We start from the raw sequence: 144,179 nt of genomic DNA, 5'->3' as shown, positions 1-144,179 counted from the left end.
CACACCCTCTACACAACGCCGTGACGAAACAACAGAGTGTGTTCAGTGGGAGGCTTGTTCAAGTCCGATGCAAGACAGAGAGATACAGAAGATCCTTCCTTCCAGCAGCTATCAGGCTGAAGAACAAAGCCCTCAATTAATTAATGTGATTGTTTTACTTTACTAAAAAAAAAAAAAAAAAATTACTACTACTACAATATTGAATTTCCCTTTGGGATTAATAAAGTATTTTTCATTCATTTCATTTCATTTCTTCCTAACGCAACAGATGCCTTTCTCCTCATCCGTTTTCTCCTCATCCGTTTTCTCCTCATCACGTCTCCTTCGTCTTCTCTGCCGTTGTTTACTTATTTGGACGATTAAAATCTGAATTAGTGTCAATAAGAAGAAATTTAAAACTTGTGCCATTTCTCTGATGGAGAACACTGCATCGAGTCACGTGGGTTATGGTTGCCATGGTGACGCCGGTAGTCACTATGTAGTGAACGAGGGGTTAGAGGGTAGGATGGACATTAGGACACGGCCCAGGTCATATCTGGTTTCCAGTGAGTGTGTTTAGGGACGACACATCAACTCAACTTTTCAAGATTTCCACATTGGAGTTAAAAAAATAAACTATAAAGATGCTCAAAGAGAAGCTCAGTATCCAGGTTAGCACTGACTAAGCTAGCGCTACATGATCCAGCTTCATGTGAACAGCAGGCTAGCGAGGCTGCTAGCTGGGTTTAAAGTAGCTACAGCATGAAAGTGTGGAGAAACAGATCCTGGAACCAGTCAGGTTTAGTAGAGGAAGATACCGGGATGAAAAAATGAGTTATTTCTGACTTTTTAGTGAAGAGAAAGGACACAGATCAGGTAGAGATGGACCACAGACCCAGTATCAGCTCCCACCGTGGAGCTAGCCACACCAGTGTGTGCTGGAGAGAGAAACAATCATTTCCTCTATTACTTTATGACCCTCGTCCACCCTCTGTCCCCATAAAGTCCAGCTGGACCCCATCCTGACTCGACCAGAAAATAAAAACAATGACTTTTGGTCTAAACGTAGCGCTTTTCTGGTCTAAAATGACGATGGTGACGATGGTTTGGTCCTGATCTGAACTATGGGCCACATCGTAAAACTGTAGTAGACCCGGTTGGGTCCAAATGTGTCCGGACTTGGGACAAGTGGACTCAGACTCAACAACTACAAGTCTGACCTGCTCTCAGCTTCACAAATATAGAACAAGAACAAACACACACACACACACACCAGCTGTAAATCAAGCTGTTGTTGTTGTTTGTGTTGGAGGGCGGGCCGGTTGTGGGAGGGGGGCGGAGACAGAGGACAGCATGATGGACGCTCACTTCCTGTCAGACACAATAAGAACCAGAGAGACACACTCAGGACCAGCAGCACGTCCTCCAGAACCAGGACCCACCAGGACCCATCAGGACTCATCAAAAACCTTTAGGACTGACCACGTCCTCCAGTTTTACCAGGATGTGGATATTTCTGATGATCGTCAGCCTGCTGGACCCAAACCAGGCTGTTCCTGTAAGAAGGAAACCATTTATTACATGATCAGTTGATCTGACATGAGGGATGAACGTGTGTGTGTGTGTGTGTGTGTGTGTGTGTGTGTGTGTGTGTGTGTGTGTGTGTGTGTGTGTGTGTGTGTGTGTGTGTGCAGCTCCCAGAAAAACATGTCGAACTCCAGCTTCTACTGCAGAACCAACTGGCCCAAACAGCGGTAAGTCCATACTTCAGGCTGAAGCTTTAATCCCAGTGTAAACCAGTCTGTAGCTGCTTTTAATCCCAGTATAAACCAGTCTGTAGCAGCTTTTAATCCCAGTATAAACCAGTCTGTAGCATCTTTTAATCCCAGTATAAACCAGTCTGTAGCAGCTTTTAATCCCAGTATAAACCAGTCTGTAGCAGCTTTTAATCCCAGTATAAACCAGTCTGTAGCAGCTTTTAATCCCAGTATAAACCAGTCTGTAGCAGCTTTTAATCCCAGTATAAACCAGTCTGTTGCTGCTTTTAATCCCAATATAAACTAGTCTGTAGCAGCTTTTAATCCCATTATAAACCAGTCTGTAGCTGCTTTTAATCCCAGTATAAACCAGTCTGTAGCAGCTTTTAATCCCAGTATAAACCAGTCTGTAGCAGCTTTTAATCCCAGTATAAACCAGTCTGTAGCAGCTTTTAATCCCAGTATAAACCAGTCTGTAGCATCTTTTAATCCCAGTATAAACCAGTCTGTAGCAGCTTTTAATCCCAGTATAAACCAGTCTGTAGCAGCTTTTAATCCCAGTATAAACCAGTCTGTAGCATCTTTTAATCCCAGTATAAACCAGTCTGTAGCAGCTTTTAATCCCAGTATAAACCAGTCTGTAGCAGCTTTTAATCCCAGTATAAACCAGTCTGTAGCATCTTTTAATCCCAGTATAAACCAGTCTGTAGCAGCTTTTAATCCCAGTATAAACCAGTCTGTAGCTGCTTTTAATCCCAGTATAAACCAGTCTGTAGCAGCTTTTAATCCCAGTATAAACCAGTCTGTAGCAGTTTTTAATCCCAGTATAAACCAGTCTGTAGCAGCTTTTAATCCCAGTATAAACCAGTCTGTAGCAGCTTTTAATCCCAGTATAAACCAGTCTGTAGCTGCTTTTAATCCCAGTATAAACCAGTCTGTAGCAGCTTTTAATCCCAGTATAAACCAGTCTGTAACAGCTTTTAATCCCAGTATAAACCAGTCTGTAACAGCTTTTAATCCCAGTATAAACCAGTCTGTAGCAGCTTTTAATCCCAGTATAAACCAGTCTGTAACAGCTTTTAATCCCAGTATAAACCAGTCTGTAACAGCTTTTAATCCCAGTATAAACCAGTCTGTAACAGCTTTTAATCCCAGTATAAACCAGTCTGTAGCAGCTTTTAATCCCAGTATAAACCAGTCTGTAACAGCTTTTAATCCCAGTATAAACCAGTCTGTAACAGCTTTTAATCCCAGTATAAACCAGTCTGTAGCAGCTTTTAATCCCAGTATAAACCAGTCTGTAACAGCTTTTAATCCCAGTATAAACCAGTCTGTAGCAGCTTTTAATCCCAGTATAAACCAGTCTGTAGCAGCTTTTAATCCCAGTATAAACCAGTCTGTAACAGCTTTTAATCCCAGTATAAACCAGTCTGTAACAGCTTTTAATCCCAGTATAAACCAGTCTGTAACAGCTTTTAATCCCAGTGTAAACCAGTCTGTAGCAGCTTTTAATCCTAGTATAAACCAGTCTGTAGCAGCTTTTAATCCCAGTATAAACCAGTCTGTAGCAGCTTTTAATCCCAGTATAAACCAGTCTGTAATAGCTTTTAATCCCAGTATAAACCAGTCTGTAACAGCTTTTAATCCCAGTGTAAACCAGTCTGTAGCAGCTTTTAATCCCAGTATAAACCAGTCTGTAGCAGTTTTTAATCCCAGTATAAACCAGTCTGTAGCAGCTTTTAATCCCAGTATAAACCAGTCTGTAGCAGCTTTTAATCCCAGTATAAACCAGTCTGTAGCAGCTTTTAATCCCAGTATAAACCAGTCTGTAGCAGCTTTTAATCCCAGTGTAAACCAGTCTGTAGCAGCCTTTAATCCCAGTGTAAACCAGTCTGTAACAGCTTTTAATCCCAGTATAAACCAGTCTGTAACAGCTTTTAATCCCAGTATAAACCAGTCTGTAACAGCTTTTAATCCCAGTATAAACCAGTCTGTAGCAGCTTTTAATCCCATTATAAACCAGTCTGTAGCAGCTTTTAATCCCAGTATAAACCAGTCTGTAACAGCTTTTAATCCCAGTATAAACCAGTCTGTAACAGCTTTTAATCCCATTATAAACCAGTCTGTAGCAGCTTTTAATCCCAGTATAAACCAGTCTGTAACAGCTTTTAATCCCAGTATAAACCAGTCTGTAACAGCTTTTAATCCCATTATAAACCAGTCTGTAACAGCTTTTAATCCCAGTATAAACCAGTCTGTAGCAGCTTTTAATCCCAGTATAAACCAGTCTGTAGCAGCTTTTAATCCCAGTATAAACCAGTCTGTAGCAGCTTTTAATCCCAGTATAAACCAGTCTGTAACAACTTTTAATCCCAGTATAAACCAGTCTGTAGCAGCTTTTAATCCCAGTATAAACCAGTCTGTAACAGCTTTTAATCCCAGTATAAACCAGTCTGTAACAGCTTTTAATCCCAGTATAAACCAGTCTGTAAAAGCTTTTAATCCCAGTATAAACCAGTCTGTAACAGCTTTTAATCCCATTATAAACCAGTCTGTAGCAGCTTTTAATCCCAGTATAAACCAGTCTGTAACAGCTTTAATCCCAGTATAAACCAGTGTGTAACAGCTTTAATCCCAGTATAAACCAGTCTGTAAAAGCTTTTAATCCCAGTATAAACCAGTCTGTAACAGCTTTTAATCCCAGTATAAACCAGTCTGTAGCAGCTTTTAATCCCAGTATAAACCAGTCTGTAACAGCTTTTAATCCCAGTATAAACCAGTCTGTAACAGCTTTTAATCCCAGTATAAACCAGTCTGTAGCAGCTTTTAATCCCAGTATAAACCAGTCTGTAACAGCTTTAATCCCAGTATAAACCAGTCTGTAACAGCTTTTAATCCCAGTATAAACCAGTCTGTAGCAGCTTTTAATCCCAGTATAAACCAGTCTGTAACAGCTTTAATCCCAGTATAAACCAGTCTGTAGAAGCTTTTAATCCTAGAACTTTCTGCTCACTGGTTGATCTTTGGCTGCTTCTGATTGGACGTTACCGTCAGGTGGTCTCACGTGTCTGGATCAGGACTTTCCCACAGGTCTGTATGTTTCCATGCAGCCGTTAGGACCTGGACCTGGACCTGGACCTGGTTTATGTCTCCTCGGACCAGCTAATGATGATGTTTGTTGTTTTTGCAGCTGACTCCCACTCCTGGCGTCATTCAGCAGATAGCATCTTCCTCCTCATCTTCCTCCTCCTCCTCTTCATCATCGGTGTCCTCAGAGTCCAGCCAAAGTTTAGAGGTCAGAGCTGAACTTTGTTCCTGTGGTCCTCCTCCCTCGCCTGACCCATGAGCATGTCCCCTACTAGAATAAAAACAGAGATCAGGTCTTTTACAGGAAAAATAAAAACATCCACATTCGTTGTTCAGTTTTTCCATCAGTCCTCACACAGCACCCTCTAGTGGACGCTACAGGAACTCATTCTTCTGATCACAACCCAAATCTGATTTATTGATCTTTCCAGGCTCTTCAGATGCTGCAAGACCAGAACCTGGAAAACCTGGAGAACCTGGAAAACCTGGAGAACGCGGTAACACAAACACCCTCGTTTTTAATGCGGAAGCTCCTCCCTGCTGCTGATAAATTATTACAGCAGTGATCTGCCATGTCTCAGCTTCCTGCAGGGACCCAGAGTCCACGTACCGGCCTGGAGTACATAGCCTTATGTATGTAGGGGGGGTGGCAGGGGTTTGGGGGGTTTGGGGGGTTGGGGGGCATGTCAGCAGGAGGCAGAAAACAGACCATGAAGAGTTTTTTCTTCATCCTCCTGCTCTTCTGTCCTCCTGTCTGAAATAAAGAGCCAGCTTGGACAGTCTCTTCTCCACTGTGGGACGACTGTATGTTTGTCCATGTGTGATGTCACACTGTGTTCATCATGTCATAATGATGTCACTTCCTGCAGGCTGTTGAGGAGGAGGATGTGTCGCCGGAGGTGAGATGCCAGTTTAAATAAAGTTGAAAGGAATGACGCTGCAGCACTGAAGCGGTGTGTATGTGTGTGTGTTTCAGAGCTTGGAGCTCCGCGTGTCTCCCAGTAACACCAGCAGCAGCCTGAGGTTCAGGGAACTGGTTTCACTGGGACAGAGAACGGTCCACCAGGAAGGACGAGACGAGGATGCGGTGAGTCGAGACACGGTGACATCACTGTGACATCACCACATGTAAATTCAAACACGTAATCTGACCCCTCCCCCAGGCTACGCTGCAGGCTGAAATGGCAGAAGGGGGCGTGGCTGCAGCTAAGGTGGGAGGGGCCACAGGAGAGGACAAAGACGACAAAAACGAGCTGCATCAAATGTCGGATGACAGCATGGAGGGACCCAAGGAGTTGATGCTTCAGCTACCTGGTTACCATGGCAACGACGTGGAGTTAGAGCTGGGGTTATAACGGAGGCCACGCCCCTTTCCTGATCATGTTCATTACTGAATTCTTTTAAAGAAACTGGTGAACTTTTTGTATTTTACACGTTAATAAATTCCTCGTTCAAATATTTGGTCAGATGCTTAATCTCTGTCAGAACTTTCTAAAGTTTCTAGAAAGTTCCTCTGTTCATCTCCAGCATGTAACACTGGAATAAAGTAAATGGGAAGTGAAGCTGCAAGCAGACCTGGCGCTGCTCTATGCCATGACCTCAGCAACCATGCTAAGTTCAGGCCCTTAGCAACAGCATCCCTTAGCAACCACCGCCCCTAGCAACCATGGCACCTAGCGACCAGCTTGAGTGGGTGAAGTCAGGCATTGTATGAAATGATCCACCCTGTCAGGACCAAAGACAAAATTCATGTGTTTGATTAGCTTGTAAGGCTATTTCTGTGAGGAAAACCTGGAACTTCCTGTTGCCAGTGGGCGGGGCTATGGCCATAAACCACACAGATGTAGACGTTTCCAGGACGACATGTTGAGTTTAACAGACACTGGTTGGTGTTTGGGACAGATAGAAAGACTCCATGTTAGATAGTGAAACATCAACAGTGAGCGCCATGGCCACGCCCACTGACCAATCGTAAAGCTTTCATTCATTTTCTGCACCACTTAGTCCAATTAGGACCTGCAGGGAAGCTGGAGCGGCAGGTCCACCTGGACAGGGAGATTTTAGTGACCAGTTACTCACACACAGGTCTTTGGACTATCAAAAGCCAGAGTATCCTGAGAACCGACATGGGGAGAACTCCACACAGAAAGGCCACACCCCCATCTGAGGCCCAGAGTGACCTTCTTGCTTTGAGACCGCGGTGCTAACCACCACACCGCCGTGCAACTCCGTAAAGTTTCAATAACTTTTTATCACAGCGGTCGTTTGCTTATCCAGAGCAAGTTTCAGCCTGATAACGTAGTTCAAGCCACAAGGTTAGTTATGTAAGGACAGGAAACAGCCGGTATTACAGCACCAGCTACACTTCCCTTCAAAATGGCCGACTTCCTGTTTGATTTTTCTGAACACGTTACAGGCGCGTACCACAGTCCATCAGTGTCAGTAAACGCAGTAGGCGGGGCTTAATGATTGATATACTTCAGGGGTGCTGCGGAGTTATTTAAGAATCTATAGAGCAGCCTCAGCTTCCGTCACTGATCATGTGACTTGCACGTTGGCGGCGTTCGTGGTGGCGAAAAGATAAAGTCCACATCCCAGGATGTATTTTCCAGACTGCTGCTGACCCTGAACGACGCCAACCGTGTCGCTGCCGTCAGACCAGATAACTGGAAACTGTCAGAGACTCTCAGCTGTTAGCAGCACTTTGTCGGAGGGAAGTTAATAGAGAATTTAGTTTCATTTGGTTTCCAGGTCTATTTATGGCGGGCTTCTCTGATTCTGAATACATTTATCTTTGGAAAATGAAGGCAACACATTACTAAATGCTGCAAACTGCAGGGGTTTAATGTTGCTGTGCCCCGAACCAGACACTTTGCATTAGCCTGTTGCTAACGGACATGTAGCTGAGGCTAACTGTGTCTTCCCCTGGGTAAAAGACACAGTTAGCCCGTTGCCAACGGACACGTAGCTGAGGCTAACTGTGTCGTCCCCTGGGTAAAAGACACAGTTAGCCCGTTGCCAACGGACACGTAGCTGAGGCTAACTGTGTCGTCCCCTGGGTAAAAGACACAGTTAGCCCGTTGCCAACGGACACGTAGCTGAGGCTAACTGTGTCGTCCCCTGGGTAAAAGACACAGTTAGCCCGTTGCCAACGGACACGTAGCTGAGGCTAACTGTGTCGTCCCCTGGGTAAAAGACACAGTTAGCCCGTTGCCAACGGACACGTAGCTGCGGCTAACTGTGTCGTCCCCTGGGTAAAAGACACAGTTAGCCCGTTGCCAACGGACACGTAGCTGAGGCTAACTGTGTCTTCCCCTGGGTAAAAGACACAGTTAGCCCATTGCCAACGGACACGTAGCTGAGGCTAACTGTGTCGTCCCCTGGGTAAAAGACACAGTTAGCCCGTTGCCAACGGACACGTAGCTGAGGCTAACTGTGTCGTCCCCTGGGTAAAAGACACAGTTAGCCCTTTGCCAACGGACACGTAGCTGAGGCTAACTGTGTCGTCCCCTGGGTAAAAGACAGTTAGCCCGTTGCCAACGGACACGTAGCTGAGGCTAACTGTGTCGTCCCCTGGGTAAAAGACACAGTTAGCCCGTTGCCAACGGACACGTAGCTGAGGCTAACTGTGTCGCCCCTGGGTAAAAGACACAGTTAGCCCGTTGCCAACGGACACGTAGCTGAGGCTAACTGTGTCTTCCCCTGGGTAAAAGACACAGTTAGCCCGTTGCCAACGGACACGTAGCTGAGGATAACTGTGTCGTCCCCTGGGTAAAAGACACAGTTAGCCCGTTGCTAACGGACACGTAGCTGAGGATAACTGTGTCGTCCCCTGGGTAAAAGACACAGTTAGCCCGTTGCTAACGGACACGTAGCTGAGGCTAACTGTGTCTTCCCCTGGGTAAAAGACACAGTTAGCCCGTTGCTAACGGACACGTAGCTGAGGATAACTGTGTCGTCCCCTGGGTAAAAGACACAGTTAGCCCGTTGCTAACGGACACGTAGCTGAGGCTAACTGTGTCGTCCCCTGGGTAAAAGACACAGTTAGCCCGTTGCTAACGGACACGTAGCTGAGGATAACTGTGTCGTCCCCTGGGTAAAAGACACAGTTAGCCCGTTGCTAACGGACACGTAGCTGAGGCTAACTGTGTCGTCCCCTGGGTAAAAGACAAGCCGTTGTCCCCAGCCTACGTCCAGTCCATCTTCCCGTTTGTCTGCACTGAGAGAAGAAGCTAAAGGAGGATCTGGAAAAGTTAGAAAGACGACAGCAAACAGAAAAGAGAACAGATGACATTAAAGTTTATAAAAATGTTCTTGTTCCTTCGTTAAACTCTTGAACAGATTCTGGTTCATCCAACCAGAAACACAGAAACGTTCACGTGTCACCAGGAGGACGGTCCGATAAGAAGTTTATACGTACGTCATGTTTGATGTGAAGCAGTTTCTCCCAGTGGAAACGTGACCGTGGTGAAACATGTTAGTGGTCATTAAAGTGGGTGATGACAGAGTTCTTACTGTGGGGGGACTCGGCTCCTCCAGTTTAACAATGGAGGAAAATCGACTGGAGGTTGTGTCATATCAGAAGTTGTTGGCCAGGCTGAATGATGATGTGGAGGATTCTGACACACTGTGGGGGTGGGACTGAATTTGTGTAAAAATATGGAGTTTTAATGCCTTGTCGTCATCTGGGTGTGTATTTGGAGTTTTGACTTGCCTGTTTAATCTTGACTTTAGATGGTTATATAACGGGCCTGAAATGTGAGGACGGTGGGATGTAAGGCTCTGCTCTTCTCCAGAGATGTGAAAATAAATACAAATTTCAATTACAAATAATTAAAAAACTAAAATCTCTGTAGTATGTAGGATTTTTATGGTGGACTGAAGCTGCTATAAATAAAAAATAACTACAGCGCCCTCTGGTTCAGGGAAGGTTCTCAGAAGTTTAGCTGTGATCTTCAGCCGATGTTGACGGAACATTTAGAAAAGTTTCACTTCAACGTTGTCTGAACATCACAGCCAGCTTCACCAGGACCTCCAGCCTGGTATCTGGGCAGGTCTGCAGCTGGACCAGCCTCTCCGGTACTGGTCCACACCAACAGGAAACAGTCATCAGCGGTGGAAGATGCTGTACCGTTCCTACCGGAGTTCTGCCGGCTGAAAGCCCTCATTTCCCCCCAGCGCTCCCTGTACTGACAGCCTGCTCAGAGCTGACCGACCAAAAGCCAAGCACCTGCCCGAGACACGCCCCCTCATTTACATAATGAGACAGAAACTTGATAACGAGATAAACACGCTTCGAGAAACAGACAGAAAATACAAGTAGAAATAATAAGAATGTAAATAACAAAAAAAAAATCAAATAAAATGTTAGATGAAAATAATAAATTTTGGGGCATAAAACAGACCAAACAAATTAACTGAAAATGACATGAAGGCAATGAGCAGGATTATTAACACAAAGTTAAATTTAAACTGGAAAATAGAAACTCACCATGTTCTATAGGTTTGGTAATGAATTTACTTCTTTTTTTTGTAAAATTTATTGGCACATCAATTTGTTTAGAGCCAATATTTTATCTCAACATTTATTTGTACTTGAGGCAGTTTGGGTCCTCCGTAGCTTTCAGGTCCGTCCTGACGGAGACCGGATGTCATAAAGGTGGAGCAGGTGTCGGGCTGCACATGGACCACCATGCTCAGGTCCGACTCATCGAGCTGCAGGTCGCAGCACATCTACAACCAGTCCTCCATCTGGAGCCAGATGACCTGAAGACCATCAGCTGATTCTGACTGAACCAGCTTCCTGAGGCAGGAAAGTTCAAACCTTTCTTACACCTGCTGTCCTGATGCTGGCAGCATGGATTAAGGAAGGGATATCAACCAGGAATCTGAAGCAGAGCCTCCATTTATTCTGAAAAACATGAACCTTAACAAAACAGTCACTTCCTGTCTGAACCCAGGGTCCAATCACAGCACATCACATGACAGTTCAAGCTGATCACACTGAGCATGCTCAGTTCAGTCTCATTGATCAGCATCTGTTCATTACTTCCATAAGCTAAACCTCATTGGCTCAAACGTCATGTGACTACACAAGTTCTGGGACAATGAGCCCGTTGACCAATCAGATGTAGCCCATTCTCCTCTGATGTCATCAGCCCATCATAAGGCTGTTGCCATGGAAACGGCTGGATGCCAGTGGCATGGCCTCCTGTCCTGGAGAGCTCACTTCTTGTGGGCGGAGCCTTTATGGAACAGGTAGATTGGCCGTTGGTTACCTGGAAATGACACACAGATGTATGAGCTGCCATCATCATCATCATCGTCGTCATCTATAGGCTGCCAACCTAATAATCACACTGATGTTAGCATAATGAGGCTAACTAGATTAACTTCTGCATGAACTTGTCTTTATTTCCATGTGGCTACCTGCTGCAGCTACCACATGTTTAATGGTGTAGAAATGCTAAAGCCTGGCTGACAGATGCTAGTCATTAGCCTCTCCATGTTAAAAACCCGGCTGACAGATGCTAGTCATTAGCCTTTCCATGCTAAAGCCAGGGTGAGACATGCTACAGTTAGCCTCTTCATGCTAAAGCCAGGATGAGACATGCTACAGTTAGCCTTTCCATGCTAAAACCAGGGTGAGACAAGCTACAGTTAGCCTCATCATGTTAAAGCCAGGGTGAGACATGCTACAGTTAGCCTCTCCATGCTAAAGCCAGGGTGAGACATGCTACAGTTAGCCTCTCCATGCTAAAGCCAGGGTGAGACATGCTACAGTTAGCCTCATCATGTTAAAGCCAGGGTGAGACATGCTACAGTTAGCCTCTCCATGCTAAAGCCAGGGTGAGACATGCTACAGTTAGCCTTTCCATGCTAAAGCCAGGGTGAGACATGCTACAGTTAGCCTTTCCATGCTAAAGCCAGGGTGAGACGTGCTACAGTTAGCCTTTCCATGCTAAAGCCAGGGTGAGACATGCTACAGTTAGCCTTTCCATGCTAAAGCCAGGGTGAGACGTGCTACAGTTAGCCTTTCCATGCTAAAGCCAGGGTGAGACGTGCTACAGTTAGCCTTTCCATGCTAAAGCCAGGGTGAGACATGCTACAGTTAGCCTTTCCATGCTAAAGCCAGGGTGAGACGTGCTACAGTTAGCCTCTCCATGCTAAAGCCAGGGTGAGACGTGCTACAGTTAGCCTTTCCATGCTAAAGCCAGGGTAAGACATGCTACAGTTAGCCTTTCCATGCTAAAGCCAGGGTGAGACATGCTACAGTTAGCCTTTCCATGCTAAAGCCAGGGTGAGACGTGCTACAGTTAGCCTCTCCATGCTAAAGCCAGGGTAAGACATGCTACAGTTAGCCTGTCCATGCTAAAGCCAGGGTGAGACATGCTACAGTTAGCCTTTCCATGCTAAAGCCAGGGTGAGACATGCTACAGTTAGCCTTTCCATGCTAAAGCCAGGGTGAGACGTGCTACAGTTAGCCTCTCCATGCTAAAGCCAGGGTAAGACATGCTACAGTTAGCCTTTCCATGCTAAAGCCAGGATGAGACGTGCTACAGTTAGCCTTTCCATGCTAAAGCCAGGGTAAGACGTGCTACAGTTAGCCTTTCCATGCTAAAGCCAGGGTGAGACATGCTACGGTTAGCCTTTCCATGCTAAAGCCAGGGTGAGACGTGCTACAGTTAGCCTTTCCATGCTAAAGCCAGGGTAAGACATGCTACAGTTAGCCTTTCCATGCTAAAGCCAGGATGAGATATGCTACAGTTAGCCTCTCCATGCTAAAGCCAGGGTGAGACATGCCACAGTTAGCCTTTCCATGCTAAAGCCAGGGTGAGACATGCCACAGTTAGCCTTTCCATGCTAAAGCCAGGGTGAGACATGCTACAGTTAGCCTTTCCATGCTAAAGCCAGGATGAGAGATGCTACAGTTAGCCTCTCCATGCTAAAGCCAGGATGAGAGATGCTACAGTTAGCCTCTCCATCCTAAAGCCAGGGTGAGACATGCTACAGTTAGCCTCTCCATGCTAAAGCCAGGATGAGAGATGCTACAGTTAGCCTCTCCATGCTAAAGCCAGGGTGAGACATGCTACAGTTAGCCTTTCCATGCTAAAGCCAGGGTGAGACATGCTACAGTTAGCCTTTCCATGCTAAAGCCAGGGTGAGACATGCTACAGTTAGCCTCTCCATGCTAAAGCCAGGGTAAGACATGCTACAGTTAGCCTCTCCATGCTAAAGCCAGGGTGAGACATGCTACAGTTAGCCTCTCCATGCTAAAGCCAGGGTGAGACATGCTACAGTTAGCCTCTCCATGCTAAAGCGTGGCTGAAAGATGCTAGCTGTTAGCCTCTTTATGCTCTTCATTGCTTCTTGAGGAGGATTAACAGGCTAAGGACTCTGTATTGGATCTGTTCAGGTGAGGCGTGTTCACCTGTGTTTTTGAGTAGTCGGTAGGAGCTGAAGCCCACGCTGTCCGTCAGGAAGGAGGTGAACTGTTCAGGTCTGAGCCTCAGACTTCTGTAGTGATGTAAAGTCCTCTCCTGCAACACAATATGCACACTCGTGACACTCCTGAATCCTCATCACCGGACTCACCTGTACCTGCGCAGGTGTGTGAGGTGTTACCGAGGCCCTCTTGCTGTGGATGTAGCTGGTCCACGGTTGCGGCTCCAGAATGAATAATCCGCCCAGAGACAGGCTCTGATAGGCCCTTCTGAACAGTCTGACCACGCCTCCATCGCCCGACTGCAGCTGAACCCACTTGGTCACACCCAGACACATGATGACATCATAGTGACCACGCCCAGGCCACACCTCCCGCTCTGACACGTAGTCACCCTGTGGGAGGAATCACAGCTGAAAGGTGGTAACCATGGCAACAGGTCAAAAGACTAAAAGAGATGACAGGAGGCAGGTGGGACTCACCTGGATGAAGGTGATGTTGTTAGGGAACCTGGAGGAGGAGGATGGAGGGAGGAGGAGGGGAGGAGCAGAGAGAGGACCCCGCCCCACCCTGAAGGACAGGGGGAAGGAGAGGAGGGACAGGGCCTGCTGGAACTCCTTCATCACCGCCTCTTCCTCCATCTTTTCCTGCCCCTTTACCACCACCACCTCTTCCTTTTCCTCTCCTCCCTCCTCCACCTTCTCCTTTTCCTCTCCTCCCTCCTCCACCTTCTCCTCCTTTTCCTCTCCTCCCTCCTCCACCTTCTCCTCCTTTTCCTCTCCTCCCTTCTCCACCTCCTTTTCCTCTCCTCCCTCCTTCTTTTCCTCCTTTTCCTCTCCTCCCTCCTCCACCTTCTCCTCCTTTTCCTCTCCTCCCTCCTCCACCTTCTCCTCCTTTTCCTCTCCTCCCTCCTCCACCTTCTCCTCCTTTTCCTCTCCTCCCTCCTCCACTTTCTCCTCCTTTTCCTCTCCTCCCTTCTCCACCTTCTCCTCTCCTCCCTCCTTCTTCTCCTTTCTTGTCAGGCTCCTCCTTCCCGTCCTCTCTCTTTCCTCCACCACCAGGTCATGTGACATGAAATGCCTGATGTTCTGCTTGGCAGCGTGGACCAGTGTCTCGTCTAGCTCCACCCCCAGGATGTGGGCGGGGTTAAACCTCTTGGCAATGGCCAGTGTCATGTGACCTGCACCGCAGCCCACATCCAGCACCGTCTTGTCTCTGAACCAATCAGCTTCCAGGAGGCGGAGCCGGAGGTCTTCCTCCACACCCACCCGACCTTCGTACTGGTCTCCATAGAAACCCTGGTAACCATAGTAACGACTGTGGTTGCCATACTGGTATCGGTGTTTGTCCTTTTTCTTCTTCTGTGGTAGAAAGGCAGAACCGAGCAGAGGTTCTCCACACCTGCAAGAGAACCACAAGGTCACATGACCACACGTCCAATCAGTGCGTTACCTTATGTCAGGTGAGTCAGAATTCACCTTCCAGCTTTAGCCCCTCCCACAAGTGGAGTTTGAAACTTGATTGGCAGAGGCGGAGGAGCTGCAGTGACCGCAGTCGATGAACCGTCCGCCGACCTTGTGGAAGTGGTGCGCCGCCGTTTCCGATGGCGACCGTCACCATGGCTGCCTGGCTTCTGGGCAGGGCCTTGAGGGGGGTGGGTGTGTCTCCGGGGGAGGATGGGGGGCGGGGCCACGTCATCACGACAAGTGATGGCAGTGTTGAGTTCACAGGACAGAGGCGAAGCAGAAACGCTGCCCTCTGCGGTCGTCAGGGGAACTGCAGAAGACATGTTCACGTCCATTTTAATTTTACTTTCTGTCGTCATGGTAACCACTAAGACACGTTAACATCAGTGTTCATGCTACGGAAACGCTGCCCTCTGCGGCTGTCATGTTAATGGCTACTCACGACTCACCTGTCAGTCCGGCCGGAGGTGGGAACAGTCGCGCTGGCACCGCCTCCTTCTCTCCGTCAGCTCCTCCTCCTCCATGGTGTCGGTACCGGTGTCTCCTCCTGGACTTCTGGGGGGACAGCAGGACTCCCGCCACCTCCCCGGCCTCCCCCCCTCCCTTCAGGTTTAGAGGGTCAGTGATGTCACGGGGAACAAGGATCTCTACGGGGTCTCTGCTCTTAGATGGCAGGGGCGAGCACTTTGGTGTCTCCTGATTGGTCGCCCTGAGGAGGAGAGTCGTTAACGTTGTCCTGTAGGAACGATCAAAGTTAGTGATGAAGAGTTTTCTCACCTGTTCACGTCTTCGTCTAACAGAGAGTTCAGGTTCAGCGGGTCAAAGATGTTCCCGCCCAACATGAAGTGACTCGGCAGGACGGGCTCCGCCTGGCTGTCGCTGTTGGCACGGCGACGGCGCTTAGTGGCCCCCCTGAAACCGACACCCATGGAGAAGCGTCTCTTCCCGATCCGCTGCCCAGGCGGAGGCGGGGCGAGGAGGCCGTGCTGTCCGCCGCCAGATGACTGGAGGCCATTTTTAGGTTGAACCAGTGGGCGGGGCTTAGTCAGCTGAGGCTGCTCTGATAGGCTGGCAGGAACGGTGAAGACGGGGCTGACTTTGACGGGCGCCTCAGGAGGCAAGATGGGCTCCTTGTCCAACGACATTCTGATCATGTTCCACCAATCAGATGATGCTGCAGACAGAGGTGGGCGGGGTCAGTGTGACAACGAGCCAATCAGCTCAGGGAGGTAATCTACAATCAGCTGATCATTTAACTTTATTATAATCTAAACAAAATGTTTTCAGTGAATAAAAGTTTCTCAGGCTTTCCGTCCTTAATCAGGTCCAACCAGAACCGGTCCTGGCTTTCTGTTCTGGTTCCGGTCCAGTTCTGTTTCAACCTCCATATTATTCTACATATTTCTAACAAAGACGGCTGCAAACCACATCGACAGCAGGAGCTAAATCTGCAGTTATCTAGTCAGACATCACCAGTAAAGTTCACGCCCTAGATAACCAATCACAGCGCTTACAGAGGCCAGTCAGCGCTGTGATTGGTTAGGGACCAGAGGAATCTGATTGGTTAGGGACCGGAGGAATCTGATTGGTAGAAACTGACTTGCAGAATTAACGAATACCTGCAGCAGATTTGTACGTGTTACCGTTTTAAAGATGGAGATAGAGGTTAGACGTGTACGGCCCTATCACGGCTCAGTGTGGAGCCAGAACATCAGAGACCGCCATCTTTAAATCCTCACTGCATCATTTTCTGGTGTTTCTGCAACATTTATAAACATAGTTTAACATATCTGTGTTTTATCTGCATGATCAGATCCTCCTGCATCTTCTCCAGCAGGTGTGGATCGTTGAGTCCTGGTCTGGGGTCAGTGTGGATCGCTGAGTCCTGGTCCGGGTCAGAGTGACAAAGTTCTACTTTTAAGTCAGGAGATGTGAAAGGCAACCCGACAGGGTCCTTTCATGAGATGGGTGTTGATTGGATGATGAGACAAAGTGATCTCTGACATCACAAACTGTGTGTGTGTGTGTTAGATTTAAAACTCTTTCCAGAGACATGAAGCTAGAGGCTGCAGCTGTCTGTGCTGCTCCTTCACACAGCTCATCTATCAATAATCTGTCAGTCAGGGATCAATATACTCACTGTGTCCTGCAGGTCTTCACTTGTTGTCCACACCTCCACCTCTCAGTGTGGGTCTGTGTTTGTGTGACAGAAATAGATCTGTTTGTGAGCGTGTGTGTGTGTTGTGGCTAACTCCCCCTCCCCCATGCCCTGGAAGAAAACAAGCGCCGCCCCTTCCGGCCACTCCACCAATCCCGGAGCGCCGTCATGAATAATTCAAACACACCACAACAGTTAGCTTCAACAGCTAGCTCCTCAGGCTAACACACACACACACACACCCCTCTAAAGAAAAACTCGAACAGGACAAAAACCCGCGCTGTGCGTGAAAACGAGGCCGCGCCAGGTTCTCTGAGCGTATGCGTGTTTGCCTGCGTGTGTGCGCGCAGGTTGCTGAGTCGTGACTTGTTCTAAACTTGCACAACTTTAGCCGCTACAAGCTGCTAACGGTTAGCAGCCTTCACGGTGAACGACAACCAGAAGCAGCGTTTTTAAAGGCCAGGTCCAGGCCGCGTGACTGACAACACAGGCGGCCAACCAGGGCGGGCTGTAAGGTCGCTCCTCTTCAGAACTTCAGCCAATCAGAGAACTTTCATAAGTCAAGCGGTGGCGTGATTGGTCGTGGCTGAGCGAGGGCGGGAAATTGGCCTTAGTGACTGTTGTCCGGAGCTGTGCCTGACGAAAAGTCCAAGAACACATAAAACATTTAAACAGTAAACAAATAATTAAAAAAAAATAAATAAAAAATGCCGATTCATTTGGCAACTGTAGACACTTAAACTACTCGTTAATGAGTCCACTAAAGGCTTCACACACGAGGTTTGAGCTTATAACCCTGTCTGCTACTACGTGCGTGAACTCCCTCTGTACCGGGATTTTAATTCCCTGAACTTGGTTTGCCAGGAAACACAAACGCCTGACTGATAATCATGTCCTAAAAGACCACCTGTCTCCCACTTTGTGCTATTTAGCGTGGACATGTCCACTGAGAGTAATTCCGGGTTGTAGCGTTGTTTCCAGCTGATAAAAGAGCCTGAGTAAGCCAACATTAAGCCTGCAAAGTAAAACTGAGGGCAGCTGATGTTTGCTCCATGTGGGAGATTTACTGGGTTCAGATTTATGGGGTGTTCTGTATAAACATGTTAGCAGCTCACAGCTTCTGTCCTGCAGTTTTAAACCATCAACATACTTCCACACATGGAGTTCTTATCACTTTAAACTGGTTAAAGACTTTATTTACGCAGAACAATCAGAGTTCAGGTTTATGAATGACATAACGCTGCTGTAGAGAGTAAACCTCCTATCTACAAAACTGTCATTTTTTAAAAAATGACAAAAGCTGTATGGTTTTGTAATAACTGGACATAATGTCATCAAACTTCGTATTGTGTTTCATATATCTTTGGTTAAATATATGTAATATTCATATAACTTTGGTTAAATATATGTAATATTCAAATATCTTTGGTTAAATAAATGTAATGTTCATATATCTTTGGTTAAATATATGTAATATTCATATAACTTTGGTTAAATATATGTAATATTCATATATCTTTGGTTAAATATATGTAATATTCATATATCTTTGGTTAAATATATGTAATATTCATATATCTTTGGTTAAATAAATGTAATGTTCATATATCTTTGGTTAAATATATGTAATATTCATATATCTTTGGTTAAATATATGTAATATTCATATATCTTTGGTTAAATAAATGTAATGTTCATATATCTTTGGTTAAATATATGTAATATTCATATATCTTTGGTTAAATATATGTAATATTCATATATCTTTGGTTAAATAAATGTAATATTCATATATCTTTGGTTAAATATTTGTAATATTCATATATCTTTGGTTAAATATATGTAATATTCATATATCTTGGGTTAAATATTTGTAATATTCATATATCTTTGGTTAAATATATGTAATATTCATATATCTTTGGTTAAATATATGTAATATTCATATACCTTTGGTTAAATATATGTAATATTCATATACCTTTGGTTAAATAAATGTAATATTCATATATCTTTGGTTAAATATTTGTAATATTCATATATCTTTGGTTAAATATATGTAATATTCATATATCTTTGGTTAAATATTTGTAATATTCATATATCTTTGGTTAAATATATGTAATATTCATATATCTTTGGTTAAATATATGTAATATTCATATATCTTTGGTTATATATATGTAATATTCATATATATTTGGTTAAATATATGTAATATTCATATATCTTTGGTTAAATGTATGTAATATTCATATATCTTTGGTTAAATATATGTAATATTCATATATCTTTGGTTAAATAAATATAATGTTCATATATCTTTGGTTAAATATATGTAATATTCATATATCTTTGGTTAAATATATGTAATATTCATATATCTTTGGTTAAATAAATGTAATATTCATATATCTTTGGTTAAATATTTGTAAAATTCATATATCTTTGGTTAAATATATGTAATATTCATATATCTTTGGTTAAATATTTGTAATATTTATATATCTTTGGTTAAATATATGTAATATTCATATATCTTTGGTTAAATATATGTAATATTCATATATCTTTGGTTAAATAAATGTAATATTCATATATCTTTGGTTAAATATATGTAATATTCATATATCTTTGGTTAAATATTTGTAAAATTCATATATCTTTGGTTAAATATATGTAATATTCATATATCTTTGGTTAAATATTTGTAATATTCATATATCTTTGGTTAAATATTTGTAATATTTATATATCTTTGGTTAAATATATGTAATATTCACATATCTTTGGTTAAATATTTGTAATATTTATATATCTTTGGTTAAATATATGTAATATTCATATATCTTTGGTTAAATATATGTAATATTCATATATTTTTGGTTAAATATTTGTAATATTTATATATCTTTGGTTAAATATATGTAATATTCATATATCTTTGGTTAAATATATGTAATATTCATATATCTTTGGTTAAATATATGTAATATTCATATATCTTTGGTTAAATATTTGTAATGTTCACATATCTTTGGTTAAATATATGTAATATTCATATATCTTTGGTTAAATATATGTAATATTCATATATCCTTGGTTAAATATATGTAATATTCATATATCTTTGGTTAAACATATGTAATATTCATATATCTTTGGTTAAATATTTGTTATATTCATATATCTTTGGTTAAATATATGTAATATCCATATATCTTTGGTTAAATATATGTAATATTCATATATCTTTGGTTAAATATATGTAATATTCATATAACTTTGGTTAAATATATGTAATATTCATATATCTTTGGTTAAATATATGTAATATTCATATATCTTTGGTTAAATATATGTAATATTCATATATCCTTGGTTAAATATATGTAATATTCATATATCTTTGGTTAAATATATGTAATATTCATATATCTTTGGTTAAATATTTGTTATATTCATATATCTTTGGTTAAATATATGTAATATTCATATATCTTTGGTTAAATGTATGTAATATTCATATATCTTTGGTTAAATAAATGTAATATTCATATATCTTTGGTTAAATATATGTAATATTCATATATCTTTGGTTAAATATTTGTAATATTCATATATCTTTGGTTAAATATATGTAATATTCATATATCTTTGGTTAAATATTTGTTATATTCATATATCTTTGGTTAAATATATGTAAAATTCATATATCTTTGGTTAAATGTATGTAATATTCATATATCTTTGGTTAAATATATGTAATATTCATATAACTTTGGTTAAATATATGTAATATTCATATACAGTAGTAGCGGTTTAAAAGTTCCCATCCAAGCTGAAAGCCAGCCGAATACCTGCCGGCTTCCAGCCCAGTTCCATTCCAGTTCCAGCCAGCTGCCTTCCAACTTCCAGCCGCCAGAGAGGCCCCCTCCTTCTCCTGGGAGTGTCGATGTTTTAATCAAACTCCACCCATTCCTTGTAATATAGGGTAGACCCAGAAGATGGCGCTTCTCTCACAGACTTCTCATCGCCCGTAGTCTGGTTAAATAAAACTGCTGTTGTTAAAACACACCCATCTCTTACAAAATCTAAAATGTAAAACAAAAAAACAATAAATCTGGATCACTGTAGAAATATCTTTATTCATTGCTGATCATCTGGCCATTGAAGCGTTTTTATTTGGAATTGGGAACAAATATTTTCCACCCTGTTATATTCTGTTCCACTCTGTTATGTTCCATTCCACCCTGTTAGTAAGGTGTTTTTTAATTTATTTTTTTTTTACTAAAAACATTGAGGACTGTGAATCTTGTTGCACCATATTAGGAAGTGAGGAACATTAAATTGATTTTGCTTTTCTGTTCCCAGGTCAAAAGGAATGTAATTATCTCTCATTTGAAATACTTGATTATGCTTTCCTTCTTGCCTTTGTGGAAACAGAAACGTGATAATCTCTCACTTGAAAGCAAGCTGGGCGTATGTGACACCCTAATGTGTAGTCACATTAATTTATGTTTTTTGCAAGAGAAAGAAGTGATTTTGGGAGATGTTACTTAAGATGTAGTTGCACAGTCATGCCAGGAGGTGGCGCATCGCCTGGTGGGACAGAATGGTGACGCCATGCGCCCTCCTCCTCAATATGGCCGGAGCGAGACGCAGAGAAACCTCACCAGGCGCCTGTTCTATCTTTTCCTGTGTTTTTCAGGTTAGTAACCGGAGTAAAACAACACAAAAGGAGTTGTAGCGTATTAATAAGGAATGCAGCTAAATGTAGAGATATAAATCAGTTAGTAAACACTGTATTTCACTAAGTTTTGAGTGAGGTGAAAATTCATGGGAAAGTAAAAGCCGAGGCGATGTTGCCGGCGCCATTTTGAGGTTACTGTGTATCATCAGCTTCTTTAAGTACTGTATATTAAGCTCGTTGATGTATCCTGACACTGAGTGGCTGTTTTTATGTGATATACTTGAAAATGCATGTTTTACGTTTTGTATATTTGTAATGAGAGTGTTGAAAGCTAAAGCCAGGCCTGCCAGCTTACATGTGTTTCTACCATGCAATTTCTTAGCTGTTAAGCTACACAGTGCCATTCTACAAACGGTTGTATGTTGAGAAGTAGTCCAGCTGTGAGGATTAGAGAGGTACTTTGGTTAAGAACAGAGTAAGCAGATAAATGGGTTGAAAATTGTTCAAACAAGTGGTTCATGATGTGTAAACGTTGTCATGAGAAAAAGCTAGTTGTGTAAGACATAACTAAGGATGCTGTACATGAAAGCAATATATATTTTTGTAAAGTTGTTACTATTAAGTGATGATACAAAATATTGTATTAATAAATATGGCCGGAGCGAGACGCAGAGAAACCTCACCAGGCGCCTGTTCTATCTTTTCCTGTGTTTTTCAGAACATTTAATCTGCTTAACAGGCCCAAAAACCTGGGTCTGTTACAGATTCTTGGTGGCCCGTACGGGGATTGGTTCCACATCACCGATGGAGCTGATCCTCACTTATCTATAAGACCTGCTGCAGAGCTGACTGTCCGAAAGACCTGATGTAAAGCGGAGAAGCTGCAAACCACTGCAGGAAGAGATCCGCCTGAGAATCACCCATCGCAGTACAACAAGGAGGAAACTATGGCCAACAGTGAGAGGAAGAGCCTGGTGTGGGACATCAGGAAACGTCTCTGCGCGCTGTCGTCTGATCAACTCTTTCAGGTTGCTACAAATGTGGGTCCAGTACCAGGCAAAGATCCTTCAGAGTTGTCAAGTGGGGATGCAGAAGGAAACTTCGAGTACATCAACTCCTTCATGTACAGTGAGTCAATGCTGAAAGCGGAGGATAGTGGGATGGGAGAGCTGTTAGCACTAAAGGACATAATAGACGATCTTCTATACGCTACCAGTGGTCCAACAGATGCTGTAGTTGAAGATAAGGTGGAAACATCGACATCAGTCCTTACCCCAACCCCATCTGTAGATACCAGCCAGCCCAATGTAGTTTCCATGGACAACACCACTAGCCCTAGCATTTCAGATGAAATAGTCCGCAAAATGATTACAGACTATGAGAGAGTGAGTAAGACATTACAAGAATTTGTCAAAGCTCCCACAAGCCAACTAGCCCAGGAACTCCACACCCCACAAGAGGATGCCAGATCCTCCTCTAGTCCGATGGTTTCCATCAAGGATCTAGCTTATCTTCCGAGACGTGAGTTTAAGGTTCAGGGGGGTCAGGTAGGAGATCATACATCTGATATCAGCTGCAATAGCGTGTGTCGGCAGATAGATGAAGGCAGAAAGGAAAATTTCACAGAAGCTGAGATTGTTAGGGGGGTGTTGAAGATTATCAAGCCTGGGAATTTCAAAGACATGCTGGTCAACAAAGACGACATGACAGTTACTGAGCTGAAAGGATTCCTGCAGTCACATCTTGGAGAAAGAAATAGCACAGAGTTGTTTCAAGAGTTGATCTGCGCAAAACAGAAGGAAAATGAGTCAGCACAACAGTTCCTGTACCGTGTCATTGGTTTGAAACAAAGAATCCTTTTTGAGTCTAAAAAGCCAGAGACTGAGATAAAGTACTCCCCCGAAACGGTTCAAGGTGTCTTCCTACACACAATTTATCAGGGAATGGGGCACAAGGACAATGACATCCGAAGAGAGCTTAAACCCTTACTCACTGATCAGTCAGTTACAGATGAGACAATCTTGAAACACGTCATGAAAGTGACCAGTGAAGAATGTGAGCGTCGTCGTAGATTTGGCTCTACTCAGCGAACAAAACCGGTCGGCGTTCATGTTGCTCAGGCGGATGAAGGGAAACCAAAACAGACAAAGAAAGAAGCTACAGACCAAGACCCGAAAGTTGACACAGTAAAACAACTGGCAGATAAGATAGATGCACTCACTAAAGTAGTAGATACACTGGCTGAAAGAGTCCAAAAAGAGTATTCCAACAGTGCAACTCGACCATCTACAAGTAAGGCAGAGAGACCTTATGCATGTCCTAAGTGTGTGCAGGAGGGCTCCAAGGGCTGCATCCACTGCTTCTCATGCGGCGAAGAAGGCCACAGAGCAATTGGGTGCCTGAAACGTCCAAAAGCACAGGGAAACGAGAGCCGGTCACTGCGAAGGGACAAGCCGTGACCGGGACAGCCCCAAAGTCCCACCTGACCACAGAGACTGCCCCTAACAACAAAACAAGAATAAGCCAAGCCCAAGTCAAGAAACAGACAGAGACACCCAAAGCCACAGTAAGTGACAAAGAGCCAATTGTGAGATTAATTGGGAAGAAAGCAGCCACAAAGTGCCTTCTCAATGGGCTAACTATTACCGCTCTCGTGGACACTGGGTCCCAGGTTAGTTTGATAGACAGGGCTTGGAGAAGCAAGTACATTCCAGATGTTAATGTCCGCCCAATAGCAGAGCTTATGGAGTTAATGGACAGTGGGAAAGCACCAAAGATTTATGCGGTAAATGGCGAACGTCTACCTTTTGATGGGTGGGTAATACTAACTGTAAACTTACCTGGCAATGAGGATCCTGAGCTTTCTATGAATGTGCCGTTTCTCGTTAGCTCAGTACCATTAGACACACCACTCATAGGCTTCAATGTAGTGGAAGTGCTGATCCAGGGAAGTCCAGAACGGGCTGCCTCAAATGTAGCTAAACTACTTGGGGGAGCACTGTCTATTCCAGTTGACGATGCACAGGGCATAGTACATTTTATCCAGACACGTCATGAGAGCACAACCCAGGGACGTTTAAGAGTAGGCTGTAAAGACACGATAATCCCGGCAGGCAGTACTTCCTGGGTAAAGTGTAAAGTCCCACCTCAGCTTAATCCAAGTGAGTCATTAGTCTTGTTTGAGCCTGAAGAGAGTTGCCCAGAGTTACAGCAACTAGGACTAGGAGAAGGCCTCCTTGAGGTTCAGCCTGGTAAAATGCCTTATGTCACTGTGCCACTAGAAAATCACACTAGACATGACATTGTCTTAACAAGAAAAACTGCGATAGGTAGCATCCAGCCTATTAAGAAAGTTATAGAGACAGATTCATACACTGAAAGGCAATTCAAAACAGAGACATTTACTGTGGCCCAGACAGAAGCAAATCCTCCACAGACCTTGTGGCAGCCACCAGTAGATTTAAGCCACCTGGAGAGAGAGCAACAAGGGATTGTAGGAAAGATGTTATATGAGGAGTCAGCAGCTTTTGCAAAGAACGCAGATGACATTGGTTGTATCCCTAGCCTACAGATGTCACTCAACCTCAAAGATGACATCCCTGTCCAAAAAGCTTACTCCTCTGTCCCAAAGCCGTTGTTTTCTGAAGTGAAGGAGTACATACAGGACCTTTTGGCAAAAGGGTGGATTATCAAGTCAAAATCACCATATGCAGCCCCTGTTGTTTGTGTTCGCAAGAAGGATGGCTCATTACGTCTTTGTATAGACTATCGTCTGCTGAACCAGAAGACCATCCCTGATAAACATCCTCTCCCTCGGATCCAAGATCTGACCGACACCCTGGGGGGGCACTCGTGGTTCAGTATCCTCGATCAGGGCAAGGCGTACCACCAGGGGTTTATGACAGAAAGCTCACGCCACCTCACAGCTTTTGTCACCCCCTGGGGGCTCTACGAGTGGGTACGAATACCTTTCGGCCTCTCAAACGCACCAGCTGCCTTTCAAAGAAGTATGGAGGAGATGTTAGCTTCGCTCAGAGACAGCTGTTGCATCCCATATCTGGACGACATCTTATGCTATGCACCAACATTTGAGGAGCATGTTGAGGGCGTCCGACAGGTTTTGAGAGCACTCCAGAGACACGGTGTTAAGCTAAGGCCTGAAAAATGTGAACTGTTTCGCAGAGAAGTAAGGTATGTAGGCCGCCTTGTTTCTGCAGAGGGTGTAAGAATTGACCCAAAGGACTTGGAGGCAGTACAAGCCCTAAAGAACAAAAAACCCCACACAGTTGGTGAAGTGAGGCGCCTACTCGGCTTCTTGAGCTACTATAGAAGCTACATTCAAGATTTCTCACGCATTGCCAAGCCTGTTTATGAACTGTTAAAGGTCAAACCTGACATGTCAGCGCAGCAGGCCCGTCAGCCAAAGACCAAGGGCCCCCAGGTGTCATCCAAGACACCTGTCGAATGGACTAGCGAACACCAGCAGGTGTTGGAACGACTCATTGACATGCTTACAAGCCCTCCGGTCCTAGCCTACCCTGATTTTAACCTACCATTCTGCCTCCATACAGATGCCTCAGAACAGGGCCTTGGTGCTGTTCTTTACCAGCGCCAGGATGGAAAGCTAAGGGTGATAGGGTATGGGTCAAGGACACTGTCACCGGCCGAAAAGAATTACCGGCTACATAGTGGAAAGCTAGAATTTCTAGCACTCAAATGGGCGGTGTGTGAGCGTTTTAGAGACTACCTGTACTACGCCCCATACTTTACCATTTACACTGACAACAACCCATTAACTTACGTGATGAGTACAGCGAAACTCAATGCTGTGGGGCATCGCTGGGTCGGGGAGTTGTCAGACTTTCACTTTGAGATCAAGTACAGACCTGGCAGGGCCAATGTTGACGCTGATACACTGTCCCGACTGCCTCTCACCATTGATAAGTTTGTTAGTGAATGCACTGAAGAGCTTTCACATGAAGTCATTCAAGCGACCTGGAATGGTGCTAGAGCAGCCCAAGAGAGTGATGTTGCGTGGGTTGCTGCGTTAGCCCTTGCCGCAGATGAAACTCAGGGACCACAGTCCCCTGTCCCCACAATAAGCCATGATGAGCTCACAACAGCCCAAAAAGAGGACAGGACTGTAGGTGAAATAATAAGACTAAAAGAGAAGATGACCGTTTTAACAAATGATGTCAGAAATACAGTGAGTAAAAAGACTAGGAAAATGTTGCAGGAATGGAACAAACTGCATATTGAGAATGGACTCATGTATAGGCAGGTAGATAGCAGAAAACAGTTTGTCCTCCCTGCCAAATACAAAGAGACTGTGTTGAAACATCTCCATGACAACATGGGACATGTTGGTACTGAGAGAGTACTAGCACTGGCGAGAGAAAGATTCTACTGGCCATACATGAAGAAGGACATAGAGGAATATGTCACCAGAAAATGTCCTTGCATTATCAGCAAGAAACCAACAACCCCAGTACGTGCACCTATGAGCACCATCACATCCAGCTCTCCATTGGACCTGGTCTGTATTGACTATCTTCACCTTGAGCCCAGCAGAGGGGGATATGAATATATCCTCGTCATTGTAGACCACTTCACCAGGTTTGCCCAGGCATATCCGACCAAAAACAAGGCTGGAAAGACAGCAGCTGAGCGGATCTTCGGAGAGTTCATCCCACGCTTCGGATACCCAGCACGACTCCATCACGACCAGGGTCGTGAGTTCGAGAATGAACTTTTCAAGACTTTGAGGGAGAAGTCAGGTACTGGACACTCAAGAACGTCCCCATATCATCCTCAAGGCAACCCTGCCGAGAGGTTTAATAGGACACTGTTACAGATGTTAAGAACACTAGGTGACAAAGAGAAGGAACACTGGAAAGATCATTTGCAACATATAGTCCATGCTTATAATTGCACACGACACGAATCGACAGGGTTTTCCCCCCACTTTCTGTTGTTTGGTCACCACCCACGTCTTCCGGTAGACATCCTGTTTGGGTTAGTTGGGGAGAAACAGACAGTAGCACACAAAAACTATGCAGACAAGTGGGCAAAGAGAATGACTGATGCATACAAAATAGCTTGTGAGAAAAGTAGACTGTCTAGTGCCAGGGGTAAGTCCTACTATGACAAAAAGCTGAAAGGAGTAGTTTTGCAGCCAGGAGACAGAGTCCTGGTAAGGAACTTTAGTGAACGTGGGGGACCAGGGAAGTTGCGTTCCTACTGGGAAAAGACCATCTATTTGGTCAAAGGGCAGGTGGGTGACAATCCAGTTTATGCAGTTTTCCCAGAAAACAGTGATGGGGGTAAGACGAGGGTTTTACACCGTAACCTCTTATTACTTGTCAATGACCTCCCAGTTGAAGCCCCGCCTCTGAGACCTGAGCAAGTAAACAAGAGACAAAAAAGACAGAGAAAGACTCAATTAAGTGACCAAGACAAACGGGCAAGTGACTCAAGTGACTCAGGCGGTGATGAGAATGCAGGGGGGTACTGGTTTAGATTTCCCAGGGAGACTGGACATGTGGGGGAGCACGCTGACTGTAGCCGACCGGACCTACCCCAGCCAAGAGGAGTCCCTGAGGATGCAAGTGGCCACTTCCAGTCGCCGACTAGAGACAGTGAAAGAGAGAGAATGCCCAGTGGACATCACCAGACTGAAGGAGGCAGATCACCCTCGCTGCAGATGCCTTCTTCCCCTGCACTACAGGAACTGCGAATCCGTTCTGAAGAAGGAAGTGAAGGGGGTGAGCCACTCATCCAACTAGGACCTGAACTGCCTCCTCAAATACCAGTGGTCGACCCACAGACTGAGTTGAGAAGGTCAACCAGAGAGAGGAGACCTAAGCAAATGTTTACCTATCGGTCACTAGGTGAACCCTCGTTGCAGTCGCAGGCTATGGTGTCTTCCCTGACCACACCATATATGTTACATCAGCCATGGACACACACACCTTTCATCCCATACAGTCCAGGGTTTTCACCTTACATGCCATACCCAGTGATACCATATCCATACCCCACAATAATGCCATGTTGAATTTCTGATTGTTTTGGTGAAACTTGTGATTTTTTTTTAATGACTTCTTTTGTATTTCTGGATGTCAGGAGCCATTTTTATTTGTCAGGGAGTGTGTGACACCCTAATGTGTAGTCACATTAATTTATGTTTTTTGCAAGAGAAAGAAGTGATTTTGGGAGATGTTACTTAAGATGTAGTTGCACAGTCATGCCAGGAGGTGGCGCATCGCCTGGTGGGACAGAATGGTGACGCCATGCGCCCTCCTCCTCAATATGGCCGGATAAGAAATAAATAAACCTGGTGACTTCTGCACGGTGTTCATGACACCTGCCTATGGAGAGAAAATCGACTCAATATCATTGTGTGTGTGTGTGTGTGTAATACATAGGTTGTAAAGTGTGTAAACTAATGTGTGTGTAATTTTGTGTAGCTGTGTGTGTAAGACATGGTTTGTAAACCGTGTAAACCATTTTGTGTGAAACTTTAGGTACTTGTAAATGTGTGTTCTAATGCACACACAAATACCTAAAAATTACACACAAAGAGTAAATTTACACAAATTACAAAAATACACAAACGTTAATATTTTACACACAAAGTTTTTACCCTCAACCTCACAAATCTGATAGTTTCCAGTTTAAAATGCTCGTTCACATGCGGATCGTTACATACATGTGCACGAGTCGCCTGATACACACACACAAACCTGCATTTACGCACAGATCTGTTAACTCGAGAGGTTCTGAGACTCTTTTAACGCCTCCGGTAGCCTCACAGCTTCCTGCACACACGGTGCGTTTAAAAGCTGGTGGAAAGCTGGGGCGTTTGGGTTTCCATGGGACTCTAGTATTTTCTCCACTCTTTCCGAATTGGGAAAGTTTTTCTGTAGGACAAAAAGAGCAGCTCATCACCCACTGATTATAACACATAGACCTACATGTGCTTTTCTGTCTTTTAAATGTCTTATATAGACAAACAGCCGTACACGTGTAATTAGATGGATTAAAGAAACCACCGCTAGGTGGAGTAGTGGGTCTTTGGCTGAGAAAGCCAGAACGTCAAAGCATGGCGGGGCGTCCCAGTCGTCCTCCATCTGAGGTAAGTATAAGTTAAACATGTACACTTTACAATCCTATTATAATAAGACAAGAAGTACATCCGCTTACATCCGATACTGTTTGCTGTCTAATAGTTTCGTGTACTTTCATCCTTACATTGCTCTGTTAGCAGGAGCTAATACGTGTACCTGAGCTAAGCTAGCACAGTAGATGGTTGCTAAAGCCTTTTATTTAATGTCAGTTTTAGGACACACTTTCTCAGACCATTAAACGGGTTGTATTTACACCACACTGACCTATTTCTATGGTGCCTCAGCATCGAGCTAGATGAGCCCTCGTTGGTAATTAGCTCTTATTAACATACATTTTTAGGTCACATTATTTAATCAAATGCTTTGACTGTCCACCAACGTTCTTCCTTGAAGACGATGGGTCCCCAACCCGTCCTTCCAAAGGGTGGAAATGTCTTAAAAAAAAATAAAAATAAAAATAAAAAATAAAAAAATAAAAAATAAATAAATAAATTAAAAAAAAAAAAAAAAAAGGAAATGTCTTAACTGATTTTACTATTTTCTGGATTCTCAGTCTTCATCGTTGTTTGCTTGATACAGACTTATAATCTGACCCTTCTGAAACAGAGAACATCTTCACCACAACCACAACATGTGTTCCAGCATGCCGAAGACATTACAAGCAGCCAACTATATCATTTAGGATTTTATTACTTCCTGAACCTGGAATATAATAATGGTTGTAGTACTTTTCAACGGGATGCTTTTGTATGGAGGCTTTTCTTAAATCCAGATGGTGACCGTTGTTTTAGGGCCGGACATCGTACCGAGTCGGGCCACCCAGTTGATGGAGTTCGTGTTATTTCTGTCAAGGCAAACATTATAATAATTTTACCTATATGCTGTATTTTTAACCATCTCTAGATACTAGAGAGCAGTGGCGCTGCCATGTTTCAGCGCCCAGGAAGCAGTTGTGGGGCGGTTAAGGGCTGTGTGTGGTGTATTAAGTGTTGACGGTGCATCGTCTCACTTTAACTAACTTTTTCCTATAATTTATTCATATTTAGGTCTTGAAGGTTTTGCTGACACCAATCCTCTAAAATGGAGAGAAGACAACAAGAAACATGGGTATGTAGTTAAGAAGTATAAAAAATATTAGCAGTCTGTAAATAATTGTTTAGATGTGGTGCTGTGGTTTCCCTAATTAGTAAATAGCATTGGGCAGATTAAGTGAGAAATAAATATAGTCATAAATAAATACAATAATTTAAAAAATAAAAATAAAAAATGGAGCTTTCTGAATTTAGTATTTAAACTAACTTGTTCTTTACGAATGTCAAACGGCAGTAACTATGAATTCTGTATAACTATGTTGTCCCATTCTGTTTGCCATCTTTAAATGACTTTAAATGGTTCTTTAAACTACCATCAGCAGCACTGTGAACTGTGTGAAGTATTTATTTTATTTGGGACCTCACTGGCTTGAGAAAAACTCCCATCGATTACTGATATTTGTCTTATTTGCATTCAAAGTGAATAAAAAATAAAAATTAATATATAAAATATCCATCCATCCATCCATTATCTTGACTGCTTATTACATTTCGGGTCGCGGGTGAACTGGAGCCTATCGCAGCATTTTAACAGGTGAGAGGCAGGTACACCTGGACAGGTCACCAGTCTGTCGCAGATATATAAAATATAAAAATGATAAAAAAATTGTGTGTGTGTATCAGGCGACTCGTGCACACGTATGTAACGATCCGCATGTGAACGAGCATTTTAAACTGGAAACTATCAGATTTGTGAGGTTGAGGGTAAAAACTTTGTGTGTAAAATATTAACGTTTGTGTATTTTTGTAATTTGTGTAAATTTACTCTTTGTGTGTAATTTTTAGGTATTTGTGTGTGCATTAGAACACACATTTACAAGTACCTAAAGTTTCACACAAAATGGTTTACACGGTTTACAAACCATGTCTTACACACACAACTACCCAAAATTACACACACATTAGTTTACACACTTTACAACTTATGTATTACACACACACACACACACACACACAATGATACTGAGTCGATTTTCTCTCCGTAAAACTTCAGTGCTGCATTCGGGTCCAGCACCACCATGAAATCCTTCCTTTAATACCACGTTTTCTTTTTTTTTTTTTTTTTTTCTTTTTTTTTTTTTCTTCTTTTTTTTTTTTTTTTACCACGTTTTCTTTTAAATACAGCTGAAACTTCCCAGTTCAGCAGAAATACTTCTCAGTTTATATCAAACTTGAAAATGGGTCCCAACGGTCCAAACTTTAGGTGAATTTTAATAAAACGCTTCATAAAATATAACTAAAAATGTGTTTTACATTTTCTTCACACTTTTCTGTAAGAAGAAAAAAATGAAACAAACTCTGACCCGGTCATGAAAGAAGTTTTTACCTGTCCAGCGTTGACAGTAAGCTAGCCTTCAAACAACCATGGCGTTATCATTGTACCACATTCTTGAGCGGACCGTTCTGAGAGCAGACAAATATGTTTTGGAAGCACATCATTTACATTTAGAGCAACACGTATTTTTCCTGAAAGAAAAATCCAATCTGAACAAACAAAAATTAGTTCAGTGAACACAAAATGCAGACTCGCCACGATTAAATAAAAAGATTCTCAGTTTCATTCATCTGCTCTCTCGGTTTTCTCTCCTCTGCGCTGACACGCGCCTGCGTGCTCGCAGTTCTGTCAACACGCTCGCGCAACTCGCTGCAGCGCTAGAAACGTGCCACAATTCCAACCAATCACAAGCCTCGAAGCAAGTCATCCTGATTGGCTGCTTTCCAACAACACTGTAAAAGGTGGATTCCGGGGCCACTGGCGGCATCCTAAATCAAGAGGAGTTAGTGTTACGTTTTTGGTTAGTTTTATATTTTTAGTATTATTACATTTCTCTACGTCATACGGAAGACCTCCTGGTGATTCACCCTCGTGTTGACTAACAGTCCCGTTTACTCCGGCCTGACATACAGGGAAACTGGTCATCGTCCTGGATGTTGCCAGGCCACTTGTTGCAGGACATGAACGAAGCAAACCAGCAACAAGAAAACTTCACATCACAGCCACATGTACGTAGTAGTTCATGTAGCTTGGTCTAGTTTTTTGTATTTTTATTTGGTGATAGTAAGATTAGCATATTTTCTCCTGTCAGCGAGCTTGTCGGCTAGCTAGCATCTTTTCACCGCCTCATCCAGTGAGTAGTTCATTTAGCTTGGTCTAGTTTTATGTATTTTTATTTGGTGATAGTAAGATTAGCATATTTTCTCCTGTCAGCGAGCTTGTCGGCTAGCTAGCATCTTTTCACCGCCTCATCCAGTGAGTAGTTCATTTAGCTTGGTCTAGTTTTATGTATTTTTATTTGGTGATAGTAAGATTAGCATATTTTCTCCTGTCAGCGAGCTTGTTGGCTAGCTAGCATCTTTTCACCGCCTCATCCAGTGAGTAGTTCATTTAGCTTGGTCTAGTTTTATGTATTTTTATTTGGTGATAGTAAGATTAGCATATTTTCTCCTGTCAGCGAGCTTGTCGGCTAGCTAGCATCTTTTCACCGCCTCATCCAGTGAGTAGTTCATGTAGCTTGGTCTAGTTTTATGTATTTTTATTTGGTGATAGTAAGATTAGCATATTTTCTCCTGTCAGCGAGCTTGTCGGCTAGCTAGCATCTTTTCACCGCCTCATCCAGTGAGTAGTTCATTTAGCTTGGTCTAGTTTTATGTATTTTTATTTGGTGATAGTAAGATTAGCATATTTTCTCCTGTCAGCGAGCTTGTCGGCTAGCTAGCATCTTTTCACCACCTCATCCAGTGAGTAGTTCATTTAGCTTGGTCTAGTTTTATGTATTTTTATTTGGTGATAGTAAGATTAGCATATTTTCTCCTGTCAGCGAGCTTGTCGGCTAGCTAGCATCTTTTCACCACCTCATCCAGTGAGTAGTTCATTTAGCTTGGTCTAGTTTTATGTATTTTTATTTGGTGATAGTAAGATTAGCATATTTTCTCCTGTCAGCGAGCTTGTCGGCTAGCTAGCATCTTTTCACCACCTCATCCAGTGAGTAGTTCATTTAGCTTGGTCTAGTTTTATGTATTTTTATTTGGTGATAGTAAGATTAGCATATTTTCTCCTGTCAGCGAGCTTGTCGGCTAGCTAGCATCTTTTCACCACCTCATCCAGTGAGTAGTTCATTTAGCTTGGTCTAGTTTTATGTATTTTTATTTGGTGATAGTAAGATTAGCATATTTTCTCCTGTCAGCGAGCTTGTCGGCTAGCTAGCATCTTTTCACCGCCTCATCCAGTGAGGAACAAACGTAGCTTAGATTGCTAGAACAGTTTTTCAGCCATGCTGACGACTAAAGTTCAGACTGATTTGCTTTTGTATTTAATGATTTGCTACAGTTTTTTAAAGAGCTTTGACAAGTACTGGCTTTGTTTTGACAGATGAAAGAGATGCTGTGTTTTTATTTCCCTCCAGTCAGTGTTATTTTCATTTAGTATGTACAATTAAACAAAACCATGGAAGAAAAAAATGAACACATTAACACAAATACACCACAGCGTCAGGTGAGCTTTTCCCCCTTTTATTGATTAGCATAAATTTATTATCTGTTTGTATATTTGATTAAATTTGAATACCAGAACTATTAATAGCTAACATGTTAGCATAACGAGGACTTTTAGCTAACTTGGTGGTAGTTGTGATTGGTCATAGCATGTTTTATTTATTTATTATTAATTCTAGCTTTTTAAAATTGATTCTGTACCTGCTTGACTGATTTAGGATCATGGTGCGGTGGAGTCCGCGGCCAGAAACCTGGTATCTCTGTTACTCAACACCAAATGCTTCTCCAAGTTCATCATGAGACCAGAAATGTAACAGTACAGCAAGAAATGTCACGGTTTGGCCATCTTATTTGTTAGATTTTTATATGTACATAAAATGTTGACAATTATTTTGTATAACTCTTTTATTATAATGTGTAATGGACAGCACTGACAAGTCATGTAATGTTAAAAAAACATTTTTATCCAACAGAGCTTTTCCAGGATATTTCAAATCAAACTTCAGCCGTGGTAAAAAGAGGCTCTTTCTTTCCACCAAGCAGCTTGCTGAAACAACTAGTAAGATCGTCGCCCTGAATGTGAGAAACACATCCCACAGCTGAGGAGCTTGAACTCCATGACATGATTTCAGGTATTGAACGCAGATTCTTTGAGGGACCTGGGAACCAAGGTAAAAACCCCAGGTACTCTATCAGACCTTGACAATGAACATTTCAGGTTGGTTACAGTTTAGTGCAAAAGATTGTACTGATTGCAGTGTCTAAAGTTGAATAAAAAATCTTAATTTACATGTTTTATCGGTGAAATCATGTCTGTCAGTCTTGCTCAAGGTGGTCCGGCTCCAGCTTCTTTTAAAGAGTGGGGTTACAATTTCCTCTGCACCGGGGAAGTGGATTTCAGCTCTGTTTCAACAGACGATGTGGCAGATCACGAATCTTCCACACTCATCAGCAGGGTGAGCAGCCTCATAACATATATATATGTATATATATATTACTGCTCCAAAGTGTGGGATCATTCCCTGTTAAATCCTATGGCAAAGTGATCCCAAACGTTTGAGTGGTGGTGAATTTATGTAAATTATGTGTGTGTTTGCTTTTCTGCCCTATCACTGAACTTTTTGGTTGAAAATGCAGCAGATACACAGACTCTGCTGCTGTGGGCTGATGAAATTATAAGCTGTGGATCACACATGATAGAAAAGAAAGCATCGTTCGGTAAAGAGGGATTTTAAACATTTCCCTTTGTGGAACTTGTTTTTGTGCTTTTCTTCTAAGGGCTATTGTCCTCCACTCCACAACGAGACTGATTCCAATGCTGCAACAGCTGAGAAAGGGTATGGAACCGTATGGTCTCCTGAACTTCATGCCTACAAACCGGGAAGCTTGCCACAGTCTCTTTGTTCCTGGGAAGATCATCGGTGTAAGTACTCACTTGAAATGTTCCACGTAGACCTAGTAGACTATCTTCTAATCTGAATTATGTATTATTTATTAAGTTTTCTTATAGTTTTGACAGTTAACTAACCTGCATTAACTCATAGCCAGATGCTGATTTCATGATGATGAACTGCAAGCCACAATTCAGTGAGAAGGGAACATCAACGGAGAGGACGGAGAGGAAGATCATAAACTTTTTGCAAGATTACTTGCAGGAGCTTGACATCAGAGGTACAATGTTACTACACATTTCATCCCTAAATCCACTTATTCCAGTTTAGGGTTGCAGGGGGCCGGAGCCTATCCCAGCAGATACAAGGCGAGGTGCTCGAGTAACATTTGATGGTTAAATTGTTTTATATAGAGTACAAAACCGTGGATATTAAGGAGATTTTAATAAAAAAAAGGTTTGATATTTTATTTTAATATTTCAAACATTACAGATGGTGGAGGAGAATCAGCAGGTGAGGAGGGGGATTCCCTTAAAGTCCATCATGTGCTCCAGTGGATGACGGGGCAGGTGTGGAGTTAGTTTTGTGTTTTTATTACATGCAAAAAAAATGATCTGAAAGGAAAAAAATATATTTGATATAAATATTTTTCACACTGATAGCAAAAAAAAATATTTGAGACTAAAATAAAGTTTAGAGATAAAGTTTCTTGTTACAGCACATTTAAAAAATTATTTGACATTTAAAAAAATAATTTCCTAGAAAAAAAACTCTCAAAAGCCTTTCTTTACTCTCAAATATATATTTTCTGCTATCAGAGTGAAAACTTTTACTCTCCCAATTTTTTTTCTCTCTCAAAACCAAAGTTTTTGCTATCGTTTCAACATTTTCCTATTGAAGTGAAACTTGTGTCATGTCCATGTTACTATTTGGTCATTCTCAACCCAACTGACAGCTGGGTGGCATCATTTCTCCACACTGATTACACCTTTCTCATTAATATTCATGACTAACTCCTGCTGTCCCTGCGCTGAGATCCACCATTGATTCACTGGGAGGTGCAGACATGGTGAATATGCATTGATTTGTTGTTTTTGGAGGCGGAGACTCCAATATTTGTGTAAGATTATGACACAGCACACACAAAAGGTGTAATCAGTATGCAGAAATGATGCCACCCAGCTGTCAGTTCGGTTGAGAATGACCAATAGTAACATGGACCCGCCCATGACACAAGTTTCACTTCAATAGCAAAATCTTGAAACGATAGCAAAGACTTGGCTTTTGAGAGAGAAAAAAAATTGGGAGAGTAAAAGTTTTCACTCTGATAGCAAACATATAAATATTTGAGAGTAAAGAAAGGCTTTTGAGAGTTTTTTTTTCTAGGAAATTATTTTTTTAAATGTCAAATTATTTTTTAAATGTGCTGTAACAAGATACTTTATCTCTAAACTTTCTTTAGTCTCAAATATTATTATATTTTGCTATCAGTGTGAAAAATATTTATATGAAATATATTTTTTTTCCTTTCAGATAATTTTTCTACTCTCAGATCACTATTTTTTGCATTTAATAAAAACACAAAAATAACTCCATAGCAGCCCCACGTTCCTGCCAGATGAAAAGAGACATTTCAAAATAAGACGTAACTTTCACCATCAATGCCAACAGCGACTTGGAGATCACATCATCTGTTAGCCAGGTGTGAGTGCACCTGGTACAACATTTAAACACGTACGATGTCTTTAGAAAACTCATGAGTGAAGTGGTTAGATAAACAGCTGCTGTTGGAAAATGTTCAAAGCTGTTTTAAAAAGACAAAAGAAAAGAGTTATTTGTTAGCACTTTATTTTACTGTCCTTACTTTATTCTCTTGAGTGTATCAAGTGAAAAAATATTAATTTTGACCCCCGTCTTGGTTGGATTTTAGTTTAAACTGTATTAATAATGAAACTGCCCAAAGAAAAAAACAGTTTGATGTATTTTAGGTTTCATATTGATTGCACCTGTTTCAGAAGTGTACAAGTTTGTTTTTATTCCTTCGTAGTACCTGTAAAAATACTAACTATCGTGTTGATGTTTCCATTGGCAACGTCACAAAGTTAATTCACATCCGTTGTTCCTGTTAGTAGAACATCCTACTGAAACCTGACAATGTACAGTACCAGGCTTTTATGGCTTTACGTCATCAAAAGAGAATTTTGTAAAGTCCATTTTAGATTTTTTCCTCAGCCAGTGTGTTGATTTTAAGTTAATGTTTACATGTCATTGTTAGTTCGACATCGGATGTAGGAATCGTATGTACATGTGTCTGAGAGCGCTCCAGAGGATCGATGTTTGAAGTTCTTCCAGAGCTTCAGTGGACACTCAAGTTCAGGGATCACAGCTGCACCGTGGGAATCTTCACACAGTACAGCACCTTCCCAGTCAATGCCAGGACCTTAGAGGTCCTTCAAAAGAACATTAAACCTGGTTAGGACCCGGTCCGTGGTCATTGTGTTTAAATTCCTTCATAGCTGTGTTTACCTTTGGCAATAAATAGAAATTGTTGACACGTTTTTTGGCCTCACTGTGTAAATATATGATTTAAAATAACTAGTAACTTCCCACATTAATAGGGGTAGTGATTGTGTGGGTGTCTTTTTCTTTAAGAAATGATTTGTACACATTCCCCACAAGCATTGTGAACTATAGACAGGAAAAAGTCATGTTGAAAAATATGATTCATTCCTTAACTAGCTGATGAACTCAGATTATTTTAAAGTGCAGGTGGGTTAATTGTGAAAGTTTAATTGTGTCACATTCCACATTTTTGAGCCTGTGACTTGATGCCAGTGGTTCTGGCCTCTGTAAATGATCTCACACCTCAAGTCTCTCCCCCTCGTCTAGATCTTGTAGATGTGCCATGCACCACATCTGCTCAGGAGTGAGACCTTCTTCTGTATGTAGAGGGTGATTGTTCCACCTGCAGTAAAGATCTGAAGATCTGCATGGAGCCGAGGAACAACGATGTGCTGGACACCAAAGAGATGAACAGAAATATCAAGCAGACCGTCCTCCTCCAGTGGGTGAAGAATCTCATGGTACTTACTCGTGACAGCAACCCAAACATCACGCCACAGTCGCTCTACTCTGAAATGAAGCATAATTAAGTCATTTCTGAATTATAATTTATTTTTACAGAAACAACCCGACCTGGCTTACTTTTAATAAATGCAGTTTAATTTTCCAAAAAGAGACTAACCTCTGATTATGTACACTCTTTCCTGAGATGAAGCTCTCCCTGTTCCTCGTGTTGCAGACATCAACGTCTTCAACACCTTGACCTGCCCTTACCCTAATGAAAACATTGGTAGAACTTTTACTTTTTAACAAATGAATCACAACTTGTTGCTGTTATCTAACTTTGACATAAGCCATGACGCTGGACCGATCTCAAGAAATATGTGAATGCAGTTGTTGCTCTGTTGTTATTTGCAGCATCCAAGTAGAAGATCTGTAGTAAAACAGCATGAACAATGTTCAGTCTGCTTTCAGCCAACGCTGGAATGATCAGTGTTTTATTTTATCCTTCAGTCGAAGCTGTTCAGAACAGTTGTGTTTAAATCACCAAAGTCCACATGCTGAATTTAGCATTTTAAATAAATAATCATCTCAACTGTGATGCCCAAACACACGAAATTATCAAACTTGTAAATTTGACAGCATAAAATGACCTTTCTTGAATAGCCGTCCACCAAAGACAACAATGTTGTACCTGTTCAAGACAATTAAAAAACAAATTTACTAAGATAATCTTTGCATGAGATGCCGTTAGCTTGAACCATAAATCTTTCTCTTTAGAAGACGCTTCTTTTCAACACACAAGTATTTTAAAATAAATGTGCCCTGACAGGCTTTTTAATATCAGCATTGATACACTGCTTTGAAAAAATAGTCACTAATATTTCATGGACCTGTAAAAAACTAAAAAGTAATTGTTCAAATCATTATTTCCAGTGTCTTGATGAGTTGTTTAAGTATGACCGTCCTCTAATCTTTCAGCTGTGCTGGAAATCTAAATAAGCAAACTAACTTACCTTATTAGTTTGTGGTTGGTGTCTATATGAACAAGACAGAGAGGACCTCGCACAGACTAGCTTCTTCGTACACCCAAGGTGTGTTATCCTGTTATTCAGTTCGACGCATTGAAGCATCGTTCTCCACCACTGAACACGGAGACCCATGGAGAGCAAATGTCCTCGAACCATTCGGTAACCAGCATTTGGCCTTTGATGGCTGATTGTCAAGCTCTTGGTGGGTCATTGTGCTGTATGATCCCCTCACAGATAATTCCTGCATCCTCCTGTAAACAGTCCTTCTTGAAACACCGAGACATTTAGCAATGCAGGAAACCAGCAAATGTGTGTCCAACAAACTTTTAATTTTTCTTTCTCTATTATGATTTTTGGGGGACCAGGACCCGGACCGACTTCTGTTTCATGTTCCTCAATGTGCATGCTGCTGGCTTTTACGTCAGCCTGGACCAAAAGATGGAGATGCTGGATTGCTTCTGTGATCTCTGACACACTGCCTATCTGCTCTGAAAACGACTCAAACATGTCGTGTCAGGAATCCAAGTAATCCAAATTAAGTGGTGCTGGTTCAGAGCAGATTCCAGTTTGTTGAGAAGTCTCTCCATCATTTGATGTCGCAGCATCACCTAGGAAAAGTATAAGTACACTTTGAATTGTCCTGTACATGAAATGTGGTATATAAATAAACTGTCTTGGAGCTCAATTTAGCCAAAGAGAGACTGTAGATCAGCCTAGCAGAAAACCACAGTAACTCTGAGAATAAACTAAAAAGCAATCTAAGCTACGTTTGTTCCTCACTGGATGAGGCGGTGAAAAGATGCTAGCTAGCCGACAAGCTCGCTGACAGGAGAAAATATGCTAATCTTACTATCACCAAATAAAAATACATAAAACTAGACCAAGCTAAATGAACTACTACGTACATGTGGCTGTGATGTGAAGTTCTCTTGTTGCTGATTTGCTTCGTTCATGTCCTGCAACAAGTGGCCTGGCAACATCCAGGACGATGACCAGTTTCCCTGTATGTCAGGCCGGAGTAAACGGGACTGTTAGTCAACACGAGGGTGAATCACCAGGAGGTCTTCCGTATGACGTAGAGAAATGTAATAATACTAAAAATATAAAACTAACCAAAAACGTAACACTAACTCCTCTTGATTTAGGATGCCGCCAGTGGCCCCGGAATTAGAGATGTGACGTTCATGAACGAATCGATTCTTTTGAACGACTCTTTTAAATGAACGATGGGAACCGATTCACATCTGTGAGCCGTTCACTTGTGAATCATTCTTTTTATATACAAGTGTATATACAAATTTTTCAATTTTTTTCAAATCAAATCAAATCAAATCAAACTTTATTTATAAAGCGATTTTCATGCCACAGGCAACACAAAGTTCTTTACATGATTAAAAACATAAGAATAAAAACACTCAATGAAATCTTTCACACAGTCACACGCACACGCATGTACACAACACACGCCAAGCCCAATCACCCCCCCCCCTTTTAGCTAAAAATGACTTAATGAATAAATAAATGAATAAAAAAGTAAATAAGAAGTAGTACAGTTGAGTAAAATGAAAATAAAATAACATTTGTGACATCATAGAAGTCTGATGTCCAACACGCTCCATTCATGTGAAGCATCGATGGACAGAGAGTTTTGTTAGGAAACAAATACTGTGAGTTCTATCCAAAACATTTACTAGAATTTACACTGACTGTTCAGGTTTATCCTTTTAATCTATATTTTTACTATAATTTTTAATCTTGTATAATAAATATTCTATAGGTACATATTTAGATTGTTTGTCATTCTTATATATTGTAAAGTTTGTAAGATATTGTAAGAACGAGCCAGTCTTTTGAACGGCTCTTTAAAAGGACCGGCTCCTCGAGATCCGGCTCCCTTCAAAGAGCCATGAATCCATTTCTACCCAGAATCCACCTTTTACAGTGTTGTTGGAAAGCAGCCAATCAGGATGACTTGCTTCGAGGCTTGGGATTGGTTGGAATTGTGGCACGTTTCTAGCGCTGCAGCGAGTTGCGCGAGCGTGTTGACAGAACTGCGAGCACGCAGGCGCGTGTCAGCGCAGAGGAGAGAAAACCGAGAGAGCAGATGAATGAAACTGAGAATCTTTTTTTTTAATCGTGGTGAGTCTGCATTTTGTGTTCACTGAACTAATTTTTGTTTGTTCAGATTGGATTTTTCTTTCAGCAAAAATACGTGTTGCTCTAAATGTAAATGATGTGCTTCCAAAACATATTTGTCTGCTCTCAGAACGGTCCGCTCAAGAATGTGGTACAATAATAACGCCATAAAAAACCGGCAGAAACCGGTTTAGTCAAGCATTCATAAACATCTTTAGAAGAAGTACTGTCAACTTAAGAATTCACCTCGACGAGACGTAAACATTTTATATATATATTAAAAGATTAAACTTAAATAAAAATGTCTTACCCTTCAAGCAGGAACGTTAAACTCCTACCAAGTCCACCGTCAGGGTACCAAATAAGAGATTTCAAAATACTCTCTCCCATGCTTCATGCTGGAAGTGGACTGGATGGACAGCAAATAAGGAAAATATTATTTAACAGTAAATAATGGTGTGTGTGTGTGTGTGAGACAGAGAGAGAGAGAGAGAGAGAGACTACTGGAAAACAAATAATGACAGTAAATAATGCTCCTAAAATGTATATAAAATTGAAATATATATGTTTTGTTTTCATGTAGTGAACAGACTACGTCTCTGACTGCTGTTATTTAAGATTAATTTATTTTTACTAATTAAATATTTGTTAGTTGGGACACGATCATTAAACTCAGATGGGTTTTATCTGTGTTACCCATTTAAAACCCACGTACAACCTTCCCTTGTTACCCCTATGGTACCCATAAAATAGTATCAGTCCTGGTTCTGGTCTAGTACCAGTCCTGGTTCTGGTCTAGTATCAGTCCTGGTTCAGGTCTAGTATCAGTCCTGGTTCTGATCTAGTATCAGTCCTGGTTCTGAGCTAGTATCAGTCCTGGTTCTGGTCTAGTACCAGTCCTGGTTCTGGGCTAGTATCAGTCCTGGTTCTGGTCTAGTATCAGTCCTGGAGAATCAGTCCTGGTTCTGGGCTAGTATCAGTCCTGGTTCTGGTCTAGTATCAGTCCTGGTTCTGGGCTAGTATCAGTCCTGGAGAATCAGTCCTGGTTCTGAGCTAGTATCAGTCCTGGTTCTGGTCTAGTACCAGTCCTGGTTCTGGTCTAGTATCAGTCCTGGAGAATCAGTCCTGGTTCTGGTCTAGTATCAGTCCTGGTTCTGTTGGATCTCAGTGCTGCGTTTGATACTGTAGATCACAGAATGCTGCTGCACAGGCTGGAAAACTGGGTTGGACTTTCTGGAGCGGTCCTTAACTGGTTCAGGTCCTGTTTAGAAGGCCGGAGTTATTTAGTTACGATCGGCAGCTATGAATCCGAGCGAGTGGCCATGACTTGTGGAGTCCCCCAGGGGTCAGTCCTTGGACCTCTTCTGTTTAACTTGTATATGCTCCCTTTGGGTCAAATATTACAGAACTATAGCATTAGTTATCCAAGTTATGCAGATGATACACAACTTTATGTCTCTCTGTCACCAGATGACTGCAGTCCAATAGACTTAATGTGTCAGTGTCTGGAGCAAATAAACACCTGGATGAAGGAGAATTTTCTACAATTAAATGAAGATAAACTGAGATTATTCTGTTTGGTAGAAAGAGAAGAGGGTCAGCATTGGTAAACACCTGGAGACTCGGGCTCTTAAAATTACCAACCAAGTTGGTAACCTGGGAGTGTTGATAGACTCAGATCTGACTTTCAGCAGCCACATCAAAGCTTCACTAAGAAGCTTTTTACCAGCTCAGAAACATCAACAGAATTAAAAGTTTAGTCTCCCAGAAAGACCAAGAGAACCTCCTCCATGATCCATCTCCAGTAGACTGGATTACTGTACTGGTCTTTTAACAGGACTTCCTAAAAAGAACATTAAACATCTGCAGCTCATCCAGATGCTGCTGCTAGAGTTTTAACCAGGACTAAGAGATCTGAACACATCACACCAGTTTAACATCTTTATACTGGTTTCTAGTTTATACTGGTTTCTAGTTTACACTGGCTTCTAGTTAATACTGGTTTCTAGTTTACACTGGTTTCTAGTTTATACTGGTTTCTAGTTTATACTGGTTTCTAGTTTACACTGGTTTCTAGTTTATACTGGTTTCTAGTTCATACTGGTTTCTAGTTTACACTGGCTTCTAGTTTACACTGGTTTCTAGTTTACACTAGTTTCTAGTTTACACTGGTTTCTAGTTTATAATGGTTTCTAGTTTACACTGGTTTCTAGTTTACACTGGTTTCTAGTTTATAATGGTTTCTAGTTTACACTGGTTTCTATTTTACACTGGTTTCTAGTTTATACTGGTTTCTAGTTTACACTGGTTTCTATTTTACACTGGTTTCTAGTTTACACTGGTTTCTAGTTTACACTGGTTTCTAGTTTATACTGGTTTCTAGTTTATACTTGTTTCTAGTTTACACTGGTTTCTAGTTTATACTGGTTTCTAGTTTACACTGGTTTCTAGTTTACACTGGTTCCTAGTTTATACGGGTTTCTAGTTTACACTGGTTTCTAGTTTATACTGGTTTATAGTTTATACGGGTTTCTAGTTTACACTGGTTTCTAGTTTATACTGGTTTCTAGTTTACACTGGTTTCTAGTTTATACTGGTTTCTAGTTTATACTGGTTTCTAGTTTATACTGGTTTCTAGTTTACACTGGTTTCTAGTTTATACTGGGTTCTAGTTTACACTGGTTTCTAGTTTATACTGGTTTCTAGTTTATACTGGTTTCTAGTTTATACTGGTTTTTAGTTTACACTGGTTTCTAGTTTATACTGGTTTCTAGTTTACACTGGTTTCTAGTTTATATTGGTTTCTACTTTATACTGGTTTCTATTTTACACTGGCTTCTAGTTTATACTGGTTTCTATTTTACACTGGTTTCTAGTTTATACTGGTTTCTAGTTTACACTGGTTTCTATTTTACACTGGTTTCTATTTTACACTGGTTTCTAGTTTATACTGGTTTCTAGTTTACACTGGTTTCTAGTTTATACTGGTTTCTAGTTTACACTGGTTTCTAGTTTACACTGGTTTCTAGTTTATACTGGTTTCTAGTTTACCCTGGTTTGTAGTTTATACTGGTTTCTAGTTTATACTGGTTTCTAGATTACACTGGTTTCTAGTTTACACTGGTGTCTAGTTTATACTGGTTTCTAGTTTACACTGGTTTCTAGTTTACGCTGGCTTCTAGTTTATACTGGTTTCTAGTTTATACTGGTTTCTAGTTTACACTGGTTTCTAGTTTATACTGGTTTCTAGTTTACACTGGTTTCTAGTTCATACTGGTTTTCTAGTTCATACTGGTTTCTAGTTTACACTGGCTTCTAGTTTATACTGGGTTCTAGTTTACATTGGTTTCTAGTTTATACTGGTTTCTATTTTACACTGGTTTGTATTTTACACTGGTTTCTAGTTTATACTGGTTTCTAGTTTACACTGGTTTCTAGTTTACAATGGTTTCTAGTTTATACTGCTTTCTAATTTACACTGGTTTCTAGTTTATACTGGTTTCTAGTTTACACTGGTTTCTAGTTTATACTGGTTTCCAGTTTATACTGGTTTCTAGTTTATACTGGTTTCTATTTTACACTGGTTTGTATTTTACACTGGTTTGTATTTTACACTGGTTTGTATTTTACACTGGTTTCTAGTTTACACTGGTTTCTAGTTTATACTGGTTTCTAATTTACACTGGTTTCTAGTTTATACTGGTTTCTAGTTTACACTGGTTTCTAGTTTATACTGGTTTCCAGTTTATACTGGTTTCTAGTTTATACTGGTTTCTATTTTAGACTGGTTTCTAGTTTACACTGGTTTCTAGTTTATACTGGTTTCTAGTTTACACTGGTTTCTAGTTTACACTGGCTTCTAGTTTATACTGGTTTCTAGTTTACATTGGTTTCTAGTTTATACTGGTTTCTATTTTACACTGGTTTGTATTTTACACTGGTTTCTAGTTTATACTGGTTTCTAGTTTACACTGGTTTCTAGTTTACACTGGTTTCTAGTTTACACTGGCTTCTAGTTTACACTGGTTTCTAGTTTACACTGGCTTCTAGTTTATACTGGTTTCTAGTTTACATTGGTTTCTAGTTTATACTGGTTTCTAGTTTACACTGGTTTCTAGTTTACACTGGTTTCTAGTTTACACTGGTTTCTAGTTTACACTGGCTTCTAGTTTATACTGGTTTCTAGTTTACATTGGTTTCTAGTTTATACTGGTTTCTATTTTACACTGGTTTGTATTTTACACTGGTTTCTAGTTTATACTGGTTTCTAGTTTACACTGGTTTCTAGTTTATACTGGTTTCTAGTTTACACTGGTTTCTAGTTTACACTGGTTTCTAGTTTATACCGGTTTCTAGTTTTTACTGGTTTCTAGTTTTTACTGGTTTGTAGTTTTTACTGGGTTCCAGTCACAGAAGAGATTTTAAAACCCTTCTGCTTGTTTACATCCCAGAACGGAATATTAACCTAGCAGAGCTCTTAGATCCAAAGACTCGTCAACTAGTCCAGACCAGAGTCCAGACCAGAGTCCAGACCAGAGTCCCGACCAGAGTCCAGACCAGAGTCCAGACCAGAGTCCAAAGCAGAGTCCAGACCAGAGTCCAGACCAGAGTCCAGACTAAACATGGAGAAGCAGCATTTAGCTGTTATGCTGTAAACAAGTGGAACAAACTGGAGATTAAACTTTCACCAAATGTAGACATTTTTAAATCCAGGTTAAAACTTTTCTCATGTCTTTAAATGAAATCTACACGGTAACTTTTTAATTTATATTTTTTAATCATTTTAACGTAATTTATGATTTTATTGTGATTCTTGCTATGTGTTGATATCTTTTACTATTTCTAAATATCTGAAATGTTTCTGTTTTATGTAAAGTACTTTGAATGGTCATGTACATGAAATGTGTTGTAGAAATAAACTATGTTGCCTTCCTGTGGGAAACGGGTCTGTATGGTTCTTTGAGTGGGAACCCCTGTGTTACACAGATAAATGTACCTTGTCTTGGTGGAACCATGCACCGTTTTATTCTTGTTCCCTTTTTATTGTAACTGACCTCCAGAATTAGCTGGAAACACCTAGCATCTGGTCTAAAAAAGGATGGTGAGAAGATTTAATTAAATTAAATGTACTGCCCAAAGACTAAATAAATGAGAAGAAATGGGAGCAGGATGGGGTGGGGACTATTTTTATCAGGACTGGGACGGGACAGGATTTTTTCTGTGGGACTGGGATGGACAGGAGTGAATACCCACTCCCGTGTCCCCTCTGGTGTCTAGCCTCTGGACCCTGGATGTGGGGTGGACCCCTCCGTGCATGGCGAACACCTTCCATGTTTAACATCTGTGGACCCTGGGTGTGGGGTGGACCCCTCCGTGCATGGCGAACACCTTCCATGTTTAACATCTGTGGACCCTGGATGTGGGGTGGACCCCTCCGTGCATGGCGAACACCTTCCATGTTTAACATCTGTGGACCCTGGGTGTGGGGTGGACCCCTCCGTGCATGGCGAACACCTTCCATGTTTAACATCTGTGGACCCTGGATGTGGGGTGGACCCCTCCGTGCATGGCGAACACCTTCCATGTTTAACATCTGTGGACCCTGGATGTGGGGTGGACCCCTCCGTGCATGGCGAACACCTTCCATGTTTAACATCTGTGGACCCTGGATGTGGGGTGGACCCCTCCGTGCATGGCGAACACCTTCCATGTTTAACATCTGTGGACCCTGGATGTGGGGTGGACCCCTCCGTGCATGGCGAACACCTTCCATGTTTAACATCTGTGGACCCTGGATGTGGGGTGGACCCCTCCGTGCATGGCGAACACCTTCCATGTTTAACATCTGTGGACCCTGGATGTGGGGTGGACCCCTCCGTGCATGGTGAACACCTTCCATGTTTAACATCTGTGGTCTGAACTTCCTCCTCTGGCCAGCAGGAATGTTCTGGTCTAAGTCCTGGTGGAAACATGTTCCTGTTTACTACAGCATGGAAGAACGCTGGCCTGGAAACACACGATGAAAAGCCACCAGCGGTGTGCAGGACGTCTGGGATTCTAGAAAACTTCTGTCTCAGAGAGATGCAGGTTTTATTTAAAGAAACGTCTTCTCCTGATCAGCTGCTCTACCTGGACTTTCACTGCAGGACCACCGTCAGCTTCCTTCATCCAGTCTCACCTCAGTCAGGAGCCAGGACGGACTGGGATCAGGACGGTCTGGGATCAGTACGGTTTGGGATCAGGACAGACTGGGATCAGGACGGTCTGGGATCAGGACGGTCTAGGGTCAGGACAGTTGGGTCAGGGCGGTCTGGGATCAGGGCGGTCTGGGATCAGGATGGTCTGGGATCAGGGCGGTCTGGGATCAGGGCGGTCTGGGATCAGGACGGTCTGAGATCAGGACGGTCTAGGGTCAGGACAGTTGGGTCAGGGCGGTCTGGGATCAGGGCGGTCTGGGATCAGGATGGTCTGGGATCAGGGCGGTCTGGGATCAGGACGGTCTAGGGTCAGGACAGTTGGGTCAGGGCGGTCTGGGATCAGGGCGGTCTGGGATCAGGGCGGTCTGGGATCAGGATGGTCTGGGATCAGGACAGTCTGGGATCAGGACGGTCTGGGATCAGGACGGTTTGGGATCAGGACAGACTAGTATCAGGACGGTCTGGGATCAGGACGGTCTGCGGTTCGGACGGTCTGGGATCAGGACGGTCTGGGATCAGGACGGACTGGGATCAGGACGGTTTGGGATCAGGACAGACTAGTATCAGGACGGTCTGGGATCAGGACGGTCTGCGGTTCGGACGGTCTGGGATCAGGACGGTCTGGGATCAGGACGGACTGGGATCAGGACGGTTTGGGATCAGGACAGACTGGGATCAGGACAGTCTGGGATCAGGACGGTCTGGGATCAGTACGGTTTGGGATCAGGACAGACTGGGATCAGGATGGTCTGGATCTACAGATCTGTGGCAAGAGACGAAGAAAACCATCTAAACTGTGTTGGAGGATTAAAAGGAAAGATTGAACCTGAACTAAAGAAGAAGAAAACACCCTGCACTGCTTCCTGTCCTCCACCAGAGGGCGCCATCCATCCAGTCTGATGAGGAGGATGAAGAGTTCCCAGCTGGTCCGTTTTCTTTTTTTCTTTTTAAAAATGTCAACAAGGTCAAAATTAAACATTTTGTATAAAACTGAACAAAACAAGAAAACAGAATAAATTTAGTGAGAAGAGGAAACAAACTTTTAGTTTTATTTACATTCTTTGTTGTGTTTTAGGACTTTTCTGTGATTTCTGTTGGTTTTCTAATATTTTCCTGTTGTTTTTGGTGGAAGTGACTTTTCTACTTTTTATTTCAGTTTTTCTTAAACTCTTTAAATCTTCTTCCATCCAGATTCTGTGTGAGCTGCTTTCTGAACACTAACACCAGCACAGCTTCTTAATTAAAGGCTGAATAATTAGGATTTTTTCTGTAAAAATCAGTTAAATGTTCTCATTTGCTGTGAGGGATAAAAGAAACCTTCCCCATAAACAAACTGTGTCCTACATCAACAACGTCTTGTCAAGTTTTTCTCCTTCAAAATAAGAGTTCAGCTTCCTTCATCCAGTCTCACCTCAGTCAGGAGCCAGGACGGACTGGGATCAGGACGGTCTGGGATCAGTACGGTTTGGGATCAGGACAGACTGGGATCAGGACGGTCTGGGATCAGGACGGTCTAGGGTCAGGACAGTTGGGTCAGGGCGGTCTGGGATCAGGGCGGTCTGGGATCAGGATGGTCTGGGATCAGGGCAGTCTGGGATCAGGGCAGTCTGGGATCAGGACGGTCTGGGATCAGGACGGTCTAGGGTCAGGACAGTTGGGTCAGGGCGGTCTGGGATCAGGGCGGTCTGGGATCAGGATGGTCTGGGATCAGGGCGGTCTGGGATCAGGACGGTCTAAGGTCAGGACAGTTGGGTCAGGGCGGTCTGGGATCAGGGCGGTCTGGGATCAGGGCGGTCTGGGATCAGGATGGTCTGGGATCAGGACAGTCTGGGATCAGGACGGTCTGGGATCAGGACGGTTTGGGATCAGGACAGACTAGTATCAGGACGGTCTGGGATCAGGACGGACTGGGATCAGGACGGTTTGGGATCAGGACAGACTAGTATCAGGACGGTCTGGGATCAGGACGGTCTGCGGTTCGGACGGTCTGGGATCAGGACGGTCTGGGATCAGGACGGACTGGGATCAGGACGGTTTGGGATCAGGACAGACTGGGATCAGGACAGTCTGGGATCAGGACGGTCTGGGATCAGTACGGTTTGAGATCAGGACAGACTGGGATCAGGATGGTCTGGATCTACAGATCTGTGGCAAGAGACAAAGAAAACCATCTAAAGTGTGATGGAGGATTAAAAGGAAAGATTGAACCTGAACTGAAGAAGAAGAAAACATCCTGCACTGCTTCCTGTCCTCCACCAGAGGGCGCCATCCATCCAGTCTGATGAGGAGGATGGAGCTGGTCCGTTTTCTTTTTTTCTTTTTAAAATGTCAACAAGGTCAAAATTAAACATTTTGTATAAAACTGAACAAAACAAGAAAACAGAATAAATTTAGTGAGAAGAGGAAACAAACTTTTAGTTTTATTTACATTCTTTGTTGTGTTTTAGGACTTTTCTGTGATTTCTGTTGGTTTTCTAATATTTTCCTGTTGTTTTTGGTGGAAGTGACTTTTCTACTTTTTATTTCAGTTTTTCTTAAACTCTTTAAATCTTCTTCCATCCAGATTCTGTGTGAGCTGCTTTCTGAACACTAACACCAGCACAGCTTCTTAATTAAAGGCTGAATAATTATGATGTTTCTTTAAAAATAATTTTAAAAGTTCTAATTTGCTGTGAGGGATAAAAGAAACCTTCCCTATAAACAAACTGTGTCCTACATCAACAACGTCTTGTCAAGTTTTTCTCCTTCAAAATAAGAGTTCTGTGCCGGAATAACCGTGTTGCTCTTCCCAACTTCCTGGTTTCTTATCCAATCATAAGAGACTCCCCACGGTTGCCAACAAGGCAGCGTTTGGTATTTTATGTCTGTAAAAGAGCAGCAGCCTGCAGGTATGGAAGATGGTGAAAGAAGCGACCAGAAATAGTTTCAGGAAAACCTAAAACGCTTCGGCATCCTGATAAAAAAGCAAACCACCAAAAACAGAATAAAACGAGGATCAATGCTGGAGAATCTTTTAAAAGGTGGAGAAGTCTGAGCTGGCAAATTTTCTCCTCCACAGGTAAACACCAGCATTTAGCTTAAATTAACCTAAAAGTTTATCTTGATTTACAAAGATTTTAGTCTAATTTATTCCTCGGCGCTCATTAAATGAGTGTGTGTGAGTGTATGGACGTATTAGTGGAGTAAACTGGTGGCCTGTTAGTTCACAACAACACATGTAATGATGTTTGGACCGAGTGGATACTGTGTTTGTCCTTATAAACTTATTAAAATACTATCAAATTCATTTATTAAGTGAGACTAAGGGGAAACATTTGTTAATTAATGTAGCTTTTGTTTACACTCTAGTTCATGCTAACGCGTGAAATTAGCGCTAGCATTGCGAAGCATAGCAACTTCCTGTGTGTGAATCATCTTCTCTCCTCATCATGATGTTTGCTGGCGCTTTGTTCTCCGTCCTTCATAAGCTGCATATAAAAACCGTCCACTCACAAACCGGCAACCTACAGAAACTCTCAGAGAAGAAGAAGAAGAACGCTGTCCGTGTTTTTCTCTTTCGACTGCAGTTCTGATTTGAAACACTAGGTGTCAGTGCTGCTTATTTTGCCTTTAAACATTTCTCTTTACATTTGTTCTACCAGCTTGTAAAGGTGGGGCGTCCAGCTCTCCATCCACGTATAAACATTTTTTACATCATCGTTTTCTATCAAACATGAAAATAAACAGCTGATCAGAGCTGTCAATCAAACTGACTCTGACCCTGTCCAGTCCCAGGCTGAGCTCTGCAGGTGGGCGGGGCTTCAGCGTGGCCCACATCAGAGCATAAAACAGGACTTCATTACCCAGCATGCAGTGCAGGTGGGCGGGGCTTCAGCGTGGCCTACATCCGAGCAGAAAGCAGGACTTCATTACCCAGCATGCAGTGCAGGTGGGCGGGGCTTCAGCGTGGCCTACATCCGAGCAGAAAGCAGGACTGCATTACCCAGCATGCAGTGTGTGTGTGTCTGTAAAATCCCTAAAGAGGATTTGTGTGGATCAGAGACGACATGCCGCTGAAGAGAGAAGGTGAGACGCAGCTCTGACAATATCTGATGTTTTTGTTGTTTGTCATTCTGTACGTGTGTGTTTGATAATGTGTGTGTGTGATAATGTGTGTGTGTGTGTGCATGTGTGTGTGTGTATATATGTGATAAGATGTGTGTGTGTGGAGCTTCTCCCCTTTCTGTTGGCCTCATCTTCTTCTTCAGCTTATTTTCCTGCGGTCGTGTTCATGACCCTGTTGTCTGTGTGACCTCTGACCTCTACATGCTTTTACCAAATGTCCCAGTGTGTGTGTGTTACTGGGTGAACTGGGAAAAACATGGATTTGCAGTGCTGGCCAAACCTGGTCCTCCAGATCTACGATCCTTAAACTTTTAGATGTAGATCCCAATATAACCTGAAAACCAGGCAATGCAATGATAAAACGACCAGCTTCCTCCCAATGCGACCTTAGTAGAGCCCAATACAACCTTTAAAACAACCCAATACAACCTTTAAACCACCCAACACAATCTTTAAACCACCGAATACAACCTTAAAACCACCCAATGAAACCTTTAAACCACCCAATACAACCTTAAAACCACCCAATAAAACCTTTAAACCACCAAATACAACCTTTAAAATGCCCAATAAAACCTTTAAACCACCCAATACAACCTTTAAAATTCCCAATAAAACCTTTAAACCACCCAATACAACCTTTAAAATGCCCAATACAATCTTTAAAACAACCCAATACAAACTTTAAACCACCCAACACAACCTTTAAACCGCCCAATAAACCTTTAAACCACCCAATAAAACCTTTAAACCACCCAACACAACCTTTAAACCACACAATAAAACCTTTAAACCACCCAATAAAACCTTTAAACCAACCGCTCTCTCCCATTAGAGCCCTTTAAACCACCCAATACAACCTTTAAACCACCCAATACAACCTTTAAACCGCCCAATACAACCTTTAAATCACCCAATACAACCTTTAAACCACCCAATACAACCTTTAAACCGCCCAATGAAACCTTTAAACCACACAATACAACCTTAAAACCAACCGCTCTCTCGCATTAGAGCCCAAAAAACCACCCAGTACACCCATAAATCCACCCACTCCCTCCCATTACAACCCCAAAAAACCACCCAATACAACCGTTAAACCACCCAATACAACCTTAAAACCGCCCAATACAACCTTTAAACCGCCCAATGAAACCTTTAAACCACCCAATACAACCTTAAAAACGCCCAATACAACCTTTAAACCACCCAATACAACCTTTAAACCGCCCAATACAACCTTTAAATCGCCCAATACAACCTTTAAATCGCCCAATACAACCTTTAAACCGCCCAATGAAACCTTTAAACCGCCCAATACAACCTTTAAACCGCCCAATGAAACCTTTAAACCGCCCAATACAACCTTTAAACCGCCCAATACAACCTTTAAACCGCCCAATACAACCTTGAAACCGCCCAATGAAACCTTTAAACCGCCCAATACAACCTTTAAACCGCCCAATACAACCTTTAAACCGCCCAATGAAACCTTTAAACCGCCCAATACAACCTTTAAACCGCCCAATACAACCTTTAAACCGCCCAATGAAACCTTTAAACCGCCCAATACAACCTTTACATCACCCAATACAACCTTTAAACAACCCAATACAACCTTTAAACCGCCCAATGAAACCTTTAAACCACCCAATGAAACCTTTAAACCACCCAATACAACCTTTAAACCACCCAATGAAACCTTTAAACCACCCAATACAACCTTAAAACCAACCACTCTCTCGCATTAGAGCCCTAAAAACCACCCAATACACCCATAAATCCACCCACTCCCTCCCATTACAACCCCAAAAAACCACCCAATACAACCTTTAAACCACCCAATACAACCTTTAAACCACGCAATACAACCTTTAAACCACCCAATAAAACCTTTAAACCACCCAATACAACCTTTAAACCACCCAATGAAACCTTTAAACCACCCAATACAACCTTTAAACCGCCCAATACATCCTTTAAATCATCTAATACAACCTTTAAACCACACAATACACCTTTAAACCACCCAATGAAACCTTTAAACCACACAATACAACCTTTAAACCACCCAATGAAACCTTTAAACCGCCCAATACAACCTTTAAATCACCCAATACAACCTTTAAACAACCCAATACAACCTTTAAACTGCCCAATGAAACCTTTAAACCACCCAATACAACCTTAAAACCAACCGCTCTCTCGCATTAGAGCCCTAAAAACCACCCAATACACCCATAAATCCACCCACTCCCTCCCATTACAACCACAAAAAACCACCCAATACAACCTGTAAACCACCCAATACAACCTTTAAACCACCCAATGAAACCTTTAAACCACCCAATACATCCTTTAAACCACCCAATAAAACCTTTAAACCGCCCAATACAACCTTTAAACCACCCAATACAACCTTTAAACCGCCCAATACAATCTTTAAACCACCCAATACAACCTTTAAACCGCCCAATACAACCTTTAAACCACCCAATACAACCTTTAAACCACCCAATGAAACCTTTAAACCACCCAATACAACCTTTAAACCGCCCAATACAACCTTTAAACCGCCCAATACAACCTTTAAACCACCCAATGAAACCTTTAAACCACCCAATACAACCTTTAAACCACCCAATACAACCTTTAAACCGCCCAATACAATCTTTAAACCGCCCAATACAACCTTTAAACCGCCCAATACAACCTTTAAACCACCCAATGAAACCTTTAAACCGCCCAATACAACCTTTAAACCACCCAATACAACCTTTAAACCTCCCAATACAATCTTTAAACCGCCCAATACAACCTTTAAACCGCCCAATACAACCTTTAAACCACCCAATGAAACCTTTAAACCACCCAATAAAACCTTTAAACCACCCGCTCCCTCCTGGACCCCCTGGACCTGAGGGGCGCCTGCCCTCTCTGCGGCCTGTGCCACAGCGCTCGGTGCCCGCTGGGCCTGCTCACCATCGCCCTTGGCTGCTCGGTGCCCCTTCCCCGTCCTGCTGGGGGGCTCTGGTCTGGTGGCCCCTCTGCTCTGGGCTGAGTGGAGCCGCTACTCTGTCTACCTTGGCTGTCCTGGGCTCTTTGCTCTGCGGACCTGCCGGGTCTTTGGGGCCTTGGGCTCCCCCTCGTCTCCCCCTGATGCTTGGGGTGTGTCGTAGACACGGCCCCCTTACAAGCACAAGTTTCATCCTTGTTACATAGTCACACATGCATGTTCACGTTCACACGTGCACGCTCACAAACATGCTCGTCTCTCCATCTGGTTCTGACTAGATGTTGCTGATGTTTGTGTGTTGGTACGTTTCTCTGCAGGTACTTTTGATGACGTTTCATATCATCATTGTGTTATCTTTATGTACCATGTGGTAGTTTATAGTGTTTTTCTGAATACTGATGTGATTTAGGAGCCAAGACAACTTTTATATCCACGTTTGAATTCTGTCCTTTTGTCTTTCTCCCCTTTCTCCATCTCCCTGTCAGGTTCGGCACTGACATATCAAGACTAAAGGAAATGAGATTATAATAAAAATAATAAAAGGGCAGCCATGTATATAACATGTCTCCCTTGGTAGACAAATCTGTCCAGCAAACTGTGGCACAGAGACCACCGTCCTGTATGTTAGGATGCTGGACAGGACAGGGTTAAAAAAAACTGCCCAATACAAACTTCAAACCAGTGTCTCCAGTCAGGACCAGCTAGGAAGGGTTTTCCACTCTCTGAAACAGTCTGAAGTGGTCCTCCTAGTCTTCTCAGACCTGCTGGCTGAGGAACCAGCAGAAGCACTAACAGGTTGTGTGTCCTGCAGATACTGAGCGCGCTCTGCAGGTGATGGAGGCCTGTCAGGCTGATGCAGCTGATGGAGTCAAAGGTCGCGCAGAGAAGCTGCTTAACATCTTCCAGAGTGACCTGTTCCAGGCTCTGCTGGGTAACACCTACCCACTAACACCTACACACACTAACACCTACCCACTAACACCTACACACACTAACTCCTACACACACTAATATCTACACACACTAACACCTACACACACTAACTCCTACACACACTAACACCTACACACACTAACACCTACACACACTAACTCCTACAAACACTAACACCTACACACACTAACTCCTACACACACTAAAATCTACACACACTAACCCCTACACACACTAACACCTACCCACTAACACCTACACACACTAACACCTACACACACTAACTCCTACACACACTAACCCCTACACACACTAACACCTACCCACTAACACCTACACACACTAACACCTACCCACTAACACCTACACACACTAACTCCTACACACACTAACACCTACACACACTAACACCTACACACACTAATATCTACACACACTAACACCTACACACACTAACACCTACACACACTAACTCCTACACACACTAAAATCTACACACACTAACCCCTACACACACTAACACCTACACACAGTAACACCTACACACACTAACACCTACACACACTAACACCTACACACACTAACACCTACACACTAACACCTACCCACTAACACCTACACACAGTAACACCTACACACACTAACACCTACCCACTAACACCTACACACACTAACACCTACACAGACTAACTCCTACACACACTAACACCTACACACACTAACTCCTAAACACACTAACACCTACCCACTAACACCTACACACACTAACACCTACACACACTAACACCTACACACACTAACACCTACACACACTAACACCTACACGCACTAACACCTACACGCACTAACACCTACACACTAACACCTACCCACTAACTTCTACACACACTAACACCTACACGCACTAACACCTACACGCACTAACACCTACCCACTAACACCTACACACACTAACACCTACACACACTAACACCTACACACACTAACACCTACCCACTAACACCTACACACACTGACACCTACACGCACTAACACCTACACGCACTAACACCTACACACTAACACCTACACACTCTAAGACCTACACACACTAACACCTACACACTCTAACACCTACACACACTAACACCTACACACTAACACCTACACACACTAACACCTGCACACACTAACACCTGCACACACTAACACCTACACGCACTAACACCTACACACTAACACCTACACACACTAACACCTGCACACACTAATATCTACACACACTAACACCTACACACACGAACACCTACACACTCTAAGACCTACACACACAAACACCTACACACACTAACACCTGCACACACTAACACCTACACACACTAACACCTACACACACTAACACCTACCCACTAACACCTACACACACTAACACCTACCCACTAACACCTACACACTAACACCTACACACACTAACACCTGCACACACTAATATCTACACACACTAACACCTACACACACGAACACCTACACACACTCTAAGACCTACACACACTAACACCTACACACACTAACACCTGCACACACTAACACCTACACACACTAACACCTACACACACTAACACCTACCCACTAAAACCTACACATACTAACACCTACCCACTAACACCTACACACAGTAACACCTACACACACTAACACCTACCCACTAACACCTACACACAGTAACACCTACACACACTAACACCTACCCACTTACACCTACACACACTAACACCTACACACACTAACACCTACACACACTAACACCTACCCACTAACACCTACACACAGTAACACCTACACACACTAACACCTACCCACTAACACCTACACACACTAACACCTACACACACTAACACCTACACAGACTAACTCCTACACACACTAACACCTACACACACTAACTCCTAAACACACTAACACCTACCCACTAACACCTACACACACTAACACCTACACACACTAACACCTACACGCACTAACACCTACACGCACTAACACCTACACACTAACACCTACACACTCTAAGATCTACACACACTAACACCTACACACACTAACACCTGCACACACTAACACCTGCACACACTAACACCTACCCACTAACACTTACCCACACTAACACCTACACACACTAACACCTACACGCACTAACACCTACACACACTAACACCTACACACTAACACCTACACACTCTAAGACCTACACACACTAACACCTACCCACTAACACCTACCCACTAACACCTACACACACTAACACCTACACACACTAACACCTACCCACTAACACCTACACACACTAACACCTACACACACTAACACCTACCCACTAACTCCTACACACACTAACACCTACACACACTAACTCCTAAACACACTAACACCAACCCACTAACACCTACACACTCTAAGACCTACACACACTAACACCTACACACTCTAACATCTACACACACTAAGACCTACACACACTAACACCTACACACACTAACTCCTAAACACACTAACACCTACCCACTAACACCTACACACACTAACACCTACACACACTAACACCTACACGCACTAACACCTACACACACTAACACCTACACGCACTAACACCTACACACTAACACCTACACACTCTAAGACCTACACACACTAACACCTACACACACTAACACCTACCCACTAACACCTACACACACTAACACCTACCCACTAACACCTACACACGCTAACACCTACACACACTTACACCTACCCACTAACTCCTACACACACTAACACCTACACACACTAACACCTACACACACTAACACCTACCCACTAACACCTACACACACTAACACCTACACACACTAACACCTACACACACTAAGACCTACACACACTAACACCTACACACTCTAACACCTACACACACTAACACCTACACACTAACACCTACACACACTAACACCTGCACACACTAACACCTGCACACACTAACACCTACACGCACTAACACCTACACACACTAATATCTACACACACTAACACCTACACACACTAACACCTACACACACTAACTCCTACACACACTAAAATCTACACACACTAACCCCTACACACACTAACACCTACACACAGTAACACCTACACACACTAACACCTACACACACTAACACCTACACACACTAACACCTACACACTAACACCTACCCACTAACACCTACACACAGTAACACCTACACACACTAACACCTACCCACTAACACCTACACACACTAACACCTACACAGACTAACTCCTACACACACTAACACCTACACACACTAACTCCTAAACACACTAACACCTACCCACTAACACCTACACACACTAACACCTACACACACTAACACCTACACACACTAACACCTACACGCACTAACACCTACACGCACTAACACCTACACACTAACACCTACCCACTAACTTCTACACACACTAACACCTACACGCACTAACACCTACACGCACTAACACCTACCCACTAACACCTACACACACTAACACCTACACACACTAACACCTACACACACTAACACCTACCCACTAACACCTACACACACTGACACCTACACGCACTAACACCTACACACTAACACCTACACACTCTAAGACCTACACACACTAACACCTACACACTCTAACACCTACACACACTAACACCTACACACTAACACCTACACACACTAACACCTGCACACACTAACACCTGCACACACTAACACCTACACGCACTAACACCTACACACTAACACCTACACACACTAACACCTGCACACACTAATATCTACACACACTAACACCTACACACACGAACACCTACACACTCTAAGACCTACACACACAAACACCTACACACACTAACACCTGCACACACTAACACCTACACACACTAACACCTACACACACTAACACCTACCCACTAACACCTACACACACTAACACCTACCCACTAACACCTACACACTAACACCTACACACTCTAAGACCTACACACACTAACACCTACACACACTAACACCTACCCACTAACACCTACACACACTAACACCTACCCACTAACACCTACACACGCTAACACCTACACACACTTACACCTACCCACTAACTCCTACACACACTAACACCTACACACACTAACACCTACCCACTAACACCTACACACACTAACACCTACACACACTAACACCTACACACACTAAGACCTACACACACTAACACCTACACACTCTAACACCTACACACACTAACACCTACACACTAACACCTACACACACTAACACCTGCACACACTAACACCTGCACACACTAACACCTACACGCACTAACACCTACACACACTAATATCTACACACACTAACACCTACACACACTAACACCTACACACACTAACTCCTACACACACTAAAATCTACACACACTAACCCCTACACACACTAACACCTACACACAGTAACACCTACACACACTAACACCTACACACACTAACACCTACACACACTAACACCTACACACTAACACCTACCCACTAACACCTACACACAGTAACACCTACACACACTAACACCTACCCACTAACACCTACACACACTAACACCTACACAGACTAACTCCTACACACACTAACACCTACACACACTAACTCCTAAACACACTAACACCTACCCACTAACACCTACACACACTAACACCTACACACACTAACACCTACACACACTAACACCTACACACACTAACACCTACACGCACTAACACCTACACGCACTAACACCTACACACTAACACCTACCCACTAACTTCTACACACACTAACACCTACACGCACTAACACCTACACGCACTAACACCTACCCACTAACACCTACACACACTAACACCTACACACACTAACACCTACACACACTAACACCTACCCACTAACACCTACACACACTGACACCTACACGCACTAACACCTACACGCACTAACACCTACACACTAACACCTACACACTCTAAGACCTACACACACTAACACCTACACACTCTAACACCTACACACACTAACACCTACACACTAACACCTACACACACTAACACCTGCACACACTAACACCTGCACACACTAACACCTACACGCACTAACACCTACACACTAACACCTACACACACTAACACCTGCACACACTAATATCTACACACACTAACACCTACACACACGAACACCTACACACTCTAAGACCTACACACACAAACACCTACACACACTAACACCTGCACACACTAACACCTACACACACTAACACCTACACACACTAACACCTACCCACTAACACCTACACACACTAACACCTACCCACTAACACCTACACACTAACACCTACACACACTAACACCTGCACACACTAATATCTACACACACTAACACCTACACACACGAACACCTACACACACTCTAAGACCTACACACACTAACACCTACACACACTAACACCTGCACACACTAACACCTACACACACTAACACCTACACACACTAACACCTACCCACTAAACCTACACATACTAACACCTACCCACTAACACCTACACACAGTAACACCTACACACACTAACACCTACCCACTAACACCTACACACAGTAACACCTACACACACTAACACCTACCCACTTACACCTACACACACTAACACCTACACACACTAACACCTACACACACTAACACCTACCCACTAACACCTACACACAGTAACACCTACACACACTAACACCTACCCACTAACACCTACACACACTAACACCTACACACACTAACACCTACACAGACTAACTCCTACACACACTAACACCTACACACACTAACTCCTAAACACACTAACACCTACCCACTAACACCTACACACACTAACACCTACACACACTAACACCTACACGCACTAAAACCTACACGCACTAACACCTACACACTAACACCTACACACTCTAAGATCTACACACACTAACACCTACACACACTAACACCTGCACACACTAACACCTGCACACACTAACACCTACCCACTAACACTTACCCACACTAACACCTACACACACTAACACCTACACGCACTAACACCTACACACACTAACACCTACACACTAACACCTACACACTCTAAGACCTACACACACTAACACCTACCCACTAACACCTACACACACTAACACCTACACACACTAACACCTACACACACTAACACCTACCCACTAACACCTACACACACTAACACCTACACACACTAACACCTACCCACTAACTCCTACACACACTAACACCTACACACACTAACTCCTAAACACACTAACACCAACCCACTAACACCTACACACTCTAAGACCTACACACACTAACACCTACACACTCTAACATCTACACACACTAAGACCTACACACACTAACACCTACACACACTAACTCCTAAACACACTAACACCTACCCACTAACACCTACACACACTAACACCTACACACACTAACACCTACACGCACTAACACCTACACACACTAACACCTACACGCACTAACACCTACACACTAACACCTACACACTCTAAGACCTACACACACTAACACCTACACACACTAACACCTACCCACTAACACCTACACACACTAACACCTACCCACTAACACCTACACACGCTAACACCTACACACACTTACACCTACCCACTAACTCCTACACACACTAACACCTACACACACTAACACCTACACACACTAACACCTACCCACTAACACCTACACACACTAACACCTACACACACTAACACCTACACACACTAACACCTACCCACTAACACCTACACACACTGACACCTACACACACTAACACCTACACACACTAACACCTACACGCACTAACACCTACACACACTAACACCTACACGCACTAACACCTACACACTAACACCTACACACTCTAAGACCTACACACACTAACACCTACACACACTAACACCTACCCACTAACACCTACACACACTAACACCTACCCACTAACACCTACACACGCTAACACCTACACACACTTACACCTACCCACTAACTCCTACACACACTAACACCTACACACACTAACACCTACACACACTAACACCTACCCACTAACACCTACACACACTAACACCTACACACACTAACACCTACACACACTAACACCTACCCACTAACACCTACACACACTGACACCTACACACACTAACACCCACACGCACTAACACCTACACACTAACACCTACACACTCTAAGACCTACACACACTAACACCTACACACTCTGACACCTACACACACTAACACCTACACACTAACACCTACACACACTAACACCTGCACACACTAACACCTGCACACACTAACACCTACACGCACTAACACCTACACACACTAATATCTACACACACTAACACCTACACACACGAACACCTACACACTCTAAGACCTACACACACTAACACCTACACACACTAACACCTGCACACACTAACACCTACACACACTAACACCTACACACACTAACACCTACCCACTAACACCTACACACACTAACACCTACCCACTAACACCTACACACTAACACCTACACACACTAACACCTACCCACTAACACCTACACACTAACACCTACACACACTAACACCTGCACACACTAATATCTACACACACTAACACCTACACACACGAACACCTACACACACTCTAAGACCTACACACACTAACACCTGCACACACTAACACCTACACACACTAACACCTACACACACTAACACCTACCCACTAAAACCTACACACACTAACACCTACCCACTAACACCTACACACAGTAACACCTACACACACTAACACCTACCCACTAACACCTACACACAGTAACACCTACACACACTAACACCTACCCACTTACACCTACACACACTAACACCTACACACACTAACACCTACCCACACTAACACCTACCCACTAACACCTACCCACTAACACCTACACACAGTAACACCTACACACACTAACACCTACCCACTAACACCTACACACACTAACACCTACACACACTAACACCTACACAGACTAACTCCTACACACACTAACACCTACACACACTAACTCCTAAACACACTAACACCTACCCACTAACACCTACACACACTAACACCTACACACACTAACACCTACACGCACTAAAACCTACACGCACTAACACCTACACACTAACACCTACACACTCTAAGACCTACACACACTAACACCTACACACACTAACACCTACACACTAACACCTACCCACACTAACACCTACACGCACTAACACCTACACACACTAACACCTACCCACTAACACCTACACACACTAACACCTACACACACTAACACCTACCCACTAACTCCTACACACACTGACACCTACACACACTAACTCCTAAACACACTAACACCTACCCACTAACACCTACACACTCTAAGACCTACACACACTAACACCTACACACTCTAACACCTACACACACTAACACCTACACACACTAACACCTACACACACTAACTCCTAAACACACTAACACCTACCCACTAACACCTACACACACTAACACCTACACACACTAACACCTACACACACTAACACCTACACGCACTAACACCTACACGCACTAACACCTACACACTAACACCTACCCACTAACACCTACACACACTAACACCTACACCCACTAACACCTACCCACACTAACACCTACACACACTAACACCTACCCACACTAACACCTACACACACTAACACCTACACACACTAACACCTACCCACTAACACCTACACACAGTAACACCTACACACACTAACACCTACCCACTAACACCTACACACACTAACACCTACACACACTAACACCTACACAGACTAACTCCTACACACACTAACACCTACACACACTAACTCCTAAACACACTAACACCTACCCACTAACACCTACACACACTAACACCTACACACACTAACACCTACACGCACTAAAACCTACACACACTAACACCTACACACTCTAAAACCTACACACTCTAAGACCTACACACACTAACACCTACACACACTAACACCTACACACTCTAACACCTACACACTCTAAGACCTACACACACTAACACCTACACACACTAACACCTACACACTAACACCTACACACACTAACACCTGCACACACTAACACCTGCACACACTAACACCTACACGCACTATCACCTACACACACTAACACCTACACGCACTAACACCTACACGCACTAACACCTACACACTAACACCTACACACTCTAAGACCTACACACACTAACACCTACCCACTAACACCTACACACACTAACACCTACACACACTAACACCTACACACACTAACACCTACACACTAACACCTACACACTCTAAGACCTACACACACTAACACCTACCCACTAACACCTACACACACTAACACCTACACACACTAACACCTACCCACTAACACCTACACACACTAACACCTACACACACTAACACCTACCCACTAACTCCTACACACACTAACACCTACACACACTAACTCCTAAACACACTAACACCTACACACACTAACACCTACACACTCTAAGACCTACACACACTAACACCTACACACTCTAACATCTACACACACTAACACCTACACACACTAACACCTACACACACTAACTCCTAAACACACTAACACCTACCCACTAACACCTACACACACTAACACCTACACACACTAACACCTACACGCACTAACACCTACACACACTAACACCTACACGCACTAACACCTACACACTAACACCTACACACTCTAAGACCTACACACACTAACACCTACCCACTAACACCTACACACACTAACACCTACACACACTAACACCTACACACACTAACACCTACACACACTAACACCTACACACACTAACACCTACACACTAACTCCTACACACACTAACACCTCCACACACTAACTCCTAAACACACTAACACCAACCCACTAACACCTACACACTCTAAGACCTACCACACATAACACCTACACACTCTAACACTCTACACACACTAACACCCTACACACACTAACACTACACACACTAACTCCTAAACACACTAACACCTACCCACTAACCACCTACACACACTAACACCTACACACACTAACACCTACACGCACTAACACCTACACACACAACACCTACACGCACTAACACCTACACACTAACACCTACACACTCTAAGACCCTACACACACTAACACCTACACACACTAACACCTACCCCCACTAACCACCCTACACACACTACACACCTACACACACTAACACCTACCCACTAACACCTACACACGCTGAACACCTACACACACTAACACTACCCACTAACACCTACAACACACTAACACCTACACACAACTAACACCTACCACTAACACCTACACACACTAACACCTACACACACTAACACCTACACACACTAACACCTACCCACTAACTCCTACACACACTGACACCTACACACACTAACTCCTAAACACACTAACACCTACCCACTAACACCTACACACTCTAAGACCTACACACACTAACACCTACACACTCTAACACCTACACACACTAACACCTACACACACTAACACCTACACACACTAACTCCTAAACACACTAACACCTACCCACTAACACCTACACACACTAACACCTACACACACTAACACCTACACACACTTAACACCTACAACGCACTAACACCTACACGCACTAACAACCTACACACTTAACATCCTACCACTAACACCTACACACACTAACACCTACACCCACTAACACCTACCCACACTGAACACCTACACACACTAACACCTACCCACACTAACACCTACACACACTAACCACCTACACACACTAACACCTACCCACTAACACCTACACACAGTAACACCTACACACACTAACACCTACCCACTAACACCTACACACACTAACACCTACACACACTAACACCTACACAGACTAACTCCTACACACACTAACACCTACACACACTAACTCCTACACACTAACACCTACACACACTAACACCTACACACACTAACACCTACACACACTAACACCTACACACACTAACACCTACACACTCTAAAACCTACACACACTCTAAGACCTACACACACTAACACCTACACACACTAACACCTACACACTCTAACACCTACACACTCTAAGACCTACACACACTAACACCTACACACACTAACACCTACACACTAACACCTACACACTAACACCTGCACACACTAACACCTGCACACACTAACACCTACACGCACTATCACCTACACACACTAACACCTACACGCACTAACACCTACACGCACTAACACCTACACACTAACACCTACACACTCTAAGACCTACACACACTAACACCTACCCACTAACACCTACACACACTAACACCTACACACACTAACACCTACACACACTAACACCTACACACTAACACCTACACACTCTAAGACCTACACACACTAACACCTACCCACTAACACCTACACACACTAACACCTACACACACTAACACCTACCCACTAACACCTACACACACTAACACCTACACACACTAACACCTACACACACTAACACCTACACACACTAACTCCTAAACACACTAACACCAACCCACTAACACCTACACACTCTAAGACCTACACACACTAACACCTACACACTCTAACATCTACACACACTAACACCTACACACACTAACACCTACACACACTAACTCCTAAACACACTAACACCTACACGCACTAACACCTACACACACTAACACCTACACACACTAACACCTACACGCACTAACACCTACACACACTAACACCTACACGCACTAACGCCTACACACTAACACCTACACACTCTAAGACCTACACACACTAACACCTACCCACTAACACCTACACACACTAACACCTACACACACTAACACCTACACACACTAACACCTACACACACTAACACCTACACACACTAACACCTACACACTAACTCCTACACACACTAACACCTACACACACTAACTCCTAAACACACTAACACCAACCCACTAACACCTACACACTCTAAGACCTACACACACTAACACCTACACACTCTAACATCTACACACACTAACACCTACACACACTAACACCTACACACACTAACTCCTAAACACACTAACACCTACCCACTAACACCTACACACACTAACACCTACACACACTAACACCTACACGCACTAACACCTACACACACTAACACCTACACGCACTAACACCTACACACTAACACCTACACACTCTAAGACCTACACACACTAACACCTACACACACTAACACCTACCCACTAACACCTACACACACTAACACCTACACACACTAACACCTACCCACTAACACCTACACACGCTAACACCTACACACACTAACACCTACCCACTAACACCTACACACACTAACACCTACACACACTAACACCTACCCACTAACACCTACACACACTAACACCTACACACACTAACACCTACACACACTAACACCTACCCACTAACACCTACACACACTGACACCTACACGCACTAACACCTACACGCACTAACACCTACACACTAACACCTACACACTCTAAGACCTACACACACTAACACCTACACACTCTAACACCTACACACACTAACACCTACACACTAACACCTACACACACTAACACCTGCACACACTAACACCTGCACACACTAACACCTACACGCACTAACACCTACACACACTAATATCTACACACACTAACACCTACACACTCTAAGACCTACACACACTAACACCTACACACACTAACACCTGCACACACTAACACCTACACACACTAACACCTACACACACTAACACCTACCCACTAACACCTACACACACTAACACCTACCCACTAACACCTACACACTAACACCTACACACACTAACACCTGCACACACTAATATCTACACACACTAACACCTACACACACGAACACCTACACACACTCTAAGACCTACACACAGTAACACCTGCACACACTAACACCTACACACACTAACACCTACACACACTAACACCTACCCACTAAAACCTACACACACTAACACCTACACACACTAACACCTACACAGACTAACTCCTACACACACTAACACCTACACACACTAACTCCTAAACACACTAACACCTACCCACTAACACCTACACACACTAACACCTACACACACTAACACCTACACGCACTAAAACCTACACACACTAACACCTACACACACTAACACCTACACGCACTAAAACCTACACACACTAACACCTACACACTCTAACACCTACACACTCTAAGACCTACACACACTAACACCTACACACACTAACACCTACACACTCTAACACCTACACACTCTAAGACCTACACACACTAACACCTACACACACTAACACCTACACACTAACACCTACACACACTAACACCTGCACACACTAACACCTGCACACACTAACACCTACACGCACTATCACCTACACACACTAACACCTACACGCACTAACACCTACACGCACTAACACCTACACACTAACACCTACACACTCTAAGACCTACACACACTAACACCTACCCACTAACACCTACACACACTAACACCTTCCCACTAACACCTACACACACTAACACCTACACACACTAACTCCTAAACACACTAACACCTACCCACTAACACCTACACACACTAACACCTACACACACTAACACCTACACGCACTAACACCTACACGCACTAACACCTACACGCACTAACACCTACACACTAACACCTACCCACTAACACCTACACACACTAACACCTACACCCACTAACACCTACCCACACTAACACCTACACACACTAACACCTACACGCACTAACACCTACACACACTAACACCTACACACTAACACCTACACACTCTAAGACCTACACACACTAACACCTACCCACTAACACCTACACACACTAACACCTACACACACTAACACCTACACACACTAACACCTACCCACTAACACCTACACACACTAACACCTACACACACTAACACCTACCCACTAACTCCTACACACACTAACACCTACACACACTAACTCCTAAACACACTAACACCAACCCACTAACACCTACACACTCTAAGACCTACACACACTAACACCTACACACTCTAACATCTACACACACTAACACCTACACACACTAACACCTACACACACTAACACCTACCCACTAACACCTACACACGCTAACACCTACACACACTAACACCTACACACACTAACTCCTACACACACTAACACCTACACACACTAACACCTACACACACTAACACCTACCCACTAACTCCTACACACACTAACACCTACACACACTAACTCCTAAACACACTAACACCTACCCACTAACACCTACACACTCTAAGACCTACACACACTAACACCTACACACTCTAACACCTACACACACTAACACCTACACACACTAACACCTACACACACTAACTCCTAAACACACTAACACCTACCCACTAACACCTACACACACTAACACCTACACGCACTAACACCTACACACACTAACACCTACACGCACTAACACCTACACGCACTAACACCTACACACTAACACCTACACACTCTAAGACCTACACACACTAACACCTACCCACTAACACCTACACACACTAACACCTACACACACTAACACCTACCCACTAACACCTACACACACTAACACCTACACACACTAACACCTACCCACTAACTCCTACACACACTAACACCTACACACACTAACACCTACACACACTAACACCTACACGCACTAACACCTACACACACTAACACCTACACGCACTAACACCTACACGCACTAACACCTACCCACTAACACCTACACACACTAACACCTACCCACTAACACCTACACACACTAACACCTACACACTCTAAGACCTACACACACTAACACCTACACACTCTAACACCTACACACACTAACACCTACACACACTAACACCTGCACACACTAACACCTGCACACACTAACACCTGCACACACTAACACCTACACACACTAACACCTACACCCACTAACACCTACCCACACTAACACCTACACACACTAACACCTACACGCACTAACACCTACACGCACTAACACCTACACACTAACACCTACACACTCTAAGACCTACACACACTAACACCTACCCACTAACACCTACACACACTAACACCTACCCACTAACACCTACACACACTAACACCTACACACACTAACACCTACCCACTAACTCCTACACACACTAACACCTACACACACTAACTCCTAAACACACTAACACCTACCCACTAACACCTACACACTCTAAGACCTACACACACTAACACCTACACACACTAACACCTACCCACTAACACCTACACACACTAACACCTACACACACTAACACCTACCCACTAACTCCTACACACACTAACACCTACACACACTAACTCCTAAACACACTAACACCTACCCACTAACACCTACACACTCTAAGACCTACACACACTAACACCTACACACTCTAACACCTACACACACTAACACCTACACACACTAACACCTACACACACTAACTCCTAAACACACTAACACCTACCCACTAACACCTACACACACTAACACCTACACACACTAACACCTACACACACTAACACCTACACGCACTAACACCTACACACACTAACACCTACACACTAACACCTGCACACACTAACACCTGCACACACTAACACCTACACGCACTAACACCTACACACTAACACCTACACACACTAACACCTGCACACACTAATATCTACACACACTAACACCTACACACACGAACACCTACACACTCTAAGACCTACACAGACTAACACCTACACACACTAACACCTGCACACACTAACACCTACACGCACTAACACCTACACACTAACACCTACACGCACTGATGCCTACACACACTAACACCTGCACACACTTACACACCTACACACACTAACACCTGTACACTTACACACCTACATGTCTACAAGCAGCAACATCTTGTACATTTATTTGTTCATCCAGCTAATGCAATGTTGGTGTAGTTCCAGGTCTGACCTGTGGGTGCAGTTTTCGGTCTGACCTGTGGGTGTAGTTTTCGGGTCTTACCTGTGGGTGTAGTTTTCGGTCTTACCTGTGGGTGTAGTTTTCGGTCTGACCTGTGGGTGTAGTTTTCGGTCTGACCTGTGGGTGTAGTTTTCGGTCTGACCTGTGGGTGTAGTTTTCGGTCTGACCTGTGGGTGTAGTTTTCGGTCTGACCTGTGGGTGTAGTTTTCGGTCTTACATGTGGGTGTAGTTTTCGGTCTGACCTGTGGGTGTAGTTTTTGGTCTTACCTGTGGGTGTAGTTTTCGGTCTGACCTGTGGGTGTAGTTTTCGGTCTTACCTGTGGGCATAGTTTTCGGTCTGACCTGTGGGTGTAGTTTTCAGTCTGACCTGTGGGTGTAGTTTTCAGTCTGAGCTGTGGGTGTAGTTTTCAGTCTGATTTTGGGTGTAGTTTTCAGTCTTACCTTTGGGTGTAGTTTTCGGTCTTACCTGTTTGTGTAGTTTTCAGTCTTACCTGTGGGTGTAGTTTTCAGTCTGACCTGTGGGTGTAGTTTTTGGTCTTACCTGTGGGTGTAGTTTTCCGTCTTACCTGTGGGTGTAGTTTTCAGTCTGAGCTGTGGGTGTAGTTTTCGGTCTTGCCTGTGGGTGTAGTTTTGGTCTGACCTGTGGGTGTAATTTTCAGTCTGACCTGTGGGTGTAGTTTTCGGTCTTACCTGTGGGTGTAGTTTTCAGTCTGAGTTGTGGGTGTAGTTTTCGGTCTTGCCTGTGGGTGTAGTTTCGGTCTGACCTGTGGGTGTAGTTTCTGGTCTGACCTGTGGGTGTAGTTTTCGGTCTTACCTGTGGGTGTAGTTTTCAGTCTTACCTGTGGGTGTAGTTTTCAGTCTGACCTGTGGGTGTAGTTTTCAGTCTGACCTGTGCGTGTAGTTTTCGGTCTTGCCTGTGGGTGTAGTTTCGGTCTGACCTGTGGGTGTAGTTTTTGGTCTGACCTGTGGGTGTAGTTTTCAGTCTGACCTGTGGGTGTAGTTTTTGGTCTGACCTGTGGGTGTAGTTTTCAGTCTGACCTGTGGGTGTAGTTTTCGGTCTTACCTGTGGGTGTAGTTTTCGGTCTGACCTGCGGGTGTAGTTTTCGGTCTGACCTGCGGGTGTAGTTTTCAGTCTGACCTGCGGGTGTAGTTTTCGGTCTTACCTGTGGGTGTAGTTTTTGGTCTGAGCTGTGGGTGTAGTTTTCAGTCTGACCAGCAGGTGTCCATGTTTCTGATGTGAAACCTGATTCCAGGCACAGTGATACAGACATTTTGAAAGGGGGCGGGGTCTCCACACAGTGACTCCGCCCTACCTGTGGTTGTAAATCAGTGGTTCTATTGTTGCAGACCTGGTGTCCTCCTCTTCTATTTTCCTGGTGTCCTCCTTTTGCTCCCTGGTGTCCTCCTCTGCCTCCTCCCTATTGTCCTCCTCATCCTCCCTGGTGTCCTCCTCTTCCTCAGGACTGCTGTCTTTCTTAATCTGGTCTTACTGGAGTCTTTAGAGTAAAAGCTGTGACGTGATTGGACAGATTAACTGGGTCATTAAGACTCTCTGCTGTGATTGGCTGAACTGATGGAGGTGGAGTCAGACCTGTTCATGCAGGAGTTTCTGTTGTAGGTGAATGAAAGATCTGGATTTCAGGAAGTCTGGATGTTAGAGCCAGTTTTCTATGGAGGTGCAGTTCCCGCCACCATCCCATCGTCCTGCCCGGTTCTCCTCATGTGGTCTGGTCAAGGCAGGACTTCTGTTTTGTAAACCTAAACTTGGTTTTTATTATGTAAATGTACACACCGACAATGTAAAAGTCTTTCCTTCGATGGAATATTGCAGTTCCGGGCCGCCATACCCGTCCCATCAGACCTAGCTCTAGACCTGGAAGACACCTCTGTGTCCCACCAGACCTAGCTCTAGATCTAGGAGACCTTCTGTTAGATAACTATAACTTTTCATGACTTCGGCCATCAACAGCTCACAAAGCATCAGTGAAACATAAAAACTTTTATACCAGTCTAAGACCTCCTGAAGGGAGACTCAGGTCAGTGGAACGTCAGCAGGAAATCCAGTCCATGAGGATCCCATCTCACAGGTGTCAGGACTGGAAAGTCCAACAGAGTCCGGAACAGGACCAGCAGAGCCCAGATCCCAGCGGGTCCAACAGAGTCCGGAGCATGACCAGCAGAGTTCGGGTCTCAGCAGGAACAGCAGAGCCCAAATCTTAGCAGATCTAGGCTGATTGGTGGTCTGGATGGGGGCCAACAAGCACAGCATAACACAGGGAGGGAAAAGAAGCAAATGCAGACCAGTCCGCCCATCCCTACTGACTGTAAAAAGTAGTTCCAGGGCGATGTTCGGCACGGTGTAAAAAGTAGTTCCAGGGCGATGTTCGGCACGGTGTAAAAAGTAGTTCCAGGGCGATGTTCGGCACGGTGTAAAAAGTAGTTCCAGGGCGATGTTCGGCACGGTGTAAAAAGTAGTTCCAGGGCGATGTTCGGCACGGTGTAAAAAGTAGTTCCAGGGTGATGTTAGGCACGGTTTAAAAAGTAGTTCCAGGGCGATGTTCGGCACGGTGTAAAAAGTAGTTCCAGGGCGATGTTCGGCACGGTGTAAAAAGTAGTTCCAGGGTGATGTTAGGCACGGTTTAAAAAGTAGTTCCAGGGCGATGTTCGGCACGGTGTAAAAAGTAGTTCCAGGGCGATGTTCAGAAAGGAGGGATTCCGAAGGTCTCTGGCTGTTTGGAGCACACAAAGGTGACCTGGCTGTGCTGTGGGTGGACCTTGCGAACGTCTATGGATTAATGCCACATAAACTTGTTGAAGAGGCACTGAATCATCATCACATCCCAAAGAAGTTCAGAGACCTCATCCTGGACTACTATGCCAACTTCATCCTGAGAGTCTCTTCATGAGCAACAACTTCTGACTGGCACAAACTTGAAAAAGGGATTATCACCGGTTGTGCGATCTCAGTCATACTCTTTGCCCTCGCCATGAACATGCTGGTGAAGTCTGCAGAAGTCCAGTGCAGGGGGTCCTTCACCAAGTCTGGAGTCTGACAGCCACCTATTCGAGCCTTCATGGACGACCTGGCAGTGACAACCTATCTGTTCCGGGCTGCAGGTGGATCCTAAGTGGACTTGAAGAGTTGATCTCCTGGGCTCGTATGAGGTTCAAACCAGGTAAATTGAGGTCACTTGTGCTGAAGAAAGGGAAGGTGACAGGTAAGTTCTGCTTCTCACTCGGTACCACCAAGATACCATTACTCACAGAGGAACCGGTGAAGAGCCTGGGAAAGGTGTTCAACTGCAGCCTCCACACAAGCAACCAAACAAGAGCTGGAGACCTGGCTAGCTGTGGTGGAGAAGTCTGGCCTCCCTGGCAAGTTCAAAGCCTGGATTTACCAGCAGGATATCCTTCCATGGCTCCTTTGGCCCCTCTTGATCTACGAAGTCCTGGTTTCAACAGTGGAAGGCTTTGAGATGAGGGTCAGCAGGTTTCTCCACAGATGGCTGGGGTTGCCACGAAGCCTGAGCAGCATCGCCCTGTACGGGCACACCAACAAGCTGAAGCTCCCTAGCAGCAGCCTGAGCAGGGAGTTCATGGTCACTCAGTCGAGTTAGCTGCTTCAATACCGGGAGTCCAGTGAGTCCAAAGGTTGTCCAGGCTGGGATCGAGGATAGGATGGGACGTAAGTGGAGAGCTTCCGAGGCTGTGGGTGTTGCAGAGTTGAGATACCGAAGAGGGTTCTGGTGGGTACAGTAGCACAGGGAAGAGCGGGTTTAGGCAGTGGTAGAACACTTCGCTATGGTAGGGCACAGGGGAAATGGTCACTGATCCTTGAGGAGGTGCGAGCTGGAGTAGAGGAGAAGCGGGTCAGCCAGATGGTGGGAATGAGGCAGCAGGGAGCCTGGACGAGATGGGAGCAAGTTGTGGAGCTCAAGGTCACATGGACAGAGCTGTGGAGAGCTGAACCCCATCGCATAAAATTCTTGATCCAAGCAGTCTACGATGTGCGGCCTAGTCCATCTAATATCTTTACCTGGGGGAAGGTGGAGACACCAGCTTGCCTCCTCTGCCAGAAAAGAGGAACCCTGGAGCACATTCTTAGCTGGTGTCCAAGAGTCCTGGGTGAAGGGAGCTACCGCTGCAAACATGACCAAGTCCTGAAGGCTGTACCGGGTGCTCTCTGCAGTGTAATCAGCCACAGCAAGAGCCTTCGCTCAGTGAGGAACACCATCGCTTTCATCAGAGCTGGGGAGAAGCCTGCAGTGGCTTCCCAAAATACCTCCCCTGGTCTGTTGGCGACAGCGCGTGATTGGGAGCTGAAAGTTGATCTGGGGAAGCAGCTGACATTCCCTAGAAGTGGTCACCAAGACAACGCCAAGGCCAGACATTGTCCTCACCTCAGCAGCAACCAAGCAGGTGATTTTCCTGGAGCTCACTGTGCCATGGGAGGACCGGATGGAGGAGGCTCATGAGAAAAAGAGGGCAAAATACTCAGAGCTAGTGGAGGAGTGCCAGAACAATGGTTGGCAGGCACAATGCCAATCCATTGAAGTGGGATGCCGAGGATTTGACAATCCCTCTGCAGGGCCTACAAGATGCTGGGCTTAACAGGAGTCAGTCAGTGAAGGGCTGTTAAGTTGTCCACCGACGCAGCATTAGTGGCATCAAGGTGGTTGTGGATCAAGAGGGGAGAGGCGTGGCAAGTAGGGTAGCGCTACCTGGACGCAAGCTATGGCTTGTTGAACCCTGGCTGGGTCACCTGGAGGAAGGGGTCTGATTGTTGAAAGACCCAAAATCCCCCTTTGATACCAGGTTACATCCCTGATGATGTGTCCAGGGGCACCTCATGGTGCATCTAAGAGCGGCACGGTATAAAACGTAGTTCCAGGTGATGTTTTGCCACTTTTAACCTGCATTTGTGGGTTTCAGGGTGAACTGTGTTCACAGACAGTGGTTTCTGGAAGTCTTCCTGAGTCCATGCAGTGGTTTCCAGTAGAGAATCATGTCTGCTGTTAATGCAGAAGACCACCAGCATCCAGCCTTGTCCCCAGTACACAGAGACTCCTCCTGATTCTCTGTCCATCTTTCCATCTAAGAGACTCTGCCTCTCTGAAATGCTCCTTTTACACCAGTCATGTTACTGACCTGTTCCTAGGTTACTAGGTAGCCTTTTGTTGCTCCTGTTCCAACTTTTCCAGACGTGTTGCTGCATCAGATTCCCTATCAGCTCATATTTTCATCTAATGGTGAAACGTCTCAGTTTCATCCTCTAATGTGTTGTTTACCTTCTACTGGGGATAAAATGTGACTTTATTCTGCTTTTATTTACATTTTACATAGACCCAACGTTTCCTTTTTACATCAGTAGAAAGAGCAGGTTGAAGTTTCCAGACATGGAAACACGGGAACGTTAAAGCTGACAGTAATTTCAGCCACCAGGATGCGGACCGGCCGGGCTCCAGGTCAGAGGTCAGAGGTTAAACCTGACGCTGACCTGCACCCCGACCTGCAACACCATTGGTCTGATGTCTGCTGGGCGACACGCGCGCAGACCGGCTGATGTGTGTGTCTGTTTCTGTGTGTGCGCAGACATCCAGGAGTTTTACGAGCTGACAGTGTGTGAGAACCAGACGGCGAGCCGACCACACACACCTGGACAGGTACCAACACACACTGCAACACCCGTCTCTGCTACCTAGCAACAGCTGCAGCAGCTTTACCAGGGCAACAGCTGCATATCACTATAGCAACAGGAGCCCAGCCCCCACCTCCTCCTCGCCTTTCTCTCTCTCTCTTTCTCAATGCGTCTCTATATCTCTCAACCTCCTCCTGCCTCTCCGTGCCCCCCCACAAAACACAACAGTCCTCCTCTTCATCGCTCTCCTCCTCCTCCTCCTCTCTCCCTCTCCGGCTCGCTCGCTCGGTGCCGACAGACGGAGGGACAGCAGAGGCGAGAAAGCGGGTGAGCGAGCATCGACAGACAGACGGCTGAGGAGAGAGAGAGAGAGAGCGAGAGAGAGAGAGAGAGGGCAACAAAGAGAAACCGAGCATGAGTGTGTGAGCGTGAAAATGTGTGTGCGTGAGTGTGTGTGAGTGTGTGTGGGGGGGGGGATATGGACTGCCTCTGCATTGTCACTACCAAGGTAAGACCGCCCGCATGCATCTGCCAAAATACGTTCACTCACACACACACACACACACACTCACACACACACACACACACACACACACATACACACACACATACAACATATTACGTGTGTGTGTGTGTACACGTGTGTCCCCACAAATCATCAGAACCAGTTTTTCCGTGTGTGTGTGTGTGTGTTCTGCTTCCGTCACATTTTCATTCACCATCCGCCACTCTGCCTTCACGTGTGTGTGTTAGCATAGCAACATTAGCATGCACGCTAGCTCAGGCTAGCTAGCTGTTAGCGGAACCACAGCCATGTGGGAACAGCATGACACATGCAGGGAAGCAGACATGACGGCGCTCTGAGACATTTTCCTCCAGCAGATGCTGGATTAGCTGCAGACGTGCAACAGGCTGACGTTAAATCTCCGTCACTCGGTGTGTTGCGTTCAGTGGAGCAGCTGCTCGTCAGGTTCGTTAACGAGGAGCAGAGTTTCTCTCAACATATGGAGGGAAATCTTAGCGAGTTGTTGTAGATCGACATCAGATCCATGACAGCTGTGGACCAGGTCTTCTTATACTTAGTCTCAGTTAGTTATAAAAATAACGTCAAACTATCGTCGTTTATGAATCATAAAGTCCTAAAAGTTGTTAGCTTAGATTGTAAGTTTCATTTATGTCCTCCCCTTGTCACCGATGTTGGCGCCACGTACAGGATCCTTTTCTGTAGGTTTGCGATGGTTCAGATTAATACTGTTGAACAGTTTATATTAAACTAAATCTGGATGTTTTTCCTAAAGCTAACCAGTTGTTGCCTAAAGCTAAACAACTCATTTCATGTTGAAGCCAAACAGCCGGTAGAAATTCTGAACCATTGTCAGTCCTGTATTTAACAGTTTACGTAGCATACTCGGTGAGCTCTGGTTTGTTTTTTGCTGCAGCTCTACATGTTTTTATTAAATATGACTCGTCAGAAGTTTGTCCTTCCACTGAGCCGAGTTTAAGTTTACAATGAGCCTGGTCCACCACTCCAGAAACATCTGATCCCGTTTCTAATGCTGAGAGATGCTGATAAAAGCCTTTAGCATCTGTTTCTAATTTACAAGAAATAAATGGTGAATTCGTACTTAAGAGGCAGATTATTAAAATCCTGACTGCGATCATTTCCTAATCCTAACCGAGTGTGATGCCTAAAGTGACCTGGGGTCTCATTTATAACCGTTGCGTACGCACAAAATGGGGCCTGAAACTGGCGTACGCCTCTTTTCACGCAAAGGTTGTGATTTATAAAAAACAAACTTGACGTGAAAATGTGCGGTCTTTCACGGCAGCTCTGACCCATGCGTACGCTGGTTTTGGAGGCTGGGGGAATTGGCGACACAGATGGAGAGGTGGGGAATTAACAACACACTGCATCCAGAGTCCTCTTGTGGCAGCGTGGGGTCCTGTCACCATGTCTCCAATTAATTTTGCGCTCTGGCTGTATGACCGCAGATGTGATTTCGGCTCACTGGTCAGCGTGCATGACTTCAACCCGGCAAGAGTTCATAACCCGTCTCCGCTGTCTATGCGTCCTGCTACACTCTTCCACATCTAATTTCCCTAAATATCAAATATTAATAGATAGAGAATAGATATACTTTAAAGTATAAGAAGGATTCATAACAGCAGTGTTATATGCTGCACAGGTGAGCTATAACCACACAGCCTAAGGACCTTCCAAATAAATAAAAAGCTAAGAAAAATAAATCTCCTATCAACATATAATCAATTTGCCCACCAACGCATTCTCCTCCCCAGTGATCACCAAGGCTCTGTCCCGCTCACAGAGTTAACTGAGGTAACTATGTGTTGCCACTCACGACACTTACTCTTATTTGTCACGCCACTACTGTGGCTACCAAACAAAATAATTTTTCGACTCTCCACCTCACTCACTAATGCATCGATTTCTGCCTCTGTGAAGTTGCGTTTTTTGGTTCGCTTCCCTGCGGTTGCCGTTGTTCATGGATCACAACATGGATCAGCTGGCTCATTTTAATACACGCTGAGCTACTTTGCATTGACCATTTATGGTGGAAAGTGGGTGTGTAGTGGGCGGAACATGAGCCAAATTCACCTGCGCAAACTTCAAGGACGAGTGTGATTTATAAAGGGGAAATTGCTTGCACCTGTGCGTACGCACGGTTTTATAAATCAGAATATTTTATGGCGTACGCCAACTTCCGGTTTTGGGCGTAAGTACACTTTTAGTAAGAATCCTACGCACAGTTTTATAAATGAGACCCCTGGTCTGTGAGAGAAGCCAAAAAGTAAATGAATAAAACAAGGAAAGAGCAGAAATCGTTCCTGAATGGAAGTCTTTAGTTTCATCTTGGACAGTTTTTCTTTTTACCTCAACTTGTTCAGTAGTATAAACTTTGTACTAATAGCTGTAATATGATATTTGTTGGTTTTTTTTTCCAGTGATCTGATGCTAAAAACATGTTTTTACTGACAGTATAGAGCTATCTGATAACTAGAAAGGTCTGGATCATCACACCAAGTCAGCTCTGTCATTGTATGGCATGAACCACTGATGGACACCACCCTACTTATACCCCACCACCCAGCTTTCTTCAGATAAAACATGTAAAATGTGCTGACCTGATGCAGAGCGGTGGGAACTAACAGTGTCTGGGAATGAGACTCACTCAGGATGCAAACTTCATCATCACTTATTTAAAAGTGTTGATTGGTTCAGAGGAGCTGCAGCAGAAATCTGATTTCTCAGGTTTTAGGACTTTACAGCCTGATTATACTTTTACCTGCTGAGTGCTGGAAGCTCAGCAGCTCTGGTTTGTAGAGATGTGATTCTCGCTTTGATCAATAGTTCGTGAACCAGTTGTTCTGGTGTGATAATGGCTGGAAGTTTACATACGAGCAACATACTCGAACTGATGGAACACAACATTAGAAACACTGCCTGCTGAGTTTCATTATATAATCTGGCTACCTGCTCTGCCCTGGATACATAAACTCCTACGTCTCAGACTGGCTGGTTCCACAGGAAACTCTGGGACAGCTCTGATCCATCCTACAGCCTCCAGGACCCATAATGGCCACAATGAGACTAAAAGTGTATTTAAGGTTGAAACAAATTATTTAATGATCACAAATAAGAAGATGAACAATGACGTCTGTGTTCATCAAAAATTGTTAGCATGTTGGTGACATGATGTTAACATTTTGTTAGCATGGTGTTAGCATGTCTTAACGTGATGTTAGCATGTCTGAACATTATGTTAACATGATGTTAGCATGGTGTTAACAGGATGTTAACATGATGTTAGCATGGTGTTAGCATGTCTTAATATTATGTTAGCATGATGTTAGCATGGTGTTTGCATGGTGTTAACATTATGTTAACATGATGTTAGCATGGTTTTAGCATGTCTTAACGTGATGTTAGCATGGTGTTAGCATGGTGTTTGCATGGTGTTAACATTATGTTAGCATGGTGTTAGCATGGTGTTAACATTATGTTAGCATGATGTTAGCATGGTGTTAGCATGGTGTTTGCATGGTGTTAACATTATGTTAGCATGGTGTTAGCATGGTGTTAACATTATGTTAGCATGATGTTAGCATGGTGTTAGCATGGTGTCACATCCTGTTTGACTTCTTGCTTGTGTTGTTGTTCCTCTCAGATGTAAGACACTTTGGATAAAATGCTAAATGGCTGTAGAATAAAATAGAATAGAATAGAATAGAATAGAACAGAACAGAATAGAATAGAATAGAATAAAATAGAACAGAACAGAACAGAATGTTTGCATGGTGTTAGCATGGTGTTAGCATGGTGTTTTCCTCTGTAGGACAGGGTAAAACCTTTCTCCCTTATTTAATTGTACTTTGCTCAGGCATAGGGACACATTTCTGACTCTAAGAATCTATTTTCTGAGGTCCCTAAAGCCCTGTTTCCACTGAGTCGTTCGGGTCGGGCCGGGACGGGCCGGTACACTATTTTGTGTGTTTCCATTATAAAAGGGGTCCATACAACCGAATCATACTGCACCATTTATGGACCCCCTGCAGTTGTAGGTTCATAGGAAAATGCTATGGTACATTAGGGGCACACCGGGGGCTTAGGTGTCCGTAGATGTCCTTACCTGCCCCTACCTGACCCTACCTGACCCTACCTGTCCCTGCCTGTCCCTACCTGTCTCTACCTGCCCCTACCTGACCCTACCTGTCCCTACCTGACCCTACCTGTCCATAGACACCAACAAGGGGATTGTTTTCCTGAAGGTCCAGCCAGTGATGGAGTTAATGATTAAACCAGCTTCTATTCCTGTGTTATTGTTCTTGGTGGGATTTATTTCTGGTTATTCAGTCCCGCTCTGGCAAGACGTTTGTTTTCCAGTATCTTCCATTACGGTGATGATATTGTTCTATTTTCTGCTCACTCAGAGAGATGGATATGCTGGACCAGAAATAGCTTCTTCTATCTTTAGCTGCATCACTTCTGCTAATGGACACACACCAAAACACACACACATTTCCTCTTGTGACACTGGCCTCACATCAAGCTGGACTGGAAACCAGTGATGAGGAGACACCAGTCCCACCCAGAACCAGCTCAGACCAGACTTGTGGGACCAATAGGATGGGCCACGTTCTGCAGTTTTACCTTAGACTTTCCCAGTTTCGCACCAGTAAAAACTGTTTTAATGTCAGGTGAAAGTGGTTTTATTGATCTTTCAGCACAGCCTTAAGATTCAGTTTTGATCCATAACTATCAGAGTTTCCTAGTTTCATTTAATTCAAGTCCAGTTTCAGGTCAGCTCATATTTGATCCGACCATCTTCTCCCTGGTTGGCATTCAGATTAATTACTGTTTGTCATGATTGTGTTCTTAAATTGGGTTTATTGTTTGTCAGCATGTCCCAGCTGTTCCCAGCCTGCAGGTACACCTGAGAATAATTTAGCTGATGCTTTATCCAAAGCGACTTACAACGGGTTAGGCAGTAGAGTTATGGGTCTTACCTAAGGACCCACGTGGAAGAAACCTGAATATTGTTCCCTTGGAGGCAGACGGAATGAGTAAAGTAATTCTAGGAATGAGTAAACTGGTCTTAGTAATGACTAATGTAGTCCTAGGAATAGTAGTCCTTGGAATAAGCAAACTAGTTTTAGGAATGACTAAACTAGTCCTAGGAATAACTAATGTAGTCCTAGGAATGACTAAACCAGTCATAGGAATGTATACAATAAACCTAGGATTGAATAGGAAGTCCTGGGAATTAGTAGTCATAGGAATGAATAATCTTATCCTGGTAAAGTTGTCCCAGGAATGCGTAAAGTAATCCTAGGAAAGAGAAAAGTATTCATAGGAATGATTAAACTGGTACTAAAAATGATGAATGACTAAAATAATCATAGGAAAGACTAAAGTAGTCCTAGCAATAAGTAAAGTAGTAATAGGAATGACTAAACTAATTCTAAGAATTAATAAACTAGTCCTAGGAATGACTAAAGTAGTCATAGGAATGACTAAGCTAGACCAAGGAATGAGTAGAGTAGTCCTAGAAATGAGTGAAGTAATCCTAAGATTGCATAAACTAGTCCTAGGAATGACTAAACTATTCCTATGAATTGGTAAAGTACTCCTAGGATTGAGTAAACTAGTCCTAGGAATAACTAAAGTAATCATTGGAATGCCTAAACTAGTCACTGGAATGAGTAACATACTCCTAGGAATGACTAAACTAGTCCTAGAAATGAGTACTCCTTGGAATGACTAAACCAGTCCTTGGAATGACTAAACAAGTCTTAGAAATGAGTACTCCTTGAAATGACTAAACAAGTCCTAGGAATACCTGAACTAGTCCGAGGAATGAGTAAAGTAATCCTTGGAATGACTAAACTAGTCATAGAAATTAGTAAATTAGTACTAGGTATGACTGAACTAGCCCTACAAATGAATAAAGTAATCGTAGAAATTAATAAAGTATTCCTAGGATTACATAGTCCTAGGAATAGGTAAAGTAATGCTAGGAATAAGATTAGTCCTGGGAATTACCAAAATAGTTAAAGGAATGAGGAAGTATTCCTAGGAATGAGTAAACTAGTTGTAGTAATAACTAAACTAATCCATGAGAATGGAATGAGTAAAGTAATCCTACAAATTGGTAAAGTAATCCCATGAATGACTAAACATGTCCTAGGAGTAACTAAAGTAGTCATTGGAATAAGTAAACTAGTCTTAAAATGTCCAAACCAGTCCTATGAATGAATACAGTAATCCTAGGAATGAGTAAAGTAATCCTAGGAGTAGTGTTAATTTCATTAATGAAAACTAAACGAAAATATTTTCGTCAACCCCCATAATAAACAATAACTGGGACTAAATCAGAAAATCAGAAAATGTAGTTCACTAAATAAAAACTGGAATAAAATCTATGGACATTTTAGTTCACAAAGACGACACAAAAATGATATTTTTATACGATATGATTTAGTCAAATCCTGTTTCCTCCTCCTCCTCCTCCTCCTCCTCCTTGGCTCTTCCGCCACTCACACAATGGCAGTGTCTGAATGTCCACCAATGGGACCATCGATGCTCACTACTTTTCAAGATGCATTGTGGGTAATTTTGAGTACCCTACTTTTCTCTCTCTAGACATTCGGACACACCAACAAAATGGCGTGACCCCTACATAGGGCACTATGCAGGGACTAGGGTGCACATTCGGACACAGCCAATGACACGCCCCCCCAGCGTTGCCAACTTAGCGACTTTGTCACTATATTAGAGCGTTTTCAGACACGTCTAGCAACCTTTTTTTTTTTCCACAAAAGCGACTAGCGACAAATCTAGCAGCTTTTTCTGGTAGTCAATGACTTTTGAATGTGGGTACTCATACTTATGTTTTAAGAATGAGTTTTAAATGGATTGTTAAAGGTAGTCTAACAATGTTAAACTACCTTTAACAATGTTCTACTAACTACTAACAATGTAATAGACTACTAACAATGTTCTACTAACTACTAACAATGTAATAGACTACTAGCAATGTTCTACTAACTACTAACAATGTTCTACTAACAACTAACAATGTTCTACTAACTACTAACAATGTTCTACTAACTACTAACAATGTAATAGACTACTAGCAATGTTCTACTAACTACTAACAATGTTCTACTAACTACTAACAATGTAATAGACTACTAGCAATGTTCTACTAACTACTAACAATGTTCTACTAACTACTAACAATGTTCTACTAACTACTAACAATGTAATATACTACTAACAATGTTCTACTAACTACTAACAATGTTCTACTAACTACTAACAATGTTCTACTAACTACTAACAATGTAATAGACTACTAGCAATGTTCGACTTCCGCTTCCGGCAGCATGGAGTGAAGTTGCGTGTGTCCAGCTCCGCTTATTATTTTAATATATTGCATTTTCCAGACTATTTTATTTTGAATAATTGCTCTACGCCAGCTATAACCCCATGGTTACGGCGCTGTAGGAGACGGCTGCCTTACCAGTGTCTCTTAAGCACCCGAGTGGTTCTTTCTTTCTTTCCTATCGTTTTATTCCTTATCATATATATATAAATATCCTACTGAATATTTTGAACTCTAGCATGGCACTTGCACGTCGTCTTGTTTATTCAAGAGAGGAACTTTTTGCATGGAAGACTAACGTCGGAATGCAGCACAACGTACCGACAGAGCTGAGGAGGAAGCACAGAGGAGTCAGGATCTAAGCTAAAGGCTGCTTGACGACGTTTTAAGCCAGTGATCCCCTCTGTACTAATGGGGAACATCAACTCACTACCTAACAAGATGGACGAGCTGTTGGCACTGAACAATCAACGGAGTTATTGCGCGTGCAGCTTATACATCTTCACAGAGACATGGCTCACTGATGCGATACCGGATGCTAACGTGGATCTACCGGGTTGCAGACAAAGCATCCCAAAGCGTTTATGGTCATATCTGGGGATTTTAATCATGCTTCCCTGGACTCTACCTTGGCCTCCTTCTACCAGGCTGTAGACTGTCCCACAAGGAACAACAGAACAATAGACCTGCTGTACTCCAATGTGAAGGATGCCTACACAGCCACCCCCCTCCCCCCACTTGGAAAGTCTGACCACAACCTGGTTCACCTACAGCCACAGTACACCCCCCTGGTCAAAAGGATGTCTACAACCACACGCTCCATCAGGAAGTGGTTACCTGAGGCAGAGGATGCTCTGAGAGACGGCTTTGACATCACTGATTGGGACGTACTGCTGAGACAACATGGTGAGGACATAGAGGAGCAGACTCACTGTCTGACGGACTACATCAACTTCTCGCTGGACGTAGTCTCCCCCAATAAGACTGTCCGTTGTTATCCAAATAACAAACCTTGGATAACACAAGATGTCAAAGCTGCCCTCAACAGGAAGAAGGTGGCTTTCATGAACCATGACAGGGAGGGAATGCAGTTAGCACAGCGGGAGGTGAAACAATGCCTGAAGGTGGAGAGGGACACCTACAGAAGGAAGGTGGAGGATAAACTGAGTGAGAGCCGTATGAAGGAGGTCTGGGATGGTGTCAACACCATCACAGGCTTCAGATCAAAGGCCATAACAGCGGGGGGGACATTGGAAGAAGCAAACAGGCTGAACATCTTCTTTAACCGCTTTGACCAGCCCACGGTCCCCCCTCTCCCACTGCAGTACACATCCTCCCTGACTTCATCCCCTGTGCAGCCCCCCTGCCAACCTTTACCCCTCCCCCCATCTCAACACCCTCCACACATAACAGCAGAACAGGTGAGGGGAGAACTGAGGAAGCTCCACCCATGGAAAGCAGCTGGCCCTGACGGAGTGCCTCCTCGTCTGCTTAGGACCTGTGATGATGAACTGGGGGAACCACTCCAGCATGTCTTCAACCACAGTCTACAGCTGGGGAAAGTTCCTACCCTGTGGAAAACATCCTGTATTGTTCCAGTTCCAAAGAAAAAACGTCCTGGTGAGCTGAACGATTACAGACCGGTGGCACTTACATCCCAGCTGATGAAGACGATGGAGCGGTTCATCCTCAATCTCCTCAAGCCCCAAGTGCAACAGGCCCAGGACCCCCTACAGTTTGCCTTGCATATAAAGGATAAATATCAATCCCCCCACCCTGTCCAGGGAATGGGGCGAAACAGCTACCGCTAAAGCTAATGCTAGCGTGGTGACGGAGGAAGAAGGTCCTATATCTGTGGGAACACTGCGCACAGAGATCCGAGCAGGATTAAAATCGTATGAGGACAGTTTGAACGGCATTAAAACCCAGCTCGCTGGTATGCGCAAAGGAATCAGCAGTGATATATCTGAACTGCGAGAAGAGGCTAAAGCAGATATCAAAGCTACCCGAGACGAACTTATGGGAAAAGTCGAACGACTGTTTACTGTGCAAGCAGAGGCAGCGAACACACAGAAGGAGATGGAGAAGTCCCTGAGCCATGCATCTGATAGACTAACAACACTGGAAAAGTCGTACACATCTTTAATTGTGGATCTCAAGAAGCTGCAAGAAAAGTGTACGATTTATCCAGACCAACGCGCTGACCACACCGAAGGACGACACGTTGACCACACCGGAGGAAGGAACGGAATAGTTGTCACTGACGTAGTTTATCAAAACAGATACTACTGGATGGTAATACTCTAAACTAAACTGATACGCTCCTGCTCAGGTAAATTAGCTTTATTGAGAGAAAGAAAAACTTTGGGAAGGGAAAAATAAAAGGTTAATATATGTTCACTTGTGAAAAATGCTACACATGATAATTCTTACTTTATTAGCATTAATAGACTTTCTTTTTTATTTTATTTATTTATTTCTATTTTTACTATTATTGTTAATACTTATTCTTTCTTGCACGTTTAAACCATCTAAATAATGATTAATGATAATAACCGAGCTTGAGTATGTTGATACAGTGAGTCTACCTGTGTAAAATTAGTCTGGATATGCTTGAAATAACTTTTAAGGAGCTTAGTGGTGAGTCAAATGTTCACATATCTCTCTGAGCTGAAGTTAAATACCTTTCTTTGTGTTAAGTACTTTCTCTGTCCGAGTTACATTGGAATTTTTCATTCAGGGGGGAACAGAGAGGGAACAGGGACTGGTTCAGTAGGGGTTTTTGTTTACCTGCGCTTTCGTTTGTAATTTCTTTTGGAGGCCATCTTTTAAAATAATTAAGGATTATGTTGCAAATATTTCCCTACAAGTACAGTAAAACTTAGTAATAAGTCACAAAACCTAGTGAATTTTGTTTCATGGAACTGTAAAGGACTCAATGGAGCTGTTAAGCGGGGCAATATTTTAGCATATCTTAAAAAATGAAGGACAGATATAGGATTCTTACAGGAAACTCGTCTGAGAGATCAGGACCATCAGAGACTGCATACCAGATGGATTGAACAGGTCTATCATTTAAATTTTACAGCAAAAAGCAGAGGCACAGCCATTATAATCAGAAAAGGGATTCCCTTTATAGCATCAACACTCTTGTCTGACACTGGAGGATGATATATTATAGTGACAGGACAACTTTATAATAATCTGGTTACATTAGCAAATATTTACGCCCCTAATGTTGATGATGAATGTTTTATTAGATCATTTATATCTTCTTTACCTAATATAGATTCCCATAAATTAATAATTGGCGGAGATTTCAATCTTGTCTTGGATCCAAGTCTTGACAGATCATCACAGAGATCAGTAGCCAAATCGAAATCTGCAAAAACTATTCACGAATTTATGGATACATATAAACTGATAGATCCTTTTAGGGCTCTTTCTCCCAAGGTTAAGCAATTTTCATATTTCTCTCCTGGTCATCATTCCTATTCTAGGATAGATTATTTTTTAGTAGATTATAGATATCTAACACAGATTCGAAGTTGTGATTATAAGGCAATAGTATTATCTGACCATAGTCCAGTAGTACTACAGCTGGCAATAGGATATAGATCAATGGCACAGAAATGGAGATTCAATAATATTCTGTTGTCAGATAATCTCTTGGTAGAGGAAATAAAAGCTCAAATCGAATTATTTATCTCAATAAATGACGCACCTGAGGTTACAAAATCCATATTGTGGGACACATTAAAAGCATATTTGAGAGGTCAGATCATCTCATTGAGTAGTCAAAGGAACAAGCAACGAAAGGAAAGGGAGTCAAACATAACAGGACAACTCTTAGAAATAGATAGAAAATATGCTATCTCACCTTCATCTGGACTTTATAATAGAAAGGTCTCCCTGCAGACAGAGCTTCATTTACTTCATACAAACGACACAACAAAATTATTAACACAACTTCGACACAAATATTATGAACGTGGAGAAAAGAAAGGTAGATTGTTAGCAAGACAAATTAAAGAAGCTGCAGCATCAAGATTAATTACAGAAATAAGAACTAGTGCAGGACAGACAACCACTGACCCAAAGAGAATTAATCATGTATTTCAGGAATATTACACAATGCTTTACTCTTCAGAGTCAAAAAATGATCCAGTTATAATTAATAGTTTTTTTGATAATCTTCAAATTCTGTCTATAAGTACTGAACATAAAACATTGCTAGAGCAACAAGTAACGTTAGGGGAAATAAAGCTGGCTATTAAAGATATGCAATGCTCAAAAAGCCCCGACCCGGATGGGTATAGTGTTGAGTTTTACAAAACCTTCAGTGAACAAATTTCACCCCTACTCTTAAATGTATACAACGAGGCAATAACTACAGGATGTTTACCGTCAACTATGTACGAGGCTACTCTCTTTAATACATAAATCTGGCAAGGACCCTTTAGAGCCTGGTTCCTACAGGCCAATAAGCCTATTGAATGTAGATAATAAAATACTAGCGAAGATCCTGGCTATGCGTTTAGAAACTGTACAGTTGTGTCCCAGGACCAAACCGGATTTGTGAAAGAAAGGCAACTATTTTTCAACATTAGAAGGCTGTTTAATATTATTTATACGCATGATATCAATGACAAATCTGAAATATTACTCTCGCTGGATGCTGAGAAGGCCTTCGACAGGGTCGAGTGGGATTTCCTATTCTCGACACTGTCGAGGTTTGGTATTGGTCCTAATTATATATCTCTTGTTAAGTTGCTTTAGTTCAGACAAACAGCATAAATTCCAGTCCGTTTCTTCTCCATCGTTCCACGAGACAGGGGTGTCCTTTGTCCCCGCTGCTATTCGCACTTGTTATAGAACCCCTTGCCATTTTATTACGTTCTATGTATGATTATAAAGGAATAATAAGAGCCAGTGTGGAGCATAAGGTATCTCTTTATGCAGATGATCTGCTGCTATATATCTCAGACCCTACTACTTCCTTGCCAAAAATTATGACTGCTTTAATAGAATTTTATAAAAGTTTCTGGATATAAAATCAACCTAACTAAAAGCATATTATTTCCAATTAGTTCCATTGACACAATGTTCTACTAACTACTAACGATGTACTACTTACTACTAACAATGTAATATACTATTAACAATGTTCTACTAACAATGTACTACTAACTACTAACAATGTACTAATAACTTCTAACAATGTATTACTACTAACACTGTCATATATGACTAACTGACTAAAACTAGACTAAAATGTTGACAGCTTTGTTGACTAAAACTAGAAAAATAAAATGTTTTCTTGGACTAAATTAAAGACTAAAATCCTCGACTTATAGTCGACTAAAACTTGACTAAATAAAAACGACATGACATTGACTAAATGTGATAAAACTGGACTAAAACTGAGACTAAATCTAAAAATGGCTGATAATATTACCATTATCTAGGAATGAGTAAAGTAGTCCTAGCAATCCCTGAGCCTGCTGTCTACATTTACTCCATCTGCACTATTTACTGTTCACATGCAGTTTATTTGCACTGTTCCATTGCTTTTTATAGATGTTGTTACTCATATTTCTGTTTTTATGCTATTTAATATCTTGATAATAAATCATAAAGCACCATTTTCAGGAGCTGCTCAAATTTGTTTGTTCTTACAATGATAATAAAGTGATTCTGTTTCCTCTCCCACCGTGATGAGATAGCCGGAACCAACAGAGTCTCTGCTGTCATGTGACTCCTGGTTTATGTGGAGAAATTAGCAGAAGCTGTGAAGTGGACAGATGTTCTGATTTTCTACATTCCCAGATAACTGCTGGGGTTGAAGTGTGTTTGGTCTGGATGCCGATGCTTTGTACAGCCGTTTAGCTGAGTTTCTCCTGTCATGTTGCTATGCTACATGTTAGCATTGCTGCTTCCTGCTAGTCATGTTTCTATGCTACATGTTAGCGTTGCTGCTTCCTGCTAGTCATGTTGCTATGCTACATGCTAGCATTGCTGCTTCCTGTTAGTCCTGTTTCTATGCTACATGTTAGCACTGCTGCTTCCTGCTAGTCATGTTTCTATGCTACATGTTAGCATTGCTGTTTCCTGCTAGTCATGTTTCTATGCTACATGTTAGCATTGCTGCTTCCTGCTAGTCATGTTTCTATGCTACATGTTAGCATTGCTGCTTCCTGCTAGTCATGTTGCTATGCTACATGTTAGCATTGCTGTTTCCTGCTAGTCATGTTGCTATGCTACATGTTAGCATTGCTGCTTCCTGCTAGTCATGTTTCTATGCTACATGTTAGCATTGCTGTTTCCTGCTAGTCATGTTGCTATGCTACATGTTAGCATTGCTGCTTCCTGCTAGTCATGTTTCTATGCTACGTGTTAGCACTGCTGCGTCCTGCTAGTCCTGTATCTATGCTACATGTTAGCATTGCTGCTTCTTGCTATTCATGTTTCTGTGCTACATGTTAGCGTTGCTGCTTCCTGCTAGTCCTGTTTCTATGCTAAATGTTAGCATTGCTGCTTCCTGCTAGTCATGTTTCAATGCTACATATTAGCATTGCTGCTTCCTGCTAGTCATGTTTCTATGCTACATGTTAGCATTGCTGTTTCCTGCTAGTCATGTTGCTATGCTACATGTTAGCATTGCTGCTTCCTGCTAGTCATGTTGCTATGCTACATGTTAGCAATGCTGCTTCCGGCTGTCTGCTAACATGTGCTGGACTTTAGGACCTCGTGCTGGACCCTGTACTGGGGGTCTAGTCCAGAAGAGGTTGACTGAAGGTGGTGACAGTAAAATCTGATCAGCGTCTTGGCTGGTTGGATGGTGGAGTTCAGACCTGGAAGCAGAGCTTTGGCTTCTGTTCCCAGCAGCATGGGGGGTAAACATGGCTGTTCGGAGGGAAGCAGCAGACCTCCGTGTGTGTGCGGCGTAACGCCTGCAGCGCCGTGGTCAACATGTCAGTCACACGCATGTAAACAGTCTGGATTATCAACCAGGCAGGTTTCCAGCAGCACGTCAGCGCACCGCCGAGGTATTTATAGAGCACTGCCTCTCAGTCCTCCCGTCACTCTGATGTCACACCTGCAGGACAAGGTCAGAGGTCATGGCTGTACAGACAGACAGGTGAGCCGTCGGACAGGTGAGGCAGGGTGCAGGTAAAGAGGCTGACCGCAGAGCCAGCAGGCTGCGCTGACACACTCTGGGCTTTATGAATCAAGGTTGGCTCCTCCTCTCATCAGTGATGTCAGTTGCTATGCAACCAAGGCTCTCAGAGGATGAGGATTGAGGGGAGGGCTTCTCGTTGCTATGGAAACCACATCACCAATCTCAGTCACTAGTTTTCCTGCTACTTTCGTATTTTGTCTCCATTCATCTTCCCCTTCTGTTCATTTCTACCATTCATGGTTTCTTTCATGTTTTTGTCATCCTTTATTCCCTCCATCCTTCCTTAGTTCTGCTCTCCTTCCTCCTTTCCTCTCGGTCCTACTCCCTCCATCCTTCCTGTCTCTCATTGCACTCCTCCTTTCTCTCCTTACGGTCTTACTCCCTCTGTCCTTCACCCTCTTCCATCCCTCTTTCCCTCCATTAAATCTCTCCGTTCTAGAGGAGGTCTGGAATAGAAATGAGTCTCGGGTCACCTTGATGTGAGTGTTTTTCTTTACGTCTTCATTGGTCCAGGACGAGCAGGGTGATGTGTGGACAGCACATCGTCCTGTAGCTCCCACCAAACCTCTAGACTGGTTTTAGTTGATCCAGTTTTAACTGGTTCTTACCTTAACACCGTATTATTTAACCTAGAATTCATCCGTTAAACCATTTTATGGAGATGAGGATTGTAAACGGAACATTTATGTGAAGCAATAAAATGTAGCAGATACCAGTACCAGAATACCAGTATTCCTTAGAAGGGGGAGCAGCAAGAACTGCACCTCATGAAGACCGAGAACGTTACTCCATGTTCTGGAGACCATCCGGGAACCTTCTAGAGTTTATAAATTAGTCTTTATTAAAGACAGCAGCTCATGTGGATGTTAGAAGCGACCAAACAGGATTCAGTTTTCTAGACCTTGATCTGCAACGGTCTAAACCCGGTTTTATGGTTCAGGTCTTTGGTCAGCAGTGGTTAAAGTCGTCTATAAGTTAGCTGGACTGTCTCTACCAACGAGTCCTCCATCCGGTGGTTCTGACCAGTCCATGGATCGCAGTGTGTCAGGCTCCACACTTCAGGGTCGGACCGATAGGACTGGGACCCCAACAGGAGGAACGTTCTGGAAACCCTTCCCAGTCTGCATGTGGAAACAAGGACATGCTAACCGACCTGTCCCAGGCCAGACCCCTTGGTGGAAACGGGTCATTTATTCATTCAGTCTGTTGGCCTCATTCAGGACTCTTGGATCCGGGAATGTTGAGTGTTCGGGGCGACCTGATACATGATCAGCTGAAAGAATCTGATAAAACACAACAATATCCTGGAGGATGACCAGAAACCGCCCTGTACGCTGATGATGTTTCACTAGTTGTATCGTCCTGCTACGTCAGGATTACCAATATAAGAGTTTTTTCTGGGTTTAGATTTAATTCTCTGCCACTTACTTTCCTGCTTCCTTCCCAATGCTCCCCATCAGGATTTATGTAGCTGGATGCATCAGTCACCACCAGACGTTCTCAGGATTTCTGGAGCCTCCCATCTGTGTCCTGGCTGATCATTTATTAATCGTGTGTAGCTCCAGATTAGCTTTGCAGCACCGTGACTGCAGATACCTTACAGTTATTTTAGAAGGAGGCAGAGCTTCCTCTTGAGGGTCTTCCTGTAAATGAGATGATGTGTGGGAACGAGTGGAGTGTGGCCGGCAGGTGTGGTCACCATGCAGAGGTGGTGAAGTTTACTCGTATTTATGTTGTTTGGGTAGTCAAATAATCTGGTCGGAACGATGGACTCTGACCTAAAAACCACCAACCAGGCCAGAAATCTGGGTGTAGTGATGGACTCAGACCTAAAAACCTCCAACCAGACCAGAAATCTGGGTGTAGTGATGGACTCAGACCTAAAAACCTCCAACCAGACCAGAAACCTGGGTGTAGTGATGGACTCAGACCTAAAAACCACCAACCAGGCCAGAAATCTGGGTGTAGTGATGGACTCGGACCTAAAAACCACCAACCAGACCAGAAACCTGGGTCTAGTGATGGACCCGGACCTAAAAACCACCAACCAGGCCAGAAATCTGGGTGTAGTGATGGACTCGGACCTAAAAACCACCAACCAGACCAGAAACCTGGGTCGAGTGATGGACCCGGACCTAAAAACCACCAACCAGACCAGAAATCTGGGTGTAGTGATGGACTCAGACCTAAAAACCACCAACCAGACCAGAAACCTGGGTCTAGTGATGGACCCAGACCTAAAAACCACCAACCAGACCAGAAATCTGGGTGTAGTGATGGACTCAGACCTAAAAACCACCAACCAGACCAGAAATCTGGGTGTAGTGATGGACTCAGACCTAAAAACCACCAACCAGACCAGAAATCTGGGTGTAGTGATGGACTCAGACCTAAAAACCACCAACCAGGCCAGAAACCTGGGTCTAGTGATGGACTCGGACCTAAAAACCTCCAACCAGACCAGAAATCTGGGTGTAGTGATGGACTCGGACCTAAAAACCACCAACCAGGCCAGAAATCTGGGTGTAGTGATGGACTCGGACCTAAAAACCACCAACCAGGCCAGAAATCTGGGTGTAGTGATGGACTCGGACCTAAAAACCACCAACCAGGCCAGAAATCTGGGTGTAGTGATGGACTCTGACCTAAAAACCACCAACCGGACCAGAAATCTGGGTGTAGTGATGGACTCAGACCTAAAAACCACCAACCGGACCAGAAATCTGGGTGTAGTGATGGACTCTGACCTAAAAACCACCAACCAGGCCAGAAACCTGGGTGTAGTGATGGACTCGGACCTAAAAACCACCAACCAGGCCAGAAACCTGTGTGTAGTGATGGACTCTGACCTAAAAACCACCAACCAGACCAGAAACCTGGGTGTAGTGATGGACTCTGACCTAAAAACCACCAACCAGGCCAGAAACCTGGGTGTAGTGATGAACTCGGACCTAAAAACCTCCAACCAGACCAGAAATCTGGGTGTAGTGATGGACTCGGACCTAAAAACCACCAACCAGGCCAGAAATCTGGGTGTAGTGATGAACTCGGACCTAAAAACCACCAACCAGGCCAGAAATGTGGGTGTAGTGATGGACTCGGACCTAAAAACCACCAACCAGACCAGATACCTGGGTCTAGTGATGGACCCGGACCTAAAAACCACCAACCAGACCAGAAATCTGGGTGTAGTGATGGACTCGGACCTAAAAACCACCAACCAGGCCAGAAATCTGGGTGTAGTGATGGACTCAGACCTAAATACCACCAACCAGACCAGAAATCTGGGTGTAATGATGGACTCAGACCTAAAAACCACCAACCAGACCAGAAATCTGGGTGTAGTGATGGACTCAGACCTAAAAACCACCAACCAGGCCAGAAATCTGGGTGTAGTGATGGACTCGGACCTAAAAACCTCCAACCAGACCAGAAATCTGGGTGTAGTGATGGACTCGGACCTAAAAACCACCAACCAGGCCAGAAATCTGGGTGTAGTGATGGACTCTGACCTAAAAACCACCAACCAGACCAGAAATCTGGGTGTAGTGATGGACTCAGACCTAAAAACCACCAACCAGACCAGAAATCTGGGTGTAGTGATGGACTCTGACCTAAAAACCACCAACCAGGCCAGAAACCTGGGTGTAGTGATGGACTCGGACCTAAAAACCACCAACCAGACCAGAAACCTGGGTGTAGTGATGGACTCTGACCTAAAAACCACCAACCAGACCAGAAACCTGGGTCTAGTGATGGACTCGGACCTAAAAACCACCAACCAGACCAGAAATCTGGGTGTAGTGATGGACTCAGACCTAAAAACCACCAACCAGTCCAGAAACCTGGGTGTAGTGATGGACTCAGACCTAAAAACCACCAACCAGTCCAGAAACCTGGGTGTAGTGATGGACTAAGACCTAAAAACCACCAACCAGACCAGAAACCTGGGTGTAGTGATGGACTCGGACCAAAAACCACCAACAAGGCCAGAAACCTGGGTGTAGTGATGGACTCAGACCTAAAAACCACCAACCAGGCCAGAAACCTGGGTATGGTGATGGACTCTGACCTACAAACCACCAACCAGGCCAGAAACCTGGGTGTAGTGATGGACTCTGACCTAAAAACCACCAACCAGGCCAGAAATCTGGGTGTAGTGATGGACTCAGACCTAAAAACCTCCAACCAGACCAGAAATCTGGGTGTAGTGATGGACTCAGACCTAAAAACCACCAACCAGGCCAGAAATCTGGGTGTAGTGATGGACTCAGACCTAAAAACCACCAACCAGTCCAGAAACCTGGGTGTAGTGATGGACTCAGACCTAAAAACCACCAACCAGGCCAGAAATCTGGGTGTAGTGATGGACTCGGACCTAAAAACCTCCAACCAGACCAGAAATCTGGGTGTAGTGATGGACTCGGACCTAAAAACCACCAACCAGGCCAGAAATCTGGGTGTAGTGATGGACTCTGACCTAAAAACCACCAACCAGACCAGAAATCTGGGTGTAGTGATGGACTCAGACCTAAAAACCACCAACCAGACCAGAAATCTGGGTGTAGTGATGGACTCTGACCTAAAAACCACCAACCAGGCCAGAAACCTGGGTGTAGTGATGGACTCGGACCTAAAAACCACCAACCAGACCAGAAACCTGGGTGTAGTGATGGACTCTGACCTAAAAACCACCAACCAGACCAGAAACCTGGGTCTAGTGATGGACTCGGACCTAAAAACCACCAACCAGAACAGAAATCTGGGTGTAGTGATGGACTCGGACCTAAAAACCACCAACCAGTCCAGAAACCTGGGTGTAGTGATGGACTCAGACCTAAAAACCACCAACCAGTCCAGAAACCTGGGTGTAGTGATGGACTCAGACCTAAAAACCACCAACCAGACCAGAAACCTGGGTGTAGTGATGGACTCGGACCTAAAAACCACCAACCAGGCCAGAAACCTGGGTGTAGTGATGGACTCAGACCTAAAAACCACCAACCAGGCCAGAAACCTGGGTATGGTGATGGACTCTGACCTACAAACCACCAACCAGGCCAGAAACCTGGGTGTAGTGATGGACTCTGACCTAAAAACCACCAACCAGGCCAGAAATCTGGGTGTAGTGATGGACTCAGACCTAAAAACCTCCAACCAGACCAGAAATCTGGGTGTAGTGATGGACTCAGACCTAAAAACCACCAACCAGGCCAGAAATCTGGGTGTAGTGATGGACTCAGACCTTAAAACCACCAACCAGGCCAGAAACCTGGGTGTAGTGATGGACTCAGACCTAAAAACCACCAACCAGTCCAGAAACCTGGGTGTAGTGATGGACTAAGACCTAAAAACCACCAACCAGACCAGAAACCTGGGTGTAGTGATGGACTCGGACCAAAAACCACCAACAAGGCCAGAAACCTGGGTGTAGTGATGGACTCAGACCTAAAAACCACCAACCAGGCCAGAAACCTGGGTATGGTGATGGACTCTGACCTACAAACCACCAACCAGGCCAGAAACCTGGGTGTAGTGATGGACTCTGACCTAAAAACCACCAACCAGGCCAGAAATCTGGGTGTAGTGATGGACTCAGACCTAAAAACCTCCAACCAGACCAGAAATCTGGGTGTAGTGATGGACTCAGACCTAAAAACCACCAACCAGGCCAGAAATCTGGGTGTAGTGATGGACTCAGACCTAAAAACCACCAACCAGTCCAGAAACCTGGGTGTAGTGATGGACTCAGACCTAAAAACCACCAACCAGGCCAGAAATCTGGGTGTAGTGATGGACTCGGACCTAAAAACCTCCAACCAGACCAGAAATCTGGGTGTAGTGATGGACTCGGACCTAAAAACCACCAACCAGGCCAGAAATCCGGGTGTAGTGATGGACTCTGACCTAAATACCACCAACCAGACCAGAAATCTGGGTCTAGTGATGGACTCAGACCTAAAAACCACCAACCAGACCAGAAATCTGGGTGTAGTGATGGACTCTGACCTAAAAACCACCAACCAGGCCAGAAACCTGGGTGTAGTGATGGACTCGGACCTAAAAACCACCAACCAGACCAGAAACCTGGGTGTAGTGATGGACTCTGACCTAAAAACCACCAACCAGACCAGAAACCTGGGTCTAGTGATGGACTCGGACCTAAAAACCACCAACCAGAACAGAAATCTGGGTGTAGTGATGGACTCGGACCAAAAAACCACCAACCAGTCCAGAAACCTGGGTGTAGTGATGGACTCAGACCTAAAAACCACCAACCAGTCCAGAAACCTGGGTGTAGTGATGGACTCAGACCTAAAAACCACCAACCAGACCAGAAACCTGGGTGTAGTGATGGACTCGGACCTAAAAACCACCAACCAGGCCAGAAACCTGGGTGTAGTGATGGACTCAGACCTAAAAACCACCAACCAGGCCAGAAACCTGGGTATGGTGATGGACTCTGACCTACAAACCACCAACCAGGCCAGAAACCTGGGTGTAGTGATGGACTCTGACCTAAAAACCACCAACCAGGCCAGAAATCTGGGTGTAGTGATGGACTCAGACCTAAAAACCTCCAACCAGACCAGAAATCTGGGTGTAGTGATGGACTCAGACCTAAAAACCACCAACCAGGCCAGAAATCTGGGTGTAGTGATGGACTCAGACCTTAAAACCACCAACCAGGCCAGAAACCTGGGTGTAGTGATGGACTCAGACCTAAAAACCACCAACCAGACCAGAAATCTGGGTGTAGTGATGGACTCTGACCTAAAAACCACCAACCAGACCAGAAATCTGGTCTAGTGATGGACTCAGACCTAAAAACCACCAACCGGACCAGAAACCTGGGTCTAGTGATGGACTCAGACCTAAAAACCACCAACCGGACCAGAAATCTGGGTGTAGTGATGGACTCAGACCTAAAAACCACCAACCGGACCAGAAATCTGGGTGTAGTGATGGACTCAGACCTAAAAACCACCAACCGGACCAGAAACCTGGGTCTAGTGATGGACTCAGACCTAAAAACCACCAACCGGACCAGAAATCTGGGTGTAGTGATGGACTCAGACCTAAAAACCACCAACCGGACCAGAAATCTGGGTGTAGTGATGGACTCAGACCTAAAAACCACCAACCGGACCAGAAATCTGGGTGTAGTGATGGACTCAGACCTAAAAACCACCAACCGGACCAGAAACCTGGGTCTAGTGATGGACTCAGACCTAAAAACCACCAACCGGACCAGAAATCTGGGTGTAGTGATGGACTCAGACCTAAAAACCACCAACCAGGCCAGAAATCTGGGTGTAGTGATGGACTCAGACCTAAAAACCACCAACCAGACCAGAAACCTGGGTCTAGTGATGGACTCAGACCTAAAAACCACCAACTGGACCAGAAACCTGGGTGTAGTGATGGACTCAGACCTAAAAACCACCAACCGGACCAGAAACCTGGGTGTAGTGATGGACTCAGACCTAAAAACCACCAACCGGACCAGAAACCTGGGTGTAGTGATGGACTTTCTGTCTTTTTTCTTTCTCTGTTGTGTGAAACGATGCTCCTGGTCTTCTGTAAAGTGTGACTCATTCTGCTGCTGGAGAGAAACTTGTTGTTCTTGGAAAACTTTCTGCTTGATATAAAAAATGCTAACGCTAACAGCAGTGCTAACACCTCACATCACCTGTGTCCCTGCAGAAATACCGTTACCAAGACGATGAGACTCCACCTGTGGATCCCAGCCCCGGTCACATGACCCACGGACGAAGCACCGAGCTCAGTCACGCACACCTGGACGGATACACACACCCTCCTGCACTCACTGTAAGTATACACACACACCGGTCGTCACTGTGGGGTCTTTATACTACATCTCCCAGAATTCACCTGTTCAGGTCGGAGTGGGGAAGCTAAGAAGGAGGTTTCAGATTCTAGGATCCATGAGAATCCTCGGAGGAGAGATGGACATTTCTAAGAAGCCTGGAAAGCTTCTGAAAGGTTCAAACGGTGGCTGTAAGACACATTTATAAGATTTAAGGGGTTATTGTTGTGGTTATAAATAGTTCTGTCAATAGATTAAAAATGATGCTGGGCTCTGCTGCAGCTCTCCATCCATCCATCTTCTTCTGAATCAGAGTCAGACCCCAGCAGGAGAACGTTCCTCCTCTTCTTCTGAATCAGAGTCGGACCCCAGCAGGAGAACGTTCCTCCTCTTCTTCTGAATCAGAGTCGGACCCCAGCAGGAGAACGTTCCTCCTCTTCTTCTGAATCAGAGTCGGACCCCAGCAGGAGAACGTTCCTCCTCTTCTTCTGAATCAGAGTCGGACCCCAGCAGGAGAACGTTCCTCCTCTTCTTCTGAGTCAGAGTCGGACCCCAGCAGGAGAACGTTCCTCCTCTTCTTCTGAATCAGAGTCGGACCCCAGCAGGAGAACGTTCCTCCTCTTCTTCTGAATCAGAGTCGGACCCCAGCAGGAGAACGTTCCTCCTCTTCTTCTGAATCAGAGTCGGACCCCAGCAGGAGAACGTTCCTCTTCTTCTCCTAAACTGGTTCATCATCCTCTGTGGGGGCTGGAGAGTCGCTGCTCTTCTGGGCTCTGCTGCTTGGAACATGCTCTCCAGACTGGTCCCAACCTGGATAGATGGATGAATGGATGGATGGATGGATGGATGGATAGATGGATGGATTATGGATGGTTGGTTGGTTGGTTGGTTGGATGGATGGATGGATGGATGGATGGATGGATGGATGGATGGATTATGGATGGATGGATTATTGATGGATGGATGGATGATGGATGGATGAATGGATGGATGGATGGATGGATGGATGGATGATGGATGGATGGATGGATGGATGGATGGATGGATGGATGGATGGATGGATAGATGGATGGATTATGGATAGATGGATGGATTATGGATGGATGGATGGATGGATTATGGATGGATGGATGGATGGATGGATGGATGGATGGATGGATTATGGATGGATGGATGGATTATGGATGGATGGATTATGGATGGATGGATGGATGGATTATGGATGGATGGATGATGATGGATGATGGATAGTTGGAAGGATGGATGGATGATGGATGGATGGATGGATGATGATGGATGATGGATAGTTGGAAGGATGGATGGATGATGGATGGATGGATGGATGATGATGGATGATGGATAGTTGGAAGGATGGATGGATGATGGATGGATGGATGGATGATGATGGATGATGGATAGTTGGAAGGATGGATGGATGATGGATGGATGGATGATGGATGGATGGATTATGGATGGATGGATGGATGATGATGGATGATGGATAGTTGGAAGGATGGATGGATGGATGATGGATGGATGGATGAACAGAACTTGTTTGAACTGGTTTCTGATGTAATGGGTTAAATATTTGAACGTTTCTGTCTTGATTCTTGATGATTAGGTGGTTTTTACCAGCACTGAAGAGGTAGGTCTGGAGGTGTGGAGGTCACCGAGGCCTTCAAAGTGTCTCAGAGGAACATCTCCCATGCTGGAGTTGGATGAGTTTAGATGTACTTCTTCATTCAGCCAGCAGGGGGCAGCAGCTCTCAGCCTGTAAGTGTGTTTAATGAGCATCCATCTGCCACGCTGCCCTCCAGGTACTGGGATAATTAGGCAGGTAGGATGGATGTAACCCCCTGATGTAGGTCACCCTGCAGAATAAACATCTCTGAGATCTGAGCTTTCCTTTCCACCAGAACCACCAGGTTCTGGAGCTGAGATGAGGCCGCCTGCTTCAACCTGACCTAAACATGGATTTAATTCTGTCAGAGGACGCACCAATCAGTCACTGAGAAGGTCTTTGACGAGCCAATGAGGAGTTTCTGTGGTTTTTTTCAGACCGGTTTACCAGGTTCTGGTTTCTGAGGAGGGTCTTTGAGAACTGATGGGGTCTAATCATAAAGTTGTCTGGTGGGACATGGGGATAAATTTTAGTTCTGATTAGACGACACTGATCAGGTCTAGAGGGTCTAGCAGGTTGAACTGTGAAAGGACTGCTTTAGCTTCGGAAAAGTCCTGGAATCGTCATGATGATCCTACAGAAGTAGCAGTGGTCCCCGGGATGACACGAGATCTTCTGTTGGTCCTCAAAGTGCTGCAGGACCCATCACTGTAAACTGGTTCCCAGTTCATCCCAGTCTGGTTCAACCTGTTTTCATGGTGCAGGTAGGGGTGCTGATCATGATAGAAGTCCTCCTGGAAGTACCTTTGTTGAGGTACGAAGGATGCTAGAAAACTAGGATTGATGTTGTTTTGGTCTTCCTCGATGAGGACTAAAGCCTGGTTCTCGGTTTCCATAGCAACCAGACAGGGTTTTGGTTGGATGAGATAGATGCATCAGCTGCGTAACAGCGTGACATCATAGCAGGACAACGTCTTCCTGGGGTTCTAACGAAGAAGGTGACCCAGAACCAGAGGAGAACGGTGGATGTCCAGAACCAGAGGAGAACGGTGGACGTCCAGAACCAGAGGAGAACGGTGGCTGTCCAGAGCCAGAGGAGGAGGGTGGACGTCTAGAACCAGAGGAGGAGGGTGGACGTCTAGAACCAGAGGAGGAGGGTGGACGTCCAGAACTAGAGGAGGAGGGTGGACGTCCAGAACCAGAGGAGGAGGGTGGATGTCCAGAACCAGGGGAGAACGGTGGATGTCCAGAACAGGAGGAGGAAGGTGGACGTCCAGAACCAGAGGAGAACGGTGGATGTCCAGAACAGGAGGAGGAGGGTGGACGTCCAGAACCAGAGGAGAACGGTGGATGTCCAGAACCAGAGGAGAACGGTGGATGTCCAGAACCAGAGGAGAACGGTGGAAGTCCAGAACCAGAGGAGAACGGTGGATGTCCAGAACCAGAGGAGAATGGTGGATGTCCAGAACAGGAGGAGGAGGGTGGACGTCCAGAACCAGAGGAGGAGGGTGGACGTCTAGAACCAGAGGAGGAGGGTGGACGTCCAGAACTAGAGGAGGAGGGTGGACGTCCAGAACCAGAGGAGGAGGGTGGATGTCCAGAACCAGGGGAGAACGGTGGATGTCCAGAACAGGAGGAGGAAGGTGGACGTCCAGAACCAGAGGAGAACGGTGGATGTCCAGAACAGGAGGAGGAGGGTGGACGTCCAGAACCAGAGGAGAACGGTGGATGTCCAGAACCAGAGGAGAACGGTGGAAGTCCAGAACCAGAGGAGAACGGTGGATGTCCAGAACCAGAGGAGAACGGTGGATGTCCAGAACCAGAGGAGGAGGGTGGACGTCTAGAACCAGAGGAGGAGGGTGGACGTCTAGAATCAGAGGAGGAGGGTGGACGTCCAGAACTAGAGGAGGAGGGTGGACGTCCAGAATCAGAGGAGGAGGGTGGATGTCCAGAACCAGGGGAGAACGGTGGATGTCCAGAACAGGAGGAGGAAGGTGGACGTCCAGAACCAGAGGAGAACGGTGGATGTCCAGAACAGGAGGAGGAGGGTGGACGTCCAGAACCAGAGGAGAACGGTGGATGTCCAGAACCAGAGGAGAACGGTGGATGTCCAGAACCAGAGGAGAACGGTGGAAGTCCAGAACCAGAGGAGAACGGTGGATGTCCAGAACCAGAGGAGGAGGGTGGACGTCTAGAACCAGAGGAGGAGGGTGGACGTCCAGAACCAGAGGAGAATGGTGGATGTCCAGAACAGGAGGAGGAGGGTGGACGTCCAGAACCAGAGGAGAACGGTGGATGTCCAGAACAGGAGGAGGAGGGTGGACGTCCAGAACCAGAGGAGAACGGTGGATGTCCAGCCGTCTCATTTATAACCGTTGCGTACGCACAAAATGGTGCCTGAAACTGGCGTACGCCTCTTTTCACGCAAAGGTTGTGATTTATAAAAAACAAACTTGACGTGAAAATGTGCGGTCTTTCACGGCAGCTCTGACCCATGCGTACGCTGGTTTTGGAGGCTGGGGGAATTGGTGACACAGATGGAGAGGTGGGGAATTAACAACACACTGCATCCAGAGTCCTCTTGTGGCAACGTGGGGTCCTGTCACCATGTCTCCAATTAATTTTGCGCTCTGGCTGTATGACCGCAGATGTGATTTCGGCTCACTGGTCAGCGTGCATGACTTCAACCCGGCAAGAGTTCATAACCCGTCTCCGCTGTCTATGCGTCCTGCTACACTCTTCCACATCCAATTTCTCTATATTGCAGGAGAACAGGCCGACATTAAAAGGCAATTTGCAGCAATGTCCGGTTTTCCTAATGTAATCGGCGCAATTGACTGCACTCATATTGCTATAAGAGCCCCATATGTCGATGAATTCATGTATGTCAATAGGAAGCATGTGCATACTATCAATGTTCAAGTCATATGTCAATCCAACATGATGTTGACAAATGTAGTTGCACGATGGCCTGGCTCTACACATGACTCTTACATCCTAGCGCAAAGCAGTGTAGGGAAGAGACTGCAGGCAGGCGCTGTACGTGATGGCTGGCTTCTTGGTAAGACAATAACTTTATATTGACAACCAGCTTAGCCAGATGCAGACCACTGATGCACTGTTTCATTGAAATGCAGGGGACAGTGGCTACCCCCTCCGGCGCTGGCTCCTGACCCCCTTCCCAAACCCCCAGAGCGCAGAGGAGACCCTGTTCAATACCGCTCACTCCCGTGCGCGCTCAACTGTAGAGCGCGCCATCGGCCTTTTAAAATGCCGGTGGCGGTGTCTGGATGCGTCAGGGGGTAGATTATTGTACCATCCCCAAAAGGTGTGCAGGATCGTGAGGGCGTGTGGCGTGCTGCACAACCTGGCACTGAGGCACGGCATCCAACTACCTCCTGGCCTCCCCCCTCCTCGGAATGCCGACCCTCACCCACAGCCCCCTCCCAGACACAGGGAGGTCCAACACGGGGCACGGCTCCGTGAGGAGGTCATGCAGCGATTAAGCAGACAATAAGGTTCACTTTTTCACAAGCTCTTTTAATGTGTTTGAAATGTCGAACATAATGTCACACAAATTATGCAGTGTTGTTCTGATTTCCTTCAGTTCATTGATGGTTTCTTTTTGATCTCGCCATGGTCCGCTCTGTCCCGCTCACAGAGTTAACTGAGGTAACTATGTGTTGCCACTCACGACACTTACTCTTATTTGTCACGCCACTACTGTGGCTACCAAACAAAATAATTTTTCGACTCTCCACCTCACTCACTAATGCATCGATTTCTGCCTCTGTGAAGTTGCGTTTTTTGGTTCGCTTCCCTGCGGTTGCCGTTGTTCATGGATCACAACATGGATCAGCTGGCTCATTTTAATACACGCTGAGGTACTTTGCATTGACCATTTATGGTGGAAAGTGGGTGTGTAGTGGGCGGAACATGAGCCAAATTCACCTGCGCAAACTTCAAGGACGAGTGTGATTTATAAAGGGGAAATTGCTTGCACCTGTGCGTACGCACGGTTTTATAATTCAGAATATTTTATGGCGTACGCCAACTTCCGGTTTTGGGCGTAAGCACACTTTTAGTAAGAATCCTACGCACAGTTTTATAAATGAGACCCCAGAACAGGAGGAGGAGGGTGGATGTCCAGAACCAGAGGAGAACGGTGGATGTCCAGAACCGGAGGAGAACGGTGGATGTCCAGAACCAGAGGAGAACGGTGGATGTCCAGAACCAGAGGAGGAGGGTGGACGTCTAGAACCAGAGGAGGAGGGTGGACGTCCAGAATCAGAGGAGGAGGGTGGACGTCCAGAATCAGAGGAGGAGGGTGGATGTCCAGAACTAGAGGATGAGGGTGGATGTCCAGAACCAGAGGAGGAGGGTGGACGTCCAGAACCAGAGGATGAGGGTGGACGTCCAGAACTAGAGGAGGAGGGTGGACTTCCAGAACCAGAGGATGAGGGTGGATGTCCAGAACTAGAGGAGGAGGGTGGACGTCCAGAACTAGAGGAGGAGGGTGGACGTCCAGAACTAGAGGATGAGGGTGGATGTCCAGAACCAGAGGAGGATGGTGGACGTCCAGAACTAGAGGAGGATGGTGGACGTCCAGAACCAGAGGAGGCAGGTGGACTTCCAGAACCAGAGGAGGAGGGTGGATGTCCAGAACTAGAGGATGAGGGTGGATGTCCAGAACCAGAGGAGGAGGGTGGATGTCCAGAACCAGAGGAGGAGGGTGGATGTTCAGAACCAGAGGAGGAGGGTGGATGTTCAGAACCAGAGGAGGAGGGTGGATGTCCAGAACCAGAGGAGGATGGTGGATGTCCAGAACCAAAAGAGGAGGGTGGACAACCAGAACCAGAGGAGGAGGGTGGACAACCAGAACCAGAGGAGGCTGGTGGACAACCAGAACCAGAGGAGCAGGACTGTTGGACTCCAGGTGCTGTTCCCATTCCTGAGTAAGAACAGCAGCTATTGGCTGTCCTACAAGTCGCTAATTAGCATCATCAGCCTGGAACATATAGTCGTAATAGATGCTGCCATAGAGAGGGACTTAGTGGGAAAGAAAAGAAATGATTTAAAAGACAACCTAAAAATGTTTAGAACAGCAAAATAAATAGAACAAAATAAATTAATAAACTAAAATTGCAATTCTGTAAATATTTTCTTTATTTTTTAGTTCAGTTTTTTGCATTAACAGACGTTACTGTGACGGTAAACCAGCAGGATCCTCCAGCAGCAGCTTTACGTTTCATTTCCAGCCTGGTCATGAAACAGAGCTGAACGTCGTCTGAATGCAGCTGCTGCTGCTGCGAGAAGACCAAGCCTCGTATGAGAGGGTCTGACCAGCACCGCTCCTCGTTGGGAAGATAAACTCCCTTCATTCACCAAACGTCTCCAAAAGTCTCCAATAACCAGAAAAACTCGCTAGAGGGTCTGGAAACTTGCTAAATACAGCCACAAAGTCGCTAAATACAACCACAAAGTCGCTAAATACAGCCACAAAGTCGCTAAATACAGCCACAAAGTCGCTAAATACAACCACAAAGTCGCTAAGTACAGCCACAAAGTCACTAAATACAACCACAAAGTCTCTAAATACAACCACAAAGTCACTAAATACAACCACAAAGTCGCTAAATACAACCACAAAGTCGCTAAATACAGCCACAAAGTCGCTAAATACAACCACAAAGTCTCTAAATACAACCACAAAGTCGCTAAATACAACCACAAAGTCGCTAAATACAACCACAAAGTCACTAAATACAACCACAAAGTCTCTAAATACAGCCACAAAGTCACTAAATACAACCACAAAGTCACTAAATACAACCACAAAGTCACTAAATACAACCACAAAGTCACTAAATACAACCACAAAGTGACTAAATACAGCCACAAAGTCACTAAATACAACCACAAAGTCTCTAAATACAGCCACAAAGTCACTAAATACAACCACAAAGTCTCTAAATACAGCCACAAAGTCACTAAATACAACCACAAAGTCTCTAAATACAACCACAAAGTCACTAAATACAACCACAAAGTCACTAAATACAACCACAAAGTCTCTAAATACGACAAAGTCGCTAAATACAGCCACAAAGTCGCTAAATACAGCCAGAGTCGCTAAATACAACCACAAAGTCTCTAAATACAACCACAAAGTCACTAAATACAACCACAAAGTCACTAAATACAACCACAAAGTCTCTAAATACAACCACAAAGTCACTAAATACAACCACAAAGTCGCTAAATACAGCCACAAAGTCGCTAAATACAGCCACAAAGTCGCTAAATACAACCACGAAGTCTCTAAATACAACCACAAAGTTGCTAAATACAGCCACGAAGTCTCTAAATACAACCACAAAGTTGCTAAATACAGCCACAAAGTCTCTAAATACAACCACAAAGTCACTAAATACAACCACAAAGTCACTAAATACAACCACAAAGTCTAAATACAACCACAAAGTCGCTAAATACAACCACAAAGTCGCTAAATACAGCCACAAAGTCTCTAAATACAACGACAAAGTCTCTAAATACAACGACAAAGTCACTAAATACAACCACAAAGTCGCTAAATACAACCACAAAGTCACTAAATACAACCACAAAGTCACTAAATACAACCAGAAAGTCACTAAATACAACCACAAAGTCGCTAAATACAACCACAAAGTCACTAAATACAACCACAAAGTCACTAAATACAACCACAAAGTCGCTAAATACAACCACAAAGTCACTAAATACAGCCACAAAGTCACTAAATACAACCACAAAGTCACTAAATACAACCACAAAGTCACTAAATACAACCACAAAGTCACTAAATACAACCACAAAGTCACTAAATACAACCACAAAGTCGCTAAATACAACCACAAAGTCGCTAAATACAACCACAAAGTCGCTAAATACAACCACAAAGTCACTAAATACAACCACAAAGTCACTAAATACAACCACAAAGTCACTAAATACAGCCACAAAGTCGCTAAATACAGCCAGAAAGTCGCTAAATACAACCACAAAGTCTCTAAATACAACCACAAAGTCACTAAATACAACCACAAAGTCGCTAAATACAGCCACAAAGTCGCTAAATACAACCACAAAGTCTCTAAATACAACGACAAAGTCGCTAAATACAGCCACAAAGTCGCTAAATACAGCCACAAAGTCGCTAAATACAACCACAAAGTCTCTAAATACAACCACAAAGTCACTAAATACAACCACAAAGTCACTAAATACAGCCACAAAGTCGCTAAATACAGCCACAAAGTCGCTAAATACAACCACAAAGTCTCTAAATACAACCACAAAGTCACTAAATACAACCACAAAGTCACTAAATACAACCACAAAGTCTCTAAATACAACCACAAAGTCACTAAATACAACCACAAAGTCTCTAAATACAACCACAAAGTCACTAAATACAACCACAAAGTCTCTAAATACAACCACAAAGTCACTAAATACAACCACAAAGTCACTACGCTGGTAATAAATTCCCCCAAGACCCGCCTCTTTCCACACATTAGCCAATCACAGTGCTCGTTCATCCCTGCTCACACACACATTGGCTGTCGTCTTCTTTGTTGGTGTTCGTCTCCTTTTCTCTTATTGAAGTTAGTTTGAGACAAACCAGCAGCTAATTTGTAATTACTGAACTACTGGTCTGAAGAGGAGCAGAAGTTTGTTAGAGACTAAATAAATTAAATGATAACTCCTACAAGAAAAACACCGGCTATCGGTCGCCATCGTGGTGTAGATGAAAAATTCACTCTCACATTTTTTGGTTGCAGTCTGGCCTCCTGTGATTCCTTCAACCAGTCAGAAGATTGCATTGTGTCCAGCTCCACCTTTTAGAGGCGGAACGGTAAGACTGGGACCCAAACGGAAGGATCTTCTGGTAGCCTTCCCAGTTTTTACCTGAGGAACAAAACAAGCTGGACCCAGTGAAGGCAACAGGGTTTAAGGAGCCCTGGAGGGCTTGTTCAGCCGTGGGCTTCATATCCCAACTATGGTTTATGGCATTTGAAGACATTCAAAGTAGGATTGGGGCTCCTGGAGAATGTTTCAGGACACTTCACACAGTATTGAGGATCCTTAAAAAGGTTTCAGGGACTTTCAGTAAGGACTCAAAGATCTTAAAGACAGCTGAGAGCCTCTGGAGGAGATTCCAGAGCTTCCTGATGAGAACATGCAGACCTCTGAAGGTCTTTCTGAGCAGAGGAACAGAAGTCCTGCAGAAGGTTTATTCCAGGATGGAGCTGGAAGGTGGATCAGAACGTCAGACCTGGATACGTGGACTGGCAGCAGGTCTGAGCGATCTGATGAGCGGCAGGTCTGAGGTCAGCTGGTCCACGGCGTTAATATTCACACAGAGAGATCAGGCCTACAGCCACAGGGACTTCTTCACCTTAATTATCCACTCACACATTCATGGCGTGGGATGCTCGGCGCCCACTCTGAATGCCATGCATCCCTCTGCTCCCACGTTACCATGGCAACGGCAGTGGCTGAGAGTGGAGAGCTCTGAGGAGAAAAGACAGTGAATGGAGGGGGGAGTTGCCATGGCAACAGTATCAGCCGGAGCGCATGTGTGTGTGTTTGCTGAAATCTTTTTTGTAAGAATTCGGTTGGTCTCTCTCTCTCTCCCCCCTCTCTCTCTACCTGTCTCTCTCTCTCTCTCCCCCCTCTCTCTCTATCTCTCTCTCCTTCTCTCACCCTTTCTTTCTCTCTCCCTCCCTCTCTCGCTCTCTCCCCCTCTCTCTCTCTCTCCTTCACTCACCCATTCGGTCTCGCTCTCTCTCTCGCTGACATCACAAAGGGGAGGGGATTCCTTCAGAGAGTGAGAGAGAGAGGTAGAGAGACATAGACTCCCACAGGAAGAGAGAGAGATGTGCAGTAGAGCATTAGAGAGAGAGAATGATGAGCGACTGATAAACACCCTCTCTCTCTCGCTCTCTCTCGCTCTCTTCTTTTTTCAGAGGCTCTCTCACTCGTTCGTTCCTCTCGTTTCTCTTGTTCGCTCCTCTTCCTCCTGATGAAGGAGGGTGATGTGCTCGGCTGTCCGTCATGCCTCTGGGTTCGTTAAGGCGTCCAGGAAACGACGGCTAACGAACTGAGCGCTGCGACCTCCTTCCTCTCCTCCTGAATAATTCATCCGTCCCTCCGCCGTGGTCTTTATGTAAGCGCCGTCCTCCTGGAGACCTCAGAGAGACGGGAAGGGATGTTTGTGTCGGTGTGGTACGCCAAGAAGATGGGACGAAGATTCATCAACAACGTGAGGAAAGCCAAGAGACACAGGCAGAGGATGATGGTAGGACCTTTCATTTAGCAGCACTCATTAGCCTCTGATTGGCCCTGAACAGGAGGGGGCGTGGCCTGATACTGGACCAATCACCTCCTATTGATGATAGTGGTCCAGGAGGGGGCGTGGCCTGATACTGGACCAATCACCTCCTATTGATGATAGTGGTAGCTTTGTGTGTAGAGCAGCCAAGCCTGATTGATCCTGGTTAGGTTAGGTCGAAGTAACGATCCTGGTCCGGTCTATGACTGATCCTGGTCCGGTCTATGACTGATCCTGGTCTGGCCTACTATTGATCTTTGTCTGGTCCACAAACTAATCTGAAATAATGTTGCTCAAACCCTGACCATGTCCAGCAACCAGTCCTGGACCAGGACTCGTGGTTACGTGCAGATTAAAATAAAGTCTCCTTCAGACTGTGGTTCTAGCTATGGGGGGTCAGCTCTCCTGGAAACCCACCTGAGACTGTAGGAACGTGTCCACCCTGGTCCTGTCTGTCCATTCTGAACAAACTCAGGTCCCCTTCCACAAATACTCTACGTTATCGCTCATTCAGGTTCATTGTCTCTCCTTTAAATATGTCCCACTCTGTCTCCTCGGACAAGGTCTTAGGAAGCAGATTTAATCTGGAGACTGGAAACATGTCGAGGTTGTGGCTGCACGACGTTGTTCAGGTACTTTGGTCCGCTTCAGTAAGCTCAGAGTGAAACCAAACCAGAGGAAGGTGGAACATTTACAGAATTCCCGTTCTGAACTGAGTCTCTGGACTATCCTGGGGGGAATGATGACTAGGGGCTGGGATATACTTGCTGTTAGCGATGCGTACTATCATGGCTGCCACGCGTTCCAAGCGTACATTTAGCAGGTAGGCCGCTCGTGTTGACGCGAGGGAACGTGTTGCATGCTTGAGTTGTAACATTGACTTGAACGCTAGAGGTACTCATGTGAACAAGAGCATGAACGCGACCGGTCCGAGGTAAACCTGATGGCAGATAGTATGAAGACCGTCTCTCACACCTTGTCCACACCTTATGGATTTATTGGATTTATTTTCCTTAAGGTTCCTGATGCTGAAAAGCATGCTGTCTATTCATCACATTGAATTTTACTAACATGTTTTCTCTGTTTGAAATGAGCTCACATTAATTTCTTCTGTGACCATCCATCCATGGCGGCGCTGAACTGGATTTACTGAATTTATGTGGTGTTAGTTTGATCCTGCAGTGGTCGCTACCAATGATACGAATTTGGTAATAATAGCCTCTGTGGTGTTCGGGGAAACCTTGATGGTTGTGGAAGCTTCTCTGGTTGTTCTGAACGTTGTCTGGTTCTTCTAAAAGTGTGTCGATGCAGGGATGCATGGAAAACCTGCAGGATTGTAGCTCTCGAGGACAGACATTGGCCACCCCTGCTCTAGAAGCTTCTGTAGTTCCTCTGGAAGCTTCTCTGGTTCCTCTAGAAGCTTCTCTGGTTTCTCTGAAAGCTTCTCTGGTTCCTCTAGAAGCTTCTCTTGTTCCTCTAGAAGCTTCTCTGGTTCCTGTGGAAGCTTCTCTGGTTCCTCTAGAAGCTTCTCTGGTTTCTCTGAAAGCTTCTCTGGTTCCTCTAGAAGCTTCTCTGGTTCCTCTGGAAGCTTCTCTGGTTCCTCTAGAAGCTTCTCTGGTTTCTCTGAAAGCTTCTCTGGTTCCTCCAGAAGCTTCTCTTGTTCCTCTAGAAGCTTCTCTGGTTCCTCTGGAAGCTTCTCTGGTTCCTCTAGAAGCTTCTGTAGTTCCTCTGCAAGCTTCTCTGGTTCCTCTAATAGCTTGTCTGGTTTCTCTGAAAGCTTCTCTTGTTCCTCTAGAAGCTTCTCTGGTTCCTCTGGAAGCTTCTCTGGTTCCTCTGGAAACTTCTCTTGTTCCTCTAGAAGCTTCTCTGGTTTCTCTGAAAGCTTCTCTGGTTCCTCTAGAAGCTTCTCTGGTTCCTCTGGAAGCTTCTCTGGTTCCTCTGGAAGCTTCTGTGGTTCCTCTGGAAGCTTCTGTGGTTTCTCTGAAAGCTTCTCTGGTTCCTCTGAAAGCTTCTCTGGTTCCTCTAGAAGCTTCTCTGGTTTCTCTGAAAGCTTCTCTGGTTCCTCTGGAAGCTTCTGTGGTTCCTCTGGAAGCTTCTGTGGTTTCTCTGAAAGCTTCTCTGGTTCCTCTAGAAGCTTCTCTGGTTCCTCTGGAAGCTTCTCTGGTTCCTCTGGAAGCTTCTGTGGTTTCTCTGGAAGCTTCTCTGGTTCCTCTGGAAGCTTCTCTGGTTCCTCTGGAAGCTTCTCTGGTTTGTCTGGAAGCTTCTCAGGTTTGTCTGGAAGCTTCTCTGGTTTGTCTGGCCGCTTCTCTGGTTCCTCTGGAAGCTTCTCTGGTTTGTCTGGAAGCTTCTCAGGTTTGTCTGGAAGCTTCTCTGGTTCCTCTGGAAGCTTCTCTGGTTCCTCTGGAAGCTTCTCTGGTTTGTCTGGAAGCTTCTCAGGTTTGTCTGGAAGCTTCTCAGGTTTGTCTGGAAGCTTCTCTGGTTCCTCTGGAAGCTTCTCTGGTTTGTCTGGAAGCTTCTCTGGCTCCTCTGGAAGCTTCTCTGGTTCGTATGAACGTTCACTGGTACAAATAAGTAACTGCCTGAAAAAGTCAGACTGGAGGGTGAATGAAGGAACCGTCCTATCCTGATGGACGTTCAGGAGACCATCATGAAGTCTCTTCTGTTCACACTGAACTGCTTCCAGAAGATCAGGACCCATGTTGTAGACCGTTATCCACACCATACATTTTTCCCTGATGCGATTTTAGAACCTTCTCTTTATTTCTCCTCCTCGGTTCGTTGGGTTTCTCATCCGTGAGGAATCGTTCTGCAGCTGCTTCCTGGATCCGTTGTGTAAAACTGCTGTTACATGCAGAGCTTCAGGACATTTCCAGAGCCACGCTGCAGAGGTTTACAGTTCCCTCGTCTCTCTGCAGCAGCTGTTTCAGCATGATTTCTGCATGACTTCCACCATAGAAGTCGCCTCTGTGTGATGTCATGAGTTTACCATCCAGCAGTGAAGAAAAGATGATATAACAGTAACAGGGAGACAGGTCTTAGACTAATAAGTTCATTTAATAATACAGTTTAATGGAAAGAAAAGCTCCCCTTTGCTCTGAATTCTCCATTTACAACAATTCTGGATCATCTCTGAAGCCCCTCTGATGTGTTTTAAAAGAATGAACAATGGTTTAGTCCACACCTGGACCAGGACTTTCACCTGAGTTTCTTATCCTGGAGGTAGCTGATGAGCAATCAGACAGGAGGCAGGAAAAGTCACGTCTGCCCACATGAAGGAAAGAAAGAAAGGAGAGAAAATGAAGAGAAGCAGCTCACCTGGACCGGCTGATAGAGGCTCACCTGGATCGGCTGATAGAGGCTCACCTGGACCGGCTGATAGAGGCTCACCTGGACCGGCTGATAGAGGCTCACCTGGACCGGCTGATAGAGGCTCACCTGGACCAGCTCACCTGGACCGGCTGATAAAGGCTCACCTGGACCGGCTCACCTGGACCGGCTGATAGAGGCTCACCTGGACCGGCTCACCTGGACCGGCTGATAGAGGCTCACCTGGACCGGCTGATTCTACCTGATATATTAAAGGTAACAGACCTAGAAGCTACAACGTTAACACCAACAATCTGGGTTAAAATGATCACATGAAGCCGACTTTAAGGCCAAAGTGAAGAGGCTGAGTGAAGCACCATCAGAAAGTCTCCTGGAAGATGTGGATGCAGCTTTGAGAACGATTCCTACAAAGACCATCACTGGAACCAATGAGCTGATCTACACCTCAGCAGCAGATCCTTGAGGTGCTTGGCTAGCCACCAAAGAGCAACCATGAAGATAGACATGTAACAGGCGTGTTAAAATACTATACACTTGTGACCATGACCATGCGTGGAGGGTTCCACCCCAAGTCCAGCACCCTGAGACTGTACACTAAGCACAAGGAAGGAGGCAGAGGACTAGTGAGGGTCAGAACCACTATCCAGGATGAAACATCCAACATCCATGAATACATCAGGAAGACGGCCTCAACGGACGAAGTGCTCGGTGAATGTCTCAGGCAGTGGAAAACAGATCATGAGGTGATGGAGGAACCATCATGGAGGAAAAGCCCCTCCATGGGACGTACCACCGACAGATAACTGAAGTGGCTGATAGAGAAATCCTACCAATGGCTAGAAAGGGCTGGACTGAAAGACAGCACAGAGACACTGATCATAGCTGCACAGGAACAGGTCTTCAACACCAGAGCAATAGAGGCCCAGATCTACCAAACAAGACCAGACCCCAGGTGTAGACTGTCAAAGAGGCCCCTGAGACAATCCAGCACATAACTGCAGGGTGTAAGATGCTGGCAGGGAAAGCTTACAAGGAGCGGCATAACCAAGTGGCTGGTATAGTGTACAGGAACATCTGTGTGGAGTACAGACTGGAAGCCCCGAGGTCAAGGTGGGAAACACCTCCGAAGGTGGTAGAGAATAACCGAGCTAAGATCCTGTGGGACTTCCAGATCCAGACCAACAAAATGGTGATGGTAAACCAGCTGGACATTGTGGTGATGGACAAACAGCGGAGGAAAGCCGTTGTGGTTGACATCGCAATACCAAGCGATTGTAACATCAGGAAAAAGGAACATGAGGAACTGGAGAAACACCAAGGCCTGAAAGAAGAACTTGAGAAGGTCTGGAAAGTGAAGGCAACAGTGGTGCCCGTGGTCACTGGAGCACATCGGAGCACTCGGCTACAGCCGATCCCAGGACAAACCTCAGACATCTCGGTCCAGAAGAGTGCAGTCCTAGGAACAGCCAAGATACTGTACAGAACCATCAAGCTCCCAGGCCTCTGGTAGAGGACCCAAGCTTGGATGGATGAGAGACCGCCCACGGAGGGCGAGGGGACAATTTATATATGTATATATAAATATATATATATTCTGCTAATATAAATAAATGTGAGAAAAACCTGACTGAATGACTTTTATTTAGATGGATTTTCTAAATACAACTAACTTGTTAAAAAGAGATCAAAACAATGTCACCTGACTGCTTTTACCTCAATAATCTGAAAATCATTTACAAGTTTCTTCTAACCTAAATCCATATTTATTTATACATTTAATTAGATTGTACATGTTGTTTGTATGTTTCAATTTTGGTTGACACACAAAAATTAGTCTATTACAACCATTTTTTAAATGATTGTTTATTATTATTATTTATTATTTAATTTTATTATTATTATTATTACTATTATTATTATTATTATTATTATTATTATTATGTGTTTCAGGGGGCCCGGGCCCCTCTACAGCACTTTGTTTAGCAACCCCCCTGACTTTGATGTTGAAAAACTTCTTCTACCACCACTGAATCATGGACGATATCTCTATTTCAACACTGGATTAGATCCACCAGGAGAACTCCAGCATGCATGAGTTAATGACCGTATGAAATGTGGATAAAGAGGCAGCTCGAGGTCACGGAGGCTCTGGAACAGAAGAACTCTGCACATGAGATGTTTCCAGTCATGGACCAGATTTAAGACTTTGTATTCAGTCATTTACCAGATTCTGTTTCCATGGAGTTGAGAGTGCAGAAATACTGGACTGTAAGAAACCTGGACTCAGCACTGAGAACTGGACCTGGTCAAAGAGCAGAAACTGACTCAGCATGAAGAACTGGATAGATTTTAAGAACTGAATCTGTTCAAAGAATGGAAACCTTTAAATAAAGTTTTCTGCTCCGGAGAGTTTTCTTGCTGCCGTGTCGTCCCAGAGCGGAGGTTTAAATAAAGTTTTCTGCTGCGGAGAGTCTTCCTGCTGCCGTGTCGTCCCAGAGCGGAGGTTTAAATAAAGTTTTCTGTTCCGGAGAGTCTTCCTGCTGCCGTGTCGTCCCAGAGCGGAGGTTTAAATAAAGTTTTCTGCTACGGAGAGTCTTCCTGCTGCCGTGTCGTCCCAGAGCGGAGGTTTAAATAAAGTTACATTAATTATGTGGACGTCTCTGATGAGTTGACTAAAGTTAATTTAATGGCTGAGCGTGTCCCTGTGGACAGACGTGTCCTCAGATCCCGTGTTCTCAAATCAAAGCGCCGTCTCTGGTAAAATCCCAGAAGAAGAAAACTGAACCATCAGCTCTGTGCTGTTCCAGCTGAAACCTGATCCCGGTTCTTTAGACAGCTTCTCACGTCTGATAATAATTTAATAACGGATCAGATTTATATAGAACTACTTTTTACATCATGTCCTTTATTCATCCACTCCTCACAGATGATGCTAAGCTACATGTAGCCACAGCTGATCTGGGACAGACTGTCTCTGTAGATAAAATCTGATGTTCTCCATCAGCCATCTCCGTCAGACATCTCCATCCTACTGCTTCACATAAAGTCTCCTCTTTACAGAGATTTCTGAGCCAGTCGACCCTGTATCCTCCCCATCCTTTAACTCTGGAGTTATTGAACCAGTTCTTAAACATCCCAGTATGGATCCATCCCAGTCTAAGAGTTCTAGACCTTTATCTAAACTTTCATTGTGTCGAGATCTAGAGAAAGTGGTTTAAACAGCTAAGATCATGACCTCAGTGAAAGCTCCAGTCTGGCCTCCACAGAGAGTATCTATAGAGACCACGTTACTCCAGGCTTCCAGGGACATAATGGTGGGAACCATCCTCAGTCTTGGTTTAACCTTCACGTGGTCTGGACGGCCCTTCAGGTCCATCAGATCTCTGACTGCTAGACTCAGTTTCTAACCCTGGACAACACGGACTGTGAATGAACATTTATTAACCCCTAACCCTAACCCTGGCCAGGGTCTAACCCTGGACAACACGGACTGTGAATGAACATTTATTAACCCCCTAACCCTATCCCTAACCCTGGCCAGTTTCTAACCCTGGACAACACGGACTGTGAATGAACATTTATCAACCCCTAACCCTAAACCCTGACCAGTTTCTAACCCTGGACAACACGGACTGTGAATGAACATTTATTAAACCCTAACCCTATCCCTAACCCTGACCAGTTTCTAACCCTGGACAACACGGACTGTAAACAACCGCGCTGCAGCTCTTCTACTCTGTAGGGAGTAAAACTGGTGACCTGACCTTCCAGGACGTAGTCCAGCACCTCATGTTTGCTGCTCGTCATCCTCAAACACTCGTTTATCCTGAACAGCTGTATTTATTCTTCTGTGGTTTTATTTCCTTTTCTTTCCCTCTAGTGACCTTTTCTCCCAGTGTTTCTATAAGACTACACTATTCTATTCTACTCTATTTTATTCTATCTTATTTTATTTTATTCTATTCTATTTGATTCTATCTTATTTTATTTTATTCTATTTTATTCAATTTTATTTTATTCAATTTTATTTTACGCACTTTTATTCTATTCAATTTTATTCTATTTTATTTGATTCAATTTTATTCTATTTTATTTTATTTTATTTTATTTTATTTTATTTTATCTTATTCTATTTTATTCAATTTAATTTTACTCACTTTTATTCTATTTGATTTTATTTGATTTTATTCTATTTGCATCTATTCTATTTTATTCAATTTAATTTTATTCAATTTTATTCAATTTAATTTTATTCTATTCTATTTGCATCTATTCTATTTGGTTCTATTTTATTATATTTTATTCAATTAAATTTTATTCAATTTTATTCTATTCAATTTTATTTTATTCTATTCTATTTGGTTCTATTTTATTCTATTTTATTTTATTTTATCTTATTCTATTTTATTCAATTTAATTTTACTCACTTTCATTCTATTCGATTTCCTTTGATTTTATTCTATTTTATTCTATTCTGTTTTATTTTATTATATTCTATTTGCGTCTATTCTATTTTGTTCAATTTAATTTTATTCAATTTTATTCTATTCTATTCAATTTTATTTCATTCTATTCTATTCTATTTGCATCTATTCTATTTAGTTCAATTTTATTCTATTTTATTTTATTTTATTTTATTCAATTTAATTTTACTCAGTTTTATTCTATTCGATTTTATTCTATTCTATTTTATTTTATTCTATTCTATTTGCGTCTATTCTATTTTATTCAATTTAATTTATTCAATTTTATTCTATTTTCTTTTCTTTTATTCTGTTTTATTCAATTTACTTTTACTCACTTTTATTCTATTCGATTTTATTCGATTGTATTCTATTCTATTTTATTCTATTCTTTTTGCATATATTCTATTTGGTTCTATTTTATTCTATTTTATTCAATTCTATTTTATTTTATTCTATTCTATTTGCGTCTATTCTATTTTATTCAATTTAATTTTATTCTATTTTATTCTATTCTATTTGCATCTATTCTATTTGGTTCTATTTTATTCTATTCTATTCTATTCCTCCGTCTGTGAGAAACTCGGGTGTGTGTACCTGTGACGTATCGGGTGTGTGTACCTGTGACGTATCGTGTGTGTGTACCTGTGACGTATCGGGTGTGTGTACCTGTGACGTATCGGGTGTGTGTACCTATCAGGTGTGTGTACCTGTGACGTATCAGGTGTGTGTACCTATCAGGTGTGTGTACCTGTGACGTATCAGGTGTGTGTACCTGTGACGTATCAGGTGTGTGTACCTATTAGGTGTGTGTACCTGTGACGTATCAGGTGTGTGTACCTGTGACGTATCAGGTGTGTGTACCTGTGACGTATCAGGTGTGTGTACCTATCAGGTGTGTGTACCTGTGACGTATCAGGTGTGTGTACCTGTGACGTATCGGGGGTGTGTACCTGTGACGTATCGGGTGTGTGTACCTGTGACGTATCGGGTGTGTGTACCTATCAGGTGTGTGTACCTGTGACGTATCAGGTGTGTGTACCTGTGACGTATCAGGTGTGTGTACCTATCAGGTGTGTGTACCTGTGATGTATCAGGTGTGTTTAGCTGCTGCAGGAATAAAATGTTCCAACTCGGCCACTAAGATCCGGTCCGGTTCTGGAGACCACAGCAGACGTATGAGAGGTGGTCGTCATAGCTACAGTTACAGTCGTCTAGGCAACCAGCCCCCTCAGGGAGTGACAGCTGTTACATGGCGTTGCCATGGCGACGAGCAGGGAGAGATTCTTGAATGTGATTTTAACCCTTTCTGACTGTTTTGTGTCGTTCCAGATGAACGGATCCGAGGGAGAGCTGGAGTACGAAGAGATCACGCTGGAGAGGGTGAGGACGCACGCCAACACACACCAACACACACACACCACCACACATACCACCACACACACACACCAACACACACATCAATACACACACCACCACACATCAACACACACATCAACACACACACCACCGCACACCAACACACACATCAATACACACACCACCACACACCAACACACACATCAATACACAAACCACCGCACACCAACACACACATCAACACACAAACCACCGCACACCAACACACACATCAACACACACACCACCGCACACCAACACACACCAACACACACATCAATACACACACCACCACACACCAACACACACATCAATACACAAACCACCGCACACCAACACACACATCAACACACACACCACCGCACACCAACACACACCAACACACACATCAATACACACACCACCACACACCAACACACACATCAACACACACACCACTGCACACCAACACACACCAACACACACATCAATACACACACCACCACACATCAACACACACTAACACACACACACCAACACACACATCAACACACACACCAACACACACCACCACACACCAACACACACATCAACACACACACCACCGCACACCAACACACACCAACACACACATCAATACACACACCAACACACACATCAATACACACACCACCACACATACCAACACACACACTCCAACACTAACACAAACACACACTCCACCTCACACAACACACACATCAACAAACACACCAACACACACTCCACCGCACACACCAACACACACCAACACACACACACCACACACACACCAACACACACACACTAACACACACACACACACACACACACACACACACACACCCACACACCGGCCGCGGTGTCCAGAAATAGCTCCGCTCCGCTCTGTTTTTAGAAACTGTCGCTCTGTGTTTCAGAGCTGCTGTCTCCTCCACCCGGCTGACATCAGCAGGTTATTTTTATCCAGCTGCCGGCTCCTTTTAGAAATCAAAGCAACCTGAAGCGTAACGAACTCCAGAGCCCAGCTGAGTCACCACAGCAGCTTTATTCCTTCACCAGCTCCCCGATGGTTTGGGAGGTGCTTACAGTCAGTAAAGCCAACGGTCGGAGGTCTCCACCCAGTCCCAGAGTTCACCGCGCACTCATGTTCATTAATGAGTTCACTGATTCAGCAGCTGGAGGTCATCAAACCGCTTCAAAAACAGCTAAACAGGGAAATATTTCATGTTCTTCGTGTCTGGGGGTTAAAGCAGGTCAGGGGGCTGGTCTGAAAAACTGCCCTAAAAACCTTCAACACCTTCAGAAAAACCGAGTCTCCAGCTGTTTTTGTGCTGGTCGTCCTCATGTTCTGCCTCCTGCTGGTCATCTGCTGAACTGCACCTCACACAGACGTTCCTGAGGATGATGTAGGGCAGGGATCCCCTGTCCAGGTCCTCGAGGACCGGTGTCCTGCAGGTTTTACATGTATCCCTGCTGCAACACAGGTCCTACCTCTGATTGGTGAAACACAGTCATGTGATGATTGATATGACATCTGATAGGTGGAATGTGGGACATGTCTGTGGCAGAAATGAAGCGTCTCTAACAGAACAGATGATTACAGACAGGAGGCAGTGATGAGTGTTGGCCTATGAAGCTTCTTCACAGCTTTTCTCAAGTAGCAGATTAAATGTGGCTCCTTCCTACGCCCTCGCATCATAACTCAGACCAGTCACGCATCATAAAGGGTTCATCCAACCGTTGTAGAGACGATGGCGTTGTGAGTCCATGTCAGAGCGAAACCTGCAGAAACGAAGCCAGATGGTCGACACTGCAGCCGGTTCAGTCCTACACCAACAGAACTTTCCACAGATGGACTCTGACTCTACTGAGCCTCCATCACGTGGAGGTCTCCATCAGTGGGATGGATAAATGGTTCTCCCTGATGAGTGTTAAAGACACGCTGGTAGTCACCCGAGTTCAGAACAAGTATCAACCAGTTTAAACCAGTTTAAACCAGTTTAATCCAGTTTAAATCAGTTTAATCCAGTTTAATCCGTCCGGGACCGTCAGGTCCACCTGTCTCCACTATCACAGGGTGGAGGTGGCGTAGAACCTGGACAGGTCAGAGGTCTCAGGTATCAGAGGGTGGAGTCGAACCTGGACAGGTCAGCTGTCTCAGGTATCAGAGGTTGGAGTAGAACCTGGACAGGTCAGCTGTCTCAGGTATCAGAGGATGGAGTAGAACCTACCGTATCAGGTATCAGAAGGTGGAGTCGAACCTGGACAGGTCAGCTGTCTCAGGTATCAGAGGGTGGAGTAGAACCTGGACAGGTCAGCTGTCTCAGGTATCAGAGGGTGGAGTAGAAGCTGCTGTCTCAGGTATCAGAAGGTGGAGTAGAACCGGTTTAAACCTGTCCAGGACCGACAGGTCCACCTGTCTCCACTATCACAGGGTGGAGGTGGCGTAGAACCTGGAGAGGTCAGAGGTCTCAGGTATCAGAGGGTGGAGTAGAACCTGGACAGGTCAGAGGTCTCAGGCGTCAGAGGGTGGAGTAGAACCTGCTGTCTCAGGTATCAGAAGGTGGAGTAGAACCTGGACAGGTCAGAAGTCTCAGGTATCAGAGGGTGGAGTAGACCATGCTGTCTCAGGTATCAGAGGGTGGAGTAGAACCTGGACAGGTCAGATGTCTCAGGTATCAGAGGGTGGAGTAGAACCTGTTGTCTCAGGTATCAGAAGGTGGAGTAGAACCTGGACAGGTCAGAAGTCTCACGCATCAGAGGGTGGAGTAGAAGCTGCTGTCTCAGGTATCAGAAGGTGGAGTAGAACCGGTTTAAACCTGTCCAGGACCGACAGGTCCACCTGTCTCCACTATCACAGGGTGGAGGTGGCGTAGAACCTGGAGAGGTCAGAGGTCTCAGGTATCAGAGGGTGGAGTAGAACCTGGACAGGTCAGAGGTCTCAGGCGTCAGAGGGTGGAGTAGAACCTGCTGTCTCAGGTATCAGAACGTGGAGTAGAACCTGGACAGGTCAGAAGTCTCAGGTATCAGAGGGTGGAGTAGACCATGCTGTCTCAGGTATCAGAGGGTGGAGTAGAACTTGGACAGGTCAGATGTCTCAGGTATCAGAGGGTGGAGTAGAACCTGCTGTCTCAGGTATCAGAAGGTGGAGTAGAACCTGGACAGGTCAGAAGTCTCACGCATCAGAGGGTGGAGTAGAAGCTGCTGTCTCAGGTATCAGAGGGTGGAGTAGAACCTGGACAGGTCAGATGTCTCAGGTATCAGAAGGTGGAGTAGAACCTGGACAGGTCAGCTGTCTCAGGTATCAGAAGGTGGAGTAGAACCTGGACAGGTCAGCTGTCTCAGGTATCAGAGGGTGGAGTCGAACCTGGACAAGTCAGATGTCTCAGGTATCAGAGGGTGGAGTCGAACTTGGACAGGTCAGATGTCTCAGGTATCAGAGGGTGGAGTAGAAGCTGCTGTCTCAGGTATCAGAAGGTGGAGTAGAACCTGGACAGGTCAGAGGTCTCAGGTATCAGAGGGTGGAGTCGAACCTGGACAGGTCAGCTGTCTCAGGTATCAGAGGGTGGAGTAGAAGCTGCTGTCTCAGGTATCAGAGGGTGGAGTAGAACCTGGACAGGTCAGCTGTCTCAGGTATCAGAGGGTGAAGTAGAAGCTGCTGTCTCAGGTATCAGAAGATGGAGTAGAACCTGGACAGGTCAGCTGTCTCAGGTATCAGAGGGTGGAGTAGAACCTGGACAGGTCAGCTGTCTCAGGTATCAGAGGGCGAAGTAGAAGCTGCTTTCTCAGGTATCAGAAGGTGGAGTAGAACCTGGACAGGTCAGCTGTCTCAGGTATCAGAGGGTGGAGTCAAACCTGGACAGGTCAGCTGTCTCAGGTATCAGAGGGTGGAGTAGAAGCTGCTGTCTCAGGTATCAGAAGGTGGAGTAGAACCTGGACAGGTCAGCTGTCTCAGGTATCAGAAGGTGGAGTCGAACCTGGACAGGTCAGATGTCTCAGGTATCAGAGGGTGGAGTAGAAGCTGCTGTCTCAGGTATCAGAAGGTGGAGTAGAACCTGGACAGGTCAGCTGTCTCAGGTATCAGAGGGTGAAGTAGAAGCTGCTGTCTCAGGTATCAGAGGGTGGAGTCGAACCTGGACAGGTCAGCTGTCTCAGGTATCAGAGGGTGGAGTCGAACCTGGACAGGTCAGCTGTCTCAGGTATCACAGGTTGGAGTAGAACCTGGACAGGTCAGCTGTCTCACGTATCAGAGGGTGGAGTCGAACCTGGACAGGTCAGCTGTCTCAGGTATCAGAGGGTGGAGTAGAACCTGCTGTCTCAGGTATCAGAGGGTGGAGTAGAAGCTGCTGTCTCAGGTATCAGAGGGTGGACTAAAACCTGCTGTCTCAGGTATCAGAAGGTGGAGTAGAACCTGGACAGGTCAGAAGTCTCACGCATCAGAGGGTGGAGTAGAAGCTGCTGTCTCAGGTATCAGAGGGTGGAGTAGAACCTGCTGTCTCAGGTGTCAGAGGGTGGAGTAGAACCTGGACAGGTCAGCTGTCTCAGGGATCAGAAGGTGGTGTAGAACCTGGACAGGTCAGCTCTCTCAGGTATCAGAGGGTGGAGTAGAACCTGCTGTCTCAGGTATGAGAGGGTGGAGTAAAACCTGGACAGGTCAGCTGTCTCAGGTGTCAGAGGGTGGAGTAGAACCTGGACAGGTCAGCTGTCTCAGGTATCAGAGGGTGGAGTAGAATCTGCCGTCTCAGGTATCAGAGGGTGGAGTAAAACCTGGACAGGTCAGCTGTCTCAGGTATCAGAGGGTGGAGTAAAACCCGGACAGGTCTACATCCTAACACATGTTAATGTGTGTTTCAGGGGAATTCTGGTCTGGGCTTCAGCATTGCAGGAGGAACCGATAATCCTCACATCGGGGACGACCCGTCCATCTTCATCACTAAGATCATCCCTGGAGGAGCCGCCGCCCAGGACGGACGCCTCAGGTGTGATGAGCGACCTTCTCACCTTCATCCCGCGCTGTGAGGAAGACATCGGTCTAACCTCTCTGTCCGTCCTCAGGGTCAACGACAGCATCGTGTTCGTCAACGACGTGGACGTCCGGGAGGTCTCTCACTCCTTCGCCGTGGAGGCCCTGAAGGAGGCGGGGCCTGTGGTCAGGCTGTACGTCCTGCGGCGACGCCCAATGAGCGAACGCATCACACAGATCAAACTCATAAAAGGACCCAAAGGTATGAGTTTAGCTAACGGGTGTGTGTCAGCAGTTTATAAGACTTTGTTGAAACTCATACAGACCCCGTAGCGATAACCAAAGTGAGGAACAAAGACTGCTTTAAACATCTGTAGATTGGTCAGGAGTCTGGAGGAACGTCCCTCCTACTTTAAAACTTAAATAATAAATGATGAATTTTATTTATCGTTCTTATTTTACACCAAACATTGTGCTGCTGAATGATGATTCAGGGCAGAACTAAAGCTTACGCAGAGATTTGTTTGGTTTGCATCATGTATTGTGGTTAGAAAGTGTTGGCTGTTAGATGGAAACCACGTCACACACTCTCAGTACATCACTGGTCATGTCCATTATTAGAGGAGGTGTCTTTGGAGTCTCTGTGGTCTGAACGAATGGCCAGGCTGTCCTTAAGGCCAGGATGGAGGCACATAGTGTAGCTAAAGCTATGATTTAATTATTGTTTAGCTTTGGCCATGCATGGATTAATTGAACGTCCAGCGTGTAGTGACTCGTCCTGTGGGGGTGGTGTTGGTTGAACCAGGTGTTTTTATTTCTGTTTTTCTGTTTTGTTACTGTCCATAAAAATATTTATTTGGTATGAATGTAAAAGAAGAGAATTGAAAGTAGTATTTTGTGTATGATGTGTACACCTGCTTTCTTTGTGGTAATAAAATAAATAAATAAATACATTATAAAAAGGACCCTAAGGTATGAAGGGAGAACAGGTGTTCAGTAGAACTTCTCTGCTGCTCTGTCGCCCTCTGGTGGACAAGTCATAATAATTCAGTCTTCATGTTTCAGATGAATAATCCTGATTAGAAACTTCCTGAAGGTTCTGTGGTATCCAGAACCTCCAGGATCTCTTATAACCTCAGCTTTAAACCAGAAAATGTCTTTGTTGTTGTCGTTGTCAGCTTATCAGGTAGAACTTCTATGAAAACATTCTGAGGAAACAGGTACGATTAAGTGAAGATCTGGATTATTTTCCCTCAGACAACATCTGGCTGGAGAGAATTCTGATTGGCTGCTGGTTAGAAAGGTTTAGACTCTTGTTTACTAACCGAGTTAAACATTTTGACCAGAACCTTTTTTAACTTTCAGGATTCTCAGATCTGTTCTTAGCTGCTGTTGGTGAAGTTCAGACACCAGATCCGGGTTTGGGTTTCAGGTTTCTGAGGGAGCTTGTGTTCTGTAGAAGCCGGCTCAGGAGTCATGGCGTCCGGATGGACTCCTCCAGATGAAGTGGTGAATCAGAGCAGCTCCTATGAAGGTCTGCAGGGATCAGAACCACAGCTGGTCCAGTGTTCTTCTGGACCTGAACCAACTTTAGCAGTGCTAAGAGAACCTGTGGGACTGGATCTCCAGCCGGTCTTTGGGACCCCTCCACAGGTCTCAGAGTAAAACAGAACACCGGATCATTTCCTCTGGAGTTCTTTAAACTGACAGACCCTGTCCCCCTTCTGGTCCAGGTCTAGGTTTCAGTATAGCCGGCGGAGTTGGGAACCAGCATGTTCCTGGAGACAACAGCATCTACGTCACTAAGATCATTGAGGGCGGAGCGGCACACCGTGACGGACGGCTACAGATCGGGGACAAAATCCTGGCGGTACGTGGACTCGCTGTTTTCACTTTGAGGACATTTACTCGCAGAACCGAGTTCTGACCCGAGTTCTGAACCCGGCAGGTGAACCACATGTCTCTGGAGAACGTCCTGCATGAAGACGCCGTGTCGGCCCTGAAGAACACGGGGGAGGTGGTCTACCTGAAGGTGGCCACGCCCACCTCGCAGTACATCAACCAGGTTGACCGGTACAGTCCGCCTGACCTGACCAGCTGTAAGTAGACCTAAGACCGGGTTCAGACATGAAGTCCTGAACATGACCGGGTTTGATCCAGTTTCACAGTGTTTGTTGTCCCTGCAGCCTACATGGAGCCGGACTACATGTGTGATTACCCACAAGCCCTCCCCCCTCCGTCGCCACGGCGATACTCCCCCATCCCCCGCGGCATGATGGGAGAGGACGACTACTCCCGGGAGCCCCGCAGGGTCTGCATCCAGCGCGGGTCCACAGGTCTGGGGTTCAACATCGTCGGTGGGGAGGACGGAGAGGGGATCTTCATCTCCTTCATCCTCGCAGGAGGTCCAGCAGACCTGAGCGGAGAACTCCGCAAGGGGGACCAGATCCTCAGTGTGAGTACCAAGACCAGGTCCTAGGTATTAGTACTCAGACCGGGTCTGAGGTGTTAGTAGTCAGAAAAGGTCCCGGGTATCAGTACTCCTGCACTGGTTCTGGATGATCGATGGTTTTTCACCGTAGGACCTGGTTGGGAATGTAACAGGTTCTTGTCTGGACCATCAGAGACTTGGTTCTGAGAGTCCTTAAACATGAAGATCTGTTCATAGATTAAGAGGTAGATCCAAAACAGAACCAGAACCAAATCAGTCCTACAGAGGTGGAGCCAGGTTCAAGAGATCCTGTATCTGTGTGGAGTCTGACCCCTGCTGGTCAGTCTGAGGTACTAACGAGAGACCGGGTCTGACAGAGGTATGGACCAGAGACCAGGTCACCTGACAGAAATCTGTGTGTGTGTGTGTGTGTGTCCAGGTGAACGGCGTGGATCTCAGGTATGCCACACATGAACAGGCTGCAGCTGCCCTGAAGAACGCCGGACAGACGGTTACCATAGCAGCCCAGTACAGACCTGAAGGTGAGCTCACCCTCTAACTGGTTTGATGATGATCTGACCCGGTACGGTTCTGTCTCTGGATGCCTTCTGTGGATGTTTCCTGTAACCATGGTAACTGTGTGTGTGTGCAGAGTACAGCCGTTTCGAAGCAAAGATCCACGACCTGAGGGAGCAGATGATGAACAGCTCGTCCGGCAGTCTGAGAACCAACCGGACCTTCTACGTCAGGTACCCTGACTCCCACAGTCCAGGTCCTAGATGACCTGACTCCCACAGTCCAGGTCCTAGATGACCTGACTCCCACAGTCCAGGTCTTAGGTAACCTGACTCCCACAGTCCAGATCTTAGGTAACCTGACTCCCACAGTCCAGGTCCTAGATGACCTGACTCCCACAGTCCAGGTCTTAGGTAACCTGACTCCCACAGTCCAGATCTTAGGTAACCTGACTCCCACAGTCCAGGTCCTAGGTGACCTGACTCCCACAGTCCAGGTCTTAGGTGACTGCAGACCAGGTCTTAGGTGACCTGCACTACAACAGACCTGGTCCTAGGTGACCTGAGCTACAACAGACCTGGTCCTAGGTGACCTGAGCTACAACAGACCAGGTCCTGGGTGACCTGACTCCCACAGTTCAGGTCTTAGGTGACTGCAGACCAGGTCTTAGGTGACCTGCACTACAACAGACCTGGTCCTAGGTGACCTGAGCTACAACAGACTGGGTCCTAGGTGACCTGAGCTACTACAGACCAGGTCCTGGGTGGCCTGAGCTACAACAGACCAGGTCCTAGGTGACCATAGACCAGGTCCTAGGTGACCTGACTCCCACAGTCCAGGTCCTAGGTGACCTGAGCTACCACAAATCAGGTCCTAGGTGACATTGGTTATTGACCTGAACTGACCCAGCTCTCTTAGACACGTGATGAGGTGCTGGTCCGGTTCTCAGGCTCAGGTAAAGACTGAGGTCTGCTTCTTTCAGGGCGCTCTTTGACTACGATAAGCAGTGGGACTGCGGCGTCCTGTCACAAGCTCTGGACTTCAACTTCGGGGAGGTTCTTCATGTGATTGACAGCGCCGATGACGAGTGGTGGCAGGCAAGACGGGTCAACCAGCAGGGGGAGCTGGAGGAACTGGGATATGTCCCATCCAAACACAGGTCAGCACAGACTGCAGACACCCCTAGTCCACTTTATCAGGTCCACCTTCTCCAAGCACGTTGGACTTAGTTCTTGGTACTAAAGATTCAACAAGATGTTGGAAACATCCCTCAGAGATTGGCTCCATGTTAACATGATTCCAGCAGCCTGAAGCGTTGATCCAAGGCAGGATGGATCCATGTTCTCATGATGTTTCCAGCAGATTCTGAGCCGAGCATCTGAATGTGGAGCTGAAATGGAGACTCATCAGACCAGCAACGTTTCTCCATCTTCTATTGTCCAGTGTTGGTGAGTGTGTGTGAATTGTAGCCTCAGTTTCCTGTTCTTAGCTGGAGGAGGAACCCGGTGTGTCTTCTGCTGCATCCTGGTCCAGACAACTGCTGCTCTGGATGTTTTCTCTTCTTCAGACCATCTCTGGAAACCCTGGAGATGGTTGTGGGTGAAAATCCCAGTAAATCCTCAGACCAGAAACCATGCCACGTTCAAAGTCTCTTAAATCCTCTTTCTCCCTCATTCTGATGCTCAGCTTGAACTTCACCAGGTCTACATGGCTACACGCTGCGCTGTGATTGGCTGGTGGTAACAGGTGGACTGATAAAGTGGACAGTGAGTGTATATCAGGTGTTACTCGTGCAGGTGTGTCCTAACTGTGTGTTTGCTTCAGAGTGGAGAGGAAGGAGTGGTCGCGGATGAAGAATAAAGGTAACAGAACCAGTTTAAATAAAACTTTATTGGTTATTGTCCGCTGACGACACATGGACGTGGTGAAAACATGACTCCTGTGTTTTCTTTTCCAGGCAGAGAAGGTTTCGTTCACAGCTACGAGCTCATCACTCAGATCGAAGGTCAGTGTCGTCTTCATCCTCATCCTCAGGGCTTTAATGTCTACTTTCATACACACGATGGTTTATGACTAATCATGACCATCACACGACCAAGAATGAACAACAAGCACAGCAGGTCCAGGTAGCGTTTCCATGTAAACCTGGACAGGATGGACTCCATCTGTGTGCTCTGTTTCCTTCAGATTACTGTTCATGTTAAAAACCAGCAGGGTGAATAAAGTTATCTCTGTCTGTCCGTCCTCAGTGGACTACGCTCGTCCCGTCATCATCCTGGGACCGACCAAAGACCGGGTCAACGACGACCTCCTGTCCGAGTACCCGGACAAGTTCGGCTCCTGCGTCCCTCGTAAGTCTCCCGCCCCTCAGGTGAGACGGAGAACAACCAGGACGTCACTGATGTCACCTCTGTCTCCGCCCACAGACACGACCCGCCCACGCAGGGACTACGAGGCCGATGGACGGGACTACCACTTTGTGTCGTCACGGGAACAGATGGAGCGGGACATCCAGTCGCATCGCTTCATCGAGGCGGGGCAGTACAACAACCACCTGTACGGGACGTCGGTGCAGAGCGTCAGACAGGTGGCGGAGCAGGTGAGAGGAGTCGGTTACCATGGTGATGTGCAGAAGAGTTTCCATGGTGATCAGCTTTCCACACTTCCATTAGAGGAAGGTTTCATCTAATATGTCAGTCCAGTCAGGACCTCTTCAGAACAGTTCTGAATCTGTTAACTTGTCCACAAGACCAGGTAAAACTGGTCCAGAAGACCAGGTAGGACCAGTCCAGATATCCAGGTAGAACTGCTCCAGAGGACCAGGTAAGACCATCCAGAAGTCCAGGTAGAACCAGTCCAGATATCCATGTAGAGCCGGCCCAGGAGTTCTCTTCCAGTGTGAAAGCAAACAGAGAATCAGAGACAGGAAGTGATGTAGATCAACTTGGTGGTAACATTGTGATGTAGGCGAAGCCTGAAATCCATCCATTCCTGTGGTTCCTTTGGTTCCCGTGGTTCCTTCAGTTCATTCAGTTCCTTTGGTTCCTATGGTACTTTTGGTTCCTGAGGATCCTTTGGTTCCTGTGGTTTCCTTGGTTTCTTCGGTTCCTATGGTTCTAAGGTTCCTGAGGTTGCTTTGGTTCCCATGGTTCCTTCAGTTCATTCAGTTCTTTTGGTTCCTATGGTACTTTTGGTTCCTGTGGTTTCCTTGGTTTCTTCGGTTCCTATGGTTCTGAGGTTCCTGAGGTTCCTTTGGTTCTGGTGGTTCCTTCAGTACCTTTGGTTCTTGAGGTTCCCTTGGTTCCTTTGGTTCCTGTGGTTCCTTCAGTTCATTCAGTTCTTTTGGTTCCCATGGTACTTTTGGTTCCTGTGGTTTCCTTGGTTTCTTCAGTTCCTATGGTTCTGAGGTTCCTGAGGTTCCTTTGGTTCTGGTGGTTCCTTCGGTACCTTTGGTTCTTGAGGTTCCCTTGGTTCCTTTGGTTCCTGTGGTTCCTTCAGTTCATTCAGTTCTTTTGGTTCCTATGGTACTTTTGGTTCCTGTGGTTTCCTTGGTTTCTTCGGTTCCTATGGTTCTGAGGTTCCTGAGGTTGCTTTGGTTCCCATGGTTCCTTTGGTTCTGGTGGTTCCTTCGGTACCTTTGGTTCATGAGGTTCCCTTGGTTCCTGTGGTTCCCTTGGTTCTGGTGGTTCCTTTGGTTCTGGTGGTTCCTTCGGTACCTTTGGTTCTTGAGGTTCCCTTGGTTCCTTTGGTTCCTGTGGTTCCTTCAGTTCATTCAGTTCTTTTGGTTCCTATGGTACTTTTGGTTCCTGTGGTTTCCTTGGTTTCTTCAGTTCCTATGGTTCTGAGGTTCCTGAGGTTCCTTTGGTTCTGGTGGTTCCTTCGGTACCTTTGGTTCTTGAGGTTCCCTTGGTTCCTGTGGTTCCTTCAGTTCATTCAGTTCTTTTGGTTCCTATGGTACTTTTGGTTCTTTGGTTTCTTCGGTTCCTATGGTTCTGAGGTTCCCTTGGTTCCTGTGGTTCCCTTGGTTCCTTTGGTTCTGGTGGTTCCTTCGGTACCTTTGGTTCTTGAGGTTCCCTTGGTTCCTTTGGTTCCTGTGGTTCCTTCAGTACCTGTGGTTCCTACGTTGTTACTGACGAGTGCACCATCTGTGTTGACCAGGGTAAACACTGCATCCTGGACGTATCAGCCAACGCGGTGAGGAGGCTGCAGGCCGCACAGCTCCACCCCATCGCCATCTTCATCCGGCCTCGGTCTCTGGAGAACATCCTGTACGTCTGCTGTGGTGACGTTTTTACCTCCAGTAACTGTAGATGGAATAAAACCAGCGAGGTCACTGGAAGCTAAGATGTGTGAAATGTGTGCAGGGATCTGAACAAGCGTCTGTCGGAGGACCAAGCAAGGAAAGCTCTGGACCGAGCCATCAAGCTGGAGCAGGACTTCCTCGAGTGTTTTACAGGTAAGAGCACACCTGGTCTAGGTAACAAAGGTGTGGGTTTGATGCTGACGCTGGTCTTTGCATGTTTTCAGCCATCGTACAAGGCGACAGCTTCGAGGAGGTCTACCACCAGGTCAAGCTCGTCATCGAGGACCAGAGCGGCCCCTACATCTGGGTCCCTGCACGCGATAGACTCTGATTGGCTACTGCCGGCTGTGGGTGCCGTCTCCATGGAAACCACCATCAGCATCCTCCTGCTGTCGGCGGTGCGGCCTGATTTGTTTTTAACTGTTTTCTTTCTACACCGGGAGGATGAGCAAGCTTAGTGATGGCATGAATGCTGTAACCACGGCAACCAAGAGAGACATGGTTTTGGTAAGAGGACGTGTCTGGACATCCACCTGTCAGAGACACTGGACTGACTGATGATTGGTTAAGTGTTGAGTGAGTAATTCTCTCATCAGAGTGTAGAGTTTGGTTGCTATTGAAGTATTTATATTAACCTATTTATTTATTGATTATTTATTTATTTATGTGATGTGAAAATGGTGTGTGCGTGCGTGTGCGTTTGTGTGTAGTAAACATAAAGACTTGTGTGACTGTAAATAAAACGATGGGGCTCAAACACACAGTCTATTCAGGGCTTAAAATATCAAACAACCACTGGACTACATGTCCCACAATCCTCCAAATGTCTGGACTACAAAAACCTCCACCCATGTCTGTCTGGACTACAAAAACCACCACCCATGTCTGTCTGGACTACAAAAACCTCCATCCATATCTGTCTGGACTACAAAAACCTCCACCCATGTCTGTCTGGACTACAAAAACCTCCATCCATATCTGTCTGGACTACAAAAACCGCCACCCTTGTCTGTCTGGACTACAAAAACCTCCATCCATATCTGTCTGGACTACAAAAACCGCCACCCTTGTCTGTCTGGACTACAAAAACCTCCATCCATATCCGTCTGGACTACAAAAACCTCCATCCATGTCTGTCTGGACTACAAAAACCTCCATCCATATCTGTCTGGACTACAAAACCCGCCACCCATGTCTGTCTGGACTACAAAAACCTCCATCCATATCTGTCTGGACTACAAAAACCTCCACCCATGTCTGTCTGGACTACAAAAACCTCCATCCATGTCTGTCTGGACTACAAAAACCTCCACCTTTGTCTGTGTGGACTACAACACTCACACTCCTCCTAACTTCAGTTATACACCACCCATTCCCATCTTCTTTGACCGGTTTACCCACCATCCTCCTCGACCTGGACTACAAGAACCTCTTTTTGACTACAAGACCCACAATCCCCTCTGCTTCAACCAAAACGCACATATCTCTCAGCAGTGGGAAGAACTGCCCTCATATGGACTCCAGCTCCCACAATCCTGTTCTGTTGCAGTTTGGACGGCGTCCATCTTGTTGCTTGGCAGCAAACTGAAGCACTTTCAGTTTTAAGCAAAAAACTGTGAACTACATTACCCAGAGTTCCCAGCTGACTCCAGCAGTAACCATTTACAGACGGACTACAGTACCCATGATCCTCTGCTCCATGAGGCAGGGCAGAGACAACATGGACCTCACCTGCTCGGGGCGGAGCTACAGCCTCAGGTTTACAAACCACACCTTTACAGGGGTGTGGCCTGGACACCTGTATCCCAACCATGGGGGTCCGTTACCCATAATGCACCAGGATGTGGTCCTGCTGGAGCTGCTGGTGGATTTTCAGACTGAACATCAGGGTCGTGTGAATAATTATTACTTATTGATGATGTGACATCATCTCACACGTGCACTCAGCGGGGTCACATGACGTCTTTTGATTGCGAGCACGGACAGAGACACATCCTATCTGAGTATTGATCAGCCTTCCACACACACACACACACACACACGCCTTGTTGGTCTGATGACAGGCTGGTTGTATAATGAATTAGTTATAATGAAATACTGAAATGATTGGAATAAATTCCTTATAAAAGCTGACCGTGGCTCCTGTCTTCTTCATGGACGGGTTTATAGTCTGGACCTGCAGAGCGTCGCTCGCCCCCTACAGGAGGAGAGAGTCATTACACAACCGGCTTTCCTCTGAACTCCGACTCCAGCAGCATCTCAGTCATTACTGCTGGACCAAGAGCTCGCTTCACTCATCACCATGGAAACCAGATTTAGAAAACCGGTTCCTTAGTCGGGTTTTATTCTCTGTTCAAACCTGTTTCCAAGATCTGGTCTGAAGTCAAGTGTTCTTCCTCAAGTCCAAGTCGGGTGTCAGGTCTCTGACTTCAGGTCTCTTTTAGTTGTGGTGAACCTGTTTACGTTACACCAGAAATCTGATCGATACCTGGTTTCTGGACTAATCAGAGGACATTTCCTCAGTACGTCCATGTCTTCCTGCATGTAGACCTGAATGTTGGATTTAGTTTCAAGCTGTTTGTAACGTGTAAGAAGGCAGTGAAACCCACCATTTACCACCAATAAAAACAAGACGGTAATAAACTAAAAAGAAACAAATAGAAACATAATGAGCCACAGTGAGGTGCTACAGACCGACTACATGTACATACAGAACATCTCCAGTGTGGGTGGAGCAGATATGAAGCTTGTTAAAGGGAGGAAATGACGGTGGTTCCAGCAGAAGGTCGGACGCTGGCCAGGGGTCGAGTCCCAGCTCCTCCAGCCGGAGGGAAGAAGCTTCTCCAGCTGGAGGGAAGAAGCTCCTCCTGAGTCTCAGTTCGCCTTCATGAGCCTCTGACGGCGGCCAGAGCGCCGCCTCTCCACCACACCGTTGTTAGGATGAGGAGGGTCTCCATGGTCCTGTTCCTCTGGCTGCTGGTCTCCTCATGAAGATGGAAGAGGGGGGAGGGTGGTACCATGGTACGCTCTGCTGACCTCAGCACCTTCTGCAGGGCCCTCCGGTCCCGATCAGTCCTGGTCCCGAACCACTGGGTCAGTGACGTGGGGTGGGTTCATGGCTGGTGAGACACTGACGTCTCTGGAGTCAGATTTACATGGTAAGACCTGAAAAGAGCTTCTTATTTCACTCTTCATCCACCAGCATGAAACCACTGGTGATGCTTCATACCCGTCAGCATTCCTCTTTATAAGGACGTAGTTTAGATTTTAATGTTGGCAGGGACATAAAACTGGTCCACAGAGAAACCCGTCCACAAGCGTTTCATTACACGTATGATGTTTATTAGCACATCATATAACTGAGATATAGAAAATCTAAACTAAATATTCTTTAAAAAAAATAAATATTCTTTAAACCTTCAGTACAAGAAATCCACTCCGTATATTAATAAACTTAATGAAAGCTTGAAGAGAAACATTAAGAATAACAGAAAGAAATCTGAAGTTATAAACCAGCATTACAGAGCACATTTTAAAACCTTATGTCATCACTTTGGCTAGTTACATAGAATTTATGTTAAATAAACATTTTCTCTTTTCTCATTTTAATTGTAACCCACGTTAAAATCATTAAGGTCCATTTTTGCAGGATCCACATTAAAAACTTTATTTTAGTCTGTAGATCATGTGAAGGTCAGATAAACACTTCTGTATGCGGTATTAGGACTTTATTTAGATTTTATTCTCTTATGTAGATCAAGTTAGTTGTAGGAAAATGACCAAGAGTCTGGAACGAGTAAAAGTATAAAAAAGTTTATTACAGGAGAAGTATTGGAAAAATAATTACCGGCAAGTAATGAGAGAGGTCGTCCCGACTCGCGTGAAGTGGAGAGAGACTCTGGGAGACAAGAGGAAAAACAATAGTTCTACATTTCTGTAGAAAGATCCTCCTTCCTGAAGACGTTGGGTGGACACACAACTCCAAGGTTCAACTTGAAGACAATAATTAAGCATGTAATAACTGCATTATCTTCATCCAGTCCTATTTGTAGAACTTTTCATATTGTTAGCATTTTATTTCTGTAATCCAGTTAAACAACATGATGACATATCAGTCCCTAGGACTCAACACCTTCCAGGACTGATTACAGCTTGCATGTCATATTGTTCTTGGTGTTAAAGACCTGCTTCAGAGCCACTCTCACCTGGACCAGGCAGCACTTTGAAGACCATGTTCTCCATTTTCTCAAGTGCTTTTGATAAAATTCAGCTGCTCTGTTGTGAGAAGCTCCATAAATTCCAGGAAGATACCTCCCTGGAATCCCTGCTCCAAAACAGCTGACTCAAAATAATGAGTCATTGGACAGAACTCATAAGCTGATGGACTCGTTTAATTTAAATCTGGTGTTGCCGTAGGGAGACATCGAAAACCTGCAAGCCCGTGTCCCTTGTGGACCAAAGTTGAGTAGTCTAGAAAAAAAGGACTGAGCTTACTTCTTAAGGAAGCTAAAATCATTCAATGTCTGATTGTTTTATGTCTTCTGTAAGTCTGTTGTAGAATCAGCAACCTGCTTTCCAGCATCTGCTGCAGAACCTGAGCCCTAAAGAAAGAGATCAAACCGATAAGTTCTTCAGCTAACGGAGATGTAACCCTAACCCTAACCCTATTTGCTATTAACTTTATTAAATCTTTTAAGAACAAAGACAAAAGGTAGAAGCTTTAACAAAAATGATGAGCAAATAAAAAAAGAATATTCCAAAATTAGGAGTCAAAAACAAAAAATGAATAAATAAAAAGGAGGTTTACACTTAAAAAAGTCTCCCTCTAGCCATTAATAACTCAGCTAGTAGCCGGGTCAGTCCTTCATCGTCCAGGATGCTGATCAGGATCTGAAAAACATTAAATGAGCCAATCGTACCTCGTGGTGCTCTAAAGAATTCACTTTGTTTTTTTTTACAAGTTTCAAATGAATAAAATACGATCAAACTCAACCAATAATTTACTCTGATTTCCCAAACCAGCGAAACCGACCATATTACCTCTGGGAGCATGACAAAACAAAAGCATGCCTTCCCTCAAGGAGCTCCTGGCATTCCTTGGTCCAATGGGCAAATACGTTTCCATAACTAAAATGAAATTTTATCAATAAAATATCATCAATGTAATGTCTGTCAATAGCAATGAATACAAACTGAGATGATAGTCAGTTTGAAAGGACTTCAGTTTGATGGCAACACGGGCAACTTTCCTTTCTGTTGCAATAACGTTAAAGCAAGAGTCAAAAAAATGTAAATGACAAAACTAACAAAAAACAACTATCATAGTCCTTTTGTACCTGTTCAAAGTGTTGTTCTCCAATAGCAAAAGGCACCACCACCTCGGCAAAACAGGCATGTCAACCTGAAATAATTGTTATTTTTCACTTTAGTGCACAACACAAAATTAAGATGCCAGGATTTAATTTTTCACAAAGAAATATACTTACAATTGTGTAGTCAAACTTTGTGTTCAGGGCAATGTACAAAGCGGACTGTAGCAAAAAAAGTTAAACCAGGTCACAAAGTTAAGGTTAATACAAACGTGAAAATGGGAAAATTGCACAAAATCATACATTTGCATTATATCACATCAAAAGTGCCCATTGTACAAGTATACAACTTTAAACTTGATGAGAATGCTAAAACTGGAAAATGTACATATTTGCACAGCAACTTGCTATGACCTACCATTAACATGAATATGCTACAGTCTGATCCAAAGTCTGGCTTTGGGAAGGCCTATTAAAGAAAAGCTAACATTAATAGTGTAATTAATTTCATGTATTGTGTGACCAATGTAAAATATACCTCGGAATCCTTCCCCGTTTTCTCTGTCTATGTACCTGGACATATCTTCTGAATGAATAAAAAGCTTGTGTATAACTATCGATGAGAATGCAAAGGTCATATGAACATCACCAAATGAAATTGGTAATGCCTATGAAACATAGTGGCAAGAAAGATTATGTGAAACCATTGTATCCACAAGAACTGTGGTAAAAGACCTTAAATAAAATATATGGTATTAGGTTAACCACAGTGTTTGTCTTTTTTCGTGATTCAGATTTTATGAAAAAAATCATCTTTGTCCAATTGTCATAGTAGACTAGGTAATTTTAATTGGATTCATATATTTTTTCCTGCCAATGTAAAATTTTAAGGTCAGACAAACACAACTCAAAAAAAAACAAACAATTAAAAGGTCAGAGGAACAGGACCAAAAAAAATAAAAATAATTTAAAGGTCAGAGGAACAGGACCAAAAAAATTAAAAATAAAAATTTAAAGGTCAGAGGAACACGACCAAAAAAAAATGTAAATGTTAGAGGAACACGACCAAAAAAAAAAAAAATGTAGAGGTCAGAGGAACACGACCCAAAAAAATATAAAGGTCAGAGGAACACGACCAAAAAAAATATAAAGGTCAGAGGAACACGACCAAAAAAAATATAAAGGTCAGAGAAACACGACCAAAAAAAAAAAATGTAACTGTCAGAGGAACACGACCAAAAACAAATACATGTAAATGTTAGAGGAACACGACCAAAAAAATATAAAGGTTAGAGGAACACGACCAAAAAAAATATAAAGGTCAGAAGAACACGACCCCAAAAAATATAAAGGTCAGAGAAACACGACCAAAAAAAAAAATGTAACTGTCAGAGGAACACGACCAAAAACAAATACATGTAAATGTTAGAGGAACACGACCCCAAAAAAATGTAAAGGTCAGAGGAACACGACCCAAAAAAATGTAAAGGTCAGAGGAACACCACCCAAAAAAAAAAATGTAAAGGTCAGAGGAACACGACCAAAAAAAATATAAAGGTCAGAGGAACACGACCAAAAACAAATACATGTAAATGTTAGAGGAACACGACCAAAAAAATATAAAGGTTAGAGGAACACGACCAAAAAAAATATAAAGGTCAGAAGAACACGACCCCAAAAAATATAAAGGTCAGAGAAACACGACCAAAAAAAAAAATGTAACTGTCAGAGGAACACGACCAAAAACAAATACATGTAAATGTTAGAGGAACACGACCCCCAAAAAATGTAAAGGTCAGAGGAACACGACCCAAAAAAATGTAAAGGTCAGAGGAACACCACCCAAAAAAAAAAATGTAAAGGTCAGAGGAACACGACCAAAAAAAATATAAAGGTCAGAGGAACACGACCAAAAACAAATACATGTAAATGTTAGAGGAACACGACCCCAAAAAAAATGTAACTGTCAGAGGAACACGACCAAAAAAATGTAAAGGTCAGAGGAACACCACCCAAAAATAAAATGTAAAGGTCAGAGGAACACGACCAAAAAAAATATAAAGCTCAGAGGAACACGACCCCGAAAAATATAAAGGTCAGAGAAACACGACCAAAAAAAAAAATGTAACTGTCAGAGGAACACGACCAAAAACAAATACATGTAAATGTTAGAGGAACACGACCCCAAAAAAATGTAAAGGTCAGAGGAACACGACCAAAAAAAAATATAAAGGTCAGAGGAGCACCACCCAAAAAAAAATGTAAAGGTCAGAGGAACACGACCAAAAAAAATATAAAGGTCTGAGGAACACGACCAAAAACAAATACATGTAAATGTTAGAGGAACACGACCAAAAAAAAAATGTAACTGTCAGAGGAACACGACCAAAAAAATGTAAAGGTCAGAGGAACACCACCCAAAAATAAAATGTAAAGGTCAGAGGAACACGACCAAAAAAAATATAAAGGTCAGAGGAACACGACCAAAAACAAATACATGTAAATGTTAGAGGAACACGACCCAAAAAAAAAATGTAAAGGTCAGAGGAACACGACCAAAAAAATGTAAAGGTCAGAGGAACACCACCCAAATAAAAAATGTAACTGTCAGAGGAACACGACCAAAAAAAAAATGTAACTGTCAGAGGAACACGACCAAAAAAATATAAAGGTCAGAGGAACACGACCAAAAAAAATATAAAGGTCAGAGGAACACGACCAAAAACAAGTACATGTAAATGTTAGAGGAACACGACCAAAAAAAAAAATGTAAAGGTCAGAGGAACACGACCAAAAAAATGTAAAGGTCAGAGGAACACCACCCAAAAAAAAATGTAAAGGTCAGAGGAACACGACCAAAAAAAAATATAAAGGTCAGAGGAACACGACCAAAAACAAATACATGTAAATGTTAGAGGAACACGACCAAAAAAAAAATGTAACTGTCAGAAGAACACGACCAAAAACAAATACATGTAAATGTTAGAGGAACACGACCCAAAAAAAATGTAAAGGTCAGAGGAACACGACCAAAAAAAATGTAAAGGTCAGAGGAACACCACCCCCCAAAAAAATGTAAAGGTCAGAGGAACACGACCAAAAAAAATATAAAGGTCAGAGGAACACGACCAAAAACAAATACATGTAAATGTTAGAGGAACACGACCAAAAAAAAAATGTAAAGGTCAGAGGAACACGACCAAAAAAATGTAAAGGTCAGAGGAACACGACCCCAAAAAAAAATGTAAAGGTCAGAGAAACACGACCAAAAACAAATACATGTAAATGTTAGAGGAACACGACCCCCAAAAAAATGTAAAGGTCAGAGGAACACGACCAAAAACAAATACATGTAAATGTTAGAGGAACCCGACCCAAAAAAAATGTAAAGGTCAGAGGAACACGACCAAAAAAAATATAAAGCTCAGAGGAACACGACCCCCCCCAAAAAATATAAAGGTCAGAGGAACACGACCCCAAAAAAATGTAAAGGTCAGAGGAACACGACCAAAAAAAAAATTGTAAAGGTCAGAGGAACACGACCAAAAAAAAAATGTAAAGGTCAGAGGAACACGACCAAAAAAAAAATGTAAAGGTCAGAGGAACACGACCAAAAAAAAAAATGTAAAGGTCAGAGGAACTGAATGTTCCTGTGTGTAATAAAGTTTGAGATTACCTAGTATGATCTGGCCCAAACCTGACAGGGTTGTAGCATGTAGCTGTTGGACTTGTAGACCTCTTGTTAACTGATGTTTCAGCAGTTTTTCATTCTAATTATTGTTTCTGTGTTCCAGGATGTTGTGCATGAGAAATATGTGAGCAGAAGGACCCATGTTGTTCAAAAAGTAGTTGTTTTTTCGTAGACAAGCGAAGAGTTGCTCTGCAATTTGACTATTCAAATTCCCTGAAGTTCTGGAGCAATACGTATCCCTCTAAGTACTTCCTGTGGGTCTTTTGTATTTGCCTGATGAAATTTATCCTACAGGACATAGTGATTGTTAGAGCCTGTAATAGGATGGCCATTTGGCAATGGAGGTTCAAGTTTTTCAACCAGCCATGGAAGATGCATCTGAGTTTGCCATGGGCAGCAGCCTCAACCTTCTCTTTTGTTGGGTCTGCAAGTCTTCCATCAAAAGGCTGGAATGGTGGGTTGTCTGGAACTCTTGATTTGGCATGGGCAATCAGTCCGCATGCAAAGTCATAAATGCAGACGTTGGGTAAATGCTTCCATGACAGTAGGAGGTCTGCAAAATCCCTAGGGCTTTCTGCTCTGAGGTTGAACTTCAAACTGTAGACAATGCCATGGGGACACATAATGACAGACCAGCCACCTACAGGAATTCAAAATAAATATTAAGTTGAACTTTTTTCTCTCTTTGATGTAATTATTGTAAAAAAGATTACATTTCCATACTCACCAGAGGCCCCCCAGAGTGACTGAAATATCTTATCATAGGCCTGCCTGCTCTTCATCTCCTCCTGCAGCTGGTTAATGAGGTCCATGCGGGACCCCTTTGTGTCCATATTGCAACTTCTGCACAGCTTTCGAATAGAAGATACCTGTAGCAGAATATATTATAAGTGAAGTAGGTAAGTATATCAATCTGTGGCAGTGAAGTAATAATTAAACTTATTTATATCTTTAAATGTAAATCTGGATTCATGATCTACATCCTCCTTTTGCTGTAGCAAGACAACACAAAAAACTTACATAGGATTACAAGACTGTATGCTGAATATCAGGAACAGTGACATAGCACTTCCTAAAGATTGATATTAAAGTCAGGTGCAAATATATTGGAAAATAAAATAAAAATTTCATTGTACCTTCTGTCTTAAAGCTCATCAACAAGGTGGTCCTCTGTTAGGTCACCTAGTTGAGGTTCTCCAGAAGGTTTCTGCGATGGCACCTTTTCATACTCTGTATTTAGAGCAGTGTTGCTTTGACGCGTCTCCTCTCCGATCCAAGGTGCCCAGTTGTCGTACGTTGGATAACAGACATTAACATATAAATTCTGAGGAGAACAACACAAATTATACAATGAATCTCGCTCCAGTTTTAAAGATTTAGATGGACTCACCCTGGAAAAATCCTCGGCTGATCATGTGAAGACTGACCGATTCCCAGAAAGCCACTGTATCGTGCTCACCATGAAAATCCTGTTTTGGTTGTTTGAGTTCACTCTCTGAAATCAAGGAACATCTTATTTAAACACCCTTATATGAATCAAACTAGTGTTAATACATTTTTGAACACTCCTTTTCTGTGGAGGTCCATTACCACAACAGGAGGATAAAAGCCACAATTAACACAAGAGTATTTGTACTCTGTGTTGCAGAGTACCTCAAAATGGCAATACCCTTGAAAAATGAGGTCGGGGGCTGAAAAGTCAATCTTCAATAAACTGTCAAGACAGCTGATGACCCGAGAAACTGAG

The 144,179-nt window shown here is 44.2% G+C and overlaps 3 protein-coding genes and 1 long non-coding RNA gene across 9 annotated transcripts; 3 read left to right on the top strand and 1 right to left on the bottom strand.

Moving 5' to 3' along the window:
• The first annotated feature begins 1,354 nt into the window (after nt 1-1,354).
• LOC121639398 lies at nt 1,355-6,266 on the top strand. Of its 2 annotated transcripts, XM_041984597.1 has the most exons (7): nt 1,355-1,537; nt 1,674-1,733; nt 4,927-5,031; nt 5,255-5,320; nt 5,693-5,722; nt 5,800-5,910; nt 5,987-6,266. In XM_041984597.1, the coding sequence occupies exons 1-7, from the start codon at nt 1,484-1,486 to the stop codon at nt 6,176-6,178; spliced, it is 618 nt and encodes a 205-aa protein (XP_041840531.1). In that variant the 5' UTR covers nt 1,355-1,483; the 3' UTR covers nt 6,179-6,266. The 2 variants fall into 2 exon arrangements, with proteins under 2 accessions (XP_041840531.1, XP_041840532.1); XM_041984598.1 differs by lacking the exon at nt 5,693-5,722.
• A 4,446-nt stretch (nt 6,267-10,712) lies between these two features.
• Nucleotides 10,713-17,310, bottom strand: mepceb (methylphosphate capping enzyme b). Its single transcript, XM_041984599.1, has 9 exons — nt 16,873-17,310; nt 15,510-15,906; nt 15,182-15,441; nt 14,745-15,042; nt 14,250-14,667; nt 13,749-13,883; nt 13,449-13,661; nt 13,255-13,363; nt 10,713-11,101 (listed from the first exon to the last, which is right to left on the bottom strand). The coding sequence occupies exons 2-9, from the start codon at nt 15,884-15,886 to the stop codon at nt 11,049-11,051; spliced, it is 1,863 nt and encodes a 620-aa protein (XP_041840533.1). The 5' UTR covers nt 15,887-15,906; nt 16,873-17,310; the 3' UTR covers nt 10,713-11,048.
• Nucleotides 17,311-52,135: 34,825 nt separating this feature from the next.
• dlg4b (discs, large homolog 4b (Drosophila)) lies at nt 52,136-135,563 on the top strand. Of its 3 annotated transcripts, XM_041984592.1 has the most exons (20): nt 52,136-52,178; nt 56,045-56,164; nt 78,062-78,132; nt 100,905-101,030; nt 121,154-121,204; nt 126,074-126,198; nt 126,275-126,444; nt 127,916-128,052; nt 128,131-128,281; nt 128,369-128,637; nt 129,053-129,155; nt 129,266-129,362; nt 130,112-130,288; nt 130,954-130,991; nt 131,087-131,134; nt 131,379-131,480; nt 131,556-131,728; nt 133,288-133,397; nt 133,494-133,585; nt 133,657-135,563. In XM_041984592.1, exons 1-20 carry the CDS (start codon nt 52,160-52,162, stop codon nt 133,761-133,763), a joined length of 2,286 nt encoding a protein of 761 aa, XP_041840526.1. In that variant the 5' UTR covers nt 52,136-52,159; the 3' UTR covers nt 133,764-135,563. The 3 variants fall into 3 exon arrangements, with proteins under 3 accessions (XP_041840526.1, XP_041840527.1, XP_041840528.1); XM_041984593.1 differs by lacking the exons at nt 52,136-52,178; nt 56,045-56,164; nt 78,062-78,132 and adding an exon at nt 78,369-78,615; XM_041984594.1 differs by lacking the exons at nt 52,136-52,178; nt 56,045-56,164; nt 78,062-78,132; nt 100,905-101,030 and adding an exon at nt 111,658-111,998.
• LOC121639400 lies at nt 123,497-125,659 on the top strand. Of its 3 annotated transcripts, none has more exons than XR_006010152.1 (4): nt 123,497-123,580; nt 123,851-123,928; nt 124,243-124,354; nt 125,507-125,659. It is a non-coding gene; the product is annotated as an uncharacterized LOC121639400 (long non-coding RNA). The 3 variants fall into 3 exon arrangements; XR_006010151.1 differs by having other exon boundaries at nt 123,817-123,928; XR_006010150.1 differs by lacking the exon at nt 123,497-123,580 and adding an exon at nt 123,734-123,772 and having other exon boundaries at nt 123,817-123,928.
• Nucleotides 135,564-144,179: the final 8,616 nt, after the last annotated feature.

This window comes from Melanotaenia boesemani, chromosome 5 (assembly GCF_017639745.1).
Source record: "Melanotaenia boesemani isolate fMelBoe1 chromosome 5, fMelBoe1.pri, whole genome shotgun sequence".
NCBI classification, from domain to species: Eukaryota; Metazoa; Chordata; class Actinopteri; order Atheriniformes; family Melanotaeniidae; genus Melanotaenia; species Melanotaenia boesemani.
The sequence above is the reverse complement of the archived record's forward strand: the minus strand, read 5'-3'. Positions and strand labels throughout refer to the sequence as shown.

Coding starts and splice junctions, on each gene's coding strand:
- LOC121639398 (XM_041984597.1), top strand. CDS start 1,484: ATGTGGATATTTCTGATGATCGTCAGCCTGCTGGACCCAAACCAGGCT. Junction 1,538..1,673: donor ACCCAAACCAGGCTGTTCCT/GTAAGAAGGAAA, acceptor GTGTGTGTGCAG/CTCCCAGAAAAACATGTCGA. Junction 1,734..4,926: donor ACCAACTGGCCCAAACAGCG/GTAAGTCCATAC, acceptor TTGTTTTTGCAG/CTGACTCCCACTCCTGGCGT.
- mepceb (XM_041984599.1), bottom strand. CDS start 15,886: ATGATCAGAATGTCGTTGGACAAGGAGCCCATCTTGCCTCCTGAGGCG. Junction 15,043..15,181: donor ACCTCCGGCCGGACTGACAG/GTGAGTCGTGAG, acceptor TGTCTTCTGCAG/TTCCCCTGACGACCGCAGAG. Junction 13,364..13,448: donor TCCACAGCAAGAGGGCCTCG/GTAACACCTCAC, acceptor ATTGTGTTGCAG/GAGAGGACTTTACATCACTA.
- dlg4b (XM_041984592.1), top strand. Junction 78,133..100,904: donor GACCACACACACCTGGACAG/GTACCAACACAC, acceptor GTGTCCCTGCAG/AAATACCGTTACCAAGACGA. Junction 130,992..131,086: donor GTCGCGGATGAAGAATAAAG/GTAACAGAACCA, acceptor TTTCTTTTCCAG/GCAGAGAAGGTTTCGTTCAC.